This window comes from Cydia splendana, chromosome 26, assembly GCF_910591565.1.
Source record: "Cydia splendana chromosome 26, ilCydSple1.2, whole genome shotgun sequence".
Classification (NCBI taxonomy): domain Eukaryota; kingdom Metazoa; phylum Arthropoda; class Insecta; order Lepidoptera; family Tortricidae; genus Cydia; species Cydia splendana.
In genome coordinates, this window is record NC_085985.1 from 8,951,742 (window position 1) to 9,095,920 (window position 144,179).

The 144,179-nt window shown below is 41.4% G+C and overlaps 4 protein-coding genes and 1 long non-coding RNA gene across 7 annotated transcripts; 2 read left to right on the forward strand and 3 right to left on the reverse strand.

Annotated features, from left to right (window-relative positions):
• Nucleotides 1-14,615: 14,615 nt before the first annotated feature.
• On the reverse strand, nt 14,616-27,375 carry LOC134803584 (uncharacterized protein MAL13P1.304-like). Its single transcript, XM_063776385.1, has 10 exons — nt 27,202-27,375; nt 26,336-26,506; nt 25,992-26,195; nt 24,250-24,346; nt 21,871-21,993; nt 20,747-20,842; nt 20,275-20,395; nt 18,406-18,576; nt 15,512-17,602; nt 14,616-14,733 (listed from the first exon to the last, which is right to left on the reverse strand). Exons 1-10 carry the CDS (start codon nt 27,330-27,332, stop codon nt 14,684-14,686), a joined length of 3,255 nt encoding a protein of 1,084 aa, XP_063632455.1. The 5' UTR covers nt 27,333-27,375; the 3' UTR covers nt 14,616-14,683.
• A 208-nt stretch (nt 27,376-27,583) lies between these two features.
• LOC134803271 (protein neuralized) lies at nt 27,584-94,214 on the forward strand. 3 transcript variants are annotated; one of them, XM_063776020.1, is made up of 4 exons: nt 27,584-28,033; nt 88,472-88,644; nt 89,394-90,491; nt 90,792-94,214. In XM_063776020.1, exons 1-4 carry the CDS (start codon nt 28,006-28,008, stop codon nt 91,197-91,199), a joined length of 1,707 nt encoding a protein of 568 aa, XP_063632090.1. In that variant the 5' UTR covers nt 27,584-28,005; the 3' UTR covers nt 91,200-94,214. The 3 variants fall into 3 exon arrangements, with proteins under 3 accessions (XP_063632090.1, XP_063632089.1, XP_063632091.1); XM_063776019.1 differs by lacking the exon at nt 27,584-28,033 and adding an exon at nt 52,166-52,875; XM_063776021.1 differs by lacking the exon at nt 27,584-28,033 and adding an exon at nt 53,400-53,440.
• Nucleotides 94,215-97,185: 2,971 nt separating this feature from the next.
• LOC134803353 (uncharacterized) lies at nt 97,186-124,245 on the forward strand. Its single transcript, XM_063776153.1, has 7 exons — nt 97,186-97,455; nt 99,698-100,068; nt 101,477-101,585; nt 102,711-102,834; nt 103,836-103,966; nt 122,349-122,535; nt 124,052-124,245. Exons 2-7 carry the CDS (start codon nt 99,698-99,700, stop codon nt 124,228-124,230), a joined length of 1,101 nt encoding a protein of 366 aa, XP_063632223.1. The 5' UTR covers nt 97,186-97,455; the 3' UTR covers nt 124,231-124,245.
• Nucleotides 124,246-133,391: 9,146 nt separating this feature from the next.
• Nucleotides 133,392-142,920, reverse strand: LOC134803119 (zinc finger protein 37-like). The gene is made up of 5 exons (XM_063775826.1): nt 142,800-142,920; nt 142,440-142,622; nt 140,823-141,092; nt 139,957-140,046; nt 133,392-133,500 (listed from the first exon to the last, which is right to left on the reverse strand). The coding sequence occupies exons 2-5, from the start codon at nt 142,553-142,555 to the stop codon at nt 133,419-133,421; spliced, it is 558 nt and encodes a 185-aa protein (XP_063631896.1). The 5' UTR covers nt 142,556-142,622; nt 142,800-142,920; the 3' UTR covers nt 133,392-133,418.
• Nucleotides 133,898-139,222, reverse strand: LOC134803125 (uncharacterized). Its single transcript, XR_010145942.1, has 4 exons — nt 138,946-139,222; nt 137,758-138,300; nt 137,358-137,543; nt 133,898-136,004 (listed from the first exon to the last, which is right to left on the reverse strand). It is a non-coding gene; the product is annotated as an uncharacterized LOC134803125 (long non-coding RNA).
• Nucleotides 142,921-144,179: the final 1,259 nt, after the last annotated feature.

The window sequence follows — 144,179 nt, forward strand, 5'->3', positions numbered from 1 at the left end:
AGAATTAAAGTAAATACCTAAAGTCTTAAATCGTTAATATCTTTTTACGGAAAAATGCTCCGTTCAAACTTTCTTCAACAGACATATTTATGTAACGTATTGCAACAATATATGAAATATCAAAAAAATATCCCAGCAGAAATACCAGTATTAATAAAATAAAATTTTTTGGCGTGTCTTGGACCGGAAAATTGCTGTCTAATTTTTTCACTGGAATGACATTTTATTGCCGTTTTATACCTACAAAATGAAAATCTAAAAATTTTCCACTCTCAGTTTTTAATAGTTCTATAATACATACATTTCGATACGCATTTTTTTTTGGATTTTTTTACCCACTGCGCCAAGTTATATTCTAAGATCATATAAGAAGAAAAAAATGACAAAGCAATTTTCCGATGAAAATGAGCGTCAAAAAAAGGAAGTATGATAAAAAAATATTCTCATGTTTGACAAAACTTTTAGATTTTTTTCTAGTATCACATACTGATACAAATAACTTATTTTGTAAAATAATTTTGGACTGAGGAATTACTCGGTTCAATATATAATCAGATTTGTGTTTTTACCTAACTTAGGAGTGTTTTTTTTTTGGATATTTATAATGTTAGTCTCGGCTCATACTATACAATAACCAAGCTAAATTTCATCGACTGAGAAATTAATGCATGGGTCTCCATACAACAACGTGCTTCATTTACTACACTAATTGTATTTATATCGGAGCGTCGTTAATCTTTTCGACGCCGTGTCAAACACAAAAGCCTTCGAGCAACACCGGCTTCCGACACATCGGAAGGGAGGGGCCCAAGCGATATCTCACCGTACAAATCTTTCTGCCATTTTTCGCGGGGGGAAAGGTGCACACAGTCGCACTTCTCACACACTTACATACAAAATCCAATCTGTAATGACGACACAAATACATAGAAAATGACACACGTCAAAGACAAATCTTGCAAACCTCGATCTCTTTTTGTGTACGGACGAGTGACAAGTGTCACAACACGCACACTAACACATTTTCGTTGAAGTATGTTATTGTATTCTGAGAGATGAGAAGTCGGATTTGTCGCTCGACCGATCCGCAATTTGTACTGAGCGAGCAAAATCGATAAATCCAACAATTACATGAGACTAAAATATAATAATTGTGTTTGAATGTAATTAAACGTATGATATGTAAAAAAAATATTACATGTGAAATGTAACACTTTCTTTTTGTAAATTTGATGTCCCCGACCTATTTTTATAACAAAAAACCGCGCAAACAGGCATTTTTGTGCAGCAGTGTTCACGCGCGCGTCTGGACTCGGTCTAGTGAAAAATCCAAGTGCAACTAGTTTTATTACCCGCGCTAGATTAGATTGACGCGCTAATCTTGTACCTCGGCAGAGGGGAAATAGTGCGAATGCCGCCTCCCTTCCGTGTTGCTCGAAGACAAAAGCTATCACGCGGACGCCACGTCACCGAAGTGTCAAAACTGAAATTGAACTTTACTCTGTCTGTGACCGATTAATCGGTCTTTGGCGTTGAACCTGCGGTGCGGATATATCGGTCATTGGCGTCCAAAAGGTTAATAATGGCGTAAGCGCCATCGACAGTAAGGTCCCTTGTCATAGTTAACGTCACATATTGACTTTTGTACGTGTTTTGTATAATATTAAGAATAAAATACATTTTGTATAAAACGGTATTTTTATTTAATGAAATGACTTAAAACTCAAACATACTGCTAACTTAAAATAATCCTTATAGTTCTTAGAGCATTTAGTAACTGGAGACGTCATGGCTGTCATTTTCTGTACAAAACAGTCTGCCGATTTTTGCCGCGGAGGGGGCGTCAAATGTATTGCTATTTCTACATGATTTCTACGAAACGTACAAATAGCCATGTCAGTCCATACAAAAGTTTGCACAATTGTTCTAGGTTTTCGGCAGAGGGCTCTTAAAGGCGACTCCAGTTATTAAATGCTCTAAGTTATAGTTACCTATTAAAACATGATCAATAAATCAATTCATAATTATCATTGAAACTAGGCGACAATACAACAATTACTGTATACCAAGGACCGGAAAACCCCTCTTTACGCTTAATCCTATCAATTCGGTAACCCAATCGATTCGGTTACCGTATCATTCGGTAACCCTATCATACTGTTACCTGATTGTAATGGTAACCTTATTGAAACGGTAACCCTAACCTTTAACCGAGTTAATCTCAAAACCCCATCGCGATAGGGTTTTTGTTAAGGGTTTTTAACAGGTTTTCATTCAGTTATGGTAACCTTTATTATCGGTTGCTTACTGGTTTGCTACATTAAAGTAGTTTTAGTGATGTGCCGTCAGAATTAAAAATATACTAAAAAATTTGTTTATTATTTACTTTATTTATATATTTTTTATTTTATTTATTTTATTTATTTTATTTATTTTATTTATTTTATTTATTTTATTTATTTTATTTATTTTATTTATTTTATTTATTTTATTTATTTTATTTATTTTATTTATTTTATTTATTTTATTTATTTTATTTATTTTATTTATTTTATTTATTTTATTTATTTTATTTATTTTATTTATTTTATTTATTTTATTTATTTTATTTATTTTATTTATTTTATTTATTTTATTTATTTTATTTATTTTATTTATTTTATTTATTTTATTTATTTTATTTATTTTATTTATTTTATTTATTTTATTTATTTTATTTATTTTATTTATTTTATTTATTTTATTTATTTTATTTATTTTATTTATTTTATTTATTTTATTTATTTTATTTATTTTATTTATTTTATTTATTTTATTTATTTTATTTATTTTATTTATTTTATTTATTTTATTTATTTTATTTATTTTATTTATTTTATTTATTTTATTTATTTTATTTATTTTATTTATTTTATTTATTTTATTTATTTTATTTATTTTATTTATTTTATTTATTTTATTTATTTTATTTATTTTATTTATTTTATTTATTTTATTTATTTTATTTATTTTATTTATTTTATTTATTTTATTTATTTTATTTATTTTATTTATTTTATTTATTTTATTTATTTTATTTATTTTATTTATTTTATTTATTTTATTTATTTTATTTATTTTATTTATTTTATTTATTTTATTTATTTTATTTATTTTATTTATTTTATTTATTTTATTTATTTTATTTATTTTATTTATTTTATTTATTTTATTTATTTTATTTATTTTATTTATTTTATTTATTTTATTTATTTTATTTATTTTATTTATTTTATTTATTTTATTTATTTTATTTATTTTATTTATTTTATTTATTTTATTTATTTTATTTATTTTATTTATTTTATTTATTTTATTTATTTTATTTATTTTATTTATTAAACTTATTTAATTTATTAAACTTATTTAATTTATTTATTTTAATTATTTTAGTTATAATATAATAATATTAAAAAAAAAAAAAAAAAAAAAAACCGCTGACACTGACGGACGTCCTTTAAAATTTCTTATAGAAATGATTACTAGGAGTCGAGCAAAAGCGGTAACAACAAGCGCACGCCCACCACCCCCGCCCGCCTCGTCCACTTCCTCGTCCACATCGTCGTCAGGCGACGAGTTCGCGACGGCGCCTGACACAGACGGGTCCAGTGACGAGGGCGGCCACCGCTGCCGGTACGCTTGGGGCCTGCGGGACATCCTGCCCCGCCCACGGCTCCCGCTGCCGGTGGTATAGTGCGACGCATGAGATGTTGGAAAGTGTCTTCGTAAACTTAAAGAATCTTGTTTTATATGTAACTGCATAAACGCACGTGGAACAAGTTTAAATGTTTGAATAAATATACAGCTTTTGTTCGCGTGCGTGATGCCGTCACATTCGTTTCGACCTTGCTGCTAATCAGACTAAATTTGTATCAGTGCCTAATCCTCGACAATATACTCTTCATATGGACTCATCATAGTTTCCTTTACGCCAGATTCAACAGGTCATGGGCCTGCGCGTTTTCAATAAAAATCAAAACGGATTTCGAGCGTAAAAAGCGAAAATAGTTAATACGGTCGCCGGCAGTAATGGCGTCCAGTACAAGTTCCTCATCTCCACTCGTGATGGAAAAACTAAAAGGAATGGAAAACTATTCATCGTGGAAATTTATGATGAAGATGGTGCTAGTTCATGAAGATCTTTGGGATTTTGTGGAAAAAGAGGTTGACGATAAAAAACCGGAAGATGTGAAAAAGGGCCAGAAAGCGCTCGCACGCATTGCATTGTCCGTGCAATCGACGGCCTTTGTACACATAAGGAACGTGACCTCGGCACACAAAGCATGGACGAGTCTTCAGAAAGCATATGAAGATAAGGGATTATGTCGGAGACTAGGCCTGTTGCGAACTTTGTTTAGCACAAAGTTAACGGATTGTCAGAGTATGGAGAAATACATAAACAAGATCACGGATGTCGCACAACAACTGCAGGATATTGGTGCTGGGTTGGAGGATGACTTTGTTGCGGTCATCATTCTGAGCGGACTTCCTGAGGACTACGACCCGCTAAACATGGCTATTGAGAACTCGTCAACTGCCAAATTATCTAGCGAAGTTGTATCGGCGAAGCTGCTACAGGAAAGGATGCGACGTGAGGACAGCAAGCGCGACGGAGACGGAGTTACGGCTCTGGCGGCCGCGAGAAAGCTGCCCAGGTGTTATGTATGTAAGAGGACCGGACATTTCAAGAAAGATTGTCCGATGTTGAACAAAAAGAAAAGTAGCAAAGAAACGTCGTCGGCAAAGGCTCTACTCACGGCGCTGTCGGTGAACGTGGAAAGTGATCTTTGGTACGTGGACAGTGGATCGGCGAGTCATCTTTGTCGAGATGTGAACATGATGAGTGACATGAAGTCAGAGAAATCGTTGCAAGTGACTGTAGCTAACGGAGATAAACTATTTACGGCCGGGCGAGGTAATGTTCAAGTGGAACAACGTAATGGCACTGTAAAGACTATAAGTGATGTGTATTATGTACCTAATTTAGTAGCTAACTTATTGTCGGTAAGCGCCATGGCAAAGAAAGGCTTTAAGATAGTATTCGAATCCGATAGTTGCGAAATATTAGATAATGGGGTTATTGCAGCGACAGCTACTTTGAAAAATGATGTTTATGTCCTTGACACTGTGGGGGCGTGTTCTAATGTTCCTTTACAGAACAAACAGATGGCCAATGCAGCAGTGGAGGAGAAACGTGCGGTTACTAGCGACGGAACTGTATCTGTAGCTTCAGAGAAGGTCGTCTATCGCATCTCAACAGAAGAAGCATGGAACTTTTGAAAAAAGGTATGGCTTCTGGTATATCATATGATAGTAGAGATTTTGAAACGTGTGTAGCGTGTGTACAAGGTAAGGCAAGTAGGGTCCCCTTTCCTAAGAAATCTCACAACAGGGCTAAAGAGGTCCTGGGTTTAGTACATACAGACGTCTGTGGGCCGCTACCATCTCCCTCATTCAGCGGTGCAAGGTATTTCTTGCTTTTCATAGATGACTATTCTAGAAAGACGTTTGTGTACTTTTTAACTAAAAAAGGTGAAGTATTTGATAGGTTCAAAGAATTTAAGGCTTTAGTGGAGAACCAGACAGGTAAAAAGATAAAATCGCTACGTAGCGACAACGGAGGAGAATACACCAGTTCTGCTTTTCAGGCGTATCTCAAGAGCAATGGCATCGTGCATCAAACCACTGTTCCTGGCTCCGCTGCTCAGAACGGGGTCGCAGAACGCGCGAACAGGACTGTGATGCAGGCTGCAAGATGCATGCTGCAAGATGCGGGCCTAAGCAACGAATTCTGGGCGGAGGCTGTTAACACGGCCGTCTACGTCAAAAACCGCTGTCCTACGAAAGCTGTACTGGGGAGCACTCCTGAAGAAAAGTGGAGTGGCAAAAAGGTATCTCTAAGTCATTTACGTATCTTTGGTTCTGTGGCTTATGCGATGACTTTGAAGCGTTCAAAATTAGATCCGAAATGCAAAAAGTACATTTTTGTTGGGTATTGTGAGCATACAAAGGGTTATAGACTCTTGGACCCGGAACAACCAACAAAATGCATCAAAGCCAGGGATGTAACCTTCTTAGAAAATACGTTCATTAAAAAAGTATCAAGTGATGACATTGACAATGTCATTGAGTCAATTGAAATATTTCCACAAATTGAAAATAATGGAAATAAAAATGTTGTAATCGAATTGTCGAACCCAACTTCTGTACAACCAGCGATATCGGTAGTGAGCGGTACGTCTGATGATGCCAATTTAACACAAAATTCTCAGAGTACGAGCGATCGAACGAGTACGATCACAATAAATGATTCGTCTAGCTCTAGTGAATGTGATGATCCGGCCGATGCAACTTATATTCCAGAGGAGGAGAGTACGGATACTTCGGAATATGACAGTTCATCGGGTTCACCACATTTTGGATTCCTAGCGGGCACGTGCGATCCAGATGCTCCACGGACTGTACGAGAAGCACTGAGTGGTCCAGATGCTGACAATTGGAGGGAAACAATGTCTTGTGAGTACAACTCATTTATTAAGAACGAGTGTTGGACACTGACAGATCGACGAGAGTCACAAAAACCTGTCAAATGCAAGTGGGTGTTCAAAGTAAAACGTGGATTGAACGGTGAACTACTCAAATATAGGGCACGCCTGGTAGCTAAAGGCTTCACGCAGCAATATGGAATAGACTATGAGGAGACGTATTCACCAGTTGTCAGATATTCCACTATACGTACTTTGTTAGCCTTGGCGGTTGAGTACGGTATGAAGATTGAACATCTTGATGTAAAAACAGCATTTCTCAACGGTGACTTGAAGGAAACTGTGTTCATGGAACAACCGGAAGGCTTTATAGTTAAAGGTCAAGAAAGTAAGGTCTACAAATTAAATCAAGCTATTTACGGGTTGAAACAAGCCTCAAAGGCATGGTACGAGAAGATTGATCATGTTCTATGCAGTAAGTTGAAGTTCAATAAGTCATCATCTGAGCCTTGTGTTTATTTTCAGCGACTGAAGGGGTCGTTTATAATTATTGCTCTGTATGTTGATGATATAATATTGTTTTCGACAGGTGATGAACGTGATAAGCTAGATGTCAAAGTCAAATTAATGAAGGAATTTGATATGACAGATCTAGGGCCAGCTCATCAGGTGTTAGGTATGAGATTGTGTAGAGATGAAAACAAAATTACTCTCGATCAATCGAGTTATATCGCGATGGTGCTGAAGAAATATAAAATGGAAGAGTGTAAGTGTTCGCCTACTCCCATGGAAACTGGACTTAAGTTACCTAGGGGCAATCAAAGAGATGATACCTATGATTATAGAGGTCTTGTAGGTTCTCTTATGTATATTGCTATCTGTACCCGACCAGACATCGCATACGCAGTTAGTTACTTGAGTCAATTTAATGAATCATTTACAGAGACCCACTGGAAAGCAGCCAAAAGAGTCCTGCGCTACTTGAAAGGTACTTTGGATCTCCGTTTGACTTTTAAGAAAGGCAAGCAGCAGCTGGACATCACCGGATATGCGGATGCAGACTGGGGCAGTGACGACGTAGACCGCCGGTCGTACACGGGCTATGTTTTTAAAATAGGTGAGTCAGTAGTTACTTGGGAAAGTCGCAAGCAAAAAACAGTTAGCCTTAGCTCTACCGAAGCCGAATACTACTCTTTGTCTAATTCTTGTAAAGAGGGTATGTTTATTAGTACATTTCTGAAAGAAATTATAAATAAAGAAATTGTACCGACAATTTTCAATGACAATCAGTCAGCGCTAAAATTGTGTAGGAGCTCTTTACATCATGCTAGGACCAAACATATCGATATACGGCATCATTTTATTAGAGAACTTGTAAATAGTAATAAGATTACTATTGAGTATCTAAATACTAATGATATGTTGGCAGATATACTGACGAAAGCGTTGTGTAAAGTTAAACACAGTAAGTTTGTGAGACAGCTCACATTACTGTCATAGGTAAATACATTTAACTATGTATTCTATGTAATAATTGTGTTCTTAATGTAATTACCATCATGGTTATTTGTTGGTTTAGTCAAACATGATAGTGATTACATGAAATTAAAAGACTTGTTTATTTTATAAACATTTATTGAATAACAATTCATAATGTGAATAACTGAACTTTGTTAATAAGGTGTAGCGAAAGTTCAGTGCATATGTTTTTGTTAATTTAATGTTATAGTGAAGTGTAAGTCACCATTTAAGTTTTGTGTTTGTGTGTGTAAACAAGATTGCTTTGGTTTAAGGGCCAGTGTTGGAAAGTGTCTTCGTAAACTTAAAGAATCTTGTTTTATATGTATAACTGCATAAACGCACGTGGAACAAGTTTAAATGTTTGAATAAATATACAGCTTTTGTTCGCGTGCGTGATGCCGTCACATTCGTTTCGACCTTGCTGCTAATCAGACTAAATTTGTATCAGTGCCTAATCCTCGACAATATACTCTTCATATGGACTCATCATAGTTTCCTTTACGCCAGATTCAACATGAGATGGACTCGAGACATGAACGAGAATGTCATGCGCGCCTATTATGGGGCTACAGAGGGGGGAACACAGCTGTCCGCCTATCGTTCGAGAATACTGCCTCTGTTTCAGGCTCTTGAACCTACCATCACCGTGTCGAACGGTCTAATAGCGAAGAGTCTCGACCAACATCTTGAGAGACTCTCGCTAGGTGGTTGGATCAAGGGTCAGATAGTCCGCCGGTTCCTCTCTCTGCAGCCCTGACCACCGGTAGCTTGGGCCTTGCCCCGCTGCTGGCGGCACCCTAGGTTAGGTTTTTTATAATGTGTTTATATTCATTTTTATAGTTTTGTAAGTGTTTTTATATTTTACTTTTATATTCATATTATAAATAGCCTAACTTAAGATGAGAAATGAATAAAGAGATTTATAATAAGAACACACCACACAAGTAGGTATAAAGATAAACAAAGGAAAGGCAAAAAAACTTGTTTGTGCTGGAGGCTTCATAGACCGCCCATGCCAACCTCGGTTATTCAATAATAAGTTGAATTTAAGTGTGCGTAAAGATTACAATCGTTTGAACTGGTCAAAAACCTCATAATGAGGTAACTGAATAGACTGGGTTTTTATTTCGGTTACCGGTAACAGAGGTTAACTCGATCTGATACGGTTACCGAATCAAAGTGTTACCTTATTAAGCGGTTACCGTTATGGTAGGGGTTTTTATAAACACCTCTAAAATAACCCTATGAAAAACCCCGGTTAAGGTAACCGGTTCCTGTCCCTGCTGTATACAAATACATATACTATTACAAATACAATATTCATTAATATAAATAAATGTACAGAATGTCGCGGTTAGTTGAAAATATCTATATTTATACAGAATATTTTTTCAACCTTTTTCAACTTTTAAGCGGTATCCAGACGGGATGATCAAATCGAGCGATTTGATCAGGAATGAAATTGGCGTCAATCTCCAATTTAATCACCAATTTTAGATTTATGGTGATATTAGAGCCCTTTAAATTGAAAAATGCCCCAGAACGAAAATACTGGCCACACAAATTGGTATTCTTGCTTCCGCACCTCATTTTATCGGTAATATCGGTCATTATCGGCGGTTGAATTCGGCGAGCCAAATTGGCGTTTGCGTCCGCACGTCCTGATTCGATCGGGCAATTTAATCAGATTGGCGAAAAATTAACTAGTCTGGATACGCCTATTTTTAGCCATTAGCCAGCCTAGCCATTTTTTAAGAGGTAAATAGACTCTGACCATGCTAATTTTGCACAAACTTGGCAGTAAGAATGCATCATAGAGGTACAATAGTCATCATCATCATCATCATCTCAGCCATAAGACGTCCACTGCTGAACATAGGCCTCCCCCTTGGACCTCCATACGTGCCGGTTGGAAGCGACCCGCATCCAGCGTCTTCCGGCGACCTTAACAAGATCGTCTGTCCATCTTCTTCTTCTTGAGGCCTTACAATAGTAAACAGATGAAATGGTAGAGCCGGGAGATGGCCGAACGAGATGCTCTTATGGAACTTTCAGTAGGAGTAGCAGAGAAAGCGTTATTATTGTGTCCTTGTCAGTCTCACTTATACCGTAAATTTAGTATGGTTTATGGTGGGTAACAAATAACCCAACCAAATTACGTAGGTTGTTTTTGGTATGTTGTCAGGAATGTTAAAACGTGTTTTTAATTTTGTCGCATTGCGTGTGTTCGGTCCCTTATAGCACAGCCATAAAAAATATACAGGGTGGTCCAAACCTTAACGACCAAAAAATTGTTTTTTAGATTCCTCACGTCGTGGACCCCAGTGCACGTCGTGGATCAGAATATACCCCGAAATCGCGAAAAAAGATTTAACCTTCCATAGAAAATGGAGCAGCCAAAATTTTTTCTCGCGATTTCGGGGTTGGTCCCATAGTAAAAGTTCCCCAGTATAATCCCAAAACCTCCCTGGCAACGGGAATACAGTTATTTTTTAGCCACCCTTTATGGGAACCCCGGAATTTCATAACAAAAGAGTTTCAAAAATCATAACTCTAAAACTACGAAAAATCGGCTAGCATACTTACATGGGGTATATTCTGTAGACGTGTAAGTAATGCTCGTAATATTACAAATGAGATATCTCTCGAAGGCGGCATTACGTATCACTCCGAAAAATCAACCATCACTTCAAACATCACTCATTACGCGAGCGCGAACGATCGGCCGAAGCGCGCGTAATAGATTCGATTAAATATAGATTGACGGGCCGATATGAATGGTCAGTTCAAGTATATACACAGTGCGCGTAATGTATAATGCCACTTGTGATAGCGTCATATTTGCTCGCCATGCCACCATTGCTATGTTATCCCGCTCGCACTCGCACTCGGTGCTCGCGCTCTCTCGCTCTGCGATGCTTTCGGCTATACCGAGTACCGGCGTACCGAGTCACAAAACGCAACGTGTAATAGATATATAGACGCGCCGATATAAGACGCCATAGAGTGCTGTAGATGCGCTGCGTAATGTAGGTGGTAGCTGTGATATGGTGCCATTTCGCGCGCGCCCTAGCGCTGTTCGCGTTCCGGCGATGTACCGAGTGATGAGTGATGTGATATCACAGTGTAATATTACGTTTTCGAAAAAGTGATGTGATATAGCATTACTTTTTGAAGCACTGTTTCGCGCATGTCTAATATTCTGATAGTCCACGACGTGAGGAATCTAAAAAAAATTTTTGGATGTCAATGTTTGGACCACGCTGTATTTGTGTTGTGTACGCTGTTGTGTGTTATTGTGTGTGTGTGTGTGTGTGTTTGTGTGTCCAAAAATTTTTTTTAGATTCCTCACGTCGTGGGCTATCAGAATATACCCCGAAATCGCGAAAAAAGATTTACCCTTCCATAGAAAATGGACCAGCCAAAATGAATGAAACAGCCAAATTTTTTTCGCGATTTTGGGGTTGGTCCCATAGTAAAAGTTGCTCAGTATAATCCCAAAACCACCCTGGCAACGGGAATGCAGTTATTTTTTAGCCATCCTGTACGGGAACCCCGGAATTTCATAACAAAAGTTAAAAGTTTAAAATCCATAACTCGAAAACTACGAAAAATCGCCTAACATACTTACATGGAGTATATTCTGATAAGTAGCGGACGACGTGAGGAATCTAAAAAAATTTTTTGGACGTCAATGTTTGGACCACCCTGTATACTAGATCTATGGAATGCATACATCCCTATAAATTACATATTTGATGTAGCACGGGCATGAAATCTTAGCGTGGTCCGTATCTATAGTCTGTATCTTTAGGTATTCAAAAAAGAGTAAACAAAATCTACCCTCAAATGGTTTCTTAAGCCAGTCGAGGGTAGATGAAAACATTACATGATCAAATAATGTAGGTTAAAGTCAGGTCGTTCAGTGACTGATCCAGGCGGTTTTGTATTTGGTTAGTTAACCAATAAATGTTATAAATGTACACATTTTTTGTTTACTTTTATTTAAGTACCTAAAGATACAGAGTATACATAGGTCATATAGAGCCTCGGAGTAAATATCTATGGAGTAGAGACGCGCACTAATTTCTATCTGAAAAATTCTGTCGTTTTTGGCGCGGGGGACGAGGTAACGCACACAAATAATGTTAACACTAATGCATTTTTAGCATGCGTCGCTACACACGCACACGACAAAATTATCAAACACTAGCAAAAACTATATTCACACAAGTACAAGAACAAACACAGACAACCCTGTCCGTGAACGAGATGACGTCAGTTCTAAGTAAACCTAGATAGTGCGAGGGACGCGCCGATAATATTGTCGATAAAATTGTCAATGAATTTTAATTTCTGATTTTATCAATTATAATAATAATACAATATCAAGTCTTTGTACCAGCATTTTACTAACTTTGAATTTTTGTATTGTTTAGATGTTATTTCTAATAGTTTGTCAATTTGTTTAGGGCGAATCTTGCAAGCTGATATAGAATGATTTTTTATTATCAGTTCATTAGTTAATATTTTACATGTTGGTTTACTTCTGAAAGCAATGCAATATACTATCGAGCATGCAGATCTGATGACAGAGATGGAACGCGGCCATAGGATGTCATTTAAGGGATATTGAGTAGGGGATAATTAGTATATATATCGGCGGTAGATCGTAAAATCGGGCATATCGAGATATTCCTAGGCATATCATGAAACGCCACCATTTAATAATCTGCCTTTTGCATTTTTTGCCACGGCTAGTGCTGCATTCTATGTGGCATTTGGAGCAGAATGCGTAGGTATTAGGTAGGTACTAAAATCATACGCTATCCAAACACGTACTATAAGTAGGCTGTCAAGCCATTTCAATGGTTATCATTTGCTAAAATTAGGACATCCTACTTATTCGATATGCCTAAATATTGAGGTTTGTACGATATGGCTGGTGTTCGCTAGGCATCATGACCATCTGTATATTATTAATTATGTTTATATCGATTTTACCGATATTGGTTTTTATGGTGTCCCATCACTAATATTGGTACGGTGATACCAGAGTAATAAATTAAAAGTGCCTATTTATGGAAAGTGACAGCCGTAAATACCTTAAATTAATAAAATATTTGACATGTTAAATAAAAATATATAGCTGGTCAAGCAAATCTTGTCAGTAAAAAAGGCGCGAAATTCAAATTTTCTATGGGACGATATCCCTTCCCGCCTACATTTTTCAAATTTGCCGCCTTTTTCTACTGACAAGATCTGCTTGACCAGCTATATGTAGAAACTAAAGGAAAAATTAATTTTCAAAAAAGAGTCTATCGGTAATTTTACGTTATTTAGGGGTTATGCACAAATCACGCGAGATGTTTTCGACTACTTTTTGATCCCCCGTCCCCCTTTTCTTTATTCTTATAGATCTATTTATTTGATTAAATAGATTAGGTTGATATGAAACTAAGGTGTGTAGCACTAAGCTAGCTAGTAAATTTTCTCTTTTCTCTTTATCGCTCAAATATGCAATAGTGATAGAGAGGTTAGATAACGAAATTTAAATTTTCTTGTTCCGCGGCGGACCCCCAGATTGTGATGGATTGTGGTAGTCGCGCCCCCTACGCAGAGTTTCGCATAATATTTCCTATTAGAAATTCTACTCGTACCTAATTAATATTTAGAAAGTCTTCTTTAGAATTACCCTTAATTAGATCTAATATCATATCACTGGTATCACTGTCAGATTGACAATGTTTTTTAGTTATTTGCAAAGTTAATGCACTATTTGATAATATTTAGATGTAATAGTACTTACATATGATAAGAAACGTGTTCTTTTTGTAGACTAGACGTTTCCGATCTAATTTTGCACGAGAAAACGCTGCAATTCGGCATTTTCGGCTCCTATCATTCCGCTTAGACTGACGTTTGCTGAATGGCGTATGACGTGTGGCAACTAGTTTTATATAACCTCCTTGACCGGCGGCCGCGATCTTTTTGCAGAGGGGAACGCCTGTTAATGGCCGCTCCATAGATATTTACTCCGAGTATAGAGCAACACAATAGGGTATTTTCCTACTAGTCAAATCAGTTACTTTTTTAGAGCTGTCAAAACGATTTGCTAATATGGAATTTATATGAAACATTACATCGTGACGTCACGGTCAACTCACCTACTTTTTATATTCCTATCCGATTTATTAAATAGAAATTGTGTTTAAAAATAACTCTTATCTGTGTTTTTGTAATAACAGCCAAATCCGGTGCTTTATTTCATGCATGGTGTAAAATAATTTATTTTAAATACAGTATAATACCCTATAGGCCCCGTGCATGAACTATAGGGGGCAGCACAGGAGCCGTCAGATTTTTGGCGCGAGGCGTAAATGTCTCGTTTATGCTTCCGATGTAGCCCACAAGATGGCAGAACCTACTATGCACAAGGAAACGTACCGGCGAGAACAGTAGATGGTAGCACTTGGTTTGGCAATGTACATGTGCACATATGTTTTCGATTCAGGGCACAAGATGGCAGACCTTCCAACGCGCACGGTCCCTATTGTAAATGATGCTTGTTAATATTAACTTGTTTATTTACACCTTTGGCCGTAGTTAATGACTTCAAAATGTCCCTGAATTCTTCTTTACTTGTTGGAAAACCCTTTGGACGAAGGCTTAAAAGTTGGCAGTTTTCCTGAAAAAAAAAATTAGACTTGTGAATATCTCTATCTCTCTATCTAATACTTTTAAATGAGCAATTCTAGTTTATTTATTCATTTCGGGCATCTAACGATTTCGATGAAATTTGCTATATGGTGGTGTTCGGGGTCAATTAATCGATCTAGCTAGGTCTTATCTCTGGGAAAACGCGCATTTTTGAGTTTTTATATGTTTTCCGACCAAAGCTCGGTCTCCCAAATGATAGTTCCACTACTTGACGTTAGATGTCGACTACAAAATAACGCGCGTTTTAGTAAGAAAACTGATTTATGGAGTTACCACTCTTTACTTATATTACTCTATGGTTTCTATAACTGAGAATTTCCAGAGAATTTCATTTTCAAAATCATTTGTTTTTGAGATAGCGCTATTCTGCTTAGGAGGGCAGATATGGCTCTTTAAATTATCAACATAGTTACTTAATGTGCTCATTATCGCACTAGTGCGGTAAAGTAGCGCCATATGTACTGGAATAGTTATTTCCGATACAAGTGCGGAAAAGAGGAACTCGTGTCGATTTAAAACACTCCCTTCGGTCATGTTGTAATTTATCGCCACTCGTTTCGAATTTCCTTTTCGCACGTGTATAGCACAACGTTTTACAGTACATATGGCCCTTTAAATTTTTGACATACGCACGAAAAGTGCTATTTTACGCACTAGTTAATTTTACTAGTCAGGCAAATACAGACAGGCAATGTGCCATACTAGTCTCTAGGCTAGATTGTATAATTTTACCATAATTTACTTACTTGGGCTAAATCTAGTGGGCACATTTTTAGCCAATTTCTTGAAAACCGGCAAACTCTTCTGTGGAATCTTCGGTCTTTCCACTCCGTTACTATTTTTCCCTGCATTCATTCCTAGTTTGTTACTTAGTGAAGAAAACGTCATTTTGTTTTTCATCATTGGAATCTTAGTTTTCAACTTATCTGCCAATTTGATCTGTTTTTCTGCTGGTAGTTTTGACATAGGTATGATTTTGGATTTAGTGATAGTCACATTAAGCATGTTACTTGTTTTATTTGTATTGTTTTGAGTAATTTTGTTATTTCCAACAGCTTTTTGCAGTTTTTCATTGATATTTGTTTTTTCTTTTAAAATTCTTGTATTAACGGTTTCTTTAGGATTGTTTTTAGATTTTTCTGCATTGGCTGTAGTTTTCTTAGGCTGTTCATTGTTATTTATCGTGTTTTTAATTACTTGTTCTGTAGTTTTTCTTTTCTTCGCTAAAACGTCATCAGTTTTCTCTGATTGTTGATCATTTCTTACTGTTTTTGCTAATATTTTATTATCATTACCAGATTTCTGTTCAGTACTTTTAGGGTTAACTTTTCTTTTCTCGCCTACTTGAGCCTTTTCTTTATCTGTATTGTCTTTAGTAGTAATTTTAGCACTTTCCTTTTGCTTTGCTTTAACAACTTTGCTGTTATCAGATACTTCGCCAGATACTTGTGTATTGTCAATATTTCCTTTCGTAACAAGTTTGTTATTGGCATCACTTTTCACATCTTTTGGCTTTGTCATGTTGTCTTTAGATTTTTTGATGACACTAGTTGTAGTTTTGTCTGATCCTGTCTTACCTACGGCACCCTCTAAATTTATATCTTTATCAGCGTTTTTAGTAACCTTCTTAGAAACTCCATTTTCTTCGATATCTTTGTAGTTTCTTGGTACTGGTTTATCTTTTCCTGATGCCGCTGATTTAGAACTTACTCTACTAACAGTTTCTGTATCATTAATCTTTTTCTTATTAGTTATATTTTCTTCTGTATTATCGTCCTTAGTATATGTAGCCCTTTTAGAAATACCAACAGTATTTTTCACTCTTAAGTTCACATCTTCAGCATTTTCAGTTTGATTCGTTACGCGTTTTGAACTTACAATATTTGCATCATCCTTTTTGATACTGCCCACTTTCTTATTGTCGTTCTTAGTATCTGTTGTAGTTTCTGAATTTGTAGATCTTACAGTATTCTTTTCCTTATTCTTATCTTTAGACTTGACAGTATTTTTAACAGTAGGTTTATCGTTTGTAGTGTTCTCTGTATGTTTCTTCGGATTTCCGTTATCCTTTTCTATTACAGCTTTCTCTTTTTGCTTAGCAATATTCTTGCTCACAGCTTTATCATTTTGAATCTTTGCTGTGTTTTCAGTTTCTTTTTCAGATCTACCAGCGTTACCTTCTGTATTCGTATCTTTATTAACGTTTCTGTCATTATTATTAACATTTTTCTTGGTAACTTTCGAAGTAGCCTCACTGCTATTCTTAGATCCATCATCTTTGTTGTTGGTATTTTTACTACGAACTTCGGCGTTACTTGAAGATTTAGACTTAATAATCTTGCCATCTCCCTTTTTCCCGGCATCACTTACAGGATCAACTATATCTTTGACAGTTTCTTTCACGATTTTCGTCGTCGTTTTACCAGAAATCTTTTTCTGTCCATTTTCCAAGCCGTCTTTCTGTGCATTGAGTTGTGTGTCATTTATTTTTTGAACTTTTGAACTAACAAGTCCTATTTCAGCTTTTCCTTGAATAGTACTACCACCTTTTAATCCAGCTTTACTATTGCTATTATTACCATCATCATTTCTTGATTTTTTAGCATCATTTCTATTATCACTCTCAATACCTCTTTTAACGCTTCTCCTACTCTCATCTGTATTTTCCTGTTTAGGTTTACTCTTCTTAGCTTTCTTAGGAATGGTTTTAGGAGGCGCCATGTCTGTTTTGCGATTTTGGGGCTTATTCTCTTTGCCGGAAGGCTTTTTCGGCGAATGTTCCACGTTAGGCACGTCCGGTTCTTGATCGATTGTTGTGCGACGCTCGTGGAGGCGGCCTGGGAAAAAAAAAAGAATTTGGGACATCTTACACAGATCAACCTAGCCTCAAACTAAACAAAACTTGTACTATGGGTGCTAGGCGACGATATACATACTTATATAGATAAATACATACAAATACACTGGCGTTCAAAAGTGCATGGAGATGTTGCAACCGTAATATTAAGGCATTACGGTCGACATGTTCATCACACAAATAAATGCCCTTACCGGGATTCGAACCCAGGAAAATCGGCTTCACAAGCAGGATCTCTACCCACTAGGCCAGACCGGTCGTCTAAAAATGTTTTCAGTTTTGTTCCAAGGAGAACGAAAAGGAGAAACACGTCCATTTGATGTTAAGGTTTACTAGATAGTAAATGGCGCTCGAAGAAGCGCTGGTGGCCTAGCGGTAAGAGCGTGCGACTTGCAATCCGGAGGTCGCGGGTTCAAACCCCGGCTCGTACCAATGAGTTTTGCGGAACTTACCAGTCGCTTTTCGGTGAAGGAAAACATCGTCAGGAAACCGGACTAATCCCAATAAGGCCTAGTTTCCCCTCTGGGTTGGAAGGTCAGATGGTAGTCGCTTTCGTAAAAACTTATAGGATAGTTGTCAAGCGGACCCCAGGTTCCCATGAGCCGTGGCAAAATGCCGGGACAACGCGAGGAAGAAGAATGGCGCTTGATCAAATCGGAACTAGAGATGCAACGGATAGTTGTTTGGCCGGATAACGGATATCCGGCCTAGTTTCCCCTCTGGGTTGGGAACGCGAGGAAGAAGAGTAGCTTGTTTATCACCACTGAGGTCTAAAATACATACCAGCGGTTTCAGGATCTGACTCGAAAGTGTCCTGCATCTCTCTGGCCGGTCCGGCAGCTTGTAAACATATGTCGCAGATCTTGGACAGTATGGAGGTCCGTTCAGAGGTCTCTAATGTGGGGTCCTTGAATTGCTTGTAGAGCTTGCCGATGGCGCTGATGTAGTCTTTGGCTATGGAAGTAAAGAATAAAACTAATAATAAAATAATAAATAAATATTAATAAATATTATAGGACATTCTTACACAGATTGACCTGTCCCACAGTAAGCTCAATAAGGCTTGTGTTGTGGGTACTCAGACAACGATATATATAATATATAAATACTTAAATACACAGGAAACAACCATGACTCAGGAACAAATATCTGTGTCATCACACAAATAAATGCCCTTACCGGGATTCGAATCCGGGACCATCGGCTTCATAGGCAGGGTCACTACCCACTAGGCCAGACCGGTCATCACAAGAAAAGAATAAGAATTTGTTTATTATTGTTTACTTTGCCAGTCTGGGTTGGAAGGTCCAGTCGGGTAAAAACTAGCGCCTACGCCAATTCTTGGGATAAGTTGCCAATCGGAGCCTATAAGCCGTGGCAAAAAAGCCAAGCTTTCGTGAGGAAGATTCAAATTCAAAATATATTTATTTCAATAATTTCAATAGGGTATTTGACTACTAGTCAAATCAGTTTCTTTTTTCGACCTGTCAAAACGATGTTGCTTCTATGGAATTTATATGAAACACTAGCATGTGACGTCACAATCAAATAACCTACTCTTTATAGTTTTACACGGATTTAAAATAGAAATAGTGTCTAAAAATAACTGTTGTCTAAGTTTCCCTATTAATCTTGGTGCTTTATTTCATGCATGGTGTAAAATAATTTATTTTAAATACAGTCAAATACCCTAATATACGTTTGGCAAAATATTAGAGATGCACCGGATATTCGGTTACTATCCGGTATCCGGCCTATCCGCCCATTATTTTAATATTCGGCCGGATACCGGATAGTGATCTACTATCCGTCCGGATACCGGATAGTAACATTGCATGATTTCGGAGTAAACAAAATTGGATTTAAGAAACAGTCACGGTCATTCATTACAAAACACACAGTTATTATAAAACAATTTAAACATTCCACGCGCACTCATTTCGAACCTAGAAATAAGTACGCGCGAATGTTCACTTCCTAGTCAAAAATTAAACATAAATTTAATATCACAACCTGCACAATGCGCATCTGAAATACCGAAATGTAGGTACCTATAGTTCCGCCGGCCGAATATTCGGCGGCCGGATACCGGATATTCGGCCGATGGGCAGGCCGGATATCCGGTATCCGGCCAAACAACTATCCGTTGCATCTCTAATAGAAATAGTGTCTAAAAATAACTGCTGTCTACGTTTCTCTATTAATCTTCTGGTGCTTTATTTCATGCATGGTGTAAAATTTATTTTTCATCACACTTGCTCGGAAAAGATGTATTTACACGTAGGGCTTGCGGGCGGGAAATTGAAATTTTCGCCCTAGGGCGGAAAAAATCTTTTCCGAGCAAGTGTGATGAAAAACACTTATTTACACGTAGGGCTTGCGGGCGGGAAATTGAAATTTTCGCCCTAGGGCGGAAAACTGTTTTATACAGAAGTTTGTTTTTATTAATTCTCCTTTTTTTCCTTACAAGTGTGATGAAAAACATTGTGTGTGCCACGGGCGGTAAAGAAATTCCGAACTCGTGAACATTTTAAGCCCTCGCTTCGCGTCGGGCTTAAAATTGACACTCGTTCGTAATTTCTTATTTCCCGCCCTTAATACACAATGTACTATTAAATACAGTCAAATATACTTTTGGTAAAATATACATACGCATGTACTCCACTTCGAACTTCATGCGGTGGCAGAAGGGGACGATGGGGGACCACAGGTTCTCTAAGGTCCAATCCACTTGGAGCAGGTCCAGGAATCGAACGCGGTACCCGCCTTCCGGCTGTGGAATAGGTATTGGGAGTTTTAGTATGTAATAAACAGGTTTCTGAAATACTTATGAATAAGTTTTTGGCAAAAATTTCATGGTTATAAGTGAGCTGATCTGATGATGGAGACAGGAGGTGGCCATAGGAACTCTGTGATGAAACAGCGCAACCTAATTGTGTTAGGGGTTTTTAGAATTGTCTCGATGAGTATTAGTTGTCTGTCGTAAGAAAAGTACAGTCAGCGATAAAAGCTTGTACCAAAAATTAAATTTTTGCTAAAAACTTATTAACATTGTTAATGCCAGTGTGCACTCGGAAAGGTCTACTATTATTTATTCTGTGTCTGGTGGAGACTGCATAGTTACCATGGCCTGCATTTTGAGTTTGTCCGCGTATCTCTCGGCCAACTCCAGCAGCGTGGTGCGACGGGAACGAAACGCTGTCGCATAGCTCTGTAATACCTGCAAACAAAAGCATAGAATAAATAATAGTATGTACTACCGTACAGAAAGGACACTTCCTACAAAACCGAAGTTTGACAGCGGTTCAGGGTCGAATCATGCTATACATGGCACTATCCCTTTCCGCTATTTAGGGTTGTCAAAAATCAAGTGATTATCTTATCTGTGGTCGTGCACGCAAAAGGAAGTCAAGTGGTGTCAACCCTAATAATTGCTCGGAGCAATGCTGAGCCGAACGGAGCCGATTTCGGCCGAAGTGAGGAGTGTCTCCCCACTATAGTTCGATTTTTTGCATTAGAAAAAAGGTAAACAATCTTGATGTCTTTTAGTTGAAAAACGCGTTTTAAAAATAAGTCATGGCAAATATGTAACAATTATGAATCGAATACGATCATTTATATTCTTCTGCTTTCATAAGTAATAGTTACTGATTTTTAAAAAGCGTTTTTCAATTAAAAGACATGTCAAGATCGCTTACCTTCTTTCTAATGCTAAAAAAAACGAACTATAACATAAGATACAATTTTATCTTGGGCATAAAAAAACATATTATTGATGTTCCAACACGCCCTACAAACTAAGTACTTCTTCTAGTTTCTTACTCTGTATTTCAAGTACCTACCTACATAATAAATGTATATTTCTATAACCGACCATTCTATGTTGTTGTTGACACCGGGAGTCCTTAAGACTGACGGTAATCACCGTCAGTCTAAACCAAACTAATCAGTTTGGTTCTGAATGAACATTATTTATAGTAATAAGACTTGGCAGAATACTCTGTGCTAGCTCTTTCTGATGAGCTGGCTTCACCAGCGTTACTGCCACGTTCCTGTAGCGAGTCGCTGCCCCATGATAGCACCCCGTATGGTAGTATATTAACCTGCAGAGCGAGGTTGGGTAGCTGCAGCTTGGGCAGAATACTCTGTGCTGGCTCTTTCTGATGAGCTGGCTTCACCAGCGTTACTGCCACGTTCCTGTAGCGGATCGCTGCCCCATGATAGCACCCCGTATGGTAGTATACTAACCTGCAGAGCGAGGTTGGGTAGCTGCAGCTTTGGCAGAATACTCTGTGCTAGCTCTTTTTGATGAGCTGGCTTTACCAGCGTTACTGCCACGTTCCTGTAGCGGATCGGCGCGAATTTTCGGTGCTGTGAACATGAATACAAAATATTTATAGTTTATATGTAAGTATTAGACTTTTATTTTTATTTCCCAGTAAGTTTTTAACCTTTTGAACGCCAAACGGCGCATCCATATGCCGTGCCACTGACGCCACGAGGGTAAAATTTAGTTTCGTGAATAAATAATGCATAATAGTGGGGTGTTTTTCAGTAGATTTTCGTCAAAAACGATCGAGGTCAAATGCCGTCTTTGGCGTCGTTGTCACGATTTTGCGTTGACGTCAATTGCCGTCTGTGGCGTTCAAAAGGTTAACGGTGGGAGGTGGACAAGACAGGTTACTTATGGTGGTGAAGGCGTGCAAAAGGATCTGCCTCGGCTGAGCCCGTCTCCATCGACCGAGCTGCTCACACGCAAGGGGTTCGTTCTGTGTGGACCAGCCTATTTTCGTTACATACCAGAAACACATGTTATCCGAAAGTGTGTCTGTCTGTCTGTTAGCTCTTCACGCTTAAGCCGCTGAACTGATTTAGTTGAAATTTAGTATAGAGATAGTTTGAGTCCCGGGGAAGGACAAAGGTTAGTTTTTATGTCAGAAATCATCCCTGAAGAGAGTGCAAAGGGGGAGTGGAATTGAAAGAGTTAATGAAATCCTAATAATTGAAGTAAGCAATGCGCGAATTGTATGATTGCTATTAGCATTATCCAGGCGCTATACCTATTTTAGCTGCTGTCACTAATTCCACGCAGACGAAGTCGCAGGCATAAGCTAGTAGGCTATAACGTAGCGCTGCGACCGTAGCTTAGCAGTGAATGTGGTTAATACAAGCATCTATCATAATGAGAGTCACACTACTCACATGTGATCAATGGAATGTGTATCCCATGCCTAATTTTCGCTAATTACAATTTTCTTCTTTCTTCTGCTATTATTGGGAAGTTGATTTTTGGTTTCAAAACATGACACAAACATAAAAAAAACCGGACAAGTGCGAGTCGGACTCGCCCACCGAGGGTTCCGTACCTTTTAGTATTTGTTGTTATAGCGGCAACAGAAATACATCATCTGTGAAAATTTCAACTGCCTAGCTATCACGGTTCATGAGATACAGCCTGGTGACAGACGGACGGACGGACGGACGGACGGACGGACAGCGGAGTCTTAGTAATAGGGTCCCGTTTTTACCCTTTGGGTACGGAATCCTAAAAAGAAGAATGTATGTTTTTTTGTTAATGTTTATTAAAATGAGTTTTTCGAAACTTATGTACGGAATATCATTTGATATTTACCACTAGCTTTTCGGTGTAGGAAAACATCGTGAGGAAACCTGCGTACATCCGCGAAGAAATTCAAAGGTGTATGTGAAGTCCCCAACCCGCATTGGGCCAGCGTGGGGACTATAGCCCAAACCCTCTCGTGATTGAGAGGAGGCCTGTGCCCAGCAGTGGGATGTATATAGGCAAACAATTTTTTTTGTTTATTTAAACATACAATACTACGCTCCAAAACTGGAATAACTGATGTAGCTGAAACTGCCGCCAAGCTCAAATGGGATTGGGCAGGACACGTCAGCCGTATGCCGGATGACCTGTGGGCCAAAACAGCCACCCGTTGGGTCCCATAAATTGTAACGGGTCACGTTAGACCCCGTCGGAGATGGCGGCACGAGCTTGACGCTTTTGACAGAGACTGGTGGGAGACTTCCGAGGATAGGGATACGTGGGAGAATAAGAGGGAGGCCTTTGCCCAACAGTGGGACAGTATGGGCTCATAATAATAAAATAATATTGATCGTGATAATAGATCGATCGCAACGTCGGGCCGTGCTCGTTGACATCACCATCCCCCATGATGAGAATCTCGTGAAAGCCGAGAAGGACAAGTCCAGTAAGTACCTAGACTTGGCTCACGAGATAACAGCCATGTGGGATGTTGACTCGACGATCATTGTCCCGATAGTCGTTTCAGTGAATGGTCTAATAGCGAAGAGTCTCGACCAACACCTTGAGAGACTCTCGCTAGGTGGTTGGATCAAGGGTCAGATGCAGAAGGCGGTGATCTTGGACACGGCGCGGATAGTCCGCCGGTTCCTCTCTCTGCAGCCCTGACGCTGCTGGCGGCACCCTAGGTTAGGTTTTTTATAATGTGTTTATATTATTTTTTATTGTTTTGTAAGTGTTTTTATATTTTACTTTTATATTCATATTATAAATAACCTAACTTAAGATGAGAAATGAATAAAGAAAATAATATAATAATATTAAAACATAGAAGCCTCACTGACCGGCTTGTGAGCGTAGAAGGTGATAGTGAAGGAGACAAGATCAATCTTGCACTCGGCTGCGACCTCGTGCCAAACACCATCCTCTTGCACCGGTTTCCTGAAACACCAGAATGCTATGTGAAATGTACACTCTATATGTAAAGCCTAGATTTGTACCGAAATGAAAGATATTGTCGCTAGGAACTCTAGGGTGACAATAAACATTTTTTACTAAACTCATAGAAAAATTAACTAAAATTGGACCAAGCAACTCCCCCTGACCACAGTCACAGAATATATAATAGTACTAGGTACTGAAGAGTCACTCTCTAACAAAACGCGTCTGTTACGATCAGGACAGATATGGCCGCTAGGTGGCGACAGCGCCACGCTTATGGCAAACCCCAAAATTGGGGCCGAACGGATGTACTTTTAGCTACCTGTAGCAAAGCGACATCGCGGAGTGAGCCACGCCTGTCACAGTGTAAAAAGTAATAGTGGACCGGACGCCTTTCATGTTTGCGTAAATGGCGACAACGCACAAGAACATAGTAGGGTTATCACAGACTTTTACACACCAACACAAACATTGGATCTGAATAAATTGTGGCTTGTTCTGGTATGTAGTAGCTCTTTTACCATTTCAAAATTAGGACGCATGTACCTGACTGACTGTGAAACATGGGCACTTACAAACCACCAGAGAAATAAATTGCAATCATGTCAAAGGGCCATGGAACGAAGTATGACAGGAATAAGTAAAAGAGACAGACGGCGCGATTCGGGAAATGAATTAGAGATTCACTAGATATGAAATAGTAAAGATATGTGACGTTCCACGGCAAAATGTACCTTATGGCGGCTGGCGCTTACGCTATTATTAACGCCGCTCCAATATTCAGCCGGGGCGATGGTACCTTTTGCCGTGGAAGGTCACATATCTTTACTATAGTCAGAAGTGCCGGTAGTCAGAAGTGAAAGAATAAGAGCCAAAACAAAAGTAACAGACATCCTAACCAGAATCGATCAGCAAAAGTGGAGGTGGACTGGACACATGATGAGGGAAAATCGAGAAAAGTGGAGCAAAATTATAACGGACCCCAGAAACGGTAAGAGGAATAGGGGAAAACAACTCAAAAGAAGGGTGGATGAGCTAAAACTTGCAGCGGGACCCAACAGGAGGAGAGTGGCCCGCGATAGAGTACAGTGGAAGCAGCTAGAGGAGGCCTTTGCCAAGAGGCACACTGAATTGAGGGACATGCTCTGATGCAAAAATAAAATCACAAACTACCAATTCAGGATGAAAAGGCTTAATATACCTACCTGACTTCAGGTGGTGTGACCATAATATTGACCTGACTACATGATGGTGACAAAATGGTGATGATGGATGGACCTGACAAAATGGAAGGGACCACACGGAAACCGCCCTCCCGGCAGGCCGAAGAAACGCTGGTCCGAAGACATTACCCAAATAGCCGGAAAACATTGGATGGAGACAGGAGAAGACAGAGAAAGATGGAGGAGGCCTTCACCCAGAGAGGGATCCATATAAATAAATAAAACAACAAGTTCAAAAATACAAATTTAAACTAAAAATGGATATGGAAGAAAAGGCTATAATAATAATAACATGATGGTCAACATGGCCAGTTCCAGCATCACGCTGGCTTGGTCGCTCAAGCTGGCTTCCCGCTGCTTCAGCTCATACTGTGACGGTGGGAGCTTGAACTTGTACGGGTTGGTCAGATCTCTCAACATACCTGACTTCAGGCGGTGTGACCATAATATTGACCTCGGATTGCATGATGGTCAACATGGCCAGTTCCAGCATCACGCTGGCTTGGTCGCTCAAGCTGGCTTCCCGCTGCCTCAGCTCATACTGTGACGGTTGGAGCTTGAACTTGTACGGGTTGGTCAGATCTCTCAACATACCTGACTTCAGGCGGTGTGACCATAATATTGACCTCGGATTGCATGATGGTCAACATGGCCAGCTCCAGCATCATGCTGGCTCGCTCGCTCAAGCTGGCTTCCCACTGCCTCAGCTCATACTGTGACGGTTGGAGCTTGAACTTGTACGGGTTGGTCAGATCTCTCAACATACCTGACTTCAGGCGGTGTGACCATAATATTGACCTCGGATTGCATGATGGTCAACATGGCCAGTTCCAGTGTCATGCTGGCTCGGTCGCTCAAGCTGGCTTCCCGCTGCTTCAGCTCATACTGTGACGGTTGGAGCTTGAACTTGTACGGGTTGGTCACATCTTCTCCAAAGCTGAAAGAATATTGAAATTTGCATGTAATTCATTCATCAGAATCCGTTAATCTTGTGTATTGAATTACAAACCCAAAAGATTTACTTTTGTAGTCCTGTTTTAACGTCGTTAGTCAATAGGGGATATTACTGCAATGTTCTGCCACCAGAGTGAAGCACTACCGACTCAATAAATTCATAGACTAACTTATACATACTGTGCCTTAAATTGTTTTTTGACAAGTTTTCACAGACAATAAAATATGACATTGATGCATCAAGGCGGTTTGTTAACAAGGGCCTACCGGTAAACGCGAAAATCGAAATTTAGTTATCTGCCTCTTTATCGCTCGAATATGCAAGAGTGATAGAGAGATTAGATAACGAAATTTCGATTTTCTTGTTTCGCGGTAGGCCATGTGACAATGTGATTTGTTTACTGTATGTTCCACAAAGGTGCCATCTACGCAGAGCTTTGCCTAATGTTCCCTATTAACACAAAATTGCGTTCGACGTTTGAACGATTTTGAACCATAGAGAACAATTTAGAGTCTGTTCAGAAAGAGAAAGTCGTGGAATCATGGAATGTATGGGGCTCAATACATTCCACGACTCTTCTCTTTCCGCACAGACTATAAATAATGTTTTCTATATTTTAACCCTACTTTTATCTGCAAAGCGTCGTCTGGCCTAAAAATAATTGAATATAACAGTACCTTTCATCTTCAAAGGAATTCTGCTTTCGCTTATTCAACGCATCGTCTATGCGTTTCTCATAGTGAGCGATTTCCGCTAAAAGCTTTTCTTTATATGCCACGGAAACTGTTTTCTTTGATTTTCCGAACATTTTTCACTGATTTATCATAAAAATCGTATTAAAACAGCATCAAATCATAGCAGCAAAGCAAACGCACGATTCAAGATAATCAAGATTCAAAATAACAGATTGTTTTTTTTTTTAACAACTGACACTTGTAGTGATGTACTGCACTGATGCATTAGCATTATCGGTTTTCATCGACTTGGCGAACGAGTGACTAACTGCCAAGTTTCTAATTTAAAATGGTTGGTGAAATAATCAATACTAACGATGGCCGGTTTTTACTATGACTTAATCAGACTGACGTTTTTTTAATATGTCAATTGTCAAAGTTATATTACGGGCCAGCCACAATTGCATTTTTCTAATGTTAATTATAAATAATAAATAAATGATAACTTAGTGCTACAATAATGCGGTCACGTGAAATAATCACTTTAACTACAATGTGCATCCGTTTGATTTATAGCCCAACCGATTCTAGTGCATAAGTTACGAGATTCTTATAAGAATTGGCTTTACATTTTTTTAAATGGACGTGAGTGATATAATTGAATATTTTATAGTAAACATGAGTTTGTAGAGTTCATAGTTCAAGTTACTCGTGTGTTCTGACTGTGCGGTGTCTAGTAAACAGGACATTAGTTGTTGATACAACAAATTATCGAGTGATAATAAGTTTGGTAACGAAGGAAGCAAAATGGGGCAAAGTGGCAGTGCTATGCCAGGTAAGTGCTCCTAATTCACTCTAATTACACGTTCAAACGGTATTTGATTGTTCTAATTTCCATTATTAGCGTTTCCGCTTCATAACCTGTCTTTTTATACGAATGTAATTTAGTAGACTATCACGTGACATGCGCGTGTATATTATCTCATTTATACACGTCTGTATGTCTATTGTGGACTTGTAACTATCGTTTCTATGATAATGACGTATAATCCGTGAATATTATGTATTAACACATGTTTAGACATCGTCACCAACGAACTAATATTCCGTCGCTGCGCTGATCGTCACTGGTTGACTAAACCCCTTTAGAATAATCTAGAATAATCCTTGACATTAGATAAGAGATTTGTTTCTGAACAATGTAAACAAAAGATACAGGTTGAATTTGACCCACTTCCTGATAAATATTGTAAATAATATCATGTTCAAGCAGAAGTGTACATAATAGGGAGTAAGGACTGTATCGTTTATTATGGGTACAACTTTACTTAGCCGTTTTTTCTGGTATTATATTTTTATAAAAAAATTACACATATAGTTTAACACATTCGACACCGCGTACCCGACTCTCGGGCACTCGTAAACTTTACTCAGATGCCGGACAACCCGCCCAGCGGGTTGTTTTGTACGCAGATATAGACGACCGGTTTCTGGGGTAGTGCGCCGTTTTTTGCCCGGTTGCGAAAGTGTTAATTAGTGCTTTAATAATAAGTAACATGTCGTCCTGGGAGATCACGTAAAGCATATGGTTTGGACAATATTTACCTAATCCTCCCGAGTAACTACAATGATTTTGTCCAAATACTACAAGAAAATTTGCGGTTTGCGAACAAGACGAGATATTACACAAAAAAAATCATACTATGTAACCAGCAATTATATATGATTCGTAAAGCGAAACATCTGGGCATAGTCTAATCATTTCTTTTAGTTGGAAAAAATGTTTTGGATCTGTGCATGGTGGCCTTTTAGAGAATATGGCATGTTACTTACGACAACCCCGACTTTCGTATACAATATAACCATCATGGAGCGTTTCTATCGACCTGCTCTAGCCATGGTTCAACGACATGAATGTCCGTTAGGCTTTGGATTTCGGTAGGTTCTTTTAGCTGTTTCCCTCATTTCGCTTGCGTCATAAATTGACGGGAAGACGAAAATGTTGCATAAAAAGTCGTTTTCATGTAAAGATAAAAATTCACCACATTTATTCTGTGGATGTTCAATTGAGCAATCATGAAAAGGACACTTAAATAGATGGCATATTTTGGCAGCATATTAACCTTTTGTTTCTTTAAATCGTACCAAGGAATCGGTAAAATTGTCTCAAATTAAGCTCGATAGGCTTGTCCAATTTATATTTGCTAGACCGTATTAAAATCATCATAAAGTCCCTAAAATGAAATAAATGTAAAACCTTCTTATATCAGATATGGCTTAAAAATACCCCCAGATTATACCTTAAGAACATAGTAATACAAAATAATACACACATCAACAGTTAGACCAGGTTTTATCTGTACCCGTAATAAACGATACGGTCCTTATTACTGCAATGTTCTGCCGCCAGAGTGCAGCACTAATTTGTTTAGTAAACCATAGAGTAACTTATACATACTAGGCCTTAAACAGTTTTTGACAAGTTTTTACTATGACATTGATGCATCAAGGCGGTTTGTTTACAGGTGGCCTCCTGCGAAACGCGAAAATCGCAATTTCGTTATCTGCCTCTCTATCGATAAAATAGGCAAGAATGATAGAGAGGCAGAAACCGAACTTTCGATTGTCATGTTTCACGGTAGGCCGTGTGATTGAGTTAATGACGCCCTCTACACAGAGTTTTGCGTAATATTCCCTTTAAGGGTACCTACCGGGTATTGCCTAAAGTCTATTTCAATAGAACTTGCTAACTATGTAAACAAACCGCCATATTGAAATTGTCTCTGAATGATGAATTTACTAGTGATGGGCAAGACTCCTACTTACTACTTTACTAATGTCAAACCATATCGAATAATAAAATACCAACAGTAAAAAACAAGTAGTTACTTATTTTTAATTTGTTTAATCACGATCAGAAGACAAATTAGTACTTAAGCATGATGTATTGATGTATTTTATAACCGCGGCGGTAGGTACAGAGCGTGGGTTGGGTAGTGTGTAGCGGGTTTAATATCACAAACTTTAGTCACAACACTACCCATCATAGACAATTGTAGAATTTAAAAGAAACAATACCGTCATTCCAACAGGTCCTAATAACCTAACTTATGAACCCATTTTAAACTTTTAATTAAATATCCAAGATATAGTTATATATTTATGTATTTTACGGAACGGACCGTTTCAATAGTGTATATGTGTATGGTTTCAATGGTATTTGATGAGGTGGTGTGAAAATTGAAAGAGAAACAGTGATAAAACAAAGTTACGTTGTTTGTTTACATAGTTAGCAAGTTCTATTGAAATAGACTTTAACATAAGCTAATAATTAAAACATATATTATACTCCTCAAACTATAAAACTTTCGTTGTTTATTTTTTTTAATTATGAATATTTTAGACTTACTCATTTTCATACAAAATAAATATTGCCTTCAATGTACTGACATCAGTGTGTTTGATGTTGCTTGTCATGCTTTAAACGTAGCAAAACTTGCAATGGATTGTGTCTTAGAATAAAGTGTAATAAAAATCAATACACAAGTTATTTTTAAAAGTCGCTGAACAAATCGCTGGCCCAATATTACAGGGTTCTATGTTACATTTTCAAATTGAAATTCAACTTAATGTCACTATGACAACGTCAGATAAAAGATCAAGTCAAGTTACGTTCAGCTACACTCGGCGTCACGGAAATCGCACACCCACCGATTTTTGTTTTAAGCGAATATAGCTCTTATCATATGTATTATACCCTCACAATATATACATCATTTAAAAGCACAATTAATAAGCATTAAAACATGAGTAAAGCATTTTTGGGAAAAATAATAATAATCACGAAATTACGGCGTTCTGAAAGAACACCTACAATACGCGTTGTAAGGGTCGCTAGTTGCGTTACCTTGGATAGGTTTAAAAGGGGGGGTAAAAGTGGAATATGGGTCATTCGGTATCCAGAGTTCACAGAGGTCACACCGGAACAGCTGGAGAAAGAAAACACCCCAAGAAAATGGATACCACGGAAGCAGAAGCAGCTCAAGCAGTAGCCCTGGTGGAATCAGGAATGACGCAGTCTGCGGTTGCTCGGCAACTCAACATAAGCCGTTTCCGAGTTCTCCGAGCAGTTCATCGATTCCAGAGGACTAGAAGCTTCACCAGGAAGCCTGGATCCGGAGGACAACGCTGCACTTCCGAAAGAGACGACCGCTTTATTGTGTCGACGTCTTTGCGGAACCGTTTCTCCAACGCTGTCCAGCTGCAGCAACAGCTGCAAGCAGTTCGGAGAACGGTGGTGAGTGTCTCTACAGTAAGAAGAAGGTTGCGGGAGAAGAAGATCATGCCCCATAGAGCGGCTACGGGTCCCAAATTGACGGCAGAGCATCGGCGAGTCAGACGTGAGTTTGCTCGCGAACACAAGGATTGGACGGTCGACCAATGGAAGGCTGTCCTCTTCTCCGATGAGACCAGGGTGTGCCTGTTCTGCAACGATAGGCGCAGAAAAGTGTACAGGAGGCAAGGGGAACGTTATTCACAGGCCTGTCTTGAAGAAACCGTCGGATACGGAGGAGGATCCTGCATGTTCTGGGGTGGCATTTCCCTCGCCGGCAAAACCGAGCTCGTTTGTGTTTCCCGCACTGGTGGTGGTCGAGGCCAGGGATCCATGACTGCTCATCGGTACATCACAGAGATCCTGGAGGACCATGTGGTTCCATACGCCGAATTTGTCGGTCCTGGATTCACATTCATGCAGGATAACGCCCGCTCCCACACAGCGTTGATTGTTCGGGACTACCTTGATCAGGTTGGGATCACCGTCATGCAGTGGCCAGCAAGGAGTCCGGACCTGAATCCCATAGAGCACCTTTGGGATCAGCTAAAACGGAAGGTGCGGTCACGTAATCCTGCACCTGCGACCCTGGAACAGCTTCGAGATGCCGTCATTGAAGAGTGGGATGCTATTCCTCAAGAATACGTCGTGTCTCTCGTGAGGTCCATGAAGGCTCGCATGGAGGCAGTCATTAAGGCCAGAGGAGGCAACACTAGGTTTTAAGTTTAGTTTTAGGCATTTGTATTCCGATATTTGTTGATTTTATTGTGTTTTAATTTGTTGATTTTTTTGCATGAATATACGATTTTTATTTCTTATTAAAAAAGGTGCCTTTTTTTTTACTCTTTAGTAACTATTGCATTGTTTTTAAATGAAGGGTTAAATTCTCTTTAAAATGATCCCACACACTCATACTTTACCTTCAACAACATAAGGTTTATAACGGCTTGAAACAAAAATCCGTGGGTGTGCGATTTCCGTGACGCCGAGTGTATAAGTAGATTTTAAGATTGACTTGGAATGTACCTACCAATAATGTTTGACATGAATAAAGAATAGGAACTATCCATCGTAACACCATGGAATTAATTAACTTAAGATTAATTACAGGTCCTTAACTATGTTCAGCCTTCAGGCCTTCACCCGATGAGGGGTTCTTGTCCACCACAAATAATGAATACTTTGTATATTTATAATCGTTCGTTCGTTCGCGTCACGAACTGGAAAGGCCCAGACGGTAAGCGCCGAAAAGGCAAACCAAACATGCGCTGGGAAGAAGACATGAAAAGAATGGCTGGTCCAAATTGGAAAAGAATAGCACAAGACCGTGAAAAATGGACGTCTTTGGAAGAGGCCTTCACCTAACGGGTTCCTACAAATTAAATTAACAAAATTATATTAACAAACTTTATAACAAAACTTCCGTGAGACACAGACATATTAAATATATTAAAAACGGGTCACTCACGTATTTTAAGTCGAAAAACGCTCGACATGTTTTTTGTATGTGACCCGTTTTTAATATATTTAACAAACTTTATGTATAATGAAAGGAAATAAAAGGCTTTTTATTTTATTTTATTTTTTATTATTATATTTATAATATGTGAAAATTTCAGTTCGATAAAAGTGAAACATATTAGAACCCTGTAATATTGGGGCAGCGAAATGTTGGTCAGTTTGAGGAGTATAGACTGTTTAATTTATTGTGTATGTACAGTGTATAGATTATAATCCATCAATCATTTTTACTTTATAAGACCCAGATTTATTACGTTCATTATATTATTTTGGCATTAAGAATGCCAAAAATGAATCATTAACATGAATTATTGAATAAATGATTATGATTAACCGCGATTGCTGAATCAACTTGCATTTATACCTACAATTTTATACTGTAAGTAATTAATATTTATAATTTCCATGGTCGTCCGACACCAAAAAATTCATTAAAAAGGTGTCGGAACGTCTGATAGGTGTCTCGGGGGACCACAGAGCGGGCTCCTTCTTTGCGCAGAGGTTGAGTCTGGCGGTGCAGAGAGGTAATGCCGCCAGCATTCTGGGGTCTATGCCAGAAGCGGGGGATTTGGGGGAGGTATTTTATAATCGATATTAAACTTTCATGAGACATGTTTTAAATTGTTTATACGACAACGGTTTCACTCACTTGAATTTTTAGTCGCTATTGGCGACATGTTTCGGGCCCGTCGGGGGTCCTTCCTCAGGCTCGAGTGCTCGGGCCCGAAACATGTCGCCAATAGCGACTAAAAATTCAAGTGAGTGAGGTATTTTATATTTAGTAGTAGTGTTAGTTAGTTTAGCTTTAGTCCCTTTAGGTTTTAAGGTATTAATTTTGTATTATTTTTAAATATATTAATGTATTTTATCTCTGAAATAAATATAATATTTATAATTTTGCTTTTGCAAGAATCATTGTAACTAATATTATAATTTTCTAGAACTCTACACCTAGGTTAATTACTGTTGTAAGATTTTAGTAATAAATTCTAGGGTACTTAATTTACAAATAAAAATACATAAATGCATTGAAAATCAAAATGAAAAATGATTTATTTAGGTATCAAAAAATGCAGCTTATTACATAGTAGAGGCAAAAAGAATAGATAGTATAGAGGGGTCCTGTCATTGTAAATTTTGTAGTCACAGTAAATTTACTGCCATCTATCGACACACGACTAAAACTCAAAATGAAAACGTATAAAGTTATCAAAAAATGTATATACAGTAAAACCTGGTTAAGTGGGACCTGGATAAGTGAGAAACCTCTATAGCTGGGACTCATGGTGCGGTCCCGACACTTTAGCACTGAATTACCTCTGTTAGTGAGATAAAACGGACCTCTATAACTGGGATTAGTTGTTGTGATTTTATAGTCACATTTACCTCTATAATTGAGACAGAGAGTGTGTTTTACCTCTTTTACTGAGACTGTATTTATAAGATTACATTTTCCTAATTGTTTTTTTACAATTTTATACGAATTACCTCTGTATCTGATATAACGTCAATCTATGACCTCTCTAACTTGGACTTTATTGATCTATTTCCGTATTCTTACTAACTCTTATAGTCTATCCACAAATTCCGCATTTGCTTAATTGTGTCTAAACGACTTCAAGTTTCATTTAGTTACTTTATGTAGTTAAAACTATCGAAACGAAAGCTGACATTTTGATAAGTAACAAGAATAAATAAATTTTCATTTAATTAATTTCTAAGACGCAATGAATTCCGTATCAAATTTAATTGAAAAAATCTATCCTTTGGAAAATCATTCATAATAAATTCAAAGAAATATTTAAACAGACTTATAAAATATTTAGGGACAAGGATTATTTTACCTAAACATTTAAAGATAATTACAAAATACCTTAATAACCACCTCTATAACTGAGATATATCCTCTATTCTCACCTCTATTAATGGGACCCTCTGTAAATGAGACAGAAATGTATTTGTACCTGGCTAACTGAGAGCCTGGGTAAGTGGAATACCTCTTTAAGTGAGACAAATCTGCTCGTCCCTTGAAGTCTCACTTATCCAGGTTTCACTGTATATGGATAAATAATTGTTCATTCACTGATATCTATGTGTTAAAATTGTTAAATATGAAACGGTGTCGTCACGCCATCTAGCCGAGGATAGGCTAAAGGTGTGTGCGCCATCTATTCGAGAATGACTTTTACTTGAATTCCGAGGCACGTTTTTTCCTTAGACTTTATTCGTCTTATACGAAGTTACATATGTCTTTGGTAGAGGGGTATTACATTTTTAAAAGTGTTAGACAGCCTAGGAATAGTGTCCTGGGCCCTAAACTAGGTAAACCTGTCTTATAGGGATCAGGGATTAAACCACCGCTAGTTCTAGCAATGCAGCAAAGGTTGGTTGGGAAGTATACACAAGCAAAAAAATTCAAGCTACTCCTCTCAACCCCCTAAATTTCCCCCTAAAATCAGAAATAAGCAGTTTCGACTTATTCACAGTGTTAGTGATGGTACTTGCCATAACTATTCCAAATTTCAGGTACCTACATCAAACGGTCTTTGAGAAAAACGCATTTAACCGATTTGCATGACCGAAGTGATCCCATAAGAGCACCGTGAACAAAGTTTTGTACGGTGCTCTAAAAATGTATACCGAAGGTCTGATCGCTTACATTACACACAAAATCTACAGTTTGGTTAAAAAGCCACAGCTTTTAGCCAAAAAAAGCTCAGAAAAAGTTGCAAGCTATGATGGCGCCATCTATGCAAACCTTATGATAGTTGTATAAGTATGTATATCATCGCCTACCACCCATAGTACAAGTCAGCAGCAGAAGTTGCTAAGCGGGCGAGGTGTTCAAAATTACCTCGACTCTTATTCTCTTAACAATAAAGTCGCGTCAAGATTATTTTGAACACCTCGCCCGTTTAGCAACTATTGCTGCTGATTGTACAAGCTTTGCTTACTTTTGGGCTCTTGGGCTAGTTTGATCTGTGTAACCTAATATTTATTTATTTATAAGCTACGGTGTTCGCTTATCATTAGGATGACCTAAAAAAGTACCTACCTACTCCTATATTTAATTGGCATCACTCATTCTTGGCTAAAAGTTTTTTTTTTGCCGAAATATCCATTGGACATTAAAGAAAAGAGTGAATTCTATGCACAATTATGTGAAGTGCATTCAAATAGCCTGGACGGTATTCGACTTTTTAACGGAAGTTAGTGACATAGCTATCATAAGGCGAGTTTTGAGATAATGATGACCCAAATTTATCTTGTCGAAATGTAATGCAAACATTAAAGGCTTCGTCGCACAGGCGCGTTTTCCGGGCGGGGCGTGAGCGGGGCGCGCCGCTTTTACATATAAAACGCTCACGCCCCGCTAACGCCACGCCCGGAAAACGCGCCTGTGTGACGGAACCTTTAGAGAACAATTCCGTGTTATCACGGTCATATCACAATATTTGTAATGTCACGAAATTAAAAAGTAAAGTCGAATATAACGCTTGTGGACCTTGTGGTATTGTACCAATAAATTATCGTCTACAATGCTTCCAAATTCAAATTTTCAGTGTGTTTTAAACAAAGAACACGTATATTTGCCAACTTGAAAATGAACCATAACACCTTAAACTCAAAGCCCAATTTGAAAAACAATAAAAAGTCTATGTCAAAAACTTACAAACTTATCTTCGCCGTTTTGGAAGCGCTACTGACAAATGCTTACATACAAATTTATATGAGACCGCGTTAGTTCACAATTTGGCCGCACGCAAAGTTTAAGTTTGTCGCTCGAACAGCTGAGCATCAGCTGAGTACCTGTTCTTTTTGTTTTTTTTTAAACGCACGTGCATTCTGCCATTGTCCAGTTGTGCAAAATGTACTTTAGAAATATACGGCCCCGTTCAAATATGAGCTCTATTCTGTATGAAATAAAATTGATTTTAGAAAAATGTAATCATACTTCCTACTGTTATTATTTTTGGAAACATCGTTTTTTAAATACAGACTTAGATTGTATAGCGTTAAGGTTCAATTTTGCCTGTTATTTTATTTGACAAAGGGGCTATTGCACAAAGTCGGGTATGTAGGTACCTGTTTTTTTTTTTTCAAAATCAGCTGATCGGAAAGTAGAGATCATATGATTTCTCACGTTATGCGACTTTCTAAATAGAATAGGGATGGTTGAAAAAACTACGTGATTTCCTCTCACGTGTGGATATATTATTGAACATAAAACATAAGTATCTGAATGCATGAATTAAAAAAAAACAGATATACATATACGTCCCTCTGCTCTGCTGGGCACAGACCTCTTCTAATGCGCGAGAGGGCTTGAGCTATAGTCCCCACGCTATCCCAATGCGGATTGGGGATTTCACATAGACATCGGTTACACGCTAATTCTGGCGTCAGTTCAGTCCATCAGTCCATTCGAGTTTTGACTGATGCCAGAATGATGGAAAATGGACACGGTTAGACGATCAGTCCAGACTGACAACAGACTGATAAAATTACGACACAGTCGCCGTTTGGACACAGAACGCAACACAGTCATTTAGTCTTGTCTAATATGGTGACTGACGCGAAAATGACACGAACAGGTTACACGATCAGTTTCCTATCAGTTTTCTGTCATTCAAAATGGACTGACGAATATTATCTAAAAATTTAAATTAAAATCGGTTCCAGACCATCAGTCCATCAGTCCACGTGTTACACGATAATTCTCCCGTCAGTCTGACCAGACTGATGGACTGAACTGACGCCAGAATTAGCGTGTAACCGATGTCTTACACCTTTGAATTTCTTCGCAGATGTATGCAGTTACCTCACGATGTTTTCCTTCACCGAAAAGCTAGTGGTAAATATCAAATGATATTTCGTACATAAGCATTAATATGATAACTATACTATGTTGGTAGTGGAAATTATGTAGGGAGTATCCTGAATATAATTTCATTTGATATTTAACTTCTTTTCTGCTTTTCGGTGAAGGAAAACATCCAGAGGAAACCTGCATACCGATATAGTTTGAGTCCCGACAAAGGATACATAAATAAATAAATAAGTTTTTGGCAAAAATTTCATTTTTGGTACAAGCTTTTATCGCCGACTGTACTTTTTTTTCCACAGGCAACTAATACTCATCGAGACAATTCTAAAAACCCCAAACACAATTAGGTTTCGTTGTTTTATCACAGAGTTTCTATGGCCACCTCCGGTCTCCATCATCAGATCAGCTCGATGACACCATAATATTGCATTGCCACCCGACTTACGTATGTATGCAAAATTTCAGCTCAATCGGAAATCGGGAAGTGGATCAAATTTCACTTGCAAGATTTGATTACACACAGACAGACAGACAACGGTCAGATGAAACTAAATAAAAGCTTGTAATAAATAGTACTATACATACGAAGCGAAGCGAAGTGAAGTTCTTACATTCAACTTGGAACACACGGCTGGCTAGGTGCACGTCCCGGCATTTCGATGTTTTTAAGCTGAACTATCATAGGATAGTTTGATACTCAATAACCGAACGAGCAAGCGGAGCGAAGCGAAGTTCTTACATTCGACTTTGAACACGCGGCTGGCTAGCGGCACGTCTCGGCATTTCGATGTTTTTAAGCTGAACTGTCAGAAGATAGTTTGATACTCAATAACTTAAGTAAATTTGTTGTAATTTAAATGAAATGGGGTAAACGTGTAGTCGAGGGCATTATATTTTAGTCATTAAATTATGAGCAGGCCCGATCAAGGAGCTTAGAAGGCCAAAAAGCTGTTTGTGAGAGGTCTTGCTATTCTGGTCATTTTTTTGCAAGAAATATGGTCGAGTTTATTATCAAATGAAAGTGCTCGACTTACACTTTTATAAATATCGTTTTTAAATTTACCATTTTGAAATAATTAGCAAGATAAAAATAAAATAGAATAAACATAATATATGTATTTGACATTTGACAGGAAATATTTCGGCTTAGCACAGATACAGTTTATTTTAATCTCTATGGTGGTGACTTAAATCCAGGGGAGGGACAGCCGTATACGAAGCCCTTTATTCGAAAAAATAACGCCATCTATATTACTTAACGCTAAACTTGTAAATGGCGCTTCAAAATTGATGCAAAAAAGCAAATATTGTCAGTAGAAAAAGGCGCGAAACTCAAATTTTCTATGAGACCATATCCCTTCGCGCTTACATTTTTTCTACTGACAAGATCTGCTTGGCCAACTATATTATACATACTACTCTTTGCTTAAATCTATCAGTTAAGGGCTCCACAGACCTTGCAATAAATCCACGCGATCTTTGATCCATTGCCGCCTATAGAGCGGCATAAAATAGTAGAAATTAAATAAAATGGAACTCAACAATGTCCATACTAAATTGTTGCCATGTGTAACTATTTTACGTCAAAAATGTGACAGTTACGTAGAAAGTGGCGCCCTCATTTATTTTCTATTATTTTATGTCGCACTATACGAGTACCTAAGTAGGTGCAACAAAGTCAATCGCTATATAATTTTTGGTTAACCGCGAGTTCTCAGTTCGGGGCGAACTACTAGTTTAAATGAAATCGGGTGAATGTATAGTTAAGGGCATTATATTTTAGTCATTAAACTTTGAGCTGGCTCGAACAAGAGGTTATTGAGCTAGAAGAGCCTCAAGAGTTAATTTGTTGTAAGTATATAGTCTTTATCCCGGAAATCATCCCTTAACGGGGTGAAAAGGGGAGAAATTTACAATGGAATTGGGATATGAAAATATAGAAGTACCTACTACGAAGTCGTAGGCTGGAGCTAGTATCTTTGAAAAATCACGCGTTTTAAATACAGTCAAATGTAAAGATATTAATGTAGAAAACTTACTCAAAAATATGTCCCATAGTTCTTAATTCGCTGACATAAAAGCTATGGGACATATTTTTGAGTATGATGTGTGCACACATATTTTTGAGTATGATGTGTGCACACATATTTTTTAGTATGACGTGTGCACACATATTTTTGAGTATGACGTGTGCACACATATTTTTACACTTGACTATACAAACTGAGAATCTAAGCTAAGGAACACTTTAAACTTTTTAATCTTTTCTACGCTTACTGTGAGAACTGAAACCTTCGCTTCGCTCATTATTTATCGTTCATCTCTTTCAACACGTGTCTACGATATTTGTACGTGTCTGGACTCACAAAGGAGCGCATTATGTAACTGTAGCGTACATTGTTATACTTAGTTTTACGTGTGTGGAAATCTGTTGATAAATTGGGCTTTTTCTGTGGGGAAATATACTAGAGATGCCCCGAATAGTGAATTTGGCCAAATACCGAATATTCGGCATGACATGCGATGCGAACATTTTGAGTCACAATTATTATGAACACTGTTCGCCAACAAAGCACAACGTTTGCTAAGAAGAAGATCTTTATGTTGAACAGAATTAATGAATGTATGTAGTTAAGAGTCAATCAAATCAGACCCAATGATGAAAATAAAATATTTTGTAATCAACAAACGCTCAAAAACGTGCCTTCGTATTTAGCTACCTACTTTCCAAGAATACATTTTAAATATTAAATATACATATATGTACCTAGTTTTTGGTTATTTTTTGTGTAATTTTTCTATTTAGGTAGGTGTAATAGTATTCGGTATTCGGCCGAATAGTAGGTAAATTTCGGCCGAATACCGAATATTCGGCAAAGTGGCCGAATAGGCCGAATACCGAATAGTTGCCGAATATTCGTGGCATCTCTAAAATATACAGTCAGCTCAGCAGCAATAGTTGCTAAGCAGGCGAGGTGTTCAAAATGATCTTGACGCGACTTTATTGTTAAGAGAATAAGAGCGTGTCAAGGTAATTTTGAACACCTCGCCCGCTTAGCAACTTCTGCTGCTGACTTTATATAATTAATTTGTTTTTAATTAAATCGAATTTGTTTTAACCTAATTTAATTCGTTTTAAGTACTTATGTTGTGTGCCCTAGCAGGGCGTCATGGACTGACTTTATTTAATTATTTACACCTGTTTGCGTTTATGTACATGATTATACAATGAATAAATGAAATGAAATGAAATGAAATGAAATTAATATAATTTATACCTAATCAAAATAGAGTTCTCATAAGTATTTGAATAAAAAAGTTTTTGGTAAAATTTCATTTTTGGTACAAGCTTTTATCGCTGACTGTACTTTTCTTACGACAGACAACTAATACTCATCGAGACAATTCTAAAAACCCCTAACACAATTAGGTTGCGCTGTTTCATCACAAAGTTCCTATGGCCACCTCCTGTCTCCATCATCAGATCAGTTCGACAGTACCATATTATTGTATTGTCATCAGAACTACATACAGCTGCCGATTTTCATGACGCTACGATCCTTGGAAGAGGGTTAATTAGTTACCTTAGATTCCATTACATAATTACATACAGGTCGAAGAAAATTTCAAATCATTCGAAAAACCCTGACATTTGGTAGGCCATTTCTCCGAAAATGACCTAGTGGACGGTGTATTCCCATTTGTTCCCGCCGGGCACAGATGGGAATAGGTGTCTTCCTAAGAAACCCTGACACTCGCCAACTCCCCGCAATTCTGACATAGGAGCAAAAATCCTGACATGGCAGGGGAATCCTGATGTAGGGTCATTGCGCTAGTTTTCGTCCACTTGACGAAATTTGAATATAAACCTTTATTGCTGTACAAATTTGGACTTATTGCAATCCTTAATATCTAAACAATTTATATATATAAATTAAGTAGCAAATTAAAAATGAAATGTATTATTTGTTAATCCGTCAAGTGGATGGAAACTGACACTGGACGGTAAACTGACGCAATTACCCTATAACACCTACATATAGGAAACAGACAGGAAAATCTGTTAGTAATAGTTCCCTGTAACAGTAACACAAAAATGACTTAGAACAGGGGTAGCAAACCTTTGTTGAAATAGTTTATTTTTGTAAAAAAATAATAGGTTTTCTATTTTAAGTTAATTAAATAGGTATGGCTATTTGGTCAGAGAACATGGGCATACAATTTATTTGTATTAAAGAAATTTTCCTTGTGTCTTCTTTCGTCATACATTTTTAATTATAAAATTTTGTTTTTATAAAGGCTTGAAACTTTAACTAGGTAAAATCACTTCGAATTTCTAACATTCCATCTGAAGATAGCTCAGCATACTTAAAGTAAGTAAATAAATCTGTAATAAGTACATATATAACTTATATACATGCACTATAAAATAAATAAATAAATATGTATTTCTCAAATGAACTTTTGGCAACGTCAGTCTGCTTTGGTTATAAGTTATAAATACTTACTTTATTAAATAAGATAGAAAAAAATACACACTTCAAAAGAGGTACTAACTACGCTATAATGAATTGATCGTTAAACCTATTTTTTTTTACTTTTAATATATAATTTACAAGGTACCTACGTTGGGTTTAAATTAATATGAAATATTTTATGAACAAAGAAACTCCCATTTCATGCTCAAAGTTGACCGATTCCGTCAAAAGCTGCCAAATGGCATTCCTCGCAAAAAAGCTAAAACAAAAACGCAATATGGCAATATTTAAGAAAAAACTACCCTTATACTACCATTTTTTCAAAACGCTGAATTCATTTTTGAAGTGTATACGATTCTTTATAGAAACACGCCTTGACTGTTATACCATAAGATCTAAAATGCTATACATTTTTAGGACATCTGTCGTTTCAAAATTAAAAAGGGCACACGATACCTTAACAACGCTTCCTTCTAAAATAGCCTAATGGTGTATCAAAATTGAAACGGCTCAAAGACTTTATGACAATGTCTTAAAGTTAAAATTCGTCTGGCGTGTGTTCTGAGATACTAGGCACTTAAGACCATTTAGATGCAAAAGGGCAAAATGCTGTGCTCTTATTGGTGGAGACGGCACGCGCCGCGCGCGTGTCTGACAGATGTTCGAATTTTGAAATTTCTTTTTTTTAAGGCTTTGACCGTCCTTGCTGGTGGCTGGCCGGGTGAAATTTATTTTTAGGTTTGCAATTGTGATGCGGTATGTAGTTCGGTTTTAATTTTTAATTGAGTTTAATTTTTTTTTTTCGTATCGTGTACTCCTATTGGAGCTTATTTTGCCTTTGTCAAAATAAATGTGCTTGCTTATGCTTATTAATCGTGTAATTTAATACATCTGGTGCCTGACCTACCCTTTTCTCGAAACCATTCAGGGCATTAACCCCCCTATAACTATAAGTTTAAGTTCAAGTCCAAGTTATACTTAGTTTTGTCATAAAGGCAGATGTCGACTGACAAATATCAAGTGTCTCATAGCCGCCGGGCTAGCGCTATTACAAATACAAATTCGTTTATTGATTTTCATTTCTCATGCTCTGAAAGTGGGTCATTGTTTTTCTAAAAGATGTGCAAAAAATGATACGTTTCTGCACTAGAATGCGGCGGCCGGGTCGCGTACGAGTATAAAGGTATCGCGGCTGTTCGCGTATCTTAGCTGTATACTTTTGGTGTGTATACCTATATGATTCTTTCTACTAGTTTGAAGTATTATTTTTGTTGACGCGTAGAAAAAGTATTGTATACAATAGTGATATAATCAAGCTTTTCAATCTCGTACCTTAGTTAGGCAACTCAGCAAGCTTCGTTGCCTAAACACGGTACTCGACTGAAAAGCTCTCCATTATATCACGATTGTATAATACTATTGTGATGTTTTGTAAGTGTTTTTATATTGAACTTTTATACTCACATTGTAAAACCCTAACCTAAGACCCAAGTTAAATAAAGGAAAAATGATGATGATAGTAACTGATGTAACTATTTACATATTGACATTCTTCACCACTACCACTAGGTCAAACACTTGCTTCACTTGCTTGTTATACAGATCAGGTGCTGCAATTATATAAATTAACCAAGCAATTATGTTGCATAGGTCGTAACGTCGATTATTTGACAGCTGTCATTTCGGCAGATGGTTAGAAAGGTCACAAACTTTACTACTAAGACAATGCATCTGCGAAGAAGTGTTTACTATGTATATTGTATGTGTGGCACTCACCAGGGGGTTAGGAGTGTTCCACTTAAAAACATATATTTTTATTCAACTTCTTAACTTAGATGCGGCTCACAAAATACAACTATAGTTCGTTTTTTTAGCAGTCAACTATTAAACATCGTTCTCTTAAAACAACAACCGAGGTTCGGTCTTGATAAAAAAAAAACCGGACAAGTGCGAGTTCGGACACGCCCACCGAGGGTTCCGTACTTTTTAGTATTTCTTGTTATAGCGGCATCAGAAATACATCATCGGTAAAAATTTCAACTGTCTCGATTCATGAGATACACAGCCTGGCGATAGACAGACAGACGAACGGACAGACAGACGGACAGTGGAGTCTTAGTAATAGTTAAGGGTCCCGTTTTTACCCTTTGGGTACGGAACCATAAAAAGAAAAAATAAGTTTGACGCCACCAGATGCGCACGCAACATATGTCTGGAGCCATTCCTGCTCGAAGGACCATCATAATTTGACCTTCAAACACGTATAGAGTTGACCAAGATAAGTCTGCAGAGATTTTGATACTTACCCCACGTAGTGCAAGTGTTATTTAAAAACATCAAACTTCCATGAAATTACGACGTATAATTATTAACACTTGCATTGCGTGAGCTATCAAAATCGCTGTAGACTTTTCTTGGTCTAACTCTATCTACTATCTACAGCAGCATTTCTCAAACTATGGGTCGAGACCCATTGGTGGGTCGCGAGCGAATATTTATTGGGCCCTGAAACTATTAGGGAATCTGAGCGTTATCAATAATGTTTTATGCCCCCTTAAAAAGTAGCTGTAAAAAGTTTTTATACATGTTTACAGTTTATAAGACCTATTTACAACAATTTTACCGTTCACACTACTATATATGTATTTATTTGCTCGATATACAAGCCTTACTATTTATGATATAGTTGACTAAGCCTCGAACACCTGTAAAACTCATTATTTGCCACCTTTTATAACATTATTACTAGCCTATCATAACTGTTCATATTCTCCATATGTGCGAAGAATGTGACCTTATACCACCCTAACAAGATGTGCCACCACCTTTACCATAATAGGGTTTTCTATTGAACTTTCCAAGCCCTTCAATTATTGAAAAAAAAACACCTTTCTAATACGCACATGCCATTGCAAAAAAAGGTTTCGGACCACTGTCTTATAAATACAAAGAAAATTCTACTATAATACTGAAGGAATAAGGTTGAAAATAAATAAACGAATTGTCTTATTCATTCACATGACGCGTGCTTTACAATTTTATTTTGCGGCTACGTAATTAGAAATCTTCTAATATTAATCTATATTCTAGTAAAAATAAGATCGTGTTTCTTTTTTACAAAAAGCAAATTTAAATTTTCCTTTCGAACATGTCTATTTTGCTATTTGACAATTCGAATTTACTTAAAATAGAACGCTATTTCTATGATCATAAATTGGTTAGTAATTTTTCCATTCGCAAATAAGATTGTCTTATTTTTTACATACTTACTGTTTCGTCTTCGAAAAATTCGATTGGTTTCAAAATGACCGTTATTGCTTAAGTAATAAAGTTTCAAAAAATATTTCGTAACAGCAGACATAATTTTGTCTTTCATTTATTCGTCTCCCTTATTGATTATGCCCAATAAAATAGAACTCTATTACTTTGGAAATGAGGTTGAAATTAGGTTGTTTTTAACACCGGCACGTGCTATATGCATCTTGAATTAATAGAAATATGAAATAAATCGTAACTGTACACAGCTGATGTATGCAGTTGGTGTCAAAAAAATGTCATATGTGTGAAAAAGGTGCATAAGTTTAATTTCCGTGTTTTTGCAAAAACTGCTACGAGTAATCAAAAAATTACTACGAGTGATCTAAAAACTTTATTAAGCTAGTCAAAGTGTAATTTTTTTTTACTATAATAAATGCATGTACAGTAGAGTCCGGTTATAACGACGCCCAAGGGACCGCTGATATTACGTCGTACTAACCGGACGTCGTACAAAACGAACTGCCAATTTTAATGTATTTTTTAATCTAAATAATTACATCATTTTGTATTTATTAATACTTATACGACAATCAAAGAAAAAAAAACTTTTTTTTTTTAATATTTCTTTACGTTAGTATTACGACACCTTGTCTTAAATGGAGAGACTTGTGTGTTTAGAAGAAGCCACTTTTCAAGGTACGCGTACTCACTCGTCATCCGCAAATTACTCGAATCCCGTAGAATAAAAAGTCATAATTCTTGGGGAACTAATCAAGATGACGTTGTTTTATCACACAGTTCCTATGGCCACCTCCTGTGTCCATCATCAGATCAGCTGGAAGGTACCAAAATATTGCATTGTCACCCAACTTACATAATTATGTATGTGAAGTTTAAGCTCAATTGAATAATGGGAATTGTTTTATTTAGTTTGCAAGATTACGAAAAGTCACATGACTATTTCATCCTGCTCCGTATAGGCAAAAGGGGGAGAGTTGGGTGCGCGGGACGGAGTAAGCTTACCAACAACTTGTAAAAACTACGTCGCTCGTCGTTGTAACCGGACTTGACGGACGGATTTTGAGTCAATTTCCGTCGTTAAAAGCGATCGGTCGTTATAAGCGGAGTCGTAATAAACGGTTATGCTTTCATAGTAGCTTGTACTAAAACCAAACAAGTGCCTATACTTACGTCGCTATAAGCGGTTGGTTGTTATATGCGAAGTCGTACTAACCGGACTCTACTGTACATTTAAATATTGCTAGAAAAAATAAAAATTTATAAATAAAAGAATAAAGGACTACATACTTTTGAAGAAATTATGAACTGATATAACTTTATTTTTCAATTTTTTCAGTATTCCGTTCGAAAATGTATGAAAGAGGAATCTTGCTTTGTTTTAGATTGATTTATTTTTTGCTATGTTATTATACCATTATTATTCAATATAGTTATAAGTTGGAGACGATATTTTGAATAATTACTAATTTATATGATATAATTAAAAATATTGTGTGTCTAAAATATTGGGAGCTTCCGTCCCGCTCGTGCCCTTGCTGCGGATGTAGTTAACCTAATCAAGGGTCTAATTGGGCCCGTAAACTAATTTAGGGTCCCAGGGGCCCCTTTGGGGGCAGAGCAATTCATGTTATTGTAACAATTACGAGCTGAGATGTAAGCGCTGACTCACATTCGGTACCTATGTATATTAGACTTAGGTATATTTATTATATAGTGCATAATTATTTTCCATCGTATTTTCACGGAAACGTACGAACGTGTCTTGCTTTTTCAGTCAGTCTCGGTGCAAAAACTTCTGAGGTTGAATGAAGTAGCATGACAAAGACAAATTTATTATACAGATTACATTAGTAAATGAAGGATTAAAGATAAGCATGTTATCTATTTTACGAACAAAACAAGTCGCACATTATCTTTAAGGCGAAAAATGTGACGTTCCACGGGAAAAGGTACCTTATGAGGGTTTCTAGTTTCGGAGATATGAAATGTTTTGTAAAGAGGTGAAAAAATGCTCAATTTTTTTTTATTGTGTGATCTGAAACCTTAATGCGTAACGTTTGTTTACCTGTTTTTATTTTTGTTATAAGTTAGTTATAAGCCTAGTAATGTCGTCTCAGAGTTTAGTAGAAAAGGTACCTTATGGAAAAAAGATTGAAAATTCCCAAAAAAACTAGTCAATACGGGAAAAGAAGTTTGGTAGAGAACTGTATTAGCATTCTGCAAAACTAATTTGATAATTTCAGTTCTGGTTGGGGCGCCTCGCAAATATTATAACCGTACATAGACCGACATCACAAATCCAAGTAGACTGCTATTATACCAAAGTTACTCTCGTCAAGTCTTTCTTAACTAGAATAATCTTCATTTGGTTTGGTCGCATGCAGTAAATCAGCCATTGGTTTGCTGAAAAATGCCAATACCCGACGCATTACCTTATGGAATATCTGAGGTCATTGAACCTCAATGCCGCTTATCTTCAATAGCAACCGAAATATATTATTGATAAGAAATAGACGATTTATACCATCTTAACCCCAAAATATTATTAGTTTATCCTAACTGTTCCATCATCATCATGCCTCATCATGTAACTTGACCACAAGGTACCTTTTCATTACATACATCATTATTGGTCTTTTTTAAGATTATTATGACGAAGAACTAATTAAATTGGGGGCAGTTTAATGTAAATTAATATTTTCTATTCATAAAAGATAAACTATAATATGATTGATATTTTGTAGTGATGTATTATTAGATTTATTTCCATAAGGTACCTTTTCGTAAATGTATGGAGCAAATACTGTTATTGTTATGTAAGTTTAAAGTGGCATAAGGGGTTAAATATAGTATTTAGTTGGGGTTTTAGGATTTATTTCATTTGAATGACAGAATTTCTTTCATATGTGCTCAGAAAAATTGATTGTGTGTCACATTAAAAGTAAAAATATTCAATTTTGTGATTTTATATGAAAAAGTCAGAAAATACATTTTCACCTCTAAATCGGTATTGTTTTTTGCTTAAACTGTCTGTCAGTGTCGTTTTCTAATAGATAAAATTTAAATCTTGAGAGCTCATTGCAATCAATCGTGAAAATGAAATAAAACTTTATTTTCAAGAGATTGGTTAGTATACATACACATAAATCAGTCGATATCAAAAGTTTCTATTTGCATTACAGAACAAGTCGCAATATTTTTTTAATCTCAGATATATAAGGCATTATTATTTGTAGTCAACTATGTAACTTACTTCAGGAACATAGTTTTTTAGGCGGCTAAACTTAAAACTTCTCTATCGTAAAGTTGCTCATTTCACAACATTATTTTCAAAAAATCATATCTCTGTAACTACGCAACCTAGAAGGTTGATCTTTTGTGTTATCGATAGGTTATTTATTGTAGATTACTGTGGTATGCATAACTCCATACCCGCCATAAGGTACCTTTGACCGTGGGACGTCACAAATATATTTTTGATCTAAAAATATATTATAAGGAACACATATCCATACCTTTGAGTATTTAGTAACTGGAGACGCCATGGCTGTATTTTCTGTACAAAACAGTCTGCCGGTTTTTGCGGGGGAGGGGCACGTTAAATGTATGGCTATTTGTACATGATTTCTACGTAACGTACAAATAGCCATGTCAGTCCATACAAAAGTTTGCACAATTGTGAGGTTTTCGGCAGAGGGGTAAGCTCTTAAAGGTGACTCCGGTTATTAAATGCTCTAAGATTCATACTAATATTATAAGTGTTTCTGTCTGTTAATTACCTCTTCACGCTTAAACCGCTGAAACGATTTGGCCAAAATTTGGTATGGAGATAGTTTCGGTCCCGAGAAAAGACATAGCGTAGTTTTTATCAATAATAGTCATCATCATTCCACGCAGAGGAAGTCGCAGGCAGAACTCTAGTTTGTGAAGAAGATTTGTCTAGAAGATTCGAACCCGGGACCTCCTGCTTCGTAAGCCGGGGTTACTGCCGACTAGGCTAGGAGACCCTCAAATTCGCAATAATATACATAATAAAATTAGAAATCACATCACTTAATAACATTTAGATGTTCATACAAATCTATCACATTTTGGTGAGTTCGATGACCCCGCAGCTGTCAAAGTGCAAAAACGAGGCACGCGCAGCCTCCGGCAAGGTGCGCGCGCATCTGGCAGTTGGCATTTGCGGCTGAAGTTTACAATAATAATAATTGTGAAATTACCTTTGTTTGGCATTAAATTTTTCACATCACCTATTCGAAAAAGGGCTTCTTCCACGCTAGGAGGGATCAAAGTGGCACTTTTCTTCCCTGCTAGGAGGGATCAAAGTTGTACGTTTCTGTTCTAGGACACGATTTTTTCTTTCTTGCATACTATTTTTTTTGGTCAATTAATACATATTTTGGAGCATAACAATAGACTACATTCCTACTAGTCAAATCAGCTTCTTTTTTAGAACTGTCAAAACGATTTGCTAATATGGAATTTATATGAAAACGAATATAGTGACGTCACGGTAAACTCACCTACTTTTTATATTTCAATCCGATTTATTAAATACAAATTGTGTTTAAAAATAGCTGCTATCTATGTTTTTCTAATATTATCTGGTGCTTTATTTCGTGCATGATTTGAAATAATTTATTTTAAGTACAGGAAACATCCCTATTTCCTCATAGTTGATGTGAAAAGCATATGTGTCACACGGTATCAAAATTATTTCGTCTTGGGCGTTAACACTTGAATCCCTCATTACTCTCAGGCTTCTACTTTAGAATCCCTCACTACGTTCGGGATTTTATTGTAGAATCCATCGCTTCATTCAGGATTCAATGTACGCCCTTGACGGAAATATATAATTTTGCTCCCTTGTAACACAATAGTTATTTGTTTTACAAGGGGGCAAAGTTGTTGTTTAACCGCTCGTGCTAATATTGTTACCCGAGCAAGCGAAAGATTCCAAAATTGAACCACGAGCGTAGCGAGTGGTTCGAAAAATGGAATCTTGAGCGTTGCGAGGGTTTCAAAGCACGAGGGTTAAACAAAATTTGCCCCCGAGTGAAACACAAAATTTTTCACCACACCAACCCGAAGCAAATATTAAATGTAAAATATCAAACAAAATCAAACCAAATCAAATCCAAATGAATGTTATTAAATATTTATCATCCAAAATCATCATTTAAAAGTCAATTCTACCAGCAAACATAAGAAAACAACTCAAAATTTGCATTTCATTACTTTGCCTCACATGTGAATAAGATGCAACTTTGCTATCAGTTTTTGAAGTGCAAAGTAAGCCTTTCCGAGCTGGTGTGGTGAAAACTACTAATTCTTGTGCATAGAATTAATTAAGTAATTATTAAGATTAATTTGTGCAAGAAATTATTCTAAATTACCGTTTTAATATATTAAAGCGAGTGTGACAGATAATTATGCTACTGTTTTATGTTAACCGATTATATGTACATCAAGTAAATTGAAATTAATTAAAATAATCACATGTGTTTTCATAATTAGCAAATTAATGATATCTACTAATTAGTGTGTATATCGATAATACGAATTGACATGGTTTATAGGTGTCGTTATTATAAATTGAAATGATAAGATAAGAAAAATAGTATACACGTTGGCCAAAAAATAAGTGCATATTGCCAGGGAGGTTTTGGGATTATACTGAGCAACTTTTACTATGCGACCAACCACGAAATCGCAAAAAAATAGCTGGCTGTTAGAAAAATTTGAACAATTGAAACTGAAATAAGGCCCTTGTCCAGCAATCCAGCATGCATGCTTACATCTAGGGCTAAATCTAATCTAACATAAAAGGGCCTTTTATGTTTGAATTGGAGATTTTCATGTTATTCCTAGATTCCTACTCAAAATCGCGACTTCACGAGTCTTGCGATCCTAAAAGGAGAAAAAATGTGTATCAACACAATCGTCTTTCCTTCCTTTCTGCTACCGTCATACAAAGCCTATGAAAAATGGTAACGGAATGGTAATAAAAATCTTGGGACACTTTCTCCTTTTAACATTTTTTTTATTCTTTTTTTTGTAAAAGAATTGTAGTATACAACTTTAAATAAAATAGCCCATAGCAACAATATTTATGATGGAATTGATGAAGAACGCTAATTAATACGTACATACTTAGGTATTACGCGTGCCTTGCTACACAACTCCCGGGGTATAATGTTCAGTCTCAAGTCTCAATTATGGGTGGTGTCAAAAAAAGTATACTTAGTGGTTGCTATGTAAGTATGTAATTATAATTTTTTTGAATAAAATCAAACAAAAACATCTTTTTCCATGCTTACAGGGCTCAACTTTAGCTTTTAACCTTAAGACCCCAATTAAATTTTTGCGCTTCAGAATTTGGAAATTTCTTTTATTTCTAAGCGTTAAAATAGTTCAAAACGCGAATTTACTGTGTACTTGTACAGTGCAAGACAAGTACGCAGGGACTTATGAAGTTAAGTTTCTTTGCAAACTTTTTGGCTTGAAACATATATGTATTGTATTATATAGTATAAAATATATATTACAGTTTCATGTCTATCAATAATCAACACTGTTATAACTCAAATGAGTACTTGCATCTCAACGGGAGCGTTACATCTGCCATTATCTCCCCCATACTTAAACGGCCTATATCAACCTAAATAACAATACACATACGTCACTATGCACTAAGGGGATTACAAAATACACAATAAATCGAAAAATGACCTAACTCAAAACATCAAGAAACATACTTACGCTGTTTTAGCGCTGTGCCGTTCTGAGCGCGCATCGCTCCCCTGAACATTTCACGCAAGCGAGCGTCACTCCGCCAGTAGGGCCCGTGCTGAGCGGACGTCGACGCGTTATAGGTTCGCCGCGTTCGTCGTTCGTCATTCGAATTTTGAATTTAGAACTTTCATTAAATTTAAATAAGTGTTTTAATTTTTTTTATACCAAGTGCGTTAGTGCCGTTTGGATTGGGAATTTCTCGGACGTTATAGTGTATGGACCTATGTTTTGATCTATAACAATGATGGGTGTCAGTTGTATGAGCGTGCGGCAGGCTAGGGGCGCTTGCCACTGCCCCGCGTGCCCTAGGGCTTCGCATTTGCCCCCGCAGACGTTGGTGCTGCCCCCGATGGCTTTGGAGCCCGAAACCACCCCCGTTAAGGACAAAAAGGGGGGCAAGATGAAGGTGCTTAAGAAAATTAAGAAGAAGATTGGATTAGGTGAGCGATTGTTTTCTTTTTGTTTTTATGAAAGTAAAAAGCTCTTACATAATAACAAATCTAAGAGAAATATTGCAAATGCAAATATTATAATTAACTACAAAATATGTATGTATTTGTTCCAAATTAACCGAATAAGGACTCAAAATAACCGAATACGAACTCAAAATTTAAAAGAATACGGAACAATAAGTACGAATATTTCCTTATCTATTCTTTTTTTTGTGGCCTTTCCCTCTTATGTTTTGGCAGGAGGGATTTTGCCAATGACGACGTTTTAAGACGTAAGGTACTGTCGTAATCTACTTACTCAATACAAAATTAAATTCACCTACCTTCAAACATATAATGTTGAAGCGTCATTATCTGAATAATATTTTTTTATACTACCTACCAAACTGTTATAAAAACTACATTGCATCAAAGAACACCGCACGCCATTCCGCTTTAAATATTCGTAATGCATTTTAAAAACAGTATTAATTAGTGATTCAATCTCAATTTTATTAAAAGTGACTCAAATATTGCAGTTTTATAGTTATGGCACTTTACTTAAAACGTTCCGGTAAGTGAATTCAATTTAAATTTGTTCTAATTGTCTTTATATTGCAAATTTACATTTGCCGTCTGTAGCGGCGCCACTGTCCTTAATTTTGTATAAAGAAACTGTAATTCCAAATTTCGCCACCGCATTTAATTTTGGAACTGAATTCGTTCTTTTAATTGTCGTTATTTTACAATGTTATAATTGCAGTTCGTGAGAGCGCTAGTAGTCGTACTTCAACGTTTTATTTGTACGCGCTTCGGCTGATTCTGTTGTTGGCCACCGGCAAATGTAATTTTGTCGGCGGCACGCGACATCTGCCCATAATAATCTAGTTTTTTATTTTGTCTTAATCTGACAGCTGTTAAAACACCTTGCGTTTTTGTTATTTAATTTATACTTGCATATGCAAGATACGGTAGTTTAGCTAGTATGATGTAGCATGCACTTTGCTTGAAAATAAAATGACGTCCTTGTAAATAAATGACAGTAGCTCTGTAAAATTGTCAAATAAAGTGTTATTTGACAATTTTGTAGCTTTAGCACATAGCAGGAATTACAATTGCAAGTAAGTATTGCAACGACGATGAATAGCAAAATTTTAATGATAGAATACAATTTTCACCACACCAGCTCGGAAAGGCTTACTTTGCACTTCAAAAACTGAGTTTCACTGCAAAGTTGCATTTTATTCACATGTGAGGCAAAGTAATCAAATGCAAATGTTGAGTTGTTTTCTTATGTTTGCTGGTAGAATTGACTTTTAAATGATGATTTTGGACGATAAATATTTAATAACATTCATTTGGATTTGATTTGGTTTGATTTTGTTTGATATTTTACATTTATTAATGTTTGCTTCGGGTTGGTGTGGTGAAAAATTTTGTGTTTCACTCGGGGGCAAATTTTGTTTAACCCTCGTGCTTTGAAACCCTCGCAACGCTCAAGATTCCATTTTTTAACAAATAACTATTGTCCTATAAATGACCGTACAATAAAATATAGGTAGGTGTAAGCCTTTTTGAAAAAATCACTCCTAAAAATGTCCTGACTATCATTTTATCAGCAGCAGAAGTTGCTAAGCGGGCGAGGTGTTCAAAATTACCTTGACACGCTCTTATTCTCTTAAGAGCCAACGGGAGTGGTCATTTCTCCATACAAACGTACTCCTCGTTTTCCTCCGTGGTTTTTGAAGCTAAAGCAATGATTTTTTTCAACACAGACTAATATTGTCAATATCTGTGTTGGACCGTTTTGCTTTTTTTGATATTTTTGTTTTTTAAGGCGCTAGAGCCCTTCAAAAATGGCCAAAATGGCCTAATTGACTATGCCGCAATGACCTCTCATTGTGGCATTCAAAACTGATATCAATTAGCCAAAAAAGCAAAACGGTCCGACACAGATAATTTCATAATCATTTAGATTTCCAAATTTGGTTACGGTTGGTTAAGTTTTGGAGGAGGAAACAGAGGAGTACGAAACCTCGATTTTTGAGATACGCATTACGCAGGATTTTTCGCCTTGTCCTTATCGCACTACTTTTAGGTGCCGCTTCCGTTAGCGAGACGGGTATATTTACCTAAAATATTTAAGACTCAAATTTGTGCAACTATGAAGGTTTATATTCAAATTTCGTCAAGTGGGCGAAAACTAGAGCCGGACGAAAACTAGCGCAATGACCCTATAGAATCATGTAAATTTCCAAAGCATTGTACTGCAATTCTCTTGCATACATTTATTGTTCACCACAACTCCAGTCCAGACTTAGTAATTACACAAAAAAATCCGACATCTGGCAAAAGGTAATAACCAGAAACTCGCAAGTTTCACGTAATATCCGCTTATTTATCAAACGTCGTATCACACACCAGAAAAACAGGCTAAAATCGACCTTAACTACTGCCAAATACAGTCCAAATGTAACTAAAGAAATTGACAAAATACACATCTGGCAGTTTAAAGTTCCTTAGTCCATAGACTAAAGACTTCCGGCTTTGTGTTCCGTTTTCGAATTTGAAAATAGAACATCTGGCGGTTATTTTTAAATAGCTTGTATTGTTTCGCTCTATTGTTTCAAATCACAGATGTTCTGACTTTTAAGGGACATTTATTGTTTGAAGTCGCGTTTTTTGTGTTTCTCACGCGTTGGTTAAGTACAATAGAAGATGCAAGACATACGTTTTCAATTCTGAAAACCCAAGTGAGCCTTATAAGGGCTGATTTAGACGGCGCGCGAACTCGCATGCGATTTTAGTTACATTGCGAACTGTTGGTTACGTCCAACGTCCAATTCAACAGACCAGTCAAACCCCGCAATGTAATGAAAGTCGCATGCGAGTTCTCGCATCGTCTAAATGAGCCCTTAGGGTCTCCTCAGATATATCGACGCGCATTCGGCAAAATCCGATAGACAAAAAAGCTTTATGTGGACACACAATAAGAGCAAAAAACCGTCGTCGCGTCGGCAGGCGCCGGCTGATGCGAGCCGAACGATGACTTTTTCGCTCTTATTGCGCAGACACTGTGTTCATATAAACGTGACGTTTACGTAGGCGCTTCCACTTCTAGGCAATACAGAGGTGCAGCACATTAGACGGGCTCAAAATACAAATAATTAGTATATTCATCGATTTAAAACGTGATTACGCGATCGCGTGACGCTCGTGCCTCCCGCTCGTGAGACGTGTCGATTGTCTATTCTACGACCATAGACTAATGGGTAATGGTTCACGTTTTACATTTGTGTCAGTCATTGATATAGAATAAGAACTGGATACCCAATCAGCCGCAAAAAATGGCCCCGCAAAAGTAACGTTAAAACAGATCACGCGTTACTTTTTCGTTTAGTCTTGTATGGACCGCTCAAATGTGAAGTTGTCAACAATGTCGTAAAATGGTCGTAAAAATATGCAAAAACAACAATGATAAAACGAGGAAAAAGCATGGAATGTATTTCTTTCGGTTAGTTCTTTGGATAGCATTACATAATTTATGTAATCTGGTGGTAATTTCATGATTTTGAATAAATTATTTTGTTAGTACCAAAGAAGGGATGTGAAGGAACAAAAATATAATGAGTCGATGTGAGGCCAATACTTTTTTATTTTTATATGGAATTCGTAAGATATAATATTATGTTTAAATTCAATATTTCCAAGAAAACCTATGCGACGTGCAGAGTGGACTGCTATTATAGCAAGAGATAGGGGTGATGCAGTTTTAAACAAGGCAAAACGGCACTTGTGTGTTCGGCGCATTTCCCTGTTTCCGACATATACACGACCAATAAGGGCTTACATCGACTAACTGTAAATGTTAAACCTGTCTGAACACAGTGACAACCACAGGATTTTTTTGATAAAGACCATAACCAATCAGTACCAGTAGCGACCTGAATGTCCCCGTGCACTATATTGCAAAGAACGAAAGTGTGAAGAGTATTATGTAGATCTAAAATACACAGTTATTTAATAAGTTGAATTTATTTCAAGGAAAATATAATAAATTTATAAATTTATTTTATGATAACTTACACGGGTTGTTACCATGAATTAATTTTATTTGAACTCCCGATCAAATTAAATTTGTTTCATTTATTACTTCGGTTTTTCTGTACAGTAATACCTATTAAAATGTACCAAAGGGACTCCATTCGTTCATTATTCTCGTTTGACGTTGTTTGACGTAAATACAAAGGTGAAGTTACGTTTAGTGCCATCGGACTTAAAGTTTTAACAGTGTTGGTAATAATGTTTACAAATTTGACACTTAATGCTTACGACAGTAAGTTCTTTTTCGTACAAAACATTTATCTTGACTCAAAATTTACGTAAGCGTTTTTATCATCAATGCAAATTTGCAGCTAATGTCATTCTGATCCACATTTTGTTGACATTTTTGTTCCGCTCTGTGTGTCTATTTCTAATATTAAGTCAGTGGTGTCAGTACATATACGAGTATGTATGCTTAAAATATCCCTTGACGTATTAAAAAAAACTTACAATTTCTAGCCAACGTGTATACAAACAGCAAACACTCTTAAGGTGGTTCGCTTTCCATACAAAAAAACAATTGCGTTATATTAAGTAATTACACACTATTACTATACATAAATATGTGCGCATCTGTCTAATTTCAAATGTTTATTTGCGCTAAATTGATAGTAAAACTTTGTTTTATACATAAATCACGCAAAAAACGTTATTTTGGTATTGCATTGATAAAAAATAAAACGTTTTTTTGCATGATTTCTGTATAAAACAAAGTTTTACTATCAATTTAGCGCAAATAAACATTCGAAAGTAGATAGATGCGCACATATTTATGTAGTAATAGTGTGTAATTACTTAATATAACGCAATTGTTTTTTGTATGGAAAGCGAACTGCTTAACTGTCCATGGGTGGACCTTATGCCGTTTGTAATAAGGTTCAGTGTCAGTTAACAGTGTGGGGTGTGGGTGATGGCATATGTAGGGATCGCATTCGCTACACTGTGTATACTGTATGTATGTATAAAATGTTTTTAGGGTTCCGTACCCAAAAGGTAAAACGGGACCCTATTACTAAGACTTCGCTGTCCGTCCGTCCGTCCGTCCGTCTGTCTGTCACCAGGCTGTATCTCACGAACCGTGATAGCTAGACAGTTGAAATTTTCACAGATGATGTATTTCTGTTGCCGCTATATAACAACAAATACTAAAAACAGAATAAAATAAAGATTTAAATGGGGCTCCCATACGACAAACGTGATTTTTGACCAAAGTTAAGCAACGTCGGGCGTGGTCAGTACTTGGATGGGTGACCGTTTTTTTTTTTCGTTTTTTTTTTTCATTATGGTACGGAACCCTTCGTGCGCGAGTCCGACTCGCACTTGCCCGGTTTTATTTTTACTGATGCGGAAGGTCGACAATCGACTTGGATCGACAGAAAAACACAATGCACAGCTGTTTTGAGCCTCTAAGAGGCAGCTGACTACCCTTAGAGCCAGGGTTGACACTGTCAAGTTTTATTTTTGAAAACTGATAATTTTTGACGTGATAAAGTCTTATAAATCGATGGACACCGGTAGCATGCACGAGAAAGTGTCACGTTGTGGACAGATCTCCATGGTAACGTTACGTAATGTAATGGTAATGTTTTCTTATGACGTTATCACGCAAAATTATCGTACGTAAACCGACTTTACAGACAACCATTTTTTTTTTGTAATAAGCAGAAACGTCTGCGAACTGCTGATAATTTGCTCTTAAAATTGTCATGTTTTATTAAATTGCTGTAATTGCTAATAAGTATGGTAAATAAATTGATAAAAATGTAGCACTAAATTTTCAATGTAAGTATTAAATTTACGGCAAATTTATTAAATTCAAGGAAATTTACACAAGTAAATGTCATCATCATTAGTATTTTACAGGTAAATCATTACCCCCTCATAAACTTTACGGGCCTGATTTAGTTAAATTATGTTTTATCCCTTTCTTACAAATACATAAGTCAAAATGACAGATAAGGACAAACTATTAGCTAATTGAGGTTTGTAGCGCGTTTATGAATAAGGGGGTTAGTCGTTAATCCTTTAAATAAAGCAGCTATTGTTCTTAGAAAGCTTTTCTTAATACAAAAGCAATATGTGACGTTATCTATGATAAGGGACCTTATTGTCCATGGCGCTTACGCCATTATTAACGATGCTCCGATATAAATACAATGCCGCGCGACGCTGTGCGGCGTAAGCGCCATCGACAGTAAGGTCGATTTCATAGATAATGCCCCATATGTCTAACAGTCATTAGTAACGTAGTAACCGATCCATTATATTAATTACATCACTTCTAATAGAATTTCAAAGCCCATTAGTGAAGGGATTCATAGAACATTGATTTTTATCTATGACGTCATAGTAGTTAAAGACTTATGGTCATGACGTCACATTACAGCTCATCGAGTTAAATTATCTTAGTCATACGAGAGCTATTATTATGAGTTTTAGCTTTCACTAGTAATATGGGTTAATGGAGTTTTGAACAAGATTATAATATTTCCATAATTACACGCAATTAGGACCAAATGAAGATACTTCCAGCTTGCTGGGAATTCATTCTTCGAAAAATTCTAATTTGATTGGCCTAAATATAAAAAAAACGTCCGTGAATTAAAAATACGTTAATCCAGCTATTATTCCGTGATGGTGCGCGATGAAACTTTTTTGGACACCTAATTGGGCGGTGGCCCACAAAAGTTTGGGAACCTATGTCCTAACATATATTTAATCCGATAGATTTATTGCTCTATAGACTATATGTACGAAATTACTAAATAAATAATAATAATGTATAAAAAAACTTTTAAAAAAATATTTATAAAATTGCTGGTACAGTATTTATTAAAAACAAAATGTCACCGTTTATATTCCTATATTCTAAGATGTTAAACAAAAAAAATATTTTTGTAAAAAACACACTTACTACACTTTAGCGACAGCCCTGACCGGCGCACGGTCCCGTTGCAACAGCTGACGTTTGGAAGCGCGTGCGAGCGATACGGCGCTATACAAACGTCGCAGGATAGAAAGGGACGCGAAATTCGCAGATAAGACATGGATCCTTGTAGAAAAAAATGTGTGTTTTCTGATAAGAGATTATTGCTCCTTTGCGACGCTTTAAAAAAAAAGGTAACATTTCAATTTTAGAATATAGTTATGTATTTCTATAATTCTTAAAAATATTAGTTATTTCCGTCTAAATTAATAGCTTAACTTTTTCCTTCTAAGTCCCGATGTCCTTTTAAAAGGACAAATTCAAATCGAATTTCGAACTTGGAATAAAGGAAGATTCCAAATTCAAATCTGCAATTCAGAATGAGTAATTTAAGCCTTAAAATAAAAGGCTTTTCAGCGTCTACGTAAATAAAATTTAGCTTTAAGGCCGAGCCACACCGGCTGCGTGTGCAGCACGTGTGCGTCGACGTAAGCGTAGACGTGCGCAGCACCCCTGTCACACCGGGTGACGCGCACGTCACGCAGCGCACGCCACGCAGTGTGCTGTACACGTCACGCAAGCGCACGCTGCAGCTCGGTCATGCGTGCAGTAAAATAAAATACACTCCTGCGACAGTACATCATGTTATTATACTGTTACTTATACTGAAATAAATGGTATTCTATTCTATTATACTCCTGTTGCAAATGGAAGCAGCTCACAAAATGCCGACATTGCAATTAGAGGAAAAAAATGTCTCATATTTGAATCGAGATAATTCAGAGTACATAATATTATTATTAAGTTCACAATACAACAACCTTGTTTTCTAATAGTATTATTAGTACCTAACATCGATTTGTTCCCACAGGCCAAATTTTTATAAGACGTATTTTTTTGGAATCTTTGTGCTATATGTTGTAAATATACATTCGTATTGACGAATATATTAATTAGTTTTTCTTTTATCACTGAATCCATATTAAAAACCAGCACGCGCACCGGCCGAGTTGTAAATAAATACAAGCGAGCTGCGCGTGTACACGCACAGCACCTATGCAGCACCGAGCTGTGCGTGTCCGAACCTGCTCGGTTCGCCCTCTTATAGGGAACGCAGTTAAACACAACGTCATCACTGCACGCAACGAAGCGACGTTGCCGCTCCGGTGCGTGGACGCGTGCACGCAGCACGCAGCCGGTTTGTCTCGTCGGAGCTGCGTTGCGTGCAAGTCACGCGTACGCGCACGTCACGCACACGTCACGCAAGCGGTGTGTCCTCTCGTATGAGTTTTCGTATTATACAACGCATCGGGACGCGTACGTGCACGTGCACGTCTACGCATACGCATCCGGTGTGGCTTGGCCTTTAGTGTTTTCATTAAGTTTTATCGTGTTAATTGTATTTTTTCTCAGTACATACATAGGTACAGTCACCAGTGTTAATATCTTTCGCAACAAAGCGTGCAAAAATATCTAACAGCACCTAATGGCCCTTCAAATAGAGTCCTGTCAGATATTTTTGCACGCTTTGTTGTGGCAGATATTAGTGCTGGTGACTGTACCTACCTATTTTCTGTCAGCTATATGTTGACATTAACCAATAAGGGCCACTTGCACCATTCACTAACCCGAGGTTAACCGGTTAAAACTGGAGTTACCATAGTTACCAGTACTATTTGACACTAGGTTAACAGTTTAACCGGTTAACCCCGGGTTAGTGGGATGGTGCAAGTGGTGCTATGCGTTCCTCTCTCAAAGATGTTCAATACCCGTATATTTCACAATAAACCTTTATATGGAACCATTTGAGCCCAACTAGAATCCCGAACGATCACCCGAACATTATTGTACCCATACTAGAAACAGCTGCCTTAAATAAATCCCAAGCAAAAATCAACCTTGCACCCAACGAACAAGTCTCAAATTCAATTGGGAATATTTCTCGCAAAAGGTGTAAACAAAATGGTAATCGGCCGATGAAATTTCAGTCTTATTCCTGAATTAACAAGTATCAATTTCACAACGGCACGTGGCAAGGTGTAAGGTAACAGCTGATGATTTTTTTCTTAAACGGCTGTTTCTTACCAGCCAGCATCTTTGTATTTTTTCTGTAATGGCCAGTATTTTTTTTAAGATATGTGGTTTTACTTGAAATTGTGCAACGGATAATTTTGAAATTCTTGGAACGAAACGCATGAATGGAGTATCGTTTATCAAACGTTTAAGTGCCGTATCGGTTTGAAATTCGACGGTTAAATGTCAAACTTACGTAACACACGTGGCTAAATTGTATTGTAAACTATACGTGAATCTTTTTTTCTATAGGTTACGTGTAAGGGAAGTACAGTACGGTTACCATCAGTTTGTCACTGACATAAACGCCGTCGAGAACGTAATTTACTTTCTATACATCTCGCTCGCACTCGCATATTAGTGCAAACGGGATGTATAGAAAGTAAATTACGTTCTCGACGGCGTTTATGTCAGTGACAAACTGATGGTAACCGTACAGGAAAGGTACTCGTTTAAAAAAAGTGCATTTTCTGCTACTCGGGAACACTAGAGTTAGACCAAGATAAGTCTGCAGCGATTTTGATAGCCCACGCAGTGCAAGTGTTATTTATACGTCATAATTTCATAGAAGTTTGACGTTTAAAATAACACTTGCACTGCATGGGCTATCAAAATCGCTGCAGACTTTTCTTGGTCTAACTCTAGACACGATCGAGTAAGTGGCCAGATTATAACCAAGACTTAAAAACTAACAAATCAGCAGAAAAAGTATCAGCCAAATTCCAAATTTGAAAATTCCTACCAGTGTCCCCAAGTCCAGTACACAGTACACGGTAACCGAAATAAGACTTTATTTCATTAGTGATAAGAGTTACGGTGAAATGAAACTACACAAATCAACGGCTAATGATCGTGAGAACGGAGAATGGAATCTTGAATGCGTGATTCCAAATTCAAAATTTCAGTTCCATGTTTGATAATGTTGCCGTGTTTTAATTAAACTACTAAATTGGTAGATTTTTTAACGTTTAATATTATATTTTCAATGTAATTTTATGCATTTTCGATTACAATTTACAATCTCGTTAAGTAATTTGTATTTAGTGTTGTTGCGGCTTTTTTGTGTTGAGTTGATTTTGTGTTTTGAATTTGGTTGCTTTGTTTATGTATCAATTGTCATTAGAGGTGTTTCTTAAAACTATAACGAGAGAGTCATGTCAAGGCGTAAACAGTAACCCTCTTTAAATATATTAAAAATAAGTTTTGTTATTAAAAGTAACCCCCTTTCATAAAACTTTACGGGCCTGATTTGGTTTAATTATGCTTTATCCCTTTCTTACAAATACATAAGTCAAAATGACAGATAAAGACAAACGATCGTTAGCTAATTGAGGTTTGTACGCGATTATGAATAAGATGGTAAATTTCTACCAGTCTCCAACACAATAATAACATATCGTATTAAACTAAATCATAAATATCGACTTCACGACGCAAGAATCATCGGTAAATCAAAAGCGGTCCATAAATTCAAGCTTAGGACTCTATACTCTATGCCACTTGTCTATAACTCCGCACTAGGGGTCACCGGGTCGTGGGAGATGCACGCAACGTTACGGTTCCGGTATCTGGCATCTGGTATCTAATTCACAAACTCTGCACATCACTAGTGTAACCTGGTCTCGCGATAGCAGTAAGTACGATTGTTTCGGGGTTACACTTATGCTAGTGATGTAATCGGTTATCGACAATAAGGTTAAGAGTATCGTTAAGTTTTATGCTGATTGTGTTGATTAAGAATGAACGTTACGGTGTATATTAGATTTTATAGTTAGCTATTATACGTTAGAAAATGAATAGAAGACTTGTAATGTAACGCATTTTATCTTTATCAAAATGTTAGAAAACCCTCGTATATGTACTTACAGTCATTGGCATCGCGTAGATGACTCCTCTAGAAGAAACCCATGGACTGCGGTGTCCGCTTCCAAAATAGCCAGACTATATTCTTAAATTAGCCAGTCTAACATCATCCTGGAATCGAAATTTATATATATTTTTTATTTGCTGGTAGTAAAAAAGGGTTGTATTATATTTCAGCTATTAAATGTAACAAGGAAGCAATTTTATCGTTTTTGAAACTATAAAGCCATGTTAAAAATAACAAGTAATCCTTTAGTAAAACCAAAGAGAATAGATAGTATAGAGGGGTCCTGTCATAGTAAATTTTGTAGTCACGGTAAATTTACTGCCATCTATCGACACACGAGCAAAACTCAAAATGAAAACGTATAAAACTATCAAAAAATTAATATATGTATATGGATAAATGATTTTATTATTTTTATATCATTTTGACCCATGTTCATTCACTGATACCTACCTATGTGTTAAAATTGTTAAATATGAAACGGTGTCGTCACGCCATCTAGCCGAGGATAGGCCCCTTTGACCTTTGGCTTTGTATGCGCCATCTGTCCGAGAATGACTTTTTCTTGACTTCCGAGGCACGTTTTTTCCTTAGACTTTATTCATCTTATACGGAGTTACATATGTCTTTGGTAAAACTATCAAAAACAGATAAAAATGTAGGTTAAGTGTTATATCTAATCTCAGCAAGTATCAAGAATCAACAGAATCTTTCCCACGCACGAAACTAAACTAATTATGGTTCTCTATAGAATTCGACAAAAGCTTTATTAGGGATCCTTAAATGAAAACCCAAGCCTTAGATTTGACGGACTTTTAATAGTAGTTTGTGTTACAAGGGATCAAAATGATATATTTCCGTCAAGGGCTTACATTGAATCCTGAATGAAGCGATGGATTCTAAAGTAGGTAGAATCCCGAGCGTAATGAGGGATTCAAGTGTTAACGCCCAAGACGAAATAATTTTGATACCGTGTGACACATACTGCTTTTCACATCAACTATGAGGAAAATAAAAAAATCTTAGTGTTGACACAATCTGATGCTAAAACAGATTATTTAAGTTAAAAAAAATAATGTGCGAAAAATTTATAAATAGTGTGCTAGAACAGAAAAATGTTACTTAGATCCCTCCTAGCAGGGAAGAAAAGTGCCACTTTGATCCCTCCTAGCAGGGAAGAAAAAGCCTTTTTCCGAATAGGTCATGCGAAAAGTATTTTTTGTAGAATCTGGCGTATAGTCAGCATAACTACTTTTTAATTTGTAGCTTAGCACCTGTGTAACCGTTTTGTATATGCTGACTGTACATACGCTCTTAGATGGTGTACCAAGGTGATCATAAATATCTTAACAATGTTATACTATATTACAATATACTATATTCTTTTTTTTTCTTATTCCTCGCGTTATCCCGGCATTTCGCCACGGCTCCTGGGAGCCTGAGGTCCGCTTGGCAACTAATCCCAAGATCTATCGTAGGCACTAGTTTTTACGAAAGCGACTGCCATCTGACCTTCCAACCCTGAGGGGAAACTAGGCCTTATTGGGATTAGTCCGGTTTCCTCACGATGTTTTCCTTCACCGAAAAGCAACTGGTGAATACCAAATGATATTTCGTACATAAGTTCCGAAAAACTCATTGGTACGAGCCGGGGTTTGATCCCGCGGCCTCCGGATTGAAAGTCGCACGCTCTTACCGCTAGGCCACCAGCGCTTATATTGTTGTCATTTAAGTATTTTAAACTCAAATAATACAAGTTGACTTTCTTTGAGAAACGACCAGTTGGCCAGTTTTTTTCTTGCGCCCACGCTGTAATCCGATTAATTTTGATCACGAGCGTCGACTTCTAATGATTCAACATGACGAGGCCGAAACGCCTTTTAATGGTACATTTCTTTTAATAAACGACCTTATTGCTATTCGCATAAGGTCTTGAGACAAATAAGTTATGATGTCTTATGAAATGTACTTTAAAAACACGTAGGTACTCATATTTGAAGCAAGACCTTTTCTTATTATAATGTCTCAACTCAATCCTACTTGTAACTTTTTTCAATTTGTACAACAGTATAGTAACTGCAAAGAAACTCTGAGAACATTAAAATACTGAAGCAATTTATTTAATAAAAAATCTGCATTGTTTTGAAGCTTGAGAAAAACACCATAATAATTAATAAAATTAACAAGAAACGCACTGTGTAAAATTTACCACGGATCTAAAATTAACAAAACTGCAAAAAATAACAGTTGAACATCGACAATACACACTGACTTAATATTAGAAATAGACACACAGAGCGGAACAAAAATGTCAACAAAATGTGGATCAGAATGACATTAGCTGCAAATTTGCATTGATGATAAAAACGCTTACGTAAATTTTGAGTCAAGATAAATGTTTTGTACGGAAAAGAACTTACTGTCGTAAGCATTAAGTGTCAAATTTGTAAACATTATTACCAACACTGTTAAAACTTTAAGTCCGATGGCACTAAACGTAACTTCACCTTTGTATTTACGTCAAACAACGTCAAACGAGAATAATGAACGAATGGAGTCCCTTTGGTACATTTTAATAGGTATTACTGTACAGAAAAACCGAAGTAATAAATGAAACAAATTTAATTTGATCGGGAGTTCAAATAAAATTAATTCATGGTAACAACCCGTGTAAGTTATCATAAAATAAATTTATAAATTTATTATATTTTCCTTGAAATAAATTCAACTTATTAAATAACTGTGTATTTTAGATCTACATAATACTCTTCGCACTTTCGTTCTTTGCAATATAGTGCACGGGGACATTCAGGTCGCTACTGGTACTGATTGGTTATGGTCTTTATCAAAAAAATCCTGTGGTTGTCACTGTGTTCAGACAGGTTTAACATTTACAGTTAGTCGATGTAAGCCCTTATTGGTCGTGTATATGTCGGAAACAGGGAAATGCGCCGAACACACAAGTGCCGTTTTGCCTTGTTTAAAACTGCATCACCCCTATCTCTTGCTATAATAGCAGTCCACTCTGCACGTCGCATAGGTTTTCTTGGAAATCTTGAATTTAAACATAATATTATATCTTACGAATTCCATATAAAAATAAAAAAGTATTGGCCTCACATCGACTCATTAGATTTTTGTTCCTTCACATCCCTTCTTTGGTACTAACAAAATAATTTATTCAAAATCATGAAATTACCACCAGATTACATAAATTATGTAATGCTATCCAAAGAACTAACCGAAAGAAATACATTCCATGCTTTTTCCTCGTTTTATCATTGTTGTTTTTGCATATTTTTACGACCATTTTACGACATTGTTGACAACTTCACATTTGAGCGGTCCATACAAGACTAAACGAAAAAGTAACGCGTGATCTGTTTTAACGTTACTTTTGCGGGGCCATTTTTTGCGGCTGATTGGGTATCCAGTTCTTATTCTATATCAATGACAATACAATACAAAATTATCACCTGCATTTTCATAAACTACTAAAATCTACTAAACATCTGGTACTAGTAAAACATCTGGTAACCCTTTCCGATTTCAAAAATCGAATTTCTTCGAATATCGTGGGAAACAATTGACCATCGCATTTTACAGCCGGGTTAATGAACAATGGACTCTATTGCATCGTAATAAATATGACATTGTTGCAATTTATAATTTTGTTTTGCGTGACACATTGTGAATTAAAAATTGATAGCTTTCGCGAATTGGCTTCCGTGTGGATTTTAAATGGAATTCTATTTTAATTGAATGGAGGTTGTTTTTGCAATGACATAAATTAGGGAGATGCGAGTTTTCGAAAGTTCTTTGAAGTTTCGATCATTTGAATTTCGAATCCTTCCGGTGTTTTTTTTTTTATTTCGTCACCTGTTCATGGCAGGTTGTACTGCCATTATTGTTAAGATACAAGGTGCAAATTATATTTTTCAAGTGCCATCCATTCTATTTACAAGTACATTTTTGACGTTTCCGTTCACATAAATTAATGGTTGTATTATGAAATTTGTGAATGTCTGTAATCTGTATAGCTTCATAATGGCTAAAACCAATAATTTGACAGCTTTTTCTGTAATATTTTAAATTTCCTTTATGATGGCAAATAAGCATACGGCCCGTCTGATGCCATGTTATAATTTATGAGTAGCCTTTGACCGCTTGCAACCGTAGTAATTGTGAATTGAAGTTTTTTTTTATCTAGATTTACCAAAATGCTAATGTTAGTAACTATTGTGAGATCTATAAATCCTAGTTCCCCCAAATCGACATATAAATCCCAAATCAAATCTCATTAACTCTGTCGCAACGCTCTCACGGTCCGTGGGAACCTCACCTTTCGTTGTCAACGAAGAACTAACTACACAGCTGGCACAAGCCAAAGTAAACCTTAACTCAACCGGATAAGTGTTATAACGATCGCAGCTTAACTGTGCTACCATTCGATGGTGTACAACGTTATAAAAGCGTTGGCATAAGCTAAAACAGACCATGTTACAGTGCAATTAAGGGTAGTGGTATACGCACGTAATGTGGTTGTGAAGACACTATTTACAAGCGAAGACGATCAAGCACAAATGAAAATAACCTTTATATCAATGTGTTAAAAACTATAATGAACGCAATTCTTACATAGTCAAGTTTTACAAGAATGAAGATAGTACAAGGGAATTCAGTCCGTATTTTAAATATGGAAGAGTGGTAAGAAACGTATATTGATATTTGTTTTGTACAATGCGTTTTGGAGCGTTCGATTTCGATGTTCGAATTTGAAATAGGAATTGTAGGAGTGTGAAATGTAAGAAAATTTACTTCCAAAATTACAAATGTGAGTTACAGATGTATAGTGCATAATTGTTTTCCATCGTATTTTCTCGGAAAAGTTTGTATTCCATGCTACTTCAGTCAACCTCAGTACTTTTTGTACCGAAACTGACTGAAATAGCAAGACACGTTCGTAATAAGTTACCCAAAGTGAGATAGCTATAACATCCGTTTATACCCGTCTTCCGGAGTGATACATGTAAACATTGTAAACAAACGAAATACCAAGCAACTTTAAACAGGTAGCGTTCCAAAACCAAGGCGATATAAGTTGTCGTTTAAATGTTCTTTAATTTTGAATTCTATTATTCTTGATATAGAGTCTAATAAAGAAAAATGTACACTTTTCTAATTAACCAAGTTTCAAAACTCCGTTTTAACGCCGTTATTAAAATAAATGGCCGCTGTAGAAATATAAAGTGTTAAAATAAAAAACGTGTACCTACAGTCGACGTCAAAGATATGTTTACATTTTTCGCCTTATTACAAAGGGGTAAGGTGCAAAAGTGTAAACATATCTTTGACATCGACGACTACCTATGGCAATACCTATGACAAGTTTATGATGATGTAAGAAATTGGTAGTATAATTTATAGTTGGTAATAATGTACTAGACTAGTACTAGTGGTACCTAACGCTTTATTTATTTTCGTGTACTAAGGTATTCTAGGCTACTACTAGCCAGAATCGTCCTAAAACTAGGTCAAAATACAACAAGTAAATAGGCGCAGTCTATAAAAAATATAAACAAATGGCTGAACGTTCGATTTCCCACGCCTTGAGATTGCAACCGAGTTTAAAAAAACAACCTGTCATACTGGCTGAAATCGAGTGCACCGCGCTACCAACTTACATCATACAACCGGCAAAATATTGTCACATATTAATTTCTAGCAAACCTAGGACTTACGACAGCAGAAGCTAAGTTTGTAAAGAAATATTCCTTTGGCGCCCGTTTCAAAAATAGAACAAAAGCCGTGTCCCACGGATGTGTCGATTAAAAAAATTGTAACCGCTTTTAAAAAGTAAACACAAAATGGCTTACGTGAGGCGAATTAATTGTGAAAACGGGATGTGGACCGTTACGAAGGGCTCCATTTTTGCTTTTAAAAATAGGTAATTGCAGATCTATAAAGATGGCGAAGCGATGTGAGATATAAGAATTATGTGGCTGGATGGAAGTTCCAAAGTTTATTGGCAATATAATTAGAAAAAGTAATCTATGGTTTATTGCGCACGAAAGGGGATCCAATTTTCAGGGGGAAAATAAAAAGTTTATGATCTGAATGTTGCCGCTTAAAATGATTTCCCAATTTTTGGGGTAAATTTTAAGTGCATTTGATTATTTGTTATTTTTAGCACATCTGCTAAGTTTGTCCATTTGTTTTCAGCCGTCGTTGTATTATTTTTTAATATATTTTTTTAATTTCATCAATTGTTAACATTAGTAGTTACAAATAAAGTACAATTAAAGAAAAGTATTACAATTTAAAACATTACACCAAAATTTTAGCAAATTTTTTAAAAATAATATTCATTAATTCAGTACCTATCATTGGTTTATAAGTAACTTGTGTTGTTCAATTGTCGATGTCATATAAAATACAATTTTTACGTACGCTTAATCCCTATCATTTTTCATTCATTTACTAAGGACAGTCACTGTGAGAACCAGACTACCCACAGTCATTATTACTATCGCAATAAAGGTTTACTTCGTATTAAATAACCACGATTTATATCATCTTCAACTGGGTTTTAGTAGTTTTATTTTAACGCTACTCGGGGGCTACCGCGAATATTGAAATGGCAATTCTCTGTCGCTTGTGCATATTCAAACGAAAGAGAATAATAAAATTTCGATTTCGATGGGCTATTTGATAGCCAATGCAAAAGTGGTAAAGGAAATAATTAGCCATAAACGCGCTCTATGTGGCCAAAATATGAACTTTTTAGGGCCAAAACCATATTACCGTCAGGCGTGGCTCACTCCGCGACTTCGTCGCTTTGCTACAGGTAGCTAAAAGTACATCCGTTCCACACCAACTTTGGTGGCTAGCCATAAGCCGCGCGTGGCGCTGTCGCCACCTAGCGGCCACATCTGTCCTGATCCTGATCGTAACAGACGCGTTTTGTTAGAGAGTGAGTCTTCTGTACCTAGTACTATTATTTATTCTGTGCTACCGTTGACAGAAATAATATATGACTAACGTGTCCTATAATCGACAGAAAGGCACTGTGTCGCACACACGGCCAAGAATGCTTCCTAAATAGCCTTGCTTTCAATTGTATATTTGTACACTAACAATTACGTTCACATATATCTTAGAAGAACGAACGAAACGCCCTTGAGTGTACTGAATGAATGTTTCTTATACGCATGTTTTTAAAATAAAAAGATCTTAAGTTGATGTAAAACGTATAGGGTTTTTCGCGTTATGGTGTATACTTAGCTAAGCTACATTGTGCAATCGAGTTTTTGTTTTGTAGCTTGCGGTTTTGGTATGCCCACAAAATAAAAATGATGTGTATGGGTGTTTTATTTTATTTTAATGTGGTATTGCCATATGTATACAGTATAGGTACATCTGGTTAGTATTGTAAAACATAGCAATGGTTAAGAAACCGTTATATACCTATATTAAGCACCCAGAAATATAAAAAAACGTGAGTAACTATGTCAAATTAGAAGTTTTTTTTCAGATACCTATTATGTTTTTTAAGTTTTCTTTCTCAAGTAAAAACACATTTACCTAAGGTTTATCTACAATAAATTTAGTTTAAAGGCTCTAATTAATTACTCAAATCCATCTTAACTAATTCTCGTAATATCGATTTCCCGTTCCATAGATTACATAAAGAAAACACGTTTTCTTCTCTGTGGTTCCCACGCCGTCAACAACATAATGATGGACTTACCTTTTCAATTAAATAACAACCTTATTTGAAGCTTATTAAAGTCTAATTTTATTTAAATAATGACTAAAGGTTGTCAGTATTACCAGCTTTGTTTTTTCAGTTGACAAAGACCTTATTTAGATTTAATAACGGTTAAAATCCTTTGGTTCGGGTTTGGGTTTGAAGTATTTTCTGTGTGGCCAGCATCATTCTTTTTAATGAACCGGTCACGTTTTGTTTTTGAAATTGGAACGCTCTGGAGGTGTGATGAGCCCGTGAGAGAGGTGAAGACTTTTAATTAATTAATTACATATAAATTATGTAACTCAAACCTTGTTTTCATTTCCCGGATACTACAATGACAGTTTGATTGCCCCAATTTGTCCAAACCAAACCGACAGCCGATACCGAGATACGTCAAATACTAGATATTGAAACGATATGGATTTGGATTGGATATGTCAGTGTCAAACAAGTGTCAAAAGTAACGTTTTTGTTTGAAGTGACGTTTTTGTTTGAAGAAACGTCAATTTTGACACTTGTTTGACACTGACATATCCAATCCATATCGTTTCATTATCTAGTATTAGACGTATCTCATTGTTCGAATACGGCTGCGATTACCGATCTGTCATTTTAGTACGAAATTGGTACAAAAGCAGGATTGGGTACTAAATTGGACGATCGAACTGTAATTTTAGTATCTGTGACATAAAAACACATTTGGGGGGTCTAGCTTCGGTGCATGTTTCTCCACATGTTAGAAAATCGCAACCAAAGTAACTAATACTTTACAATATTGTGTTTCTGATGAATATGGTCACTTGGATGAGCTGAGTAAAAATAGTTATTTACGATACAAGTGCGGAAAAGAGGAAATTCGAAACGAGTGGCGATAAATTAAAACACGACCGAAGGGAGTGTTTTAATTTATCGCCACGAGTTGCGAATTACCTATTCGCACGTGCATCGTACAACGTTTTACAGTACATATGGCCCTTTAAACTTTTGACATACGCACGAAAAGTGCTATTTTACGCACTAGTGCGGGAAAATAGGACCATATGTACTGTAAAGACCTTTAAACTTTAAGGGATCGACAACGCGCGTGTGATACCTCTGGAGATACAAGTATCAGGTTGATGTATCCCGTATACTTACATTACAACCATTGTGATGAAAAAACGAGATAATCAAGAATCGACCACACAGGAAGGGATCTCCCGGATGCTAACTTGCCAAGTCGAGTGAAACTATACGTTCAAGTTTCCAACGGATTAAAAAAAAACTAGTCTATGACAACTTGAAACTTGGCCTGATTATTTTAGCGCCTTTACGTTACCTAGACAATAGACACAATAGACGGTGCAGGCCGGAGTTTAGGCAGACCGAAAACGAGATGGCGGGACGACTTGGACGCATTTTACCCCAAATGGTGGGAAAATGTCGATGACAGGGTCGAATGGAGAAAACGAGGGGAGGCCTTTGCCCAGCAGTGGGACACCAAAGAAGGCTAGAAAAAAAATAGTTACATAGACTTAGACAAAACGGAGGTTTTTAATGGTCGGCTACGCGCATATGAGACCACTAGCATTCCATGCCTCCATAGGCTTACTGTATCGCCTTAGCATCAGAACAGCTTGTTTGCCAGATAAAACGGAGGTTTATAATGGTCGGCTACGCGCATATAAGACCACTAGCATTCCATGCCTCCATAGGCTTACTGTATCGCCTTAGCATCAGAACAGCTTGTTTGCCAGATAAAACGGAGGTTTTTAATGGTCGGCTACGCGCATATAAGACCACTAGCATTCCATGCCTCCATAGGCTTACTGTATCGCCTTAGCATCAGAACAGCTTGTTTGCCAATGGCGCAGTATAAAAGAAGTCCTACCCTACCGCCATATGTTATTATGGCTTAATTAAAACATTAGCACAGAATAAATAATAGTACTAGGTACAGAAGACTCACTCTCTAACAAAACGCGTCTGCTACGATCAGCACATATATGGCCGCTAGGTGGCGACAGCGCCACGCGCGGCTTATGGCTTTCCCCAAAATTGGGGCGGAACGGATGTACTTTTAGCTACCTGTAGCAAAGCGACGAAATCGCGGAGTGAGCCACGCCTGACATTAGAGTACTCTCGAAAATCAAAAAACTGGAATAGAAATTAACCGCAAGCAACTATGGTAATTAATACTGTCTTATATTTAACATACAGATTAAGAGATTACGACCACAACACTTTTTGTTATGGCTATTATTAACAAAAACACTGTACATAAACATGTCACGTAAAGTTTTAGTTGCCCTTGAGAAACAATGATTTTTAACAATGACAACATGAGAAAATAGACCACGCGTGTGTTAAAAACATAAATAGAGCCCTCCAGCCCCCATGGGTACCGCCATGTGTGTGACAGTTGGCTTACTCCCCCGCATTTATATGTGGACCAAATTTAATGCTATTATACGAAAATACCTATAAGAGTAAGTGTAGGGGGGTTTTAAAAGCATCTTAAAAAGTTGCCATCCAATTATAGCAATCCGAATAAATGGCTAAAATACTAGATGTCAAAGTAATAAGTAAAATTGAACAGAAGCACCTTTTCAAAACAGATAGGTAGGTAATTAAAAATATTCCAATTCTGCATTTGAAAAATAACGCTGCTCCGAATAAAATTAAAAATTTGAATTTGGTACATTCCATTGCGAGTTTTGTAACATGACGCTGCTTCGAAACTATTTGAATTTGGAACATTCGATTCTGGATAAAATTTGCAAATGTTTCGTTCAGAAACAGTACCACAGACAATTCCATGACTTTTTGCGTGTTGCCAGCTTTAACATCATCTCCCCATATCCATGTATACGCAAAAGAAAACAGGCGTAACTGCCTTTAGTTTTCTATACAAAAACGTCGTTTAGAGTACTAGGAGGTCATAATTTCCAAGCCACAGGTGCGTGATCCTCTGTCACGCGCCAAAGCTTTTTAGAACACCACGCTTTGCTGAGCAACGTTCATACATATCATACCTTATTGTGCTTTACTTAAGGTTTACTTTTGCCTGTTTTAAATGCATTGGCAATTATTGCCGTCTTTATTACTTAATTCGCGTTCCCTAGTCCATATGCCATGGATTTAAGGTTCTTTTTTGTTTGTTACAAATGTATTGTCAAGTTTGTCCATATCATACATTAGATCGCTACATTTTGCTGAACAAATAAAAAGAATACATATGAGCCTTGTTCTTAAGGTCTGAAAGTTTATTTTAGCTAATTTTATACGTATTATTTAATTCATGTGCATTTTCTTTAACACGATGTATTTAAAGTACATATTTACTCGTTTTCTGACGTTGGTTTAATATGATTTTTCTCGAACTTAACTGCAACTCTTGAGTTCATTTCACTTTTTACACGTTACATGAGTTGTGTTGTTAATGTGAATGATAGGTTTTGTTATTTCTTAAACTATCCTCTGTATCTTTAGGTATTTAAATAAAGGTAAACTAAATCTACCCTCAAACGGCTCCTTAAGCCAGTTGAGGGTGGATGAAAACATTACATGATCAAATAATGTAGGTTAAAGTCGGGTCGTTCAGTGACAGATCCAGGCGGTTTTGTATTTGGTTGGTTAACCAATAAATGTTATAACTACCCGAAAATGTACAAATTGTTTGTTTACTTTTATTTAAATACCTAAAGATACAGACTATAAAACGGAAATTATTTTATCATAATATTTAATATACATACTTAAATGATAAGAGTATGATTAATATTGTGTCCTTGGGAAAACAATAAACGCTGTTCTTATCATATAAAAGAGCGTATATTACCACAGAATAAATAATAGTACTGCCGTACAGAAAGGAAACTGCCTACAAAACCGAAGTTTGACAGCGGTTCAGGGTCGAATCATGCTGTCCCTTTCTAATATATGGCACTATCCCTTTCGGCTATTTAGGGTTGTCAAAATTCAAGCCATTATCCTGTGGTCGTGCACGCAAAGGGACGTCAAGTTGTGTCAACCCTAATAATTGCTCGGAGCAATGCAGAGCCGAACGGAGCCGAGTTTGCCCGAAGGGAGGAGTTTCGGACCCCTGATATTACTATCTAAATTTACTGAAAAATACTATAAGGCCCCTTATTATCTTTCAACTTATCATTTTAATGTTGGTCAGTATTTTATACTACATACATACTCTACTTCACATACAATGGTTTCTCCAGAGCAGGGACCGTTAAATCAAAATATCTCATAGCTTTCACATTATTTCTTTGATATTATAGAATAATATTAGGTAAGTATAATGATCGATCAAATTAGCTTAGCTAAATTACTTAAGTGCATAAATATACATAAACAACCAAGATAGCGAAATTGAATACCGGTTAATTTGTATGAAAAATATACCGGTATTCTGTCCCTGCTCCGGAGTGCAGAAAATGATGTTTTGACAATACCCTCTAACCATCAAAATACTCAAGGGACGCGGGAGGGCCGAAGGCACTTACGACCCCTATTATATAAATTCCATCGCTTTTAAATGCAAAATGGAACACTCAAACAGAGTCAAAACGTTTAAAGAACGAGGATGCGTAGCGAGGGGTGTGTTTGTTAAGAACTTATAGAATCACTTCATTTAGGTACTTATCGTCGCTCAGCGCAGCTCTAGTCGGCAATTTTCTATTGGTTCTTAACAAAAACGTTTCTCGCTACGACTGTGGAATAACAGCCTTAAAGTTTAAAAGCAACAAAACGCCTCTCAGAAACATTCTTGATATTTCGCTTTGTGTATTAAGTTAAACAATATTTAAATAATATGTACAAACAATATAAAAAAAAAACCGATTTAACTCAAATATAAAATACTAGGTTTTGCCCGCGACTTCGTCTGCATGGAATTTGCGACAGCAGCTAAAGTAGGTATAGCGCCTGGATAATGCTAATAGCAATCATTCAATTCGCGCATTGCTTACTTCAATTATTAGGCAATTCATTAACTCTTTCAATTACACCCCCCTTTGCACTTTCTTCAGGGATAATTCCGACATAAAAACTATCCTATGTCCTTCCCCGGGAGTCCCGGGACTCAAACTATATCTCTATACCAAATTCCAACTAAATCGGTACGGTAAGACAGACACCCTTTCGCCTTTATAATATTAGTATGGATGTCATTTAAGAGGCTGACGTCCAAATATAAAATGAAACGTCCTTTGTAAAGTACAAAACGCGTGTCAAAGCTCAGACTTATTGTAGGTATTAACCTTTTGGACGCCAATGACCGATATATCCGCAGGTTCAACCCCAAAGACTGATTAATCGGTCACAGACCACAGAGCAACGTAGACCTACGTGCATAAGCATAAAGTTCAATTTCAGTTTTGACACTTCGGTGGCGGCCGAGTGACAGCTTTTGTGTTTGACACGGCGTCGAAAAGGTATTGAGTATTTCAACTTGAAGCTTGCTTATTGAAATCCCTAAGGATTTTCAGGACAAGGACGATTATAACAAGTTTAAGACATGATTCATGCTTTTGTTTATCTTTATTCTTTTGTTTGTACTTCAAACGGGTTCGAACACTTTCGTATAGAGGTCATCTTTGATATCTTTGTTTACGACTTTGTTTCAATAAACATTAAGGTGTTCCAAAATCAAAACAAGAAAAGACCATGGACCATCCTTGGACTATATAAAGAACAGGACCCGAAAATAAAATCCTTAATTTTTTATGGTTACTAAAAGGCATTGTGGTTTCAAATTAAACTTTACCTACATCATTTCCACGTGTATTAGTTCACCTTTGTTTTCATCTTGTACCTCAATATTTAATGGTTGAAATTCGTTGTAGCTAATAGAAATAACAGTAAGTTAACAAGTGCGGCGTTCTTTGTGTGAACGTGCGAAATTAAACACCGAAAAACGAGACATATGAATTGCAACTTTAAATCCATTTAGCAAGGTCACATTTTGTATGCAACCGACACGCACGAGCGTCTTATAAAATCTTTAGATTCGCGGCCGTTAACTTGTACGTAGCAATAATCAATTAATCACTAACCATCGGTAGACCTTATCATGTTGCAATAAGCACTACAAATAGTCAGTGACTTTAACAGTTGCTACTTCTAAGATCACTTTTCACGTTCTAAATTCAAAACTCCGTCGCGCTCCATAACAAAGCGTTGCCAACGTTATAATTTAATTGTGATTTCGAAAAAAGAATAGGTAGGTTTGTTCGTCACGGTCTTGAACCAACGGTCGTTGAACTGGTGTTGCTAGTCGGGAAAAAATCTCCCCGTTTTGTGGAGTTTATGATCATGTGTTATGGTTGGTAATTTAATTTGTTTTTTAGTGTGTGTTAAGTTGAAATATTGTGTGCGGCCGTTAGCCAGTAAACTGTTTTGTCTTCATTAGTTTGTGATACATAGCAACTTTGCTCTTTTGACAACTTCTTAATCAAAATATCTACAAATTTTGCTTAATCTACCTAAAAAAAAAAACAAGTCCAAACAAACCATTGACGTAATGACCCACATTTTTCTAATACTTACTGTGAAAAGGAAAAATGAGAACATGATAAAATGACCATTATTACCGGTTCCTGTATTTGACAAACCGGTTTTCCTGTACATATTTGTTGTCCACTGAAGTTATCCTCATATCGACGTACGTAAAACCATATATATTGCAACATCAAATAACAAATTTTAAGGCATTTCATAGAACCAAAAATCTTTAATACGATCTCAAAAGTTTAATAGCTTCTCTCAGCCCAATTTGGATATACATATTTGCATGAGTTTTAACTTTAAAATGGCCGCTCCCACGAAACCACAGAATAAATAATAGTACTGCCGTACAGAAAGGAAACTTCCTACAAGACCGAAATTTGACAGCGGTTCAGGGTCGAATCATGCTGTCCCTTTCTAATATCTGGCACTATCCCTTTCGGCTATTTAGGGTTGTCAAAATTCAAGCCATTATCTTATCTGTGGTCGTGCACGCAAAGGGACGTCAAGTTGTGTCAACCCTAATAATTGCTCGGAGCAATGCTGAGCCGAGCGGAGTCGAGTTTGGCCGAAGTCAGGAGTTTCGCACCCCTGACGAAACCTTGCCATATATCGTTTATTTTATTAGCTTTAGTACAAACGATTGTTCAAACTGTTTGTAAACCATGCCGTCATCCATACGCGTCATTCGTTTGTAAATCATTGTTTACCAAACATACGGCATCTTTCCGTCAAATACCGAATTGTGTACGTCATAAAAACATTAACACATTCACTGCCCCCAACGCACATGTGCGTTCAGCGTCATATAAGTTTGTTCTTGGGCCAGGCCCCCTGGCAGTGAATGCGTTAACTTCCTAGGACACAGCTTTTGTTTTGATTTTGGAACCCTCATTTGTTTGATAAACCTCTAGCCAGTGGGGAGACACTCCTCACTTCGATCGAACTCGGCTCCGTTCGGCTCAGCATTGCTCCGAGCAATTATTGGGGTTGACACCACTTGACTTCCTTTTGCGTGCACGACCACAGATAAGATAATCACTTGAATTTTGACAACCTCGGAACAGTGCCATATATTAGAAAGGGATAGCATGATTCGACCCTGAACCGCTGTCAAACTTCGGGTTTGTAGGAAGTGTCCTTTCTGTACGGTAGTACTATTATTTATTCTGTGCTCTAGCCGCCCAGACATCAAAACTTGCCAATACAAAATGCAATTTTGAGATGTCAAAATAAAGATTCAAATTAGAATGGAACGGGGGACCTTTTTATAGGCCTTTGGGCGGCTAGAGGATAAAGTTTAAAATATTTTTTTTTATTTGTCCTTTATAAAGGTCTTGGGGCAGCCGAAAAATTATCATCACTTGGATTATTTTCTACATGTACGCTGTCGTTTTCTAAAAGTGCTTATAATACCTAAATATGTAAACACAACATATACAAAGGTATATTTATAACGAGGCACGCGCTCATGATAATATAAACAATATATTATTAAAATATAAACATAAAGTATAAACTAGTATACCGTCCAACCAATAATAGGTTATTGAACTTTGAATAGGTGGTATAGTTACTATAATTTTATTGATATAACAATTTACGTTACACTATCCCAAAACACGAAAAAACTATATTTTAGCAAGTACATACATATATGTATAACCCCTGTGGGCCTAGCACATGATTGGCGCGACAGTATCTCGCGGCGAGATAGACATGTCTTTTTCTAACTACATAATATATTAACAAAAGAGGGACGAATAGTCTATCTCGCCGCGAGATACTGTCGCGCCAATCATGTACTAGGCCGGCTGTTACCAAAACTTAAGATAATAAAATAAAAACACTGCTAAAATGTACAGGAAACACATATAGCACCAAAATTCATAACAATCGTACATAAACTTGAAAATATACGCCATGTTTCGCAGCAATGGCGGCTGTGGTATTATTTATTTAAGACGGACATTAGGTCAAGGATTTACGAAGGATTTACGAAGCCCGACAAAGGCTTTACATTAAATAATCCAGATTATTTACTAGTAATGTTCGCGTATTTCTTGTGTTTTAGGGATAAAATAATCTATTAGACAAATCAATATTCTTAGCCGGCAGTCAATGATCTTCTCGATTAATTGTTGCGATAAAGATAAAACAAAAAGGTGTTATACCAGTGTCGCTTATGATAGTTACACATTTAATAAGTGCTTCTGAAAATGCTACGAACTGAGAATCTTCTTTTTAAGGTTAGGCTGAAGAATAACGATATCAAAACAAAACAGGTCTAAAATAAAATCAAAAACCTTCGTAAACATCATTACTGCATTAGTACTCCTTACGTACCGTGTATTCATTAAATTTTGCACTATACACGGTGTAACATGAGGAAACCGAATAATTTTAACCACGCATTTCTGAGGTCAAAAGAAGGAAAAAATGTAATATGAGTTTGGGTCAATTTGGCCAAAAAAAAATATTTTTTCTTGTTTTGTTTTTTCAATTTTTTGAATGTATTTGTACATATAAAATAAATGTTATTGGTAAACTTGTCACTTAAAATTGATTTTTACATTTTTTTTTCGTAAAACCTACTTTTTGCAAAGTGTTACTTGTCACTTTTTGACATCTATCAATAAGGATATTTAGACTACGTCCCATAGCAGCAACATCACCATCAAAAAGGCCTTTTACACTATGTAACAATAAAAACTTGTTTTTTTTTTTTTAATTAATATTATCTCTGAAACTAGGCGAATTTTAAAAAGTTTATAGGACATTTTGTCTCTAAATATGATCAGGAATACGCTGTTAAATTATGCGGTTTCCTCATGATACACCGTGTATATAGTATCAAAATCTGTCCTATATATAGTACACAAGGGAAGATTAAATCGGTAGCGTATCGTTAACCCAGTAAGGCCCTCCATCCCTTGGGGGTGGATTCGATTTACTTTTAATAGGCACAGATGTCGGGTTGTTTCACGCCTGAATGCATTTCTAGGTTAATTTGGGGTGAAGAAATTTTAAAATTAAGTAGGAAGTTTGAGGTTAAGTTTTATCAGAAGATACATGAGAGAAATGAAAATTGGTTACACGTTTTGAGCTTGTTTACTGTGAGGAAGAAGGGAGCGCATTTCTTGCGTCTTGCGATGTTGGCATTATGACGACATAACACAATTTCCTTTGCCTACTATTACTATGAATAATGTCTTTGTACCGTGCCGAACGGGACGTTTATTAGTATATCATCGTAATAGAATTGATCAAAAAGCTCTATGTCCTACACATAGGACAACTTATAAGTCACAAAATTTGATCCATTTTTTTGCTGATGAAAAGCCAAACCACATTTTAAATTCTGTTTTCGATACGTTTTTATTATTTACTTAAATAAATTACTATCGTAGTAAGCTAATAACCAACTATGTATCATCTCCCGTCTTTAAGTAGGTACTAGGGCGCCATAAACGCAAAGAGCCACAATGGCCTTTTCATTACACAAATCCCCTTGAGATTCGACACATGCACAGCTGCAAGATTAGGGAGGGAAGGGACCCTCCGAGTTGAAGCGCTAAGAATATTTACACCCCCACCTCATACGAATATTACTAAGCTGTATTTTTATCCTCGTAAGTCCCCGCGTACTTGTACAAGTACAAATTAAATTCGAGTTTTGAACTCTTATAGAAATAAAAGAAAGTTCCAAACTCAAAAGCGCAAAAATTTACTTGGGTCTTACGAGGTTAAATTCCATTGTGAAGTGACAGTTTAATTGGTCAATAATGTCAATATACAGATCTGTATAAAATGTACAGATATGTCGGACTAAGTAAGGAAATCACTCTCATTTTCAAGTTGCTCTGAACAGTATTGCGTCATTCACTCACAAGACAATGCATATACAAATCCCTGATTGGTCGCCACTCCACCAATCACAGGGCTCGTTGCTCACGGAGATGCGCACCGATGCGCCGGCGACCCGCAGTTCCTTTTTCGAAAAAGGAAATCTGATAGTTCTCTATAATTACACCAGGGGGAATTTTGAAGTTATTCGACCGTTGATTTTGTTAGAAGTTCTATATATAGAAAAAGTAAACTTCCGTTTTTGATTGTTTATTCTTTATAACAATGATGATGCTTCGAATACGTTTGCATCTAGAGTCTAAGTCAACTCTGCAAGTCTGCACCCACTAGAATATATCAAAGTGCGGGGGTGTCATTATAAATGTAATTTTTTCATAGAAATTTGACATTTATGATGAAATTCACGCACTTTGTTGTTACAAATTCCTTGCAGAGTTAGCTTGGTCAGATTCTAACCTGTGTTTTTATATGCCAAATATTAATGACAGTTCTTTTTACTAAAATTCATTCTAATTTTGTAATAAAGTGACAGATCAACTTCGAACAAATTCGAACATTAACTGTAAAAGACAGTTGTATCGTATCGTCGATACAAAATTAAATATTTATTTGAAATTACCGCTACACCTTGTATACCTTGCGTTTCGTTCCACGATTAGCACAACAAAGGTTCTATTTTCAAATCAGTCCATTGACGTCACAAGCCTAGAATTAGACCAGGGATTGCACCAGGAAGACGTCATGACGCACGGGGTGACATTTACTGCGCTTGCGTTCTGAGAATTGCGTTTCGTTACTGCTATTAATGTTTTGGCTTGAGTGACAGTTATTGCAAAATCGATTTGGTTAAATAATAGGTAATTAGTCTATTGAACTTTGAGCGTATACAAGAAGTAATTTATGTTCCTAGAAAAAGAAATAATGTTTAATTCTTGTAGTTATAATAAAACGCAAGGACTAAAGTAACGTAAAACCGCTCTATGCTCGAAATACATGCCTTTTTTTAGTTTAATACGCTATTTTCTTCGAAATAAACCCGTTTCTGTTAGGTTGAGGGTAGATGAAAACATTACACGATCAAATACTTACTTGTGGAAACTTGTAATTGGCTTACTGTTTCTATGTTATTAGTGTTATTACCTAACTTGTTACTCTAGCTGTAAGTTTTCCTAACAAATAAAATAAAATAAATAAATAATGTAGGTTAAAGTCAGGTCGTTCAGTGACAGATTCAGGCGGTTTTGTGTTTGGTTGGTTAACCAATAAATGTTATAGCTACCCGAAAACAAATTATTTGTTTACTTTTATTTAAATACCTAAAGATACAGAGTATAGTTAAAGCTACGTGTCTAATAATACGAAACACCCCTATATTTGCGCCCTACACCCTCCAGTAATTAGCCAAAAGGGATTAGTCAATATTTACAGCCCTGTCAACATTAATTGACAGCACGTGACTGTCCTTTAATTAGATTTACAGAACAGATGTTTGGTGTTGCGATATTTTGACAGTATATTATTTCTCCTTGTCACTTCCGAATTTCAAATTTCATATCTTGTCTTCGATTTCTAAAAAGGTGGTCAAAAACGCCTTCTTAGGTCAAAACAAAGGAAAATACATAACAAAATGTTTTCATTTTAAAAAGTAGTTATACTGTACTGTGTGGAATAATTAAATGTGCACTCAGCAAAATTATTGGCTTTTAGCACCTCTACAATTCCTACATACAAATACAGTATGTATGAATGAAGAGTGCTAAGGTAATAGTTTTGCTAAGGGCCACTTGCACCATCCCACTAACCCGGGGTTAACCGGTTAAACCTGGAGTTACCATGGTTACCAGTACAATTTGACACTTGGTTAACGGTTTAACCGGTTAACTCCGGGTTTGTGGGATGGTGCAAGTAGGGTTAAGTGTGCATTTAATTATTCTAAACGGACAGGCAATAGCTAATTGTTCATTGTTATGTTATCTTCATTATACGATGTACTGTTATATGTCCCGGTGAAAGTACAAAATACATTTAATGGTCATTATCACCGGTATATCAAGTGATCTTTGAAACAGTACGGTTACCATCAGTTTGTCACTGACATAAACGCCGTCGAGAACGTAATTTACTTTCTATACATCCCGTTTGCACTAATATGCGAGTGCGAGTGAGATGTATAGAAAGTAAATGACGTTCTCGACGGCGTTTATGTCAGTGACAAACTGATGGTAACCGTACAGGTGAAACGCAGGTGCGTTTGCCACAAAGAAGATGGCTGTTTGAGAACAAGTATTATTAGTACTATTAGTAGTTAGTACTTTAACAAGTGACCATTTTTCGTATAAACTAGTGCCTACGTCAATTCTTGGGATTAGTTGTCAAGCGGACCCCAGGCTCCCATGAGTCGTGGCAAATTGCCGGGATAACGCTAGGAAGAAGAAGACTTTAACAAGTGACCATAAGAAAATACTTACTTACTACTTAGGTACTCCTCTGGCGCAGCGACCCAAAGTGTGTCTTGGCCTTAAGAAAATATTAAGCCGTTTTAGTCTATACACAGCTTTGAAAGGACTATATGTAAAAATATGTAAAATTCGACGGTACTTAAAAGGAATATTATCACGAGCGTGTTTTTATAGTTTAGGCTTTTTGTCCTATATATAGGACGTTGGGTGTTTATTGCCAAATTATGTCATATTTACATAATATACTAAAGTGTATTTTAAGTGTAATAAGCTTGCTTAATTATACATATACATAGGTACCCCTAAACTCTGTTTAACTTTGAAAATCGTCACATATGTAAACAAAAGTCACTAGTAAATTCATAATTCAGAGACAATTTCAATATGGCGGTTTGTCTACATAGTTAGCAAGTTCCATAGAATGACACTTTATGTTATTATGTGGGTTTACATATTCTTAGATGTTTCGGAAAAAGGCCAGGTACAGTACAGTTGTAATCGAGTAAGTTTATTGTATGAAAGTAAAATAAGTTTATTAAACAAATATACAATTCGCACGCCCAATAGTTTTTATCGAGTTCCGATTGCGACTCCTACGCCATTTCCGAATCATCCCCCGACAAAATTGAAAGAAAACCGAGATCGATCTGCTTCCGGCGGATGTGCCCAAATTCAAAATGGCCGCCCCTCTGTGACAGCCACCTGGCTTGAGTATCCTCATAGTTTTTGTATTATCTTACAATAGGGCGTTTATCGTGTTATATTCATTATTAGATAAGTGTTAGAACGGTTTTGATATTAAACTTTCACATGTACAAAGATTTTTTATTTAAAAAAAACATCTTCATTTGTGAAATCAACGATTGATTTGCATAGCTTGAAACTGAATAAATATATGAAAACTTACCAATGTAACTAAATCGGCAAAATTTCACTAGAATCTGTTTAGAGATGCGACATGTAGAGAAAAAAGTCAAAAAACATCCAAAAAAAGATGCAAACGCATGCCCGGTAAATACGATCAAATAATAAAATGCAAAGAATCTAAAACCTTTCTTACTTTCTTACTATAATCGTCGTACGTCCCCGCGTACTTGTAGAAGTACAAATTAAATTCGAATTTTGAATTCTTATAGAAACAAAATAAAGTTCCAAATCCAATACGAAAATTGCCCTGGGGCCCCTGGGTTTTAGAGAACAAATATTGCCATCTTACTAGCCTCCTAAGTCCTGAGTTGCTTTAAAAAGAACAAATATCTTAAATCGAATTTTGAACTATAATGGAATCAAAGAAGGTTCCAAATTCCAAACTGTAAAAATGACTCTGGGTCTTAGGAGGAGAGACATTTTCTAGTCTAGAACTATTGGTCGAAACAGTACAGTCGGCGTAATAGAGGCAAGCTGCGCGCGCATCTGCCGCGCAGGTGGCCATCTTGTGGGGTGCGCTAACGCAGGGGAGTGTCTTGAACTTTTGAGTGCTGTGACTCGGACCGTGCCAGGCGTGGCTCACTCCGCGATTTCGTCGCTTGGCTACAGAACCACTACCACCAGTTTTGACATTGACAGATACGCTCGCGTCTAAGTAACTTACTTTCTAGGCATCTCGCTCGTACTCGCATATTAGTGCAAGCGAGATGTATAGAAAGTAATTTACGTAGACGCGAGCGTATCTGTCAATGTCAAAACTGGTGGTAGCCGTACACTGGTAGCTACAAGTACATCCGTTCCACACCAAATGTGGTGGCTAGCCATAAGCCGCGCGTGGCGCCGTCGCCACCTAGCGATCATATCTGTCCTAATCGCAACAGACGCGTTTTGTTAGAGAGTGAATCTTCTGTACCTAGTACTATTATTTATTCTGTGTTTTGGCTTAGACTGATAAAGTAAAAAAGCTAAGACGACGCCGTTACTCGGCTTATACAAATAATTGCTTAAGACTCAACGCCTAAATGCTAAAATGATGTCAAGCGCTCCGTGTGACTAGCGCTAACCATTTCAACTGTAAATAAAATTATATTAGTTTAGTTTAGGTATAATAACATTTTAATTAATTAAAAAACTTGACGTAAAACTGTAAATGTGAGAATTATACGCACCTACTTACAAGCATCTAAAGAGGGGATAGTTTCTGTTTGCGCTTGCGTTATTTTTATTAAGTATTGCAAAATTCAGAACCACTCGGCCAACACCGCTCTCAATCCGGAGGTCGTGGGTTCAAATCCTGGCTCGTACCAATGAGTTTTTCAGAACTTATGTACGGAATATCATTTGATATTTACCACTAGCTTTTCGGTGAAGGAAAATATCGCGAGGAAACCTGCATACATCCGCGAAGAAATTCAAAGTTTTATGTGAAGTCCCTAACCCGCATTGGGCCAGGCGTGGGGACTATAGCCTAACCCTCTCGTGGTTGAGAGGAGGCCTGTGCCCAGCACTGAGACGTATATAGGCTAATTTTTTTTTTATTATTGTTAAGTTTTCCACAGATTAGAATCATACAGGGATTGCTGCCCTGCCTGATATAACCATACCCATACAGAACAGGTCATTCCACCACATCATTACAAAAAAGACCACTTACATCTTTATATTCTGTAGAAAGGTGTACCTTATTCCATCGTCATAAGGCGTCATAGTGTATATTTCTGGCGCTTCCACATCAGGCTTCACACGTGTTTAACAATTTTACTCATTATTCCATTGTAATAAGAACTGTCTTTAGACACAAGCAACAAGTAGCCCCCACAAGCGTCGAGGCGGAACGCCCTTACACGTGCTTCCTCTGTGCAATGGCGTGAACTATTGGGGTGGGGTCCTGTTACAACATTATGCGAAGGGTACCTAATACGTGGAATATTGTTGAACGCTTTGTAATTTAATAGGAGCCAGTTTTAAAATCTATCATGAATCAATTGATGATCTACATACATTTTGGATGGTTTTATAAATTCTGCATCAATGTTATAGCGCCTACAACGACAGAAGTAAAATATCGCTATTAAGTAACTGTGTTGAAATACACATCCAATTAGATTTTAATGATAAATCAGCACGAAAACCATCAATTAATCCTATAAGCTTTCCTTAAGGTCCCACACTGTCGCAATCCGGTCTCTAGGAAAGGTCTAGGTTTAGTGCGCTCAGTCCCCTTATAAATCAACAAATTCTTTTTAGGGTTCCGTACCCAAAGGGTAAAACGGGACCCTATTACTAAGACTTCGCTGTCCGTCCGTCCGTCCGTCCGTCCGTCCGTCCGTCCGTCCGTCCGTCCGTCCGTCCGTCCGTCTGTCACCAGGCTGTATCTCACGAACCGTGATAGCTAGACAGTTGAAATTTTCACAGATGATGTATTTCAGTTGCCGCTATAACAACAAATACTAAAAACAGAATAAAATAAAGATTTAAGTGGGGCTCCCATACAGCAAACGTGATTTTTGACCAAAGTTAAGCAACGTCGGGCGTGGTCAGTACTTGAATGGGTGACCGTTTTCTTTTTGCATTTTTTCCGTTTTTTTTTTGCATTATGGTACGGAACCCTTCGTGCGCGAGTCCGACTCGCACTTGCCCGGTTTTTTTCATTTCTCATGCTCTGAAAGAGGGTCATTGTTGTTCTAAAAGGTGTGCAGAAAATGATACGTTTCTGCACTAGAACATTTTAGGTTCCAAGTACGATTTTATTAATTTTTTAGGATAATCAATTGAAATTTGGGTATCAGTGGATTTGTTATACAATTTCCATTCTGATATTTGACTCCCTATTCCATAAATAACGATACTTTTGCCTAAATTTTTAATTGAAAGTACCCTTAAAAAATACTATAAAAATGTATACTTAGTCATGTTTAAAAAAAAACACATGCATTTTACTTTCCTCGTATTCGAAATGAAAAGTAATGTGTTTAACTCGGGTGAAAGGCATCATTTCAGTCTCGGACTATTGGTGCTCTCACTGCGTTCGAGTGCCAAACTAGCTCGGCAGAAATGAGTGCCTTTCATCCCTTGGTTAACAATCTACTATAGCACAATCTAAATAGTCCCCTTCTTTGTTACAGCGCCCCGCACCTCCTGCACCGGCGGCGCCCCCAACAATCTGCCCCCGCTGGGCTTCCACAGCGTCCACGGGGAGAATATCAGGATATCCAGGGACGGTTCCGTGGCAAGAAGAGTCGAGAGCTTCTGCAAGGGCGTCGCGTTCAGCGCGAGACCGGTCAGGGTTAATGAGAAGGTGAGTCCCACTGGTTGGTTATCCTTCGTCTGAATCTGGAGATCAGGATATCCAGGGACGGATCTGTCGCGCGACCAGTCGTGATGTCTGCAAGGGCGTCGCGTTCAGCGCGAGACCGGTCAGGGTTAATGAGAAGGTGAGTCCCACTTGACGGTTATCCTTCGTCTGAATGTGGAGATCAGGATATCCAGGGACGGATCTGTCGCGCGACCAGTCGTGATGTCTGCAAGGGCGTCGCGTTCAGCGCGAGACCGGTCAGGGTTAATGAGAAGGTGAGATACCACTTATGATGCTGATAATCAGTCTTCTGAAGACATATCAAGAATATAGCCAACAGTCTAGAAACTTTCTGAAAGTGCGTTATGTTTACGTACGAGGTCAGGGTTAAAGAGAAGGTGGCATCACACTTCTGGATATGTCTATACATAGATTATTTCTGATGACCTTAGATAAGTGGTTCCCAGAGTTGACTGGGCGCTAACCCACCTAACAAAAACTGACAAACAAGGGACCCACCTCTTGGCCGTCTTAAAAAAGGGGGCATAAAATATTATTGGTAACGCTCAGATGACCTAGTACTTTCAGGGCACACTCAATATTCGCTCGCGATCCACCAATGGGTCGAGACCCATAGTTTGGGAATTGCTGCTTTAGATAGACGGCCTTTCGTACCCACAACTCAACCCTTGAAGACGAAATGCTTAGGTAATTATTGAATAATGTGCTAAAGAAACTGTTTCTCTTTCCAGGTCTGCCTTCGCTTCGTCGAGATCTCCAACAGCTGGAGTGGCGTCATCCGCTTCGGCTTCACCACCCACGACCCCACGACCCTGTCCCACTCGCTCCCCAAATACGCCTGCCCCGATCTCACCAACAAACCCGGTAACTGGGCCAAAGCTTTAGGCGAGAGGTTCTGCGAAAAGGACAACATCTTATACTACTACGTGAACTCCGCCGGAGATGTCCACTTCGGCGTCAACGGAGAGGATAAAGGACTCTTTTTCACAGGAGTAGATACTCGCTCGCCGCTCTGGGCGCTTGTAGATGTATACGGGAACTGTACAGCAGTTCAATTCGCCGATCCGAGAGTCCCGAATCAAGTTAGAAGACCGAATCAAAGTCCTGTAGAAGAAGACAGGCTTATATCTGGAATGCGATCGCTGTCTGTCGAAGAGCCACTCCCGCAGCCTAGATACCAGAATCCATTAGTGCCTCTAAGCCTACACAGGACTAAAGGGAGGAACGTGCAGTTTATTAACGATAGAGGAGTCGCAGCCAGGATTGAGGCTGAGTTCTGCCAAGGATACGTGTTCACTGCGCGTCCTATGCGTCCAGGGCAAACGATCGTAGTCCAAATCCTCTCTACTGAAACTGCCTACGCCGGCAGCTTGGCTATCGGTCTGACCTCCTGCGACCCAGCGACGTTAAGACCTTGCGACCTGCCTGATGATGCTGAACAGCTCCTAGACCGACCAGAGTATTGGGTCGTGCGTAGAGACGCCGCCAACGGTTTACGCAGAGGCGATGAGCTGGCTGTGACTTTAACTTTAGACGGTGAAGTCCGTGTTAGCAGGAATGGATCTAATCCTATCACAGTCATGCACGTAGACCACACCTTAAGGTTATGGGCGTTTGTGGATATCTACGGGGCTACGCAGAAAGTTAGGATGTTGAGTTCGCAGACGGCTCAAACGCCGCCGCAGCAGCTGAGGGTGCTGGCGGGCTCAGCGCAGCCGATACAGACTGGTGCTGGGGGGACTGTGTTGGTCGTGAGCCTGCCGCCGCAGAATGGTGCTCAGAATGCGGCCAATCAGCAGATGACATTGGCCAGCGCGCATTATATCGAGGTGAGTTCAACTACACTATTAATCAAAGTATTCTTTTTTAGATTGTTGATAATTCCTCTCGATGCTTGAGACATATCCCAATAACGTGTTTTCCTAATATATTCATGAGGCAATGTGTTATTTTTTTCATTTTGTGACGTCACGACGAGTTTATTTATTGCAATAATGTTTTCCAATAAGCTATAAGAGATGAAGCAATATCGTCGACGATATATTAATGTATGTTTCTTTTCTTTGCCAAAGAAACAGTCAGTACCTTCTTTGTATTCTTAAAACTTACTTTTTTTTTTCTCTTTCCAGCCAATCCAGACATCCCAGCTGTGCCTGAGCAGCCTCCCCCCCATGTCGCCGCCGGCCTGCTCCCCCGCGCCCCCCTACCCGCGCCGCGCGCCCGACACGTGCTCGGCGACGCAGAACAGCTGCAACGAGCTCGTCAACGTGCAGCCCGAGCGGGTCGAACGACCCTCCACCTCCCGCCAGCCCGCCCACCATCAACCCATCTACTCCGTCATCGGCGAGGGTCAGACCCTCACCGGCACCGAGTGCACGATATGCTACGAGAACCCTATAGACTCTGTCCTGTACATGTGCGGACATATGTGCATGTGCTATAGGTGCGCGGTTCAACAGTGGAGGGGCAAAGGCGGCGGTCAGTGTCCGCTCTGTAGAGCACAGATCAAAGATGTAATTCGTACGTATAAGTCTTGATTTAATTCTATTTTTAGGGCGTACGGTGTTGCCAGATGAAATTTAAAAAATGTTATTGTTGATTTGAACTGGCGATACTGATTAGTTATTGTATTTATTAAGCCTGGTCACAGTCGTTCGGAATTTTCCGTACGGAATGACATATGCAAGCGAGACAGCGCTATGCATTTCATTCATTCCGTACGGAAACAGAATGAAAATTCCGAACGTCTGCGGCCAGGGTTCGGTTTAGAGATTGCCAAATATCACTTGACGTTATTTATTTTGACATTTGCACTTGGCTGCTCGAACTTATCTTTTATCTTTCGTGAAAGGTTGCCTTTTCAAATGTCAAAAGAAACAAAAATTAAATGTCAAGGATAAGTTCGAGCTGTCAAATTAAGTTAAGGCACTGACACTTAGTTTAGTATATGACGTGACATTGATATGAGCACCTTATTTCGTCCACTTAAAGAAATTTTACATTTCTCCAAAACATTGAAAGTTTTCGAAATTTTGGAGTTTTGTTGTACACTATTTGGACATATGATATATGACAAAAACTATTTATAATAATGGAAAACCTAATATATAACCTAAAATATGTAACTATTGGTATATTAGTTGCTTTAAGGTCAAAATTATTATTTCGAATTGATGGTAACTGTTTTATGACTATGGAAAAATGGATACTGGCAGTTTAGAAAAATATTCTGTCAGTATTTTTTTACTACCAACAGTCTTTTTTCAATGCTGGCAACTTAAAAACCCAACTGTCAGGTTGAAGGAATTAGATGCAGTGTTCCAATATGAACTTGCTTGTATTTAAAAAAGTTTCAGTTGTCGATTTGTAAAAATATTTGTTTACTGACTGTCAAAGGTAGACTTTTACAAAAGGAACTTGGATGTAGCTAATTTAATTGAAATGAATTTTTGGTAGTGTAATGTATGGAATTCACATGTAATACTATATGAAATCAATATAACAAGGTATAAAATAAATAGAACAGTAATTTCAACATGATAATCAAGTTTTGAAAATAAAATAGAAAATTATTATAAATGCACAAATTGTTATATTAGACTAGTTATACAACTACATACAAAATTGATTTATATGCAATTTGTATATAGTATTATATGTGAATGATATAAATATGTATATGAAAGCGGTAGTAACGGCTAGGTATTAAAATAAGCAGATAGGGTTCCTAGCTTACTTTATTCACCGTCTATGCGTATACCGGAACGTACCATAAACATTGAAAAAAAAGCTACAAAATATGTGGCAACACTTTTGGTAAAAAATATTGTATACTATATAATGTTGCCACGTCAAAAAAAAATTAATCAAATCTGTTAAGTAACGCAATAGAATTTTGAATTGAATAATTAGTTGATTTGATGAATAAGATGTCAATTCGCGATCTTCCATAGACTATACCTTCTACAATTTTTTTTTGTTTATGGTCCGTTTCGATGCACGCACAGAAATCATGGCTACGAAAATACGTACGTCCATATTGATTATAATTATAAATTGATGATAGATGATAATCGCATTTAATGATTTTATGATCATATCATTGTTTCTACGTGTTACCGAGGTCGTTCTCCTACATTTACTACAGTACAATATTTTCAGTATCCAGACGGGATGATCAAATCGACCGATTTGATCAGAAATGAAATTGGCGTCAATCTCCAATTTAATCACCAATTTAAGATTTATGGTGATATTAGAGCCCTCCAAATTAAAAAAATGCCCCAGAACGAAAATACTGGTGTCACAAATTGGTATTCTTGCGTCCGCACGTCCTGATTCGATCGGGCAATTTAATCAGATTGGCGACAAATGGACTAGTCTGGATACGCCTTTACATTAGTGAATGTTGGGCTATGGCCTATGGGTAGGGAGTTCCTATTTACGGTTTTTTGGTAAATTTTCTCTCTGGTCGCTCGATTAATGCTTCAAAATGACATTTCTAAAGTAAAGACGAAGACTAACTTTGTTAGTAAAGGCTGCAAATTTTACTGATCGTGATGTTAGTTTACGTCAAAATGACATTTGAAGTGACCAAGCGCCATGACAGAAAAGCGGAGTTGCCAGTAGATAAAAAGCTACCGAGCATTATTGCCAGTGCTAAACTGCCCGGGAAAATTTACCCAAAAACCGTTTTCTTCGAGACAATAGTTAACCAGTAAGCTTTAAAAAATCTCTATTGGTACCATTCCTTTCTTGCTCAAATAATTTTCTTCATGGCAATACTGAGTTGACATATCTAGACTTTGACATATCTATCCTTTTGAATTTGTACATATAATTAATAATCATTCCTTAGTGTGATTGTATTCAGAGGTACATTGGACTGGAATCTTAAAAAAATGCAATCTTTGAGTAGAATTACACTTAATTTTTAGATTACCATTAATTTTGTGTAGACCAAACTTTGCAGCCAGTTTTATATTTGTTTTAATTTGTATGCTTAATTTATTTAATTAATGTTTTAATAATAATAATCAGTGGATTTCTTAGTTTACGGAGACTGAATATGATAGTTTCTCAATACAAATCTCTTTGAGTTGGCGGCAGTTTACTGTAAAAAAAACAACAGGTTGCACTCCGAGAGTGCCGGCAGAAGTGAAATCTCAATGACATTGTAACAGTTTTTCGATCAGGTCACGCGTCCGTCTTACGTCTTACGAATCTTACGGTCACGTGACCTGTCGCGAGTTTAACATTTTTTCCCCATCACAAAAAGTGCACAGCGCCGCTAAAGAAGTTTTCGCTTCAATAAGTAAACACAAAACACTTGTAATACCTATGAAGCTAGCGTCCATAAGCTTCGACGATCCCTTAACTGCTAGGAAGACAGTGATAAAAAGTAAGTATTTAGCACAAAAAGTACTGCCGCCGCCTCAGATATTTTTGTATGGCAATACTATATTAAGACTACTGATTCTACATACCAAAACAGTGTGACCAGTTTTCGACTACAATATCACAGTTTCAAGCCAAATCTTTGTATAAGTTAGCATTGTAATATGTAAATATTAATTGAGATTAAGATTTAGATGCTGGTACATGTCTGACTGATATTTTATCACTACTCTAATTTATTTTCCTGTAAAATTATTTTTTATTTTTTATTTGGCAACACTTGATCAGTACTACCAACTGAAACAAACATCAATTCCTTCGAATAAAAGTGGTAACACACTATCGCACCGCACCGCGACCTTGGTGCGGTGCGATAGTGTGTTACGGCCTTAAGAGCTAGCCCACATGCAAAGAAATCCAAATCATAATTTCTATACTTTTGTGGAAAAGTTCTTCGAAAATCTGTCATTTCGTTCCGACAGATTTCCGTGGAGACATGCTGATTTCCGACGCGCCTGTACTGGCCATAAAAATGTTGTCAAAAGTACTAATAACTTTATTTATCTTTTTTATTTTAAGTTGTTGTTAGAGTCTAAAATTCTTCGTTTTTCTATATTCATTTGGACATGTACCGTCATCGCGCAACCGAGGTTTTCCGATGTACAAACTTCAAAATATCATTCTAATAACAGGGAAACGCACTAGGTCTTGAGTAAACGATTTATTCTTGGACTGAGTATACGACAATGCATAGACCGACGCTACCGAGGTTTTTCACGGGAAGCCATCTTCACAGAGTGGCCCGATGACAGCTAATACGCTGTCAATTAGGGCACGTTCAAAACCCCGCTAACAATTCCCTGTCTAAAAACGGAGTGTGTTTTTGAAATCCTGCTAGAGCGGATTTTTTTTCTTGAGGCTCCGGTGCCGTTAAATTATATTCTTACGGTAGATGTCGCTACGCGCCTCCCTAAGGAAGGAATGGAGAAATTCAACGCACGGTGATCTTCGGTAGCTCAGTTGCTTAAGAGCTATTAAATCGATGTTCCAAAATGTGGCATGTTCAAATCTTGTCCAATGTGATAATTTTTTCCAGTTTTTCTTTACCTTAAAATTTAATTATGGTCTAAAGTGAGATAATAGTAAAATATTACAATCTCAGCTAGCAGATAACTCCAACTCTTAAGCGCCACTTGCACCATCTCACTAACCCGGAGTTAACCGGTTAAACCGTTAACCCAGTGGCAATTTGTACTTGTAAGCATGGTAACTCCAGGTTTAACCGGTTAACCCCGGCTTAGTGAATGATGCAAGTGGTCCGAAGCGTTATGCAAGGGTTTAACAATTTCTCGCGAATTACAAAAGAAAAAAAGCCTTCAAGAAAAGCGTACTCCCATCTTTTATATCATTTAACACACTTGCAACCCTGGCGTGGCATTGGCACAGAATAAATAATAGTACTAGGTACAGAAGACTCACTCTCTAACAAAACGCGTCTGTTACGATCAGGACAGATATGGCCGCTAGGTGGCGAACGCGCCACGTGCGGCTTATGGCTAGCCACCAAAATTGGTATGGAACGGATGTACTTTTAGCTACCTGTAGCAAAGCGACGGAATCGCGGAGTGAGCCACGCCTGCCATTGGTTTGAAAGGAAGACAGTGTTGCCACTTTTTAAGTTCTACTCGTTTTTGCCAAGCTGTTCTAGCTTTATAGGTTATTTTGAAGTATGACCACCGAAAAACCTCCGTGTATGTGATATGATTACTTCTACGGCTCGCGCCTGTACAGCTATCGTCTAGTCGTTAGTCTATTTATTTTTACGTTCTTGCTATGATGTTGTTTAGATTAAGTTTTCGAATAAAAATGATTATTGAACACATTTTTGTATTCCTTCCCTTCCTAAAAAACTGGTGAGGTTAGATGGGGTGAGAGAGACTTTGGGACAAATTAAACACTTTCTGAATCCTCATACATCATGTTTCTCTATAGTTCGTTTTTTTAGCATTAGAAAGAAGGTGTGCGATCTTGACATGTCTTTTATTTGAAAAACGCTTTTTAAAAATCAGTAGCTATTTCTTATGAAAGCAGAAGAATATAAATGAGCCTATTAGATTCAAAATTGTTACATATTTTCCGTGACTTTTTTTAAAACCTGTTTTTCAATTAAAAGACACGTCAAGATTGTTTACCTTTTTTCTAATGCAAAAAAACGAACTTGTAGATGGGGTGAGAAAACATTGGGACAAATTAAACGCTTACTGAATCCTCATGCTTTTTGCTTCTCTAGCCCCGAGCAAAATAAACTGTTTCTCTTACCCCACATGACCTCATGTATATACAATATCCTGATATATAGTTTGTGAAAGGACTGTCTCATTTCAAACATAGACAGAGAGAATCATACTATATTTGTCTTACACTAGTATTAGCACCCAAAAGAAAAGGATGAGTATAGTTTTATTTGTTCTTAGGTTTGACCAACTATGGAAACAGGGCCTACCGCGAACCGCGAATATCAACATTCTGCAAATATTTCAAATTCAGAATTAACTTATAAAGCTAAAAGTTATAAATTTCATCTTTGCTATAAGCAATAGACAATCCTGCTACAACAAGCCAGTCTAGAAAATACACAAGGATGGTCAAGCAAATCTTGTCAGTAGAAAACGGCGCGAAATTCAAATTTTCTATGGGACGTTATCCTTTCGCGCCTACATTTATCAAATTTGCCGCCTTTTTCTACTGACAAGATCTGCTTGACCCAGTATAATTATTTGGAAATCGCTATTTGATATTTTTTATAAGAGTGACCTACTATGATACTATGATGGACTATTATTGCAGTGTTGAGACAGCGTGACTAAAAACTAGATAGTTCACAAAATATCGTGAAAAAATTACAACCATACAAACATAAGTATGATTCATTGAACTCTGTTACTTGTAATATTTAACGAAATATCCGGAACTAACAAATGAGTCATATTTTAAAATGATTGTGAAATCGGGTAACATTATTTTGTGACGTGCCACCCCACAAAATGTCAAACAATAGAAAAATCCGTTCTAGCCTCAATTAACGTCAAAAAAGACTACTTTTTTATATAGTGATCAGTTAAAATAAGCCCTATTACAATACCTTAGAATCTATTCTTGTTTAATAGATGGTAGTGTTTGAGGTTAATGTTTGCATGATTAGTACCAACATAACAACTTAAAACGTAGCGTCTGATTGAACGAACGGAACGATTTGTTATTATTATAAGTGGGCATAACCTTTATTCTTTTTCGCTTTTATTTTAATCCAGAATCAGTGCAAACCCTTATTAATTAATTGTTTTAACTTACACTAAATGCTACATTGACTAATTGTGCCGAATAAAGTGTGTGAAGGTATGTTTTTCATTCATTATAAAAGATATTATCGGTAAGAGATAATTAGATCAAGTACTACGCGTAGCTTTTTAGTGGCATGTGCAGTTATTTCATGTGATACTCATTGTTTCGTACTTTTACAAATTATAGCGCCATTTTGTCGTTTCCGAAGCTTTTATATGCTTTTTCGACGTTTATATGATTTGTGGAACATTTCTCGACATTGAATGGTGTTTTTAAATTTTTGAATTTGGAATCGTGAGTAGTGTTTTGTTTTTATCGGCTGTGATTTTGGGGATCGGCATACACTGGAATTGTATGAAATACACGTTTTAAGCTACTTTTGATATTATTTGTATGAATATTTCATCATTTTCATCAGTTATTGAACCTTGGTAAATCAATAAGTCAAACAATCTTAACTGTAATTTATACAAATCGTATGTAAATTATGTTTTATCTCTAACATGTGGCATTTTTGTTGCTAACCAGTTTATACAAATCTAGAAATAGTCAAAATGAAACATGACATGGCATTATTTTATTAAATTGGCTATTGTCATAGTTATTTACATTAGTAACTGTCAAAGTAACATGGAGGGGGTCTAGTATTTATACATAGTTATAACAAAATTGTTCAAAAACTAAAGATGTATTTGCATTTGATAAATATTAATTGCATGAATAATTGCAGACATTGCAAATAAATAAATAAAAATTATACTACTTCAATCATTAGTGCAAGATTTTATTGCAATTAACTTAAACTAACATTATTTATTAAAATAAATGTAGCCATTTATATACAGGATGGCTAAAAATAACTACATCCCCATTGCCAGGGAGGTTTTGGGATTATAGTGAGCAACTTTTACTATGGGAACAACCCCGACCAGCGAAAAAAAAATTTGCCTATTTCATACATTTTGGCTGGTCCGTTTTCTATGGGAGGGTAATATTTTTTTTCGCGATTTCAGGGTTGGTCCCTTAGTAAAAGTTGCTCAGTATAATCCCAAAACCTCCCTGGCATCGGGAATGCAGGTTTTTTTTAGCCACTGTGTAGTCCATGTATAAGTAGAAATGTTCAATACCTTTGCCAACAAGTTAGGAATAAAATCCTCAACAGCCAAAATTTTCTGTTTGTCTGCCTGTGACATCTTTTTAGTTCTTAGTGATCCATTCCCTCTTGCTCTTTATAAAAGTTGGCTATGCCTTGCAGTTAGTATAGCTAAGCATGTTTTACAAATGTAATTAATTTATATTTAGAATATATAAAAATATTAGTTTAAAATAGTTGGAACTACTCAATAAACATTGTACATAAACAAAAAAATTATATGCCATTTAAGTGGTGATTGGCACTTACGTTGCCAACCCGCATAAGGTGCCTATGTTGCAAACCTAGAAAAAAATACACACTGACACATATTCATTTATTATTAGTCTTAAAACTTCAAATTTAATCATAATCATAATCATTTATTTATTTCTTGAATGCGGTACAATTTTTTTTCCCTAGCCTACTTTGGTGTCCCACTGCTGGGCAAAGGCCTCCCCTCGTTTTTTCCACTCGACCCTGTCATCGGCATTTTCCCACCATTTGGGGTAGAATGCGTCCAAGTCATCCCGCCATCTCCTTTTCGGTCTGCCTAAACTCCGGCCTGCACCGTCTATTGTGTTCCGTGGGTCCCACTCAGTAACCATTTTGGCCCACCTTTCTGGATGCATGCGGCAGACATGTCCAGCCCAGTCCCACTTAAGCTTAGCGGTCTTGACGCCGACATCTACAACTCTAGTTCTGGAGCGTAGTTCCGTGTTTCTGATCCGATCAGACCTACCTAACGTACGTCTACGTAGGTTAGACCGATCTAACCTACGGTGCACAAACTTGGTCATTAACTGAGGCTCTAAAATCGAAACTCAAGGTTTGCCAGCGTGCGATGGAGCGTAGTATATTAGGTGTTCGCGGTACAATAAAGATGTAAAAAACAATTTTTGAACAGCACATCCTGCCTGAATAGGCATAGAAGTATTGAATATTACCTATAACTATAATTAGATACTTATGACCTACGTGCAGCATGCAAAAATAATACAGTAGCGATCTTTAAATACTACATTATACTATAAAATATGGGGCATATAGTCTAAAAATTCTTTCAATGAGTAAAAAACATTTTGTACCAAAAAGTCCAACAAATATTTCTTAAATAAAGGCATTTCAGATTCTCTTATTAATTTAGGTATAAATTTGTTCCAGATGTTCTGCGTCCAAGAAAAAGACTCGCACACAGACCCGTTCGCCACAACAGAAAAAGACCCGCTAGCAGCCCAGTCCTCCTCTGACGATGAGCCCGCCCCGAAACGCCTCAAAACCTTCGCACCGTCCCTCAACCTCCAAGTGTACCAAATACCCGCTTTCAACAAGGGCCTATCCATATTCCCGACCCCGGAAGTGACACTGCCTAAGTTTGTGAACAATCCGTTGAACTTGGCGAATCCGCTGGCGTTGCCAAGTATTCAAGCCAGTAATGTGGTCAAGTCGCTGCATAATCGATATTCTCTGCCGGCCAAGCTGAGTATAACGCCGGTGCAGACTCCGAAGAGTTGTGATTCGGGTGGAATTGTCAGGTAAATATTAATCTCGTTACTCATTAGAGATACAACGGATACTTGTTTGGCCGGATACCGGATGTTCGGCCTATCCATCGGCCTAATATTCGTTATCCGGCCGCCGGTGGGCGGAACTATACCAATATTTCGGTTTTTCGGGTGCGCATTGTGCAGGCTTTGACCTGTTTCGTAGTTAACGTTCGCGCGGACTCATTTCTAGGTTCGAAATGAGTGCGCGTGCAATAGCGGAATGTTTAAAATGTTTTAAAATAATAAACGAGTACGATTATGACCGTGACGGTTTCTTAAATCCAATTTGTTGACTCCGAAATCATGCAAAATTACTATCCGGTATAGTAGGTCACTATCCGGTATCCGGCCGGATATTAAAAAGAGGGCCGGATACCGGATAGTAACCGAATATCCGGTGCATGTCTATTATTCATAAAACTTTATGGGCCTGATTTAGTTAAACTATGTTATATCCCTTTCTTACAAACTACTTAAATACAAAAAGACAGGAAAGACCAAACGATTCTTAGTTAAAAGTACCACGTCGGTGGTAAACAAGCATACGGGCCGTTACCGTAGCCTATGGACGCCTGCAACTCCAGGGGTGTTACATTCGCGTTGTCGACCCTTTCAAACCTGTACACTCCTTTTTAGGGTTCCGAACCCAAATGGTAGAAACAGGACCCTATTACTAGGAGTCCACTGTCCGTCTGTCTCCGGCTGTATCCCATGAACCGTGATAGCTAGACAGTTTAAATTTTCACAGATGATGTATTTCTGTTGCCGCATTATAACAACAAATACTAAAAAGTGCGGTACTCTCGGTGGGCGAGTCCGACTTGCACATGTCTGGTATTTTTGAAAACCTCGATACTGTAGTCCTCCGAGAAAACCTCGGCATTGATTACCTAAGGCAGCGGTCGGCAACAGGCGGCCCGCGGGGCCGCATGTGGCCTGTGAACCTCTCACTTGCTGCCCGCGAGCCCCACTGGCTATTTTGTATGTAATATTGTCAAACAACAATGTCTGATAAAGTCACACATATTAACAAAGTGCGGCCCGCGTCAACTTCCTTAACCTTAACTACTGTCAGGGGTGCGAAACTCCTGACTTCGGCCAAACTAGGCTCAGCATTGCTCCGAGCAATTATTAGGGTTGGCACCACTTGACTTCCTTTTGCGTGCACGACCACAGATAATCACTTGAATTTTGACAGCCCTAAATAGCCGAAAGGGATAATGCCATATATTAGAAAGGGACAGCATGATTCGACCCTGAACCGATGTCAAACTTCGGTTTTGTAGGAAGTTTCCTTTCTGTACGGCAGTACTATTATTTATTCTGTGCTACTATGTGGCCTTTGGCTGCTAAAAGGTTGCCGACCGCTGACTAAGGAGTTATTGTTATTTTTCAGGTATAAGAAGAATGGTGAGATTGCCAAGAAAAGGGGCCCACCGAAAGGCTACAAGAGGAAACCGAAAGTAGATTTGTCGCAGAGTTTAAATAACGGAGCACTATTACAGGTATGTATTTCATTGTTATTTATTAATTCTGTAAAAAATAATAAATAACAATGATGATGTATTAATTTTGTTTTTGTCCTGTAGGACATAATGGTGCTAATTATCGCACTGTCGAATATTTAAAGGGCCATATCAAAGACATATGTAACTTCGTATAAGATGAATAAAGTCTAAGGAAAAAACGTGCCTCGGAAATCAAGAAAAGTCATTCTCGAATATATGGCGCACACACCTTTGGCCTATGCTCGGCTAGATGGCGTGACGACACCGTTTCATATTTAACAATTTTAACACATAGATATCAGTGAATGAACATGGGTCAAAATGATATAAAAATAATAAAACCATTTATCCATATCTATACATATTTTTGATAATTTTATACGTTTTCATTTTGAGTTTTAATCGTGTGTCGATAGATGGCAGTAAATTTACTGTGACTACAAAATTTACTATGACAGGACCCCTCTATACTATCTATTCTCTTTGGCCATATGTAACCTTTTGACGACCGGTCTGGCCTAGTGGGTAGTGACCCTGCCTGTGAAGCCAATGGTCCTGGGTTCGAATCCCAGTAATGGCATTTATTTGTGTGATGTGATGACACAGATATTTGTTCCTGAGTCATGGATGTTTTCTATGTATTTAAGTATTTATATATTATATATATCGTTGTCTGGGTACCCACAACACAAGCCTTCTTGAGCATACTGTGGGACTTAGTCAATCTGTGTAAGAATGTCCTATAATATTTATTTATTTATTTATATGTACTGTAAAACGTTGTACGATACACGTGCGAATAGGTAATTCACAGCGAGTGGCGAATTTTAAAACATAATTAGCACGTGTATCGTAAATAACTATCTTTTTATTTTTTTAATTTTAATTTCTAACAAGCAGAAACGTCTGCGATCGATGCCATTAAGCTTAGAATACATTTAAAAGTGGAAAAATTACTGTCTTGGGTGAGACTTGAACTCACGGCTTCTGGATCGATACTCCAGCGCCATCTGAGCCACCAAGACCTCATCCATAGCCAGCAAATCTTTCCACCATAATTAAACACCATCACCACCACCACACCATCCACCATTTTTTTTTTAATGTTTATAAATGTTTCAGGCACAAAACACGATCCTGACAAGTCTTCTCGCCGCCACCAACACCACGCTAAGCGTGAGCCAGCCCAAGCCAGTGCCCGTAGCGCCCAAAGTCACTATAGTGCCGAAAATTAAAGTTCCCGATGGTAAGTTTACTATAAATATCTGGGACACATAAAAAAAACTCAAAAATGCGCGTTTTCCCGGAGAGAAGACCTAGCTAGATCGATTTATCGCCTCCGAAAACCCCTATATAGCAAAAATCATCGAAATCGTTAGAGCTCGACACAAGAATTGATCTTATCGCTAAAGAGCAATCTCTTCCAGACAAATTCGTGTATTTCCGGTTCTTCGCGCCTATATTTTTCAAGGCCGTGCTACTTACAAAGCTATCTAAATTCCATATATCCTCCTAAGGCCCAGCCATACAAATGAAAAACCCATATTTTGCCACAGAAATTTGAACCTTTTGTGCAGGGAATAGAGTTGATTTTGGTTTTGTTTGAAAATTGAACGAAACAAAACAAATGCGACTCTGTTCCAATTGAATATGATTTAAATTTCATCGAACTGAATAAGTACTTTAGATAGGACCTTGGGCCTTAGGAGGATATCATTTCAGTCTGGCCCACAAAAAGGAAGCCTAGCTGTGGCCCTTGTGCCAAAAAGTTTGTAGACCCCGATATAGATTTGTGCCCATGTCAGTGGGGAGACACTCCTCCTTTCGGGCATTCTCGGCTCCTTTCGGCTCAGCATCGCTCCGAGCAATTATTAGTATTGGCACAACTTGACGTCCCTTTGCGTGTACCACAGAGATAATGACTTGAATTTTGACAACCCTAAATAGCCGAAACGGATAGTGTCATTGTATGGAACTTGCTAACTATGTAAACAAACCGCCATATTGAAATTGTCTCTGAATGGGCCCACTGATTAACAGTCTGCCGGACGATATCGGCCTGTCAGTTGTTCGGAGCTGTCAAATTTTTGTTCTAATTGACAGGCCGATATCGTCCGGCGGCCTGTTAGTCAGTGGTAGGCTTAAAGATGAATTTACTAATGACTTTTGTTTACATAGCTTTGTAGGAAGTGTCTTTTTTGTATGGTAGTACTATTATTTATTCTGTGTCCATGCGTTATGTTCTAGGCGTGGAGCTGGTAGAAATGGCCTTGGACCCTGAGGACTGGTTTCCGGCGGAGCCCTACCGCATGTCGTACAGCCGCAAGAAGAACCCCAAGTGGAAGACCTTCCCCTACAGATGTGAACACTGCTTCAAGGTTAGTATTGACATAGAGCAGGGGTCTCTAAACTTTGGCCCGCGGGCCAGAACAGACCCGCGACGCGTTCCAATCCGGCCCGCCGACGCCTAAAGCGAGTGCCCACTGTCCGGCCCGCGGGAGCCAGGCTCCAGGGGTTCAGCATTCATTGAGAGTGGAAGTGTTGCTAGCAGCGACCAGGGACCCAGGCACCCGCCCCCGGCGAGTGCCCCCTGTCCGGCCCGCGGGAGCCAGGCTCCAGGGGTTCAGCATTCATTGAGAGTGGAAGTGTTGCGAGCAGCGACCAGGGACCCAGGCACCCGCCCCCGGCGAGTGCCCCCTGTCCGGCCCGCGGGAGCCAGGCTCCAGGGGTTCAGCATTCATTGAGAGTGGAAGTGTTGCTAGCAGCGACCAGGGACCCAGGCACCCGCCCCCGGCGAGTGCCCCCTGTCCGGCCCGCGGGAGCCAGGCTCCAGGGGTTCAGCATTCATTGAGAGTGGAAGTGTTGCTAGCAGCGACCAGGGACCCAGGCACCCGCCCCCGGCGAGTGCCCCCTGTCCGGCCCGCGGGAGCCAGGCTCCAGGGGTTCAGCATTCCTTGAGAGTGGAAGTGTTGCTAGCAGCGACCAGGGACCCAGGCACCCGCCCCCGGCGAGTGCCCCCTGTCCGGCCCGCGGGAGCCAGGCTCCAGGGGTTGAGCATTCATTGAGAGTGGAAGTGTTGCTAGCAGCGACCAGGGACCCAGGCACCCGCCCCCGGCGAGTGCCCCCTGTCCGGCCCGCGGGAGCCAGGCTCCAGGGGTTCAGCATTCATTGAGAGTGGAAGTGTTGCTAGCAGCGACCAGGGACCCAGGCACCCGCCCCCGGCGAGTGCCCCCTGTCCGGCCCGCGGGAGCCAGGCTCCAGGGGTTCAGCATTCATTGAGAGTGGAAGTGTTGCTAGCAGCGACCAGGGACCCAGGCACCCGCCCCCGGCGAGTGCCCCCTGTCCGGCCCGCGGGAGCCAGGCTCCAGGGGTTCAGCATTCATTGAGAGTGGAAGTGTTGCTAGCAGCGACCAGGGACCCAGGCACCCGCCCCCGGCGAGTGCCCCCTGTCCGGCCCGCGGGAGCCAGGCTCCAGGGGTTGAGCATTCATTGAGAGTGGAAGTGTTGCTAGCAGCGACCAGGGACCCAGGCACCCGCCCCCGGCGAGTGCCCCCTGTCCGGCCCGCGGGAGCCAGGCTCCAGGGGTTGAGCATTCATTGAGAGTGGAAGTGTTGCTAGCAGCGACCAGGGACCCAGGCACCCGCCCCCGGCGAGTGCCCCCTGTCCGGCCCGCGGGAGCCAGGCTCCAGGGGTTGAGCATTCATTGAGAGTGGAAGTGTTGCTAGCAGCGACCAGGGACCCAGGCACCCGCCCCCGGCGAGTGCCCCCTGTCCGGCCCGCGGGAGCCAGGCTCCAGGGGTTCAGCATTCATTGAGAGTGGAAGTGTTGCTAGCAGCGACCAGGGACCCAGGCACCCGCCCCCGGCGAGTGCCCCCTGTCCGGCCCGCGGGAGCCAGGCTCCAGGGGTTGAGCATTCATTGAGAGTGGAAGTGTTGCTAGCAGCGACCAGGGACCCAGGCACCCGCCCCCGGCGAGTGCCCCCTGTCCGGCCCGCGGGAGCCAGGCTCCAGGGGTTCAGCATTCATTGAGAGTGGAAGTGTTGCTAGCAGCGACCAGGGACCCAGGCACCCGCCCCCGGCGAGTGCCCCCTGTCCGGCCCGCGGGAGCCAGGCTCCAGGGGTTGAGCATTCATTGAGAGTGGAAGTGTTGCTAGCAGCGACCAGGGACCCAGGCACCCGCCCCCGGCGAGTGCCCCCTGTCCGGCCCGCGGGAGCCAGGCTCCAGGGGTTGAGCATTCATTGAGAGTGGAAGTGTTGCTAGCAGCGACCAGGGACCCAGGCACCCGCCCCCGGCGAGTGCCCCCTGTCCGGCCCGCGGGAGCCAGGCTCCAGGGGTTCAGCATTCATTGAGAGTGGAAGTGTTGCTAGCAGCGACCAGGGACCCAGGCACCCGCCCCCGGCGAGTGCCCCCTGTCCGGCCCGCGGGAGCCAGGCTCCAGGGGTTGAGCATTCATTGAGAGTGGAAGTGTTGCTAGCAGCGACCAGGGACCCAGGCACCCGCCCCCGGCGAGTGCCCCCTGTCCGGCCCGCGGGAGCCAGGCTCCAGGGGTTGAGCATTCATTGAGAGTGGAAGTGTTGCTAGCAGCGACCAGGGACCCAGGCACCCGCCCCCGGCGAGTGCCCCCTGTCCGGCCCGCGGGAGCCAGGCTCCAGGGGTTGAGCATTCATTGAGAGTGGAAGTGTTGCTAGCAGCGACCAGGGACCCAGGCACCCGCCCCCGGCGAGTGCCCCCTGTCCGGCCCGCGGGAGCCAGGCTCCAGGGGTTCAGCATTCATTGAGAGTGGAAGTGTTGCTAGCAGCGACCAGGGACCCAGGCACCCGCCCCCGGCGAGTGCCCCCTGTCCGGCCCGCGGGAGCCAGGCTCCAGGGGTTGAGCATTCATTGAGAGTGGAAGTGTTGCTAGCAGCGACCAGGGACCCAGGCACCCGCCCCCGGCGAGTGCCCCCTGTCCGGCCCGCGGGAGCCAGGCTCCAGGGGTTCAGCATTCATTGAGAGTGGAAGTGTTGCTAGCAGCGACCAGGGACCCAGGCACCCGCCCCCGGCGAGTGCCCCCTGTCCGGCCCGCGGGAGCCAGGCTCCAGGGGTTCAGCATTCATTGAGAGTGGAAGTGTTGCTAGCAGCGACCAGGGACCCAGGCACCCGCCCCCGGCGAGTGCCCCCTGTCCGGCCCGCGGGAGCCAGGCTCCAGGGGTTGAGCATTCATTGAGAGTGGAAGTGTTGCTAGCAGCGACCAGGGACCCAGGCACCCGCCCCCGGCGAGTGCCCCCTGTCCGGCCCGCGGGAGCCAGGCTCCAGGGGTTGAGCATTCATTGAGAGTGGAAGTGTTGCTAGCAGCGACCAGGGACCCAGGCACCCGCCCCCGGCGAGTGCCCCCTGTCCGGCCCGCGGGAGCCAGGCTCCAGGGGTTGAGCATTCATTGAGAGTGGAAGTGTTGCTAGCAGCGACCAGGGACCCAGGCACCCGCCCCCGGCGAGTGCCCCCTGTCCGGCCCGCGGGAGCCAGGCTCCAGGGGTTCAGCATTCATTGAGAGTGGAAGTGTTGCTAGCAGCGACCAGGGACCCAGGCACCCGCCCCCGGCGAGTGCCCCCTGTCCGGCCCGCGGGAGCCAGGCTCCAGGGGTTGAGCATTCATTGAGAGTGGAAGTGTTGCTAGCAGCGACCAGGGACCCAGGCACCCGCCCCCGGCGAGTGCCCCCTGTCCGGCCCGCGGGAGCCAGGCTCCAGGGGTTCAGCATTCATTGAGAGTGGAAGTGTTGCTAGCAGCGACCAGGGACCCAGGCACCCGCCCCCGGCGAGTGCCCCCTGTCCGGCCCGCGGGAGCCAGGCTCCAGGGGTTGAGCATTCATTGAGAGTGGAAGTGTTGCTAGCAGCGACCAGGGACCCAGGCACCCGCCCCCGGCGAGTGCCCCCTGTCCGGCCCGCGGGAGCCAGGCTCCAGGGGTTGAGCATTCATTGAGAGTGGAAGTGTTGCTAGCAGCGACCAGGGACCCAGGCACCCGCCCCCGGCGAGTGCCCCCTGTCCGGCCCGCGGGAGCCAGGCTCCAGGGGTTGAGCATTCATTGAGAGTGGAAGTGTTGCTAGCAGCGACCAGGGACCCAGGCACCCGCCCCCGGCGAGTGCCCCCTGTCCGGCCCGCGGGAGCCAGGCTCCAGGGGTTCAGCATTCATTGAGAGTGGAAGTGTTGCTAGCAGCGACCAGGGACCCAGGCACCCGCCCCCGGCGAGTGCCCCCTGTCCGGCCCGCGGGAGCCAGGCTCCAGGGGTTCAGCATTCATTGAGAGTGGAAGTGTTGCTAGCAGCGACCAGGGACCCAGGCACCCGCCCCCGGCGAGTGCCCCCTGTCCGGCCCGCGGGAGCCAGGCTCCAGGGGTTCAGCATTCATTGAGAGTGGAAGTGTTGCTAGCAGCGACCAGGGACCCAGGCACCCGCCCCCGGCGAGTGCCCCCTGTCCGGCCCGCGGGAGCCAGGCTCCAGGGGTTGAGCATTCATTGAGAGTGGAAGTGTTGCTAGCAGCGACCAGGGACCCAGGCACCCGCCCCCGGCGAGTGCCCCCTGTCCGGCCCGCGGGAGCCAGGCTCCAGGGGTTCAGCATTCATTGAGAGTGGAAGTGTTGCTAGCAGCGACCAGGGACCCAGGCACCCGCCCCCGGCGAGTGCCCCCTGTCCGGCCCGCGGGAGCCAGGCTCCAGGGGTTGAGCATTCATTGAGAGTGGAAGTGTTGCTAGCAGCGACCAGGGACCCAGGCACCCGCCCCCGGCGAGTGCCCCCTGTCCGGCCCGCGGGAGCCAGGCTCCAGGGGTTCAGCATTCATTGAGAGTGGAAGTGTTGCTAGCAGCGACCAGGGACCCAGGCACCCGCCCCCGGCGAGTGCCCCCTGTCCGGCCCGCGGGAGCCAGGCTCCAGGGGTTGAGCATTCATTGAGAGTGGAAGTGTTGCTAGCAGCGACCAGGGACCCAGGCACCCGCCCCCGGCGAGTGCCCCCTGTCCGGCCCGCGGGAGCCAGGCTCCAGGGGTTCAGCATTCATTGAGAGTGGAAGTGTTGCTAGCAGCGACCAGGGACCCAGGCACCCGCCCCCGGCGAGTGCCCCCTGTCCGGCCCGCGGGAGCCAGGCTCCAGGGGTTCAGCATTCATTGAGAGTGGAAGTGTTGCTAGCAGCGACCAGGGACCCAGGCACCCGCCCCCGGCGAGTGCCCCCTGTCCGGCCCGCGGGAGCCAGGCTCCAGGGGTTCAGCATTCATTGAGAGTGGAAGTGTTGCTAGCAGCGACCAGGGACCCAGGCACCCGCCCCCGGCGAGTGCCCCCTGTCCGGCCCGCGGGAGCCAGGCTCCAGGGGTTGAGCATTCATTGAGAGTGGAAGTGTTGCTAGCAGCGACCAGGGACCCAGGCACCCGCCCCCGGCGAGTGCCCCCTGTCCGGCCCGCGGGAGCCAGGCTCCAGGGGTTCAGCATTCATTGAGAGTGGAAGTGTTGCTAGCAGCGACCAGGGACCCAGGCACCCGCCCCCGGCGAGTGCCCCCTGTCCGGCCCGCGGGAGCCAGGCTCCAGGGGTTCAGCATTCATTGAGAGTGGAAGTGTTGCTAGCAGCGACCAGGGACCCAGGCACCCGCCCCCGGCGAGTGCCCCCTGTCCGGCCCGCGGGAGCCAGGCTCCAGGGGTTCAGCATTCATTGAGAGTGGAAGTGTTGCTAGCAGCGACCAGGGACCCAGGCACCCGCCCCCGGCGAGTGCCCCCTGTCCGGCCCGCGGGAGCCAGGCTCCAGGGGTTCAGCATTCATTGAGAGTGGAAGTGTTGCTAGCAGCGACCAGGGACCCAGGCACCCGCCCCCGGCGAGTGCCCCCTGTCCGGCCCGCGGGAGCCAGGCTCCAGGGGTTGAGCATTCATTGAGAGTGGAAGTGTTGCTAGCAGCGACCAGGGACCCAGGCACCCGCCCCCGGCGAGTGCCCCCTGTCCGGCCCGCGGGAGCCAGGCTCCAGGGGTTCAGCATTCATTGAGAGTGGAAGTGTTGCTAGCAGCGACCAGGGACCCAGGCACCCGCCCCCGGCGAGTGCCCCCTGTCCGGCCCGCGGGAGCCAGGCTCCAGGGGTTCAGCATTCATTGAGAGTGGAAGTGTTGCTAGCAGCGACCAGGGACCCAGGCACCCGCCCCCGGCGAGTGCCCCCTGTCCGGCCCGCGGGAGCCAGGCTCCAGGGGTTCAGCATTCATTGAGAGTGGAAGTGTTGCTAGCAGCGACCAGGGACCCAGGCACCCGCCCCCGGCGAGTGCCCCCTGTCCGGCCCGCGGGAGCCAGGCTCCAGGGGTTCAGCATTCATTGAGAGTGGAAGTGTTGCTAGCAGCGACCAGGGACCCAGGCACCCGCCCCCGGCGAGTGCCCCCTGTCCGGCCCGCGGGAGCCAGGCTCCAGGGGTTGAGCATTCATTGAGAGTGGAAGTGTTGCTAGCAGCGACCAGGGACCCAGGCACCCGCCCCCGGCGAGTGCCCCCTGTCCGGCCCGCGGGAGCCAGGCTCCAGGGGTTGAGCATTCATTGAGAGTGGAAGTGTTGCTAGCAGCGACCAGGGACCCAGGCACCCGCCCCCGGCGAGTGCCCCCTGTCCGGCCCGCGGGAGCCAGGCTCCAGGGGTTCAGCATTCATTGAGAGTGGAAGTGTTGCTAGCAGCGACCAGGGACCCAGGCACCCGCCCCCGGCGAGTGCCCCCTGTCCGGCCCGCGGGAGCCAGGCTCCAGGGGTTCAGCATTCATTGAGAGTGGAAGTGTTGCTAGCAGCGACCAGGGACCCAGGCACCCGCCCCCGGCGAGTGCCCCCTGTCCGGCCCGCGGGAGCCAGGCTCCAGGGGTTCAGCATTCATTGAGAGTGGAAGTGTTGCTAGCAGCGACCAGGGACCCAGGCACCCGCCCCCGGCGAGTGCCCCCTGTCCGGCCCGCGGGAGCCAGGCTCCAGGGGTTCAGCATTCATTGAGAGTGGAAGTGTTGCTAGCAGCGACCAGGGACCCAGGCACCCGCCCCCGGCGAGTGCCCCCTGTCCGGCCCGCGGGAGCCAGGCTCCAGGGGTTCAGCATTCATTGAGAGTGGAAGTGTTGCTAGCAGCGACCAGGGACCCAGGCACCCGCCCCCGGCGAGTGCCCCCTGTCCGGCCCGCGGGAGCCAGGCTCCAGGGGTTGAGCATTCATTGAGAGTGGAAGTGTTGCTAGCAGCGACCAGGGACCCAGGCACCCGCCCCCGGCGAGTGCCCCCTGTCCGGCCCGCGGGAGCCAGGCTCCAGGGGTTGAGCATTCATTGAGAGTGGAAGTGTTGCTAGCAGCGACCAGGGACCCAGGCACCCGCCCCCGGCGAGTGCCCCCTGTCCGGCCCGCGGGAGCCAGGCTCCAGGGGTTCAGCATTCATTGAGAGTGGAAGTGTTGCTAGCAGCGACCAGGGACCCAGGCACCCGCCCCCGGCGAGTGCCCCCTGTCCGGCCCGCGGGAGCCAGGCTCCAGGGGTTCAGCATTCATTGAGAGTGGAAGTGTTGCTAGCAGCGACCAGGGACCCAGGCACCCGCCCCCGGCGAGTGCCCCCTGTCCGGCCCGCGGGAGCCAGGCTCCAGGGGTTCAGCATTCATTGAGAGTGGAAGTGTTGCTAGCAGCGACCAGGGACCCAGGCACCCGCCCCCGGCGAGTGCCCCCTGTCCGGCCCGCGGGAGCCAGGCTCCAGGGGTTCAGCATTCATTGAGAGTGGAAGTGTTGCTAGCAGCGACCAGGGACCCAGGCACCCGCCCCCGGCGAGTGCCCCCTGTCCGGCCCGCGGGAGCCAGGCTCCAGGGGTTCAGCATTCATTGAGAGTGGAAGTGTTGCTAGCAGCGACCAGGGACCCAGGCACCCGCCCCCGGCGAGTGCCCCCTGTCCGGCCCGCGGGAGCCAGGCTCCAGGGGTTGAGCATTCATTGAGAGTGGAAGTGTTGCTAGCAGCGACCAGGGACCCAGGCACCCGCCCCCGGCGAGTGCCCCCTGTCCGGCCCGCGGGAGCCAGGCTCCAGGGGTTCAGCATTCATTGAGAGTGGAAGTGTTGCTAGCAGCGACCAGGGACCCAGGCACCCGCCCCCGGCGAGTGCCCCCTGTCCGGCCCGCGGGAGCCAGGCTCCAGGGGTTCAGCATTCATTGAGAGTGGAAGTGTTGCTAGCAGCGACCAGGGACCCAGGCACCCGCCCCCGGCGAGTGCCCCCTGTCCGGCCCGCGGGAGCCAGGCTCCAGGGGTTCAGCATTCATTGAGAGTGGAAGTGTTGCTAGCAGCGACCAGGGACCCAGGCACCCGCCCCCGGCGAGTGCCCCCTGTCCGGCCCGCGGGAGCCAGGCTCCAGGGGTTCAGCATTCATTGAGAGTGGAAGTGTTGCTAGCAGCGACCAGGGACCCAGGCACCCGCCCCCGGCGAGTGCCCCCTGTCCGGCCCGCGGGAGCCAGGCTCCAGGGGGTTCAGCATTCATTGAGAGTGGAAGTGTTGCTAGCAGCGACCAGGGACCCAGGCACCCGCCCCCGGCGAGTGCCCCCTGTCCGGCCCGCGGGAGCCAGGCTCCAGGGGTTCGAGCATTCATTGAGAGTGGAAGTGTTGCTAGCAGCGACCAGGGACCCAGGCACCCGCCCCCGGCGAGTGCCCCCTGTCCGGCCCGCGGGAGCCAGGCTCCAGGGGGTTCAGCATTCATTGAGAGTGGAAGTGTTGCTAGCAGCGACCAGGGACCCAGGCACCCGCCCCCGGCGAGTGCCCCCTGTCCGGCCCGCGGGAGCCAGGCTCCAGGGGTTCAGCATTCATTGAGAGTGGAAGTGTTGCTAGCAGCGACCAGGGACCCAGGCACCCGCCCCCGGCGAGTGCCCCCTGTCCGGCCCGCGGGAGCCAGGCTCCAGGGGTTCAGCATTCATTGAGAGTGGAAGTGTTGCTAGCAGCGACCAGGGACCCAGGCACCCGCCCCCGGCGAGTGCCCCCTGTCCGGCCCGCGGGAGCCAGGCTCCAGGGGTTGAGCATTCATTGAGAGTGGAAGTGTTGCTAGCAGCGACCAGGGACCCAGGCACCCGCCCCCGGCGAGTGCCCCCCTGTCCGCGCCCGCGGGAGCCAGGCTCCAGGGGTTCAGCATTCATTGAGAGTGGAAGTGTTGCTAGCAGCGACCAGGGACCCAGGCACCCGCCCCCGGCGAGTGCCCCCTGTCCGGCCCGCGGGAGCCAGGCTCCAGGGGTTCAGCATTCATTGAGAGTGGAAGTGTTGCTAGCAGCGACCAGGGACCCAGGCACCCGCCCCCGGCGAGTGCCCCCCTGTCCGGCCCGCGGGAGCCAGGCTCCAGGGGTTCAGCATTCATTGAGAGTGGAAGTGTTGCTAGCAGCGACCAGGGACCCAGGCACCCGCCCCCGGCGAGTGCCCCCTGTCCGGCCCGCGGGAGCCAGGCTCCAGGGGTTCAGCATTCATTGAGAGTGGAAGTGTTGCTAGCAGCGACCAGGGACCCAGGCACCCGCCCCCCGGCGAGTGCCCCCCTGTCCGGCCCGCGGGAGCCAGGCTCCAGGGGTTCAGCATTCATTGAGAGTGGAAGTGTTGCTAGCAGCGACCAGGGACCCAGGCACCCGCCCCCGGCGAGTGCCCCCTGTCCGGCCCGCGGGAGCCAGGCTCCAGGGGTTGAGCATTCATTGAGAGTGGAAGTGTTGCTAGCAGCGACCAGGGACCCAGGCACCCGCCCCCGGCGAGTGCCCCTGTCCGGCCGCGGGAGCCAGGCTCCAGGGGTTCAGCATTCATTGAGAGTGGAAGTGTTGCTAGCAGCGACCAGGGACCCAGGCACCCGCCCCCGCGAGTGCCCCCTGTCCGGCCCGCGGGAGCCAGGCTCCAGGGGTTCAGCATTCATTGAGAGTGGAAGTGTTGCTAGCAGCGACCAGGGACCCAGGCACCCGCCCCCGGCGAGTGCCCCCTGTCCGGCCCGCGGGAGCCAGGCTCCAGGGGTTCAGCATTCATTGAGAGTGGAAGTGTTGCTAGCAGCGACCAGGGACCCAGGCACCCGCCCCCGGCGAGTGCCCCCTGTCCGGCCGCGGAGCCAGGCTCCAGGGGTTCAGCATTCATTGAGAGTGGAAGTGTTGCTAGCAGCGACCAGGGACCCAGGCACCCGCCCCCGGCGAGTGCCCCCTGTCCGGCCCGCGGGAGCCAGGCTCCAGGGGTTCAGCATTCATTGAGAGTGGAAGTGTTGCTAGCAGCGACCAGGGACCCAGGCACCCGCCCCCGGCGAGTGCCCCCTGTCCGGCCCGCGGGAGCCAGGCTCCAGGGGTTGCAGCATTCATTGAGAGTGGAAGTGTTGCTAGCAGCGACCAGGGACCCAGGCACCCGCCCCCGGCGAGTGCCCCCTGTCCGGCCCGCGGGAGCCAGGCTCCAGGGGTTCAGCATTCATTGAGAGTGGAAGTGTTGCTAGCAGCGACCAGGGACCCAGGCACCCGCCCCCGGCGAGTGCCCCCTGTCCGGCCCGCGGAGCCAGGCTCCAGGGGTTCAGCATTCATTGAGAGTGGAAGTGTTGCTAGCAGCGACCAGGGACCCAGGCACCCGCCCCCGGCGAGTGCCCCCTGTCCGGCCCGCGGGAGCCAGGCTCCAGGGGTTCAGCATTCATTGAGAGTGGAAGTGTTGCTAGCAGCGACCAGGGACCCAGGCACCCGCCCCCGGCGAGTGCCCCCTGTCCGGCCCGCGGGAGCCAGGCTCCAGGGGTTCAGCATTCATTGAGAGTGGAAGTGTTGCTAGCAGCGACCAGGGACCCAGGCACCCGCCCCCGGCGAGTGCCCCCTGTCCGGCCCGCGGGAGCCAGGCTCCAGGGGTTGCAGCATTCATTGAGAGTGGAAGTGTTGCTAGCAGCGACCAGGGACCCAGGCACCCGCCCCCGGCGAGTGCCCCCTGTCCGGCCCGCGGAGCCAGGCTCCAGGGGTTCAGCATTCATTGAGAGTGGAAGTGTTGCTAGCAGCGACCAGGGACCCAGGCACCCGCCCCCGGCGAGTGCCCCCTGTCCGGCCCGCGGGAGCCAGGCTCCAGGGGTTCAGCATTCATTGAGAGTGGAAGTGTTGCTAGCAGCGACCAGGGGGGCACCCGCCCCCGGCGAGTGCCCCCTGTCCGGCCCGCGGGAGCCAGGCTCCAGGGGTTCAGCATTCATTGAGAGTGGAAGTGTTGCTAGCAGCGACCAGGGACCCAGGCACCCGCCCCCGGCGAGTGCCCCCTGTCCGGCCCGCGGAGCCAGGCTCCAGGGGTTCAGCATTCATTGAGAGTGGAAGTGTTGCTAGCAGCGACCAGGGACCCAGGCACCCGCCCCCGGCGAGTGCCCCCTGTCCGGCCCGCGGGAGCCAGGCTCCAGGGGTTGAGCATTCATTGAGAGTGGAAGTGTTGCTAGCAGCGACCAGGGACCCAGGCACCCGCCCCCGGCGAGTGCCCCCTGTCCGGCCCGCGGAGCCAGGCTCCAGGGGTTGAGCATTCATTGAGAGTGGAAGTGTTGCTAGCAGCGACCAGGGACCCAGGCACCCGCCCCCGGCGAGTGCCCCCTGTCCGGCCCGCGGGAGCCAGGCTCCAGGGGTTCAGCATTCATTGAGAGTGGAAGTGTTGCTAGCAGCGACCAGGGACCCAGGCACCCGCCCCCGGCGAGTGCCCCCTGTCCGGCCCGCGGGAGCCAGGCTCCAGGGGTTCAGCATTCATTGAGAGTGGAAGTGTTGCTAGCAGCGACCAGGGACCCAGGCACCCGCCCCCGGCGAGTGCCCCCTGTCCGGCCCGCGGGAGCCAGGCTCAGGGGTTCAGCATTCATTGAGAGTGGAAGTGTTGCTAGCAGCGACCAGGGACCCAGGCACCCGCCCCCGGCGAGTGCCCCCTGTCCGGCCCGCGGGAGCCAGGCTCCAGGGGTTCAGCATTCATTGAGAGTGGAAGTGTTGCTAGCAGCGACCAGGGACCCAGGCACCCGCCCCGGCGAGTGCCCCCTGTCCGGCCCGCGGGAGCCAGGCTCCAGGGGTTCAGCATTCATTGAGAGTGGAAGTGTTGCTAGCAGCGACCAGGGACCCAGGCACCCGCCCCCGGCGAGTGCCCCCTGTCCGGCCCGCGGGAGCCAGGCTCCAGGGGTTCAGCATTCATTGAGAGTGGAAGTGTTGCTAGCAGCGACCAGGGACCCAGGCACCCGCCCCCGGCGAGTGCCCCCTGTCCGGCCCGCGGGAGCCAGGCTCCAGGGGTTCAGCATTCATTGAGAGTGGAAGTGTTGCTAGCAGCGACCAGGGACCCAGGCACCCGCCCCCGGCGAGTGCCCCCTGTCCGGCCCGCGGAGCCAGGCTCCAGGGGTTCAGCATTCATTGAGAGTGGAAGTGTTGCTAGCAGCGACCAGGGACCCAGGCACCCGCCCCCGGCGAGTGCCCCCTGTCCGGCCCGCGGGAGCCAGGCTCCAGGGGTTCAGCATTCATTGAGAGTGGAAGTGTTGCTAGCAGCGACCAGGGACCCAGGCACCCGCCCCCGGCGAGTGCCCCCTGTCCGGCCCGCGGGAGCCAGGCTCCAGGGGTTCAGCATTCATTGAGAGTGGAAGTGTTGCTAGCAGCGACCAGGGACCCAGGCACCCGCCCCCGGCGAGTGCCCCCTGTCCGGCCCGCGGGAGCCAGGCTCCAGGGGTTCTAGCATTCATTGAGAGTGGAAGTGTTGCTAGCAGCGACCAGGGACCCAGGCACCCGCCCCCGGCGAGTGCCCCCTGTCCGGCCCGCGGGAGCCAGGCTCCAGGGGTTCAGCATTCATTGAGAGTGGAAGTGTTGCTAGCAGCGACCAGGGACCCAGGCACCCGCCCCCGGCGAGTGCCCCCTGTCCGGCCCGCGGGAGCCAGGCTCCAGGGGTTGCAGCATTCATTGAGAGTGGAAGTGTTGCTAGCAGCGACCAGGGACCCAGGCACCCGCCCCCGGCGAGTGCCCCCTGTCCGGCCCGCGGGAGCCAGGCTCCAGGGGTTGAGCATTCATTGAGAGTGGAAGTGTTGCTAGCAGCGACCAGGGACCCAGGCACCCGCCCCCGGCGAGTGCCCCCTGTCCGGCCCGCGGGAGCCAGGCTCCAGGGGTTGAGCATTCATTGAGAGTGGAAGTGTTGCTAGCAGCGACCAGGGACCCAGGCACCCGCCCCCGCCGAGTGCCCCCTGTCCGGCCCGCGGGAGCCAGGCTCCAGGGGTTGAGCATTCATTGAGAGTGGAAGTGTTGCTAGCAGCGACCAGGGACCCAGGCACCCGCCCCCGCGAGTGCCCCCTGTCCGGCCCGCGGGAGCTCCAGGGGTTGAGCATTCATTGAGAGTGGAAGTGTTGCTAGCAGCGACCAGGGACCCAGGCACCCGCCCCCGGCGAGTGCCCCCTGTCGCGCCCGCGGGAGCCAGGCTCCAGGGGTTGAGCATTCATTGAGAGTGGAAGTGTTGCTAGCAGCGACCAGGGACCCAGGCACCCGCCCCCGGCGAGTGCCCCCTGTCCGGCCCGCGGGAGCCAGGCTCCAGGGGTTCAGCATTCATTGAGAGTGGAAGTGTTGCTAGCAGCGACCAGGGACCCAGGCACCCGCCCCCGGCGAGTGCCCCCTGTCCGGCCCGCGGGAGCCAGGCTCCAGGGGTTCAGCATTCATTGAGAGTGGAAGTGTTGCTAGCAGCGACCAGGGACCCAGCACCCGCCCCCGGCGAGTGCCCCCTGTCCGGCCCGCGGGAGCCAGGCTCCAGGGGTTCAGCATTCATTGAGAGTGGAAGTGTTGCTAGCAGCGACCAGGGACCCAGGCACCCGCCCCCGGCGAGTGCCCCCTGTCCGGCCCGCGGGAGCCAGGCTCCAGGGGTTCAGCATTCATTGAGAGTGGAAGTGTTGCTAGCAGCGACCAGGGACCCAGGCACCCGCCCCCGGCGAGTGCCCCCTGTCCGGCCCGCGGGAGCCAGGCTCCAGGGGTTCAGCATTCATTGAGAGTGGAAGTGTTGCTAGCAGCGACCAGGGGGCACCCGCCCCCGGCGAGTGCCCCCTGTCCGGCCCGCGGGAGCCAGGCTCCAGGGGTTCAGCATTCATTGAGAGTGGAAGTGTTGCTAGCAGCGACCAGGGACCCAGGCACCCGCCCCCGGCGAGTGCCCCCTGTCCGGCCCGCGGGAGCCAGGCTCCAGGGGTTCAGCATTCATTGAGAGTGGAAGTGTTGCTAGCAGCGACCAGGGACCCAGGCACCCGCCCCCGGCGAGTGCCCCCTGTCCGGCCCGCGGGAGCCAGGCTCCAGGGGTTCAGCATTCATTGAGAGTGGAAGTGTTGCTAGCAGCGACCAGGGACCCAGGCACCCGCCCCCGGCGAGTGCCCCCTGTCCGGCCCCTGGAGCCCGGCCCGCGGGAGCCAGGCTCCAGGGGTTCAGCATTCATTGAGAGTGGAAGTGTTGCTAGCAGCGACCAGGGACCCAGGCACCCGCCCCCGGCGAGTGCCCCCTGTCCGGCCCGCGGGAGCCAGGCTCCAGGGGTTCAGCATTCATTGAGAGTGGAAGTGTTGCTAGCAGCGACCAGGGACCCAGGCACCCGCCCCCGGCGAGTGCCCCCTGTCCGGCCCGCGGGAGCCAGGCTCCAGGGGTTGAGCATTCATTGAGAGTGGAAGTGTTGCTAGCAGCGACCAGGGACCCAGGCACCCGCCCCCGGCGAGTGCCCCCTGTCCGGCCCGCGGGAGCCAGGCTCCAGGGGTTCAGCATTCATTGAGAGTGGAAGTGTTGCTAGCAGCGACCAGGGACCCAGGCACCCGCCCCCGGCGAGTGCCCCCTGTCCGGCCCGCGGGAGCCAGGCTCCAGGGGTTCAGCATTCATTGAGAGTGGAAGTGTTGCTAGCAGCGACCAGGGACCCAGGCACCCGCCCCCGGCGAGTGCCCCCTGTCCGGCCCGCGGGAGCCAGGCTCCAGGGGTTCAGCATTCATTGAGAGTGGAAGTGTTGCTAGCAGCGACCAGGGACCCAGGCACCCGCCCCCGGCGAGTGCCCCCTGTCCGGCCCGCGGGAGCCAGGCTCCAGGGGTTGAGCATTCATTGAGAGTGGAAGTGTTGCTAGCAGCGACCAGGGACCCAGGCACCCGCCCCCGGCGAGTGCCCCCTGTCCGGCCCGCGGGAGCCAGGCTCCAGGGGTTCAGCATTCATTGAGAGTGGAAGTGTTGCTAGCAGCGACCAGGGACCCAGGCACCCGCCCCCGGCGAGTGCCCCCTGTCCGGCCCGCGGGAGCCAGGCTCCAGGGGTTGAGCATTCATTGAGAGTGGAAGTGTTGCTAGCAGCGACCAGGGACCCAGGCACCCGCCCCCGGCGAGTGCCCCCTGTCCGGCCCGCGGGAGCCAGGCTCCAGGGGTTGAGCATTCATTGAGAGTGGAAGTGTTGCTAGCAGCGACCAGGGACCCAGGCACCCGCCCCCGGCGAGTGCCCCCTGTCCGGCCCGCGGGAGCCAGGCTCCAGGGGTTCAGCATTCATTGAGAGTGGAAGTGTTGCTAGCAGCGACCAGGGACCCAGGCACCCGCCCCCGGCGAGTGCCCCCTGTCCGGCCCGCGGGAGCCAGGCTCCAGGGGTTCAGCATTCATTGAGAGTGGAAGTGTTGCTAGCAGCGACCAGGGACCCAGGCACCCGCCCCCGGCGAGTGCCCCCTGTCCGGCCCGCGGGAGCCAGGCTCCAGGGGTTCAGCATTCATTGAGAGTGGAAGTGTTGCTAGCAGCGACCAGGGACCCAGGCACCCGCCCCCGGCGAGTGCCCCCTGTCCGGCCCGCGGGAGCCAGGCTCCAGGGGTTCAGCATTCATTGAGAGTGGAAGTGTTGCTAGCAGCGACCAGGGACCCAGGCACCCGCCCCCGGCGAGTGCCCCCTGTCCGGCCCGCGGGAGCCAGGCTCCAGGGGTTCAGCATTCATTGAGAGTGGAAGTGTTGCTAGCAGCGACCAGGGACCCAGGCACCCGCCCCCGGCGAGTGCCCCCTGTCCGGCCCGCGGGAGCCAGGCTCCAGGGGTTGAGCATTCATTGAGAGTGGAAGTGTTGCTAGCAGCGACCAGGGACCCAGGCACCCGCCCCCGGCGAGTGCCCCCTGTCCGGCCCGCGGGAGCCAGGCTCCAGGGGTTCAGCATTCATTGAGAGTGGAAGTGTTGCTAGCAGCGACCAGGGACCCAGGCACCCGCCCCCGGCGAGTGCCCCCTGTCCGGCCCGCGGGAGCCAGGCTCCAGGGGTTGAGCATTCATTGAGAGTGGAAGTGTTGCTAGCAGCGACCAGGGACCCAGGCACCCGCCCCCGGCGAGTGCCCCCTGTCCGGCCCGCGGGAGCCAGGCTCCAGGGGTTCAGCATTCATTGAGAGTGGAAGTGTTGCTAGCAGCGACCAGGGACCCAGGCTCCCGCCCCCGGCGAGTGCCCCCTGTCCGGCCCGCGGGAGCCAGGCTCCAGGGGTTCAGCATTCATTGAGAGTGGAAGTGTTGCTAGCAGCGACCAGGGACCCAGGCACCCGCCCCCGGCGAGTGCCCCCTGTCCGGCCCGCGGGAGCCAGGCTCCAGGGGTTCAGCATTCATTGAGAGTGGAACTGTTGCTAGCAGCGACCAGGGACCCAGGCACCCGCCCCCGGCGAGTGCCCCCTGTCCGGCCCGCGGGAGCCAGGCTCCAGGGGTTGAGCATTCATTGAGAGTGGAAGTGTTGCTAGCAGCGACCAGGGACCCAGGCACCCGCCCCCGGCGAGTGCCCCCTGTCCGGCCCGCGGGAGCCAGGCTCCAGGGGTTCAGCATTCATTGAGAGTGGAACTGTTGCTAGCAGCGACCAGGGACCCAGGCACCCGCCCCCGGCGAGTGCCCCCTGTCCGGCCCGCGGGAGCCAGGCTCCAGGGGTTCAGCATTCATTGAGAGTGGAACTGTTGCTAGCAGCGACCAGGGACCCAGGCACCCGCCCCCGGCGAGTGCCCCCTGTCCGGCCCGCGGGAGCCAGGCTCCAGGGGTTCAGCATTCATTGAGAGTGGAACTGTTGCTAGCAGCGACCAGGGACCCAGGCACCCGCCCCCGGCGAGTGCCCCCTGTCCGGCCCGCGGGAGCCAGGCTCCAGGGGTTCAGCATTCATTGAGAGTGGAACTGTTGCTAGCAGCGACCAGGGACCCAGGCACCCGCCCCCGGCGAGTGCCCCCTGTCCGGCCCGCGGGAGCCAGGCTCCAGGGGTTGAGCATTCATTGAGAGTGGAAGTGTTGCTAGCAGCGACCAGGGACCCAGGCACCCGCCCCCGGCGAGTGCCCCCTGTCCGGCCCGCGGGAGCCAGGCTCCAGGGGTTCAGCATTCATTGAGAGTGGAACTGTTGCTAGCAGCGACCAGGGACCCAGGCACCCGCCCCCGGCGAGTGCCCACTGTCCGGCCCGCGGGAGCCAGGCTCCAGGGGTTGAGCATTCATTGAGAGTGGAAGTGTTGCTAGCAGCGACCAGGGACCCAGGCACCCGCCCCCGGCGAGTGCCCCCTGTCCGGCCCGCGGGAGCCAGGCTCCAGGGGTTGAGCATTCATTGAGAGTGGAACTGTTGCTAGCAGCAGCAACCAGGGACCCGCCCCCGGCGCCAAAACCGACGGTGGCCCGCGCGAAAGTTTCTGAGTGCCAACTCAGGTAAAAAAGTTTGGAGACCCCTGACATAGAGAAATAAGTAAGCATAGAATAGAGTGCTCACTCCATACATCAGTTTTCTTACCAAAACGCTTATCATTTTCGTAGTCGACATCTAGCGTCGAGTAGGGATACTGATAAATCCACTAATTGACGCTAGATGTCGACTACGAAAATAATAAGCGTTTTAGTAACAAAACTGATGTATGGAGTGAGAACTCTATGCTTATTTCAATTCTCTACGGTGTTGATAAAAAACCGGACAAGTGCGAGTCGGACTCGCGCACGAAGGGTTCCGTACCATAATGCAAAAAAAAAAAACGAAAAAAAAGCAAAAAAAAAACGATCACCCATCCAAGTACTGACCACTCCCGACATTGCTTAACTTTGGTCAAAAATCACGTTTGTTGTATGGGAGCCCCATTTAAATCTTTATTGTATTCTGTTTTTAGTATTTGTTGTTATAGCGGCAACAGAAATACATCATCTGTGAAAATTTCAACTGTCTAGCTATCACGGTTCGTGAGATACAGCCTGGTGACAGACGGACGGACGGACGGACGGACAGCGAAGTCTTAGTAATAGGGTCCCGTTTTACCCTTTGGGTACAGAACCCTAAAAAGTGTTATAATCTGATCAAGTTAACTCCACAACAACTGTTGTGACAAAATGAAAATCTATAGATTACAGCAGCGGTCGGCAACCTTTTAGCGGCCAAGGGCCACATAGTAATTAAGGAGGTTGACGCGGGCCGCACTTTTGTTAATATGTGTGACTTTATCAGACATTGTTGTTTGATAATACTACATACAAAATAGCCAGGGGGGCTCGCGGGCCGCTAGTGAGAGGTTCGCGGGCCGCTTGTTGCCGACCGCTGGATTACAGTATCGGATTATATAAAATAGGATACAGGTTTCTGAAGATTCGGTAACGCTCATGTGATACCTCCGGAGTTGCAGGTGTCAATAGGCTACGGTCTCGGCTTACTAACAGGCGGACATGGTATAAAAAAACTCCAGAAAATCATCCAAAAGGCTAATTTGAATAAACACTTATCCCCTTTAATATCGCCACTTTATACTTTTGGAACAGACATCGCCAGTCGCAATATGATCGCCAAAGACGTCAACTGACGCGCGCCTACAGCCCAATATCAACCTTCGTGCATTAACGGACGAGCCTAATCGAGGCCGTTCCATAGCACAAGGCATTAATACCCAATCTTTTTTTTCCAGGGTTACCGAGTAGCGTCGACCCTCCTCCAGCACTCCGGCGAGCGTCACGGCTGCGTGCCCCAGTCCCTCGCCATCCCGTGCCCCTGCTGCCCCCACGTGAGCCCCCGCCGGAAACTGCACAAGAAACATCTGGAGACGCACGAGGGGAAGAGGCGGAGGATATTCTGCATCTACTGCCTGCCACCTAGTGAGTGGGATTGATAACTTACAAATTAGGAAAAAAACTGGAAGATGTTCTTTTAAAAATAACTAAAAATTGTATTCCATCTGTTCAATAGGGTATTTGACTGTATTTAAAATAAATTATTTTACACCATGCATGAAATAAAGCAGCGGTTCTCAATCTTTTTTTTTGACGGAACCCTTTTGGAAAGCGAAATACTTGATGGAACCCTACAATAAAACAATAATTTTTAGAAGTGTGTTTTTTGCATAGTAACATTTTTCGAGGCGACTAAAGCAGTGTTCTAAATTCTTGCGGAACCCCTGCAGGGGTGCCGCGGAACCCTAGGCTTCCGCGGAACACACTTAGAGAATGGCTGAAATAAAGCATCAGAAGAATAATAGAGAAACGTAGACAGCAGTTATTTTTAGACAATTTATATTTTAAAAACCCGTATAAAACTATGAAGAGTAGGTAATTTGATTGTGACGTCACATGCTAGTGTTTCATATAAGTTCCATAGTAGCCAAATCGTTTTGATAATTCGAAAAAAGAGACTGATTTGATTAATAATAAAATACCCTATTTCTTCGTCAGTGCGCCTCATTCTCTCATTAAAGCAAAATGTGAGACAAAATACACACTGGACAAAGAAATAGGACAGACGTAACACCTTAAGCAATGCCATCTATAACAATGATTAAAAAAATAACAGTTCTGACTAGAGATGCCACGAATATTCGGCAACTATTCGGTATTCGGCCTATTTGGCTACTTTGCCGAACATTCGGTATTCGGCCGATTTGGCCTCTTTGCCGAACATTCGGTATTCGGCCGAATGTTGACTGCTATTTGGCCGAATACCGAATGTCTGTTGCACCTATCTAAAAAGAAAAATTACACAATAAAAATAACCATAATCTAGGTATATTTAATATTTAAAATGTAGTATTGGAAAGTTGTTAAAGACGAATACCCTTTCTTGAGCATTTGTTGATTACAATAGTTATTTTATTTGTTTCACTCGGGGGCAAAGTTGTTGTTTAACCGCTCGTGCTAATATTGATACCCGAGCAAGCGAAAGATTCCAAAAATGGTATCTTGAGCGTTGCGAGGGTTTCAAAGCACGAGGGTTAAACAAAATTTGCCCCCGAGTGATACACAAAATTTTTCACCACCTGAAGCAAATATCAAACAAAATCAAATCGAAATGAATGTTATATAATATATATCATTTAATATCATCATTTAAAATGCTGGTGTGGTGAAAAATATTTTATTTTTATCGTGGGTCTGATTTGACTCTTTAGCTGCATTTATTAATCCTGTTCAACAAAAAATATATCTTATTGTTAGCGTAGCAAACGTTGTGCTTTGTTGGCGAAGAGTTTTCATAATAATTGTGACTCAAAATGTCATGCCGGATATTCGGCGCTTCGGCCAAGAGCGGGCCGAACATTCGGTATTCGGCCAAAACCTCTAATCGGGGCATCTCTAATTAAAACGAAACATAAGTTCAGCATCAAATTCTTTATTGCAGGAGACCCATCAGAGCCCTACGTGAAGGAATCAGAGAAGTACCCGTTCGATAAATTCCCTCAATACTGGTACGCGTCCGAGGAATCCCTGCGACTCCACAAGAAGCGAAAACACCCGTACGCCGCCATGCTTCACTACAACTGGTTCAACACGTGGACCGACGCTATGCCTAATAGCTAGTAAGTTAGCTAAGTTAGATCATAGATATATAAGTAAGCATAGTGTCCATACATCAGTTTTGTTACCAAGATGACTATTTTCGTAGTCGACATCTATAGTCTTGGTCTTTAGGGATTTAAATAAAAGTAAACAAACAATTTGTAAATTTCGGGTAGTTATAACATTTATTGGTTAACCAACCAATTACAAAACCGCCTGGATGAGTCACTGAACGACCTGACTTTAACCTACATTATTTCATAGTCTAATAAAACATGGTCTTCCATTCCCAGAGTGACACGGGCCTACGTCACAACAACATGGCCGCTATATATAGCGCTATCGCATATTATCATATAGCGCTGTCGCATGATGACGTAGGCCCGTGTCAGTTAGGTGACCTAGAAAAGACGGGAATGGAGTACCAGGCGGAGTATATTATTATACCATGCATTATTTGATCATGTAATGTTTTCATCTACCCTCAACTGGCTTAAGGAGTTATTTGAGGGTAGATTATGTTTACTTTTATTTAAATACCTAAAGATACAGAGTATAGCGTCAAGTAGCGGAATTATCAGTACAATAGATGTCGCGACGAACGGAAAGTCTAATGCTTAACAATTATCAGCTAATATTATAACCAGATTAACCGGAGCTCTATTTTCAAATCCTTCGGCTTGTAATATTAGTTCGCTTGCCCAATATTACAGGGTTCTATGTTACATTTTCAAGATAGTTGAAATTCGACTTAATGTCACTATGACAGTGTTCAAATTTCAGTTCGATAAAAGGAAACATAGAACCCTGTAATATTGGGGCAGCGAGTTGTAAATTGTTGAGCATACACTTTTCGTCAGGCGATACTTGTGATATCTAGTGTCGAGTAGCGGTACTAATAATTCCGCTACTTGACGCTAGATGTCGACTACGAAAATAATAAGCGTTTTGGTATCAAAGCTGATGTATAGAGTGAGCACTATGGTTTTGTTTAGGTGGAAAATTCTACGACATAAATATGTGCGAATTGTATGGGTGGGAAACATGTAATATGACACATGTCAATCGTCAGATGAACGACAGGGAGGCCCCAATGTGTCGTACACACGCCCGGGTGGACCGTACGCTTGTTAACCACCATGTAGGTTAAAAATGACAGTTGTAGTCGCCTCTATGGATCCAGTATGGCAGTGATAATATGGCGATCGTAGAATTTTTGCAGTAATTTAGTAGAATTTTAGTTGACTACTGGCAGCATTGGTAGTATTCCTAATACTGGGATGGTAGATTTTAGTAGAATTTTTAGTTGTAATTATTTTATGGACAATCATTATTTTTAGCATTTATTTTTGGACTAATATTATCTTTAATCACTGAATCAGCGCCATTTAATGGTTTTTAATACATTTTAAATTAATAAACTGGCAAATTTTAAATAACAAAATCCAGTATTCCGTTTTTTGTCACGTTATTCAGTTATTTTTAATTTTGACATTAACTGCTTTGGTAGTTTTTAACGGGAGCTGGCAACACAGATAACTTTGTGGGAAAAAAACAAATAGTCTAAAAGAAAGCTTTAGAAGGCAGCTAAAATGCTACTTCAACTTAAAAGTGAATTAAGTATAAGCGTAGTGAACATTTTTTGACAAAGGCAACACTGTATCTTATATAAAAGTGACAAATATTGGACTAATGCTCTGGTTTCCTAGGATAGCTACACGGCACCACTATCCTAGGAAAACCGATCTTTATCAAAGCTTTTTGAATGTACTCCGATTTCTAATTTTATTTCAAAAAATCTACCAAATATTTTTACATCGTTTCAGCTGGGTTCCACTAGTGTTGGTTACCACATACCATACCATACCACAGACATAAACCCTAGCGTGAACGTAACTTACTTTTCGTTTGTTTTTTTTTGTAGCATTAGAAAGATACAATACAATACAATATAAATATTCTTTATTGCACACCTCAATAAAAGAAGACAGTATAAAAGAAAACAGAAATACAAGCAGAGGTAAACAACAGGCGGATAAGCGATCTTGACATGTCTTTTAATTGAAAAACACTTTTTAAAAATCAGTAACTATTACTTACTAAAGCAGAAGAATATAAGTGATCGTATTAGATTCATAATTGTTACATATTTGCCGTGACTTATTTTTAAAACGTGTTATTCAATTAAAAGACACATCAAGATTGTTTACCTATTTTCTAATACTAAAAAAACGAACTATAGTTTATGTCTTTTCAAATCGGTACAAAGTTTACTTAAAAAAAATATATAAGTTTGATTGATTGATACGGTACAGTTGGATAGGCGGACTCTGTATGGCTGATCACTGATTTAGTTTTTTTTTACATTTTACTAATTTAAATTACTCATGAAATATTTATGTGTAACAATTATCTTGTATTTTTTCGCCCAGATTTAAAATACCATAAATAAAGACCCAAGATCGCATTTTTATCGCTTGTCACTATGCCTGTCACGTTCTAACAAGTGCGAAAGTGACGGGCATAAACTGAAAAACGTAATTAAATTCCAAAAAAAGTAAGACAATGTTGCCAAATAATTTATTTGTAAAATAGTAAATTCCTTTTTTATAAATAAACACGCTAAGATAATTTATTTATTGGTAATTTTACTCCTACGATTTAAAAAAAGTACTTTTATTTACTTATTTTTACATAAATACAAGACGCGCTAGTAAAAAGTGGCAACATTGTCTTACTTTTTTTGGAATTTAATTACGATTTTCAGTTTAGTGACAGGCAATAAAAATGGAAACATGACGCGTTCGCAGCAATGGCAATATGTTGGTAGATTTTTTGGAAATATGAATCCAGATGCCCTGAATTACTGAAAGAAAGTAAAATTTTTTGCATGAATCAATATATGAAATGATGAATATCACAGCTCAGCTGACTTAGAAATGCATGGTAGAAATTATTTGTATATTTTTTGAAATATGTAGGATCCTAGGTGTAGTAAGATTGCCTTAGAATTGTGAAACTTGTAACATTTTGAAATATTTATTATAACAGGCACTTTTGTGTGAAGAAAGGCAGAATTTGTAGACAATAGTACTTTATGGGCAAAGTTGGAGTAAAATGGTAAAGTTGTAAAGATTTTCTAATCATACGAAAAGCGTCAATGAAATAGAAATGAGGTACTGAAATGTTGTGTTGTATTAACGGTCAGTAATCGAAATGTTCCCAAAATTTCCATACTTAATTGTTGCCATGTTTAAGCATTTTATGTCAAAAATATGACAGTTGCGTAGAAAGTGGCGCCCTCATTTACTTTCTTTTTGTTGTTGCCCTCATTTAATAGGGGGTATTACTGCAATGTTCTGCCGCCAGAGTGCAGCACTAACCTAGCTAGTAAACCATAGAGTAACTTATACATACTGTGCCTTAAACTGTTTTTTGACAAGTTTTCACAGACAATAAAAATAAAAATAAATAAAATATGACATTGATGCATCATGGCGGTTTGTTGACAAGGGCCTACCGGGAAACGCGAAAATCTAAATTTAATTATCTGCCTCTTTATAGCTCGGATATGCAAGAGTGATAGAGAGGTTAGATAACGAAATTTAGATTTTCTTGTTTCGCGGAAGACTCCCAAATTGTGATGGATAGTGGTAGGGGCGCCCCCTGCGCAGAGTTTTGCGTAATATTCCCCATTACATTTACACAGGGCCGTCTTTAACTATGCTGGGGCCCGTGGGCACATATGAATTAGGAGCCCTTTTGGAAATTAAAGAAAGCTAATTAAATTAACATTTTTCTATGATCTTCTATTTATTATGGGTGTTCAAATATACTGTTACTGTCTGTCCTTCGGGGCCCCCGAGGATGGGGGCCCTGGGCACGGGCCCCGTGTGCCCTTGTGGTAAAGACGGCACTGCATTTACATTTAAGAAAATACAGGTATTACCATGTCCATATATGTACTTATGATGCAAATTCTGCGTTCCTTCTAGATACTACAATGTGCCTTCGATGTAAAATGATAACATTCCTCAGGCTTCTTATGATAAATGCCTTGTATAAGTAACTCGTGTATCATACATGTAGTCGTATGTATTGTGTACTCTTCCATATAACAGAGGCTCCAGTGCCCGACAGCACCAATAATCGACATTTTCAATTATAATGTCGATTTTCAATCGACATGGCAATAAAGCTGACAGCAAGGTGTCGATTATAGGGGTGTTTACGCTAGTTCAGTGATATAGCACATTAAATAGTGATTTGAATGATTGTGTATGTTAAATCTGCAAGTTTGGGGCAAAGTTGTCACCCTAAACGAAACTTAGACGCGGGCTATTTTACCCCTAAGGGGTAAGTTTTTAAGAAAAATTCCTTTCGGAGGCAAAAATATGAAATGATAAACAATTGATATATGAACCATATAATTATTGTGTATTATTGACGTGATAACGTCTTATAAATCGATGAACACCGGTAGCATGCACGAAAAAGTGTCACGTTGTGGACATATCTCTATAGTAACGTTGTGGACGGATCTCCATGGTAACGTTACGGACACGTTTTCTTATGACGTTATCACGCAAAATTATCGTCCGTAAACCGACTTTACAGACAACCATATTTTTTTATTGAATCAAGGATTTAAAAAAATCGATTCTGATAAGTGGGCAATGTTACCCCTCAGGGTATAATTATCCGCGTTTACGGTACTTATGATAATTCAGATGTATCCGACCTCTCAAATGTATTGTATTATTGTATATGTATTTTTGATAACTAACATAAGCAGCTTAGTAACAGAAAAGATTCATAGATTTTATAAGATTCCAAGTCTAAAAAAAACATGCTTAATTTTTTTTTAAGTAGTAGAGCATATTTATTAAACATTAAGCAAATAAATATTGTATATACACTTATAAACTAAAAGTAACTAAATTATAGTAAGTATCCTACATTAATAAAAATAAAATATCCCCTAAACCTAAACTACAAAAAAAAAAAACGGGTTGCACTCCGGGAGTGCCGGCAGAAGTGAAAACTCAATAAATGTCTGCAGCACTATGTATAATTAAGGTTAACGCCATCTAGCGTTATTTCGTCGCATTACTTGAAACCCCTAAGCACATCACTGTGAGTACTACAGTTATATTAATACCAGTTTGAGGGAAACTCACTAGATGGCATTTAAAACAAAAAAGAAAAACACAATGACATTGTCCGTCACACGTGACGTCTCGCAAGCTCCCTGCGCCGTCAAAAAGAAACAGCAGGCTCAGGCATACATTTTCGCCGCGCGGTAGAAAGAGAGGGATACGCCTTACGCTGTCTCGAGTTTAACATTTTTTCCCCACCTCAAAAAGTGCACAGCGCCGCTAAAGAAGTTTTCACTTCAAAAATCACGCTCAAAACTACGCCCTACAGCGCCATCTACTGTCAAATCGTATACGATTTTTTAATTTTACACATCTTATAAAATCAATGAATCTTTGGTAACAGTATTGAAATACACGCATTTACTTAGTATTATACGATAATAGACCCTAAGTCTTCGCAGTAAAGACCAAAACCAAAACAGTATTATGTTCCACGACCATTTTAGAAATATCACTAGATTTAAATAGGTAAGCTTTATTTAATCTACTTATTATTTCTATTTTATACAGGTAAAAACATCAGTGACAAGTAAAAAAACTGTATATTTTGACTACTTTTGACTAATTTGTAATTTTTTTTTTAATATATGAATCGTCTTTTACTGCAAATATTCAAATTAATGTATTGTAAACACTATATTGGTTAATGTAAAAAAAAAACTTGATTGAGTACATAAAAATAATACGAGTAAGTTATAAAAAACAACATCATGATGAAATAATTCAAATTCGATGTATTCTTTAAATACAAAAAACAATATGTACAAAACTACAATTATTTAGCTTTTCTATACTGTAATTTTATTATTGAGATTATATAAGACTTATTTTTACCAAGTGACAAGTATTCAACATGAAATAAAATCCAAGTTTTTTTTATAACAAACACATAGTTGTCCACTTAGGCAATACAAATGCGATATAAAAAAAACGGGTTATTCCCACTAGTTACCACCAAGCTGTTCCCAGTGGTAAAGTGAGAAAAACAAAATCTCTTGTTACCACTGGTAACAACTTGGTGGTAACTAGTATAAATAACCCAACACATGACATCTATGCCTTTTTACCACGAACCTTTTTACCACGTGATAATACGATTGTATTGTATTACATAAATCTAAATGAGTGACAGATCTTAGTGTACATAAAATAATTTTAGATATGATTTTAGCTAAGTTTATCCCTGTATATATTTAGTATGAGCCATTTTAGTAATAAGTTGATCGCATGGAATGATCAAACTATGTACCTATTTATGATTTTATAGATTTTGTTTCATGAAAATCTATTTTTAACCTTTTGACCGCCACAGACGTCGAATGACGCGCGCGGCTACATCCCAATATCAACCTTCGTGCATTCTAGCAAGGTTCATAATGGCGCGTCGCATGATAGCACAGTATAAATAATAGTACTAGGTACAGAAGACTCACTCTCTAACAAAACGCGTCTGTTACGATCAGGCGGCGTAGCACGGTCGCGTTTTTACCCCTTGTCGCCATGCCCGTCACGTTCTAACAAGTATGTAAGCGCGAAAGGGACGCGCATAGTGATAGTCGATAAAAATGGAACCGTGCTGCGCCCGCAGGACAGATATGGCCGCTAGGTGGCGACAGCGCCACGCGCGGCTTATGGCTAGCCACCAAAATTGGTGTGGAACGGATGTACTTGTAGCTACCTGTAGCAAAGCGACGAAACGCGGAGTGAGCCACGCCTGGCGATAGGCGTGGCGTTCAAAGGGTAAGAGCGTTTTCAGATTGTCCGATCCGATATCGGATGTCGGAAGTAAAATGTGAGATACAGCTGGTCAAGCAAATCTTGTCAGTAAAAAAAGGCGCGAAATTCAAATTTTCCATGGGACGATATCCCTTCGCGCCTACATTTTTCAAATTTGCCGCCTTTTTCTACTGACTAGATCTGCTTGACCAAGTATATATGTGTTTTTCTGTATTTATTTGTGCATATAATAAATCATTATTCCTAAAAAACGATAGATAACGCAATAAAGGCGGACTTAATGCCAACGGCACCGTCCTGCAGCTGTTTTTATCATTGCCACCTTCCGACATCCGATATCGGAAAAGCGCTTCCGATAATTTTAGCCATGTCGGAGCCCCCGTCCGCCGATATTTTTTTTTGTAATTATGTGTATGCATAATGTTTGTTGTAGTGTGCGTGACCGTTAAACCCGGCGCCCGCCGCGCCCCCGCGGCCTGACTACGCGGATGTAGGATCCTACATCCGATATCGGATCGGACAATGTGAAAACACTCTTAAGTGTCCTAATCCAAGCAATATAATGCCTGTATTTATGGAATAGCATAAGTGACGCCTGCTAAGACGTGCCTTACGTCTATTGACTGAACGTAACACACCACAAACTGAAAAGATTACATAATTGTCCAAATAAAATAAAACACTGCTGAAAAGTTATCTGTTAAAAAATAACCTGTCATTCTTGAAGTATGTACAGTCGACGCCAAAGATATGTTTACACTTGCACCTTACTCCTTTGTAATAAGGCGAAAAATGTAAACATATCTTTGACGTCGACTGTACCTAGTGCATCATTGTTTTCCATCGTATTTTCTCGGAAACGTTCGTATTCGTCATGCTACTTCAGTCAACCTCGGTACCTACTTTTTGTACCGAGACTGACTGAAATAGCAAGCCACGTTCGTACGTTTCCGTGAAAAAAACGATGGAAAATAATTATGCACTACAACGGTATATGGAATATGGATAACCCACAATAAGCTAATTTTGAAAGTAGAGGTGTTTGATATTTACCTAAATTTTACTTTTCTGTGCACGGTACAGAAAAATTCTTTTTTTTTTGTTATTTTTCAAAACACGTCAAAATATCTAAAATAATTTAAATAATATTAGAGCTGTATTACATGCTACTATACAGGGTGGCTAAAAAATAAGTGCATTCCCATTGCCAGGAAGGTTTTGGGATTATACTGAGCAACTTTTACTATGGGACCAACCCCGAAATCGCGAAAAAAAAAATTTACCCTCCCATAGAAAATGGACCAGTCGGGTTTGGTCCCATAGTAAAAGTTGCTCAATATAATCCCAAAACCTCCCTGGCAACGGGAATGCAGTTATTTTTTAGCCACCCTGTATCGCCGTTTTGAAGGTAACTTGACCATAACATTGAGGTATTACCTCGTTATTTATGTAACAAAAGCAGTGCACTTAATTATGACAATTACTTTGCCCGCATGGCAAAGTTACCCTCATTGTATCAATGGGCAATGTTGCCCGGGTATTATAGAATAGACATAACTCGTTATTTATGTAACAAAAGCAGTGCACTTAATTATGACAAATACTTTGCCCGCATGGCAAAGTTAGCCTCATTGTATCCATGGGCAATGTTGCCCAGGTATTATAGAATAGACATATGTAATACTCTGCATTTGAAATGGATAACATTTTGTTCAAGTACTTTTGTAAATAAACAGTATTTTAATACAAGAGTTGTTTTCTTCCGTTTGACCGCCAAACATGGTATAATAATATACTCCGCCTGGTACTCTCTTCCCGTCTTTTCGTGGTCACGTGACTGACACAAGCCTACGTCATCATGCGACAGCGCTATATGATAATATGCGATAACGCTACATAAAGCGGCAATGTTATTGTGACGTAGGCTTGTGTCACTCTGGGAAGAGAAAACCATGTTTTATTAGACTATGCCGCCAGAGACGTCAGTCATATGACGCGCGCGACTACAGCCACAGAATAAATAATAGTACTACCGTACAGAAAGGACACTTCCTACAAAAACGATGTTTGACAGCGGTTCAGGGTCGAATCATGCGGTCCCTTTCTAACTATTCCTTTCGGCTATTTAGGGTTGTCGAAATTCAAGTTTCGTCACCAAAATTGGTGTGGAACGGATGTACTTGTAGCTACCTGTAGCAAAGCGACGAAATCGCGGAGTGAGCCACGCCTGCTTTGGGTACGGAACCCTAAAAATCGCAGATGATAGGGAATTTGTCAAAGATTACTCCAAATGAAACAAGTAGGTAATATAAATCACGTGTTTAATTTCATAATACATTGCATCGAGTGCCGCACCAGGCCGCCATTCGCCTTCGAACAGTTGCATAGGTGACATCTGTCAAACAAACAAAACAATAGTTATGTAGCTACAGTACATTTACTGCCATCTTTCGACAGAAGATTAACCTATACCAGGCTGACATTTCAAAAATGACAATCGAATGTCAGTCTTACTCATCGAAAATAGAACACATGTTTGAAGGAACTTTTGACAGAAGCGCCGTGTGAGTCTGTTCATTTTTAGGTTATTTTCCTTTATAAATAATATCCTTTGTAAATTTCATCCTTATTTATTAACTTGGTTGAGGTTTATTTACATAAATTAGTTTATTAATACATTTGTTCTGATACAAAGCTAGGGTAAGGCCTTTTTGGCCTTAGGGCCAATGGTAGGGAATGAGAAGGAAAAGCCACCTGACGAGACCGATGGTAACTCTAATGTTATGGTTGGTATGGACATTGAAAATAATTCTAGAAAAAGAAACTTGCAAACATTAGACTTATCACCGGTCAGTAGCCCACAAGAACCGGCTCTTAAAAAAATTACAACCAACGTCAACAAAGAGATCTCGGAACAGGTAATAGCAATAGTAAATGAGGATGCCACCAACCCCCACGTAGATAAACAACGCGATGAGAATGCTAACCCACTTTTGTACAAACACCCTGATCTTGACACAGAAGGCAGAGGATACAATGCAGACGACGATGGCCCATTTGTGGTTCACATCTCAAAGGAATCTTCTGCTGACTCCAGGTCAACACTGAAAGCCATCTATGTAGGTACGCTCTTAACACAGGCAAATGTCACAAATATTAAGAAGGACGGGATAAAATCTGTAGGCCGCAATAGAGTTTCAGTAACATTCAATAAAGCCGTTGATGCCAACTCTATCTTAAAAAACCCTATGTTAGATAAATACAAACTATCAGCAAACATACCAACATACAACATTTCTCGTATGGGTCTAGTTCGAGGAGTTCCAACGGATTGGTCCATGACTGATTTCGTTAAGGGTACAAATTTAATAGAAGGTAAAGGTAGGATTCTGAAAGCGCGTCGCCTACAAAGGAAAGTGACTAAGGAAGATGGATCTCCATCCTGGGTTCCAACCCAGACTGTAGTAGTTACTTTTGAAGGTCAAACTTTGCCATCTAGAATATTTGCTTATTATACTTCTCTAGTGGTGGAAGTATACCTACTGCCAACAATTCAATGCCGAAAATGCCTTAGATTTGGACACATTCAGACTCAATGTCGCTCAGATGCCCGCTGCTACAAATGTGCCCAAAAGCACCCGGGTGATGGGTGTAATGTAGCTCCCGAACACATATCCTGTATTTTTTGCACTGCCCGACACTATGCCACTGACAGAAACTGCCCAGAACATCACCGACAAAAGTCCATCAAACTGATAATGTCTGAAAGAAACATTTCATATGCTGAAGCATCCACACAAGTCCCAGTTGTTAGTCGTAGACCCTATGCGGACGTTGCAAATATAATGTTTGGCCCCACAAGAGAACCTTCCCCCCCATCACAATCAACCTTTGACTTAACAGATTTACCTTCTACCCCTCCCAGAACCTCTCACCGCAAAACAGTATTTTTGTCACCTCGGTCAAGACCTTCCTTGTCCCCAGGTTATGACCAACAAGCCCATAACAATATAGTCCGACCCCCTCCATCCCAAATTCCCAACGGACAAGCCCTCAATAACTCATACACCAGAGAAACTCCAAATGAGGACCTCATGGAGCTCCTCCTAAAACTGTTGACTAATATCATCGCCAAATGGAGTGATATATTACCGAACGACGTTGCACCTATAATGTTGACCCTAGTAGAAAAACTCTCCTTCCCTCACCACCACGGACCGCCAGGCCACATTTCTTCAATGGAATAGCCGGAGTATTTTTCCTAAAAAAACAGATCTCATCCAGCTGATCAATGACCATTCTGTGTCTGTCGCGGCCATCTCGGAGACGTGGCTGAGGCCCGGGTCTCGGTTTAGACTCCCGGGCTTCTCATGCCTCCGGGATGACCGCGTCGATGGACGTGCAGGATGCGCTCTGTTGATCAAGCAATCCTACCCCTTCTCTCAAATTCCCCTCCCTCCTCATGGAAATGAAATTAATGCCGTAGCCGCTAAGGTTATGGGCATTAATTTCATTTCAATATATATTCCTCACCCTGACCTTGACCTTATTCCTGAATTATCTTCTATCCTAACCTCTGTCCCTCCTCCTCATATAGTTTTAGGCGATTTTAATTCACATAACATTTCTTGGGGATCATACCATTCGGACGGGTTTTCGTCACTCTTGTTAGAAATCTTCGATGAAATCAATGTTTGCGTTATAAACGACGGATCGCCCACACATCGAGTCTATCCAGGCCAGAACCCACAATCCGTTCCCGACTTGTCAGCTTGCTCCCCTAATTTGGCCTCATTGTTATCTTGGACTGTGCTTCGTCAGTCCTATGGCAGCGATCACTTTCCCATTGTTATTTCCAAGCCCTCATCTGTTCTTCCATCCCCGGCTCCTGAACCTCTTCTGAAATACAGATTACAATCAGCTGACTGGTCGAAATTTTCACTTTATGTCGAAACAAAAATTAAAGAATGGGACTCTAACTTAAATGACAATAGGGAAAATTACTCAAAATTCAAAAATTTACTTTTAGAAGCAGCTGATAAGTTTATCCCCCGGAAAAATAACAAAAAGGATAAAATTCTTTCACCTCCATGGTGGAATGCTGACTGCACAGCTGCCGTGAAAGAGAGGGATGAAGCTGAACAAAGATTCAATGAATCAGGTGACATACAGGACTTCATCAATTTCAGGAAAACCTCGGCCCGCACTAAACGCTTATTGTCCAAAACAAAGAAAAAGGGTTGGAAAGGGTTCTGTGAGAGCTTGTCCCCTAGAACTCCCCCATCAGTTGTATGGAAGAATATAAGGCGGTTCAGAGGGTCCTTTAAACCGGATATCATATGCTCTTCTGACAGGTCGGCTTGGCTCTTGGACTTTGCTGATAAACTGGCACCCCCAACTGCCCCAGAATTATCCTGCGTAGTGTCGCCACCACTCCCTCCTCCGTCGACCACCTTTGACGAACCGTTTTCGGTTTCTGAGCTCAAAATAGCTTTGGATGGACTACGCAACACTTCACCAGGAGAAGATGGTATTCCTTACTGTTTTATAACAGAACTGAGCTCATTCTCACAGGAATACTTCCTTGGCATTCTGAATCACGTGTTTGACTCAGGAGAGATCCCAGAAGATTGGAAAACTCAAATTGTCATCCCAATTCTGAAACCGACTAAAAATCCACAAGAGGCCAGCTCGTACCGACCGATTGCGCTCTCCACTACGATGGGCAAGATACTTGAGCACCTAGTAAAGAATAGGCTAGAGTGGTATGTCGAGAGCAGAGGACTATTAGCAAACACCCAATTCGGTTTTCGAAAAGGTAGGAGCACAATGGACAGCTTAAACATACTAACCACGGATATCAGACTTTCGCTTTCTAACAATGAGGACCTACTAGGATGTTTTCTTGATATTTCGGCAGCTTATGACAATGTCCTTCTTCCGGTGCTCAGAGCAAAAATGCTACATCTGAGCATTGCAGTGAAGATTGTACAAATTGTCTCCAATCTATTCATAGGAAGAACCATCAAAATCCGTGATGGCAGTTCTTATCTTTCTCCTCGTACACTATGGCAGGGCCTTCCTCAAGGATCCGTTCTTAGCCCAATACTTTACAGCATATATACATATGATTTAGAGCAAGCCGTGTTACCCTTCTGTAACATTCTACAGTATGCAGATGATCTAATCCTCTACACTTCCGCAAAATCTATTGATACAGCATCTGCAAGGTTGAACATGGGCCTGAGTTACCTGAAGGATTGGCTTGAAGAGCATGGTCTGTCTTTGTCACCTTCCAAGAGCTGTGCTGTGATCTTCAGTCGCAAAAGGAACATGCCAACTGCAGATGTTCATTATGGTGAAGAAAGCATTCCCAATAACGAATCAACCAAATTCCTGGGTATCATCTTGGATCGGAAAATGAGTGGAATACCTCATCTGAAATACATACAGGACAAGTGTGAAAAAGGAATCAACATTTTGCGGGCTCTATCAGGAGTTTGGTGGGGTTCTCATCCATATTGTCAAAAGCTACTTTATAATGCTATTATCCGCAGCCACATGGACTATGGATCCTCTATATTAGAACCATGTAATAAGGAATCCTTAAAAAAGTTGGATTTAATACAGGCTAAATGCTTAAGAATCATACTTGGTGCCATGAGATCTTCCCCAAAAAATGCCATGCAAGTAGAATGTGTGGAGCCTCCTCTGGCGCTGCGTAGACAATATCTTGCTGACAGGTTCCTCATAAGAGCTATCTCCAACTCCAATCACTTGCTGATTACACGCTTGCGGGCTCTTGCTTCATTGGTCACTGAAAACCCATATTGGATGCATAAGGAGTTTCCAAAAATTATTATTACTTATTCTAAATTAAATCGTATAAACCCCATATTATATAAATCAGGAACAAACCCCTTATTTGAAACAAAATTTGAAACTTTAATTTACACCCCTAGTGTTATTTTAGACCTTGGAATTTTTAAAAATGACCCGGGAGCTAACTGCAAATTTAAAAAACTTTTAGAAAAGTGGGAAGACTACTTACCGGTGTTTACTGACGCATCAAAAAATAATTCCGCAAATTGTGTTGGAGCAGCAGTGGTGGTTCCAAAATATAGCATTGTCTTGATGTTTAAGTGCCCTCCTCAATCATCCATTTTTACAGGCGAGGCTGTTGCCATCTTGGAAGCTGTAGCATACGCGGATTCTCACAATATAACAAAAATGTTCATATTTACAGATAGCAGGAGTTGTCTGCAAGCTATTATGGGCAATCAGTTTAAAATGAAAGCAAAATTTCCCTTAATACTTCAGATCAAAACCTTACTAAGAAAATGTGAATCAAAGGGGTTAAAAATAGTACTTGGGTGGATCCCGGGCCATTGTGGCATTCCTGGAAATGAGTCTGCAGACTTATGGGCAAAGAGAGCTATTGAGATGGGATCACCAGGCCACGACAGGATATACAGTTCTGACCTTTTAAACCATGCACAGACTGATATGTTTAACACGTGGCAAAATCTCTGGAATTCTTCCAGATTGGAGGTAGGAAAACATTATGGCCACATTCAGCCCAATATTCCACGTAAACCATGGTTTTTCAGATTCCGAGCATACCCTAAATGGGTCACGTCTACAATTTGCCGTTTACGCTTAGGGCCAGTTTGTACGCCTGTATTCCTTGCCAAGATACGGGTCCGGGATACGTCACTGTGCGAATGTGGGTTAGACGAAGGCACCGTAGATCACATTTTCTTCTCTTGTCCGAGATTCAATTACTCTTTGTATGATGTGTTACCTTCAAATATTCCGCGACCCATTAATTTTTACTCACTTCTCACTCTAATGGACCCGCCCCTAACTTCTATCCTTATTAAGTATGTACAGGAACATAATATAAAACTTTAATTCTTACTGCTCGTCTTACTATTATTTTCTATCTATCTATATAATTTAATCTCTACGTTTTTTCCTCCATTTCATCCGCTATGTTGCTTGCCTTAACAATCTGTCATCCGCTTTCCGCTCTTTTTCACTAATGTTGGTACTATGTTAATTGTGTCATGTCATGTATTTGTCTGTGATGTCCATAATAATTTGTTTGTTTTAGGTTCCCAGTCTATCCTTCCACAAAAATCAAAATTAAACCGAACATTCTCGTCTCATAAGTCAAAAGTCTACACCTCGACATTGGCAGAATCCACCTTGCTAAATTTAGCGAGGAGTAAAAGCCATAATAATAATTAAAAAAAAAAAAAAAAAAACACATGTTTGAAGTCCCGTATGTGGGAAATATATATCCCTTAGCCTGGGAAAGGGTTAAGACTGTTAGAACGCCATTTGACTTTGATCATTATTCTTTCACTGATATGTGTTAACTTGTTAAATATTAATATTGACGCCATCTACTCGAGAGTAGGCTGAATATGGCGCCATCGCTCGAAATGATTGCACCATACCTTTGACCTATAGTCAGGGGGGTGTCACTACGCAGTTTAGGTACATTTGGCCGGCGAGCCGCCCGGGCCGGTGTATGGCAGTGGGCGCCGCTCCACCGCGCGTCGTGTCACGTGGCGCTCGCGCAAACAAGATTCACCGTTCGTGCGCGGTTATAAGTTTCAATTTTGTTGCAGGCGGCGAGTATAGGTATAATTTTATACCTAAATCTGACTTTTGTGAAGGAGTGAATTTTCTGTACGGTAGTACTATTAGTTATTCTGTGCTATAGTCGAGTAGATGGCGTTAATTTAAATATTAACAAATTAACGCATATCAGTGAAAGAATAAGGATGATGGATACAAAGTCCTTCAGTCAAAATCTTAGAATACAATATTATGGTCTCACCTGGTTTTGAAGTGTTGTATTAATTCCTTCAGAGTTTTCACACGGTGATCACACTCCGTGCACTTGTAAGGCTTTTCCTTCATATGAATGCTGTAATAGTATAAGTAGAATTTAATACTACCTAGATGAATTAATAACAAACAAATAGAAAAAAAAACTAAACGTAAAAATTAAACTTATAAGTAAAAAATGCTCCCCAGGTCACCTTCATGAGTTATGGTGCCCAGAAGGCTGGCAGCTTTACCTTTTTGGATGGCCAGGCTTATCCTCTGGCCGAGGTAGCTGCCAGCCCTCCGCTCACCTACCTACTATATTTAAATACATAGAAAATTATGAACACTAAGAGAGCTGTTGGCCTACCGGTAAGAGCGTACGACTTTCAATCCCGATGTCGCGGGTTCAAACCCCGGCTCGTACCTATGAGTTTTTCGGAACTTATGTACGAAATATCATTTGATATTTACCAGTCGCTTTACGGTGAAGGAATACATCGTGAGAAAACCGGACTACTCCCAGCAAAGCCTAGTTTCCCCTCAGGGTTGGAAGGTCAGATGGTAGTCGCTTTCGTAAAAACTAGTGCCTACACCAATTCTTGGGATTAGTTGCCAAGCGGACCCCAGGGTCCCATGAGCCGTGGCAAAAGTCGGGACAACGCGAGGATGAAGAAGAGAAGTTTATGAACATACATAATTAACATGACCAACACCCTCTATTTAAGAAAAATAAAACAACAACAACACAATAAACAACAACATAAAGATTGGAGAAGGCCTTTGCCACCTGGCAAACACACTAAAATGGAAAAAGTGAAATATATGAACTAGAAATGTATTGTTCGACTAAAGGCTAAAAAAAAAATAACTTACCTCATATGTATCTTCAGACTCGCCTGCCTCTTAGTATAATAACTACACTCCGGACACTTTATAAATTTCTCCTTAACGTTACAGCTTGGGCATGGCATGCACTGTCTCTTCGGTACCGGCTGCTCTGGCCTCTTGTGTGTGAGCGAGTGAGTCTGCATTGCATCCTTCTTTAGCGTTGCGTAGCCACATATGCCGCAGTGGTACAGTGCTTTCAGCTCTCGTATTTTGACGTTGTTGGGTATCTTTGATGGTGGCCTTGGTTCAGTTAAGCTGAAATTTTAAAAAGGTTACTGTCTGGTGAATTTTGATTATAAAATAAAACTACAATAAAATTAACACATTCAGTGCCGAAAACACTATGGGTATTTTATGATTTCGTTCCCAGGCCGATGACCCGATAGTCAGGATCGTGGTACTACTGCTTTATATGACGAAATTGTTGTGGCCTGGCGTCTTGTTTGGCTGGGTGGCAATGAATGTGTTAACTGTACACTCTTCATTCTCTAACTAAACTATAAAACCAGGGGTGCTAAACTCCTCGTTTCGGGCATTCTCAGCTCCATTCGGCTCAGCATTGCTCCGAGCAATTATTAGGATTGGCTTACTATTTCTTTTTTATTAACATTAATTGCACATAAAAGATGGAAGTAAGTGTAATGGGTTAGTACTGATTGACTAGCACGTTATCTTTTCGTGGAGTAGCAAAGTAATATTTTGGTTGTAATTAATATGGATTTCCAAGTAACACCTGATTCTTTTTTTTTTTTTTTTTTTTTGTTTCATTGAGAAACAAACAGTCTTAAAATAAACATATGAACAACTTAGCTAGTAGCTACAAATTAATTTCGGTCTAGACCTATAGTTCCCTAATTTACAAAGATAATTTACAAATGTATAAAATTAGTGTAAACTTATAGTACCCAATTACATAAAAATTGAATAGATGTAAAAGAGAATAGACTCAAATTACAAGTATGCGGTTGCTTGCAACATTTCACACTTTCTTTACTTCAACAAAGAATATACAGTTTTCTTAAACAGACCTAATGAACTGCCAAACAAGTCTGCGTCCATACATTTTTCATAATTTGAGGTCACAATTTGAATAATACTATTTGGTACCTTGTCACAGTGACGTATGAGGTCCCTAGCGACATTCATATTGATTGTCACTTTAACAAGGTATGAAATGGTACCTAATGAAATTAAATTCTTTAACTGTACAAATTAAAGATTAAATTAAAAAAACCGGCCAAGTGCGAGTCGGACTCGCACACAAAGGGATCCATACCATTATCTATAAAAACGGAGACCCATCCAAGTACTGACCCCGCCCGATGTTGTTAACTTCGGTCAAAAATCACGTTTGTTGTATGGGAGCACCACTTAAATCTTTATTTTAATTTGTTTTTAGTTTTTGTTGTTATAGCGGCAACAGAAATACATCATCTGTGAAAATTTCAGCTGTCTAGCTATCACAGATCACGAGATACAGCCTGGTGACAGACGGACGGACGGACAGCGGAGTCTTAGTAATAGGGTCCCGTTTTACCCTTTGGGTACGGAACCCTAAAAAACTAACTATACGTACACTTGGTTGAACAATTTAGTACTTACTTATAATTGTGGTCCAATAACGGATCAAACAGGAAAGTCTCGCTTGTTTCTACTTCCACCTCTATCTGATCTGGAGACACTTCGTCAAGAAACAACACGGGGTTTTCGGAATCCATGACGAAAATCGGTGTCACACACTTGAGATCTTCAATATTATTATTAGTTATTGAGATTACTTAACTAAACGGAAGCTTTATTGATAAAAACAAAGAAAGAAATAAAGTATAAACAAACATAATAAAACTTAAAAATCTACAGATATAAAATTTGGCCCAGATCGCCGTCAACGGGCAAGGTGCCCATAAAGCTGGCCGTATTTCCCCGCTGTATGGCGATACTAATACTTAACTAAACTAACTTAACTACTAATGTATTTAAAACAGTATTTACAATGTTTATACGCTTTATTTCTTGAAAAATGCAGTAAAAATGACAATGCTAAAAAGCTAATTTTATTTATGAATGTTGACAATGACATGGGTGACACCGTGACATTGATAAGAGGCCGTTCAGATACTTGAACATATCCATCACAATGGGTCTACCGCGAAACAAGAAAATCGAAATTTCGTTATCTAACCTATCACTCTTGCATATTCGAGCGATAAAGACGCAGATAACTAAATTTCGGTTTCCCGGTAGGCCCTTGTTAACAAACCGCTTTGATGCATCAGGGCATTTTCATTTAACTTGTACTTTAAAGCGCGACTTAAGTCGTGTTTTAGTAACGTCTAACCGTTACATTCCTGACAAAATGTATAGGATTTGACATTGACCGTCAGTTTTGTAACGATTACGAACGCTAACCGGCCGTTAAAGGTGTTCAATTAAGTGAAAATGCCCATCAATGTCATATTTTATTGTCTGTGAAAACATGTCAAAAAACGGGGCAAGTGCGAGTCGGACTCGCGCACGAAGGGTTCCGTATCATAATACTTTGGTCAAAAACGTTGCTTAACTTTGGTCAAAAATCACGTTTGTTGTATGACATCAAACATCAAACATCAACATTTATTCAGCAAATAGGCCACAAGGGCACTTTTACACGTCATCATTGAATTTACATATAAGCAAAAATAATAACATCAACAATTTTATAAAATAAAACTAACAATTCAATCTAACGTATTACAATTACTAAGAGATGTATCTTCTTCTTCTTAGTCGGTACACTCTTGCCAGAGTGGTCGTGGTCATCATTGTGAATCTCGATGAGTGATGATCTTGCTAATACGGCGCCATTCGTCGCGGACTGCAGCTTTCCGGGTACATTCGTAAACCGAGCACTTAGTTGCGGCCTTGATCTGGTCTGTCCATCTCATTGGTGATCTACCACGTGGCCTGGTGCCTTCGACCTTTCCCTGCACTACGAGACGCTCTATGGAGTCATTACCACGACGAGAAACATGGCCGAAGAAAGTCAGAATGCGTGACTCCACTGTGGTTGATAGGCGCTGTCTGATGCCGAGTTCTTTTAATATGGAGTCATTTGTACGAAACTCTGTCCACGATACTCCTAGCATCCGTCTCCAGCACCACATCTCCAAAGCGTCAACTCTTTTCTTCTCGGTTTCACGAAGGGTCCATGTCTCCGACGCATAAAGGAAAATGGGGAATATTAGGCAGTAAACGAGTCTGGTTTTCGTGGTCTTGGTAATGTTCCTATTACCCCAAATCTTTTTCATTTTGTCCATAGCAGACCTAGTAATCGCCATGCGCCGCTTGATTTCGTCTATACAC

What these genes read in the sequence shown, in the direction of transcription:
- LOC134803584 (XM_063776385.1), bottom strand. Translation starts at nt 27,332, where the DNA reads ATGTTCGGAAAATCAAAGAAAACAGTTTCCGTGGCATATAAAGAAAAG. An exon ending in GTCACACCGCCTGAAGTCAG is followed by an intron (nt 24,347 to 25,991) that starts GTATGTTGAGAG and finishes CTGGTGTTTCAG; the next exon opens with GAAACCGGTGCAAGAGGATG. An exon ending in CCTTCTACGCTCACAAGCCG is followed by an intron (nt 21,994 to 24,249) that starts GTCAGTGAGGCT and finishes TCATGTTCACAG; the next exon opens with CACCGAAAATTCGCGCCGAT.
- LOC134803119 (XM_063775826.1), bottom strand. Translation starts at nt 142,555, where the DNA reads ATGGATTCCGAAAACCCCGTGTTGTTTCTTGACGAAGTGTCTCCAGAT. An exon ending in TTATTGGACCACAATTATAA is followed by an intron (nt 141,093 to 142,439) that starts GTAAGTACTAAA and finishes TTAAAATTTCAG; the next exon opens with CTTAACTGAACCAAGGCCAC. An exon ending in ATACAACACTTCAAAACCAG is followed by an intron (nt 133,501 to 139,956) that starts GTGAGACCATAA and finishes TTTGTTTGACAG; the next exon opens with ATGTCACCTATGCAACTGTT.
- LOC134803353 (XM_063776153.1), top strand. Translation starts at nt 99,698, where the DNA reads ATGTTCTGCGTCCAAGAAAAAGACTCGCACACAGACCCGTTCGCCACA. An exon ending in ATAACGGAGCACTATTACAG is followed by an intron (nt 101,586 to 102,710) that starts GTATGTATTTCA and finishes TAAATGTTTCAG; the next exon opens with GCACAAAACACGATCCTGAC. An exon ending in CATCTACTGCCTGCCACCTA is followed by an intron (nt 122,536 to 124,051) that starts GTGAGTGGGATT and finishes TCTTTATTGCAG; the next exon opens with GAGACCCATCAGAGCCCTAC.
- LOC134803271 (XM_063776019.1), top strand. Translation starts at nt 52,677, where the DNA reads ATGATGGGTGTCAGTTGTATGAGCGTGCGGCAGGCTAGGGGCGCTTGC. An exon ending in TAAGAAGAAGATTGGATTAG is followed by an intron (nt 52,876 to 88,471) that starts GTGAGCGATTGT and finishes TCTTTGTTACAG; the next exon opens with CGCCCCGCACCTCCTGCACC. An exon ending in CGGTCAGGGTTAATGAGAAG is followed by an intron (nt 88,645 to 89,393) that starts GTGAGTCCCACT and finishes TTCTCTTTCCAG; the next exon opens with GTCTGCCTTCGCTTCGTCGA.